We start from the raw sequence: 144,179 nt of genomic DNA, 5'->3' as shown, positions 1-144,179 counted from the left end.
CCCCCAAAAAAGTTTTAGCCTGGCCTACTATACCTAAACAGTCTCTGTTTGCACAGCCACAATGAGGGATCCCTCGTTGCAATATGTTTCACTATTTGTATAGCATTAAAATGTCTGAAAGGATAAGCCCCATGCACTTGTCTTTCTCCTTTATTGCTTACAACCGAATAAGACATAAAGCTTTTGTTCCGCCTTGAATATTAACCTATATTGTCTTTATCTTCTCTTCTTACCCCTTCCCCATCGACTCCCCTCCGACAAAGATAAATTAAAAGTGTCACAGCTCACAACCACAGAGGCAGTGGACTCCGGTGATCGAGACAGTTCATAGCGGCAAAGTAGCCTAATATCACATACTCACCCCACAACACCAGAGCTAAACATGCACAAGCAGATAGCTAGGCATACAGTGAACATTATCACTATAAACGTAAAAGGTTTTAACATCCCCCAAAAGAGGTCAATGATCTTAAATGATCTGTATAAACAAAAGGGCGCAATCATTCTCTTGCAAGAGACACACTACAAAAAAGGAAAGGAACCGAAATGGAAACACCATAGATACACTACTGCACACTTTTCATCTAGCCCGACAGGACGTGGAGGAACAGGTATATTAATTAGGCATGACATACCTTTACAGATACTAAACATTGAAAAGGTCGCAGATGGGAGGTTTTTGATATTAACAGGCTTATTACATGGTAGGCCAATTACTCTAGCTAACGCATATTTCCCAAACAAACAACAATTAGCATTTATGCGCAAATTATCAGCGTCAATTCTGGACAACACCAAAGGCACACTGATAGTGGGAGGTGACTTCAATGTCCCGCTCAATCCAGCAGTAGATACATCAGAGGGAGTCACAAGTATAGCCAAGAAAGACATAAGGGGCATAAACCATCAAATACAATCTTTAAATTTACATGATGCGTGGCGCACCATGCACCCGACTGTCAGGGACTACTCTTTCTTTTCTCACCCACACAAAGTATACTCCCGCATCGGCTATATTCTAATAGACTCAATAGGACTGGCCATGATAGATAACATATCCATCCTACCTATCACATGGTCGGACCATGCGCCTATTATATGTCAAATTGCTTGGCCGGACAGCCCAATTACCCCATATATATGGAGATTGGACGACAACTTATTAGAAAACCCACTGATAAAGCAAAACTTAGAGAAGTCTCTAGTCGAGTATTTCCATTTAAACACCCAATCTGACATTGCATGGACGCACATATGGGAGGCTCATAAGTGTGTTCTGAGGGGGGACATGCTGAAACATAAAGCAAATTTAATAAAACAAAACAGATACAAATATGAATCCCTTATAAAAAACTTACAGCAGTTAGAGAAAACCCACAAAAAAGACCCGAAATGCTAGGATATACTAAGAGATCTCACACAAACAAAGAAAGAACTCAATGCGTTCCTTCACCAGGAGCAGCAAAAGAGAGCACTGCTTCTGCAGCAGAAGTATTACGATCAGGGAAACAAGCCGGGTAGGTTACTAGCTAGAGCCCTAAAACGCAAGCAGCTCAGGACACACATACACAGCCTCAAAAATAGATCAGGCCTGACAAAGCACGATGGTGTATCAATAGCGGAAGAATTTCGCACATACTATTCGACACTGTACAACCTCTCATCAGCTAGCAGTGGCCCAGAAAGCATAGAAAACAAACAAATTGCCATAGAGAGATACCTAGAAAAAATTACACTGCCCAAACTAAATGACGAACAGTCACGAAAATTAGACGCTCCAATTACGTTTGTAGAGATACTGGCCGCAATAAAGTCACTGCCTTCGGGGAAAAGTCCTGGCCCCGACGGCTTTAGCACCAAATATTACAAAAAGTTTGCCCCAATACTAGCACCAAAAATGGCACGGATGTTTGCTTCCCTGGAAGCATCAGGTGGTTTCCCCAGAGAGATGCTGGAGGCATATATCACTGTCCTCCAGAAGCTGGGCAGATCCCCAGATAGGCCTGAAAACTTCAGGCCGATATCCCTCCTGAATGTGGACATCAAGATATTCGCCAGAATTATGGCGGATAGACTGAATGTTGTTCTCCCATCTTTAATAGCTTCGGATCAGGTCGGCTTCATCCCGGGCAGGGAGGCTAGGGATAATACCCTGAAGGTCATGCAGCTAATGACCCTGGCACGAAACACCCACCAAGAGATGGCATTGGTCTCGACCGACGCCGAAAAGGCCTTCGACAGGGTGGATTGGGATTTCCTCAAGGCCACTTTGCGAGGCATGAACATTGGGGAGGGTTTCATTAGAAATGTCTTTTCGCTATATACAGACCCAACAGCCAAAGTTAAAACTAACACAGTTCTCTCAGACTCCTTTCACATTAGAAATGGCACGAGGCAGGACTGTCCCCTATCGCCCATCCTGTTCGTGTTGTCCATAGAAGTCCTAGCAGGTAAAATTAGAACAGACCCAAAAATTAAAGGCATTCAAACTAATATAAGCGAGTACAAACTGTTGATGTACGCGGACGACATACTGCTTACACTTTCTGACCTTGAAAGGTCCATCCCAACACTCCTAAAAACACTAACAGAATACGGGGAGGTATCGAACTTTCACCTTAATCTTTCTAAATCAGAGCTATTAAACATCAGTGCCACAACACAAACTATAGACAAAATTAAATGTAATAGCTCCCTCCGGATTCAGCAAACGCAGATCAAATATTTGGGTATTTTTATGACCAAAGACCCCTCAAAAATGCTCACAGCAAAGTACAACATGTTATGGAAAAACATAGTGAGTGACTTGTCAGGGTGGAAAAATAAAACACTGTCATGGATAGGACGCATACACGTAATAAAAATGAATATCCTCCCCCGCATACTATACACACTACAGACACTCCCTATAGCTTTGCCCAAAGACTACTTAAACCGGCTACAAAATAATATCGACAAGTTCATTTGGAATGGGGTGCAACCCAGAGTGTCAAGAAAAATTCTATACTTGCCCAGGGAGAGAGGAGGCTTAGGGCTACCCGAAATGCAAACATACAGATTGGCAGCTCTGCTGCAGAGAATTATAGATTGGAGCCACAATTCTAGTAATAAACAGTGGGTGCTAGACAGGGAGGTACTAAAGCTAAAAAACGTAGGATGTATAGCCTGGCTGCACCCGGCGCAAAGGCCAGAGGCTATTCAGGATTTCCGGCTATTAAAAGAACTTTCTCCTGTTAAGTGTAGTCAGTCCACGGGTCATTCATTACTTATGGGATTATGATGAATTATACATTTTTATCACGATGGTACCTCACTCCACTGCGACTTAAAAAAATATATAAGCATACTAATGGTCTTTGCTGGAGGGGGTGCGATGAGTTAGCCGACATGCTCCCATACTGGGAGAAAGTAATTGCACACATAAATAAAGTACTGGCGACTAATAAACCACTGGCCCCAGGACTGCTGCTATTCCACAAACTCCCAAACACCAGGGATGACATAAAACAATCACTCTTATACATAATGATAAATTGCGCCAAAATCCTAATTCCCAAGAAATGGAAATCGCCCGAAATTCCTGACATTGAGGCTTGGAAGGCACAGGTTGAGAGCATGCTTACCCTTGAGAGATACCATTTTCTCAGGACAAATAATCTAGAAAAACATGAGTACATGACGATGAGGTGGAATGCAAACAGAGATGGCTGAAAGACATCCTTGAACACCTTTAATTACCCCTGCATCTCACACGGATACACACTGATGTCAAGGGACAGATTAGATGAAACATAACCCAAAACATTCTCTGATTGGATCACCGGAGTCCATAACAAAAGGCATATTAGGGGTCAAACACCCATCCTACTGTACAACCATAACACAGGGCATCCAAACCATAGCTAGCTGGATACAACTTGTGACACCATAACCGAACCACATTACACTCTCCCTTTCCCTTTAACCTCCCCCCACTTCCTCCCTTATTCTTAATTTTAATTTTATTAAGGTACTTATGTCTTTAGAAATCTACTATTAACAACTTCTTGATAGCATGTTTCTGGGCTCCCAGTTACAATATTTCAACTACCATAAACATAACATTGAAAACGGAAAATGTAGAACTAGTCATTGACAGACATCAATAAGGGTTGATTATAAAAGCTCCAAGGTTTTTATTTATTACAGGGACAATCAAGATTGAGACATACCTGCCTGTGAACCCCACATTTTTGCACTTCTCCCTATTTTTTCTCTATGCATCTTCTAAAATATACTTTGTAAGGGTACCTAATGTAAACCCATATTTGCAATCAATATGTCTGTGAACTCTATTTCTCTTGTAAGGTGTATCCAGTCCACGGATTCATCCTTTACTTGTGGGATATTCTCCTTCCTAACAGGAAGTGGCAAAGAGAGCACACAGCAGAGCTGTCCATATAGCTCCCCCTCTAGCTCCACCCCCCAGTCATTCTCTTTGCCGGCTCTAAGCAATAGGGTCCCTCTCGGACCTGTGGCTCCGCCATGGAGTCTGAATTTAGTTCTTTCAGTTTTGCAAGGGGTTCCGTTTGAACCTTTACATTCCATAGATATTAAGCTTTTATCTTGGAAAGTTTTGTTTTTGGTAGCTATCTCTTCTGCTCGAAGGGTTTCAGAGTTATCTGCTTTACAGTGTGATTTACCTTACCTGGTGTTCCATGCAGATAAGGTAGTTTTATGTACCAAACCCGGTTTTCTTCCTAAGGTTGTGTCTAATAGGAATATTAACCAGGAAATTGTTGTTCCTTCTCTGTGTCCTAATCCTTCGTCAAAGAAGGAACGTCTGTTACACAATCCTGATGTGGTTTGTGCTTTAAAGTTCTATTTACAAGCAACTAAGGATTTCAGACAAACAACTTCTTTGTTTGTTATCTATTCCGGTAAGAGGAGAGGTCAGAAGGCGACCGCTACCTGTCTTTTCTTTTGGCTGAAAAGCATCATCCGTTTGGTCTATGAGACTGCTGGCCAGCAGCCTCCTGAAACAATTACTGCTCATTCTACCAGAGCAGTGGCTTCCACATGGGCTTTTAAAAATGAGGCTTTTGTTGAACAGATCTGTAAGGCAGCGATTTGATCTTCGCTGCATACTTTTTCCAAATTTTACAAATTCGATACTTTTGCTTCTTCGGAGGCTATTTTTGGGAGAAAGGTTTTACAAGCAGTGGTGCCTTCCGTTTAAGGTTCCTGTCTTGTTCCCTCCCTTCATCCGTGTCCTAAAGCTTTGGTATTGGTATCCCACAAGTAAGGATGAATCCGTGAACTGGATACACCTTACAAGAGAAAACAGAATTTATGCTTACCTGATAAATTACTTTCTCTTGTGGTGTATCCAGTCCACGGCCCGCCCTGGCATTTTAAGACAGGTGGTTTTTATTTTTAAACTACAGTCACCACTGCACCCTATGGTTTCTCCTTTTTCTTCCTAACCTTCGGTCGAATGACTGGGGGGTGGAGCTAGAGGGGGAGCTATATGGACAGCTCTGCTGTGTGCTCTCTTTTCCACTTCCTGTAGGGAAGGAGAATATCCCACAAGTAAAGGATGAATCCGTGGACTGGATACACCACAAGAGAAAGTAATTTATCAGGTAAGCATAAATTCTGTTATTTCAATACAGTTCTTTGGAAGAAAAAAAAAATAACGCTATAAAAGTATAAACTGCTAAGTGGTGATGCGTGGCTACTAACTGCAGGAGAGGCAGTAACATAAAGACATTCCATGGCTAATGGTGATAGGATTGACGGCAGAGTTGCTGAATATTGGGGAGGTAGAACTACAAAAAAATACTGGCTAAAGAATACTGACTTTGTATATGGTTGACTTATTTATGTTGTGAGTTATTGGGAAAATTTAACAACTGGCTTGCAGTTATTAAGTCTGCTTACCCAAGTCATATAAAGGGTTTAAAAAGGACACCAAACTGATTGCTGTTTACCGACAAATTAAAGTTACCTCCCTAAACCCTTAAGCAAATCAAGCTGCTGAATATTGGGGAGGAAGTACTGGCTAAACAATACTGACTTTGTATATGGTTAACTACTTTATATTGTGAGTTGCCTTAGGTTTTGCAGCCTATAGTGAAGACTCATTGGCAAGTTGTATTAAGAAAACTAGAAAAGTTTAACTGGCTTGCAGTTATTAAGTCTGCTTACTCAAGATATATTAAGGGTTTAAAAATGACACTGTACTGATTGCTGTTTACTTACAAATTAAAGTTACCTCTCTAAACCCTTAAGCAAATCAAGCTGCTGAATATTGGGGAGGAAGTACTGGCTAAACAATACTGACTTTGTAAACAATACTGACTTTGTAAACAATACTGACTTTGTATATGGTTAACTACTTTATATTGTGAGTTGCTTTATTAAGAAAAGTGGAAAACTTTAACAACTGATAGTGTAGCCATTAAGTCTGCTTACCCAAGTCACTGAGAGGATTTATATGGCATTGTATTGATTGTGGTTTACCTATGAATTAAAGTTACCTCCCTAACCTTCAAGCAAATCAAGCAATCAAAGAATAGACTTTTTGTCCAAAATTCCCTTCAAGGAAGGAATTGACTTTTATAAAGAAAATTGAAACAGTTTAAAAGAAGAGGAGAGATGGAAGGAAAAAAAGGGAAGGAAAAAAAAGAGAGAATGGAGTTGAAGAGTTGCCAGTCAAACATCAGGAAATACTATAGAAAGACTGCTATGGAAATCAGAGACTTAAATCTAATCTAGACTACATATTGCTCTTATTAATATAAGCATCGGTCGCTGAGGCTTGTTCAGTTAAGATACATTATTGAGACAAGGTTAAGATTCAGAATTTTTTAAGAGGTTTCCAAGAGAAGGTAAAAATAAAGGATAAGTGGTACAGAGATATAAGATCCAGGGGGGAAACTCCCTATATCATAACAGCTAGTTGAGACCATCAGAACATATAGAGTAAAGGAGAAGGGGGGAGAAAAAAGAAAGGATAAGAAGGGAAAAGAAAGAAAAAAGGGAAGGGGAAGAGAAGAAAGGGAAAGAAGAAGAGAAAGGGGAAGGAAAGGAAAAAGAAAAAAAAGGTTATAATTTTTAAGATCTAAAGTCCCAGTAAGGGGTAATTTTCTACTGAGCTACTTCCCTGTATTAAGACGTGCTGAAAAGCCTAGGTGACCTGAGTACTTGCTAAATGAATGAAAAAATACTTTGCTACCAGCCAGGGCCGCCATCAGGGGGTGACAGGGGTGACTCTTGTCAGGGGCCCAATTGTCCAGGGGGGCCCCATGAGGCAGGAACTAAAAATTTTTTATTTTTTTTTAATTTTGGCAGCCACCACTGGGTACTACAGAAGAGTTCTAATTGAGCATGGGAAATGTATTTCCAAAGAGTAAAGTATTAGCATTTGAGAGGATTTCTGAGTGTGCACTAAACCACTATGCACAGTGTGAGACAGACTTGGCACTTTGTTTGTACAGTGTGTGCAGATGGCAGATCACTTTCATTTGCAGAGGAGGTAGGACTTAATTAGCAAATGTTTTTTATTTCTTTGTGCAATTTCGGATTGTAACTTTAGTGTGGTAGTAGTTGTATGGTAGGGCCAGGGGTCCATAAAAACAAATTTTTTTAGCAGCAGTGTATTTATGATTATTTGGCAATGCTGTAGAAATTCTATATTTAAAACCATGCAGAAATGTTTCCTCCTCAATACACAAATGGTAGGTGCCCTTTTGGCAGATATGCATTTTTTAAATTTATATGTGTATATATATTACATTCCAGTTTACTGCCCCTTTATGTAAGGACTTTCCAGATGCAAGGAGGCATTGTATCTAAGATTTTTACATCTGCATAAAATGTTATACTCTCAGACTAAGATTGCTCAGTGTTTGAAAATGAGACAGGTTAACTTAAAACTGTTCAGTTTACACTACAGCTTACTTAATTTTGAAATACATATAGAGTACAGCATTTTCAAAATCCATAAGTACAGCTGACAGATGGGAACATTTGTACACTATATTTGAAGTTGGTTGGGTAAAATGGGGAAAAAACAAACATATGTCAACCTTTTAAAAGTTCTTTTCTTCATCTAGCCATCTACCCAGATCATTAATGTACAATTTTGAACTCACAGAATTATTTTTGTTTACACATTTACAAATATGATTCTTTAAAAAGTGATCTCTTAATTTCTGCAATTTTTTTTATCATGCATGTCACACACTGTTGATTTAGGCGATGCATAAATGTTTCCTCCTGTGAGTGTTTCTGTGGGTGTCTGTGTTTATGTCTTTGTGCTGTGGTTTGTGTCTCTATTAGTGTGTATGTATTTATTTTTCTGTGGGTCTCTCTGTGAGGGTGTGTGCACATGTCTTTGAGCTTTTTCTATGGGTGTCTCTGTGAGGGTGTGTGTATGTTTGTCTTTGTGTATTTTCTCTGGATGCCTCTGTGAGGGTAGGTGTGTATGTCTGTGTTTTCTGTGGATGTCTCTGTGAGGGGGTGTGTTTTCTGTTGGTGTCTCTGTGAGGGTGTGTGTATGTCTTTATGTGTTTTCTGTGGATGTCTCAGTGAGGGTGTGTGTATGTATGTCTTTCTGTGTTTATGTGGTTGTCTCTCTGTGTGTGTATGTCTTTGTGTGTTTTCTGTGGGTGTCTCTGTGTGTGTGTGTATGTCTTTGTGTGTTTTCTAAGGCTGTCTCTGTCGGTGTTTCCTTAGGTGTATGTGCAAGTTTGTGTATGTGTCCATTGTCTGTTCCTTTTTAGGACATTTTGACCTTACTACTGATTATTCACATCTTTCTGCAGACTTTGAGACTAATGAGACCTTTCCGGAAGTCACCAATCCACCATTTAACCTTTAAATTATTGTTTAGGCAGTTCAGGGCCCTTCCTTTCAGCCACTGCATGCTGTTGTCATCATTTAATTGGCATATTCCTTTACAAAAAGATAATCAGAACTCCATATTTTGTTTTCTAAACCTCCTTTTTTTTACAAAACTGTAGTTTACCTCATTACTTGTCAGGTCAGTGTAAACAAGTGCTGAGTGTCTGTGTCCGAGTATGTTTCTTTGTGTGTCTGCTAGAGTGTCTATATGTGAATCCTTATGTGTGAGTGTGTGTGTTTGTTTCAGTGTATGAGTGTGTTTGTATGTTACTACCTTTACAACATTTCCACGTTTAAATAGACACTTAAGAATAAAGTGCATATATGTTTTAGTCACTTGGCAAAAAATTGCATATGTCAAAGGAGGGGGGGGGGCCTGATCAATGGTTAAGTCAGGGGCCCCAAAATTTCTAGTGGCGGCCCTGCTACCAGCAACATGCCACCAAAAAGTAAACTAGGAGATAAAGGCACAAGGAGATCAGTAGAACAACCACAGATAGGTTTAGAAGGCTGTTCAGAAAAAGAAAACTCTAATATTATCACACAGATTACACAGATACTTATTCCTAAAATAGAGGGGGTTCAAAGAGAAGTTCAGAAAGATATTCAAACGCTATCAACAGATATTTGGAAGATTCTCAAATAAATATTCTTTATAGAATACACGAATTAGAACAACAAAACAAAAGCCTATTATTTAAAGTAGAAGATATGGAGAATAGATCAAGGAGGAAACATTTAAGGATATTGGGTATCCCAGAATCAGTGAAGGCACCAGAATTGGAGAGTTTTTTTGACACTCAACTGCCAGAGCTACTTGATCTAAAGGCAGAAAAGGGTAGTTTTGTAATTGAGAGAGTACACAGAATAAATATGAATGAGATGTGAGTGTGACATCCAGAAAATTAATTTTAGTTGTGTTGTGCTCATGTGTAAAAGAAAGATTAAAATTATTTGTGTTAATGTATTCATGAAACTGAAGATCAGACTGTTCATGTCCATCCCATACCAGCAATAGGTCATCTATATTTCTTTCCTATGGCATGGAGAGTCCACAACATCATTCCAATTACTATGGGATATTCAACTCCTGGCCAGTAGGAGGAGGCAAAGAGCACCCCATCAAAGCTGTTAAGTGTAAATTCCCTTACCCATAATCCCTTTCATTCTCTTTGCCTCTGTCAATGGAGGATGTGCAAAGTTGGTGTCTGAAGATATTTAATCCTTTTATGGGTACTTTTCCCTGCAAACAAGGATTGGGGTCTAGTTGTGTCCATGTCATACTCTTTAGTAAGAGTAGTGGTGGCTTTTAGCAGTTAAAAGGCAGCGAGGTAGTCTTTGCTTTACTTTTAACATTTTGCTACCCCTTTGCAGAAAGCCAGAGTTGGTTACTCTGTTCTTTCTTTTACTACAGGTCCATGACAGGGAGCGAAGTGCCTGTCACACCTATGTAGCAGCATCTGTCAGGCAGCTGGATCTAAGGTAAGTGCCTTTACCTTCTAGGTATTGAAGGACAGCAGCACTTAGGAGGTTAATTAAGGATACTTATTCTGGATAGATTATAACAAATGGGACATAGATATCCTTATTAGTTAAGGATACTTTCTTTGGAGGATAGGACATTGTATGGGTTAAATTTCAAACGTTATTTAGCTGGGAGACTCATAACTTTATTGTGATCGATTGAAGAGTGATGCATTAGCGGACTGCAGGACACTTTAATAATGTATTCATGTGTCTGACATATTTAGAGGATACAGTTAGAGAGGCCTAATTAATATAAACGGTCAAGCTGTGAGAAGTTTACTTTTTTGCGCTCTTTCAAGTGGCACAGTTAGTTTTTCAACCTCCTCACATGATGCCCATACTTCCGGTATATTGGACAGGAGCTTAGTGAGCTTGCATTGCTTTGGGGTGTATCGAATTGCAGGGCTCTGTCGGATGTTAGTTTTTGTCATATTTCTCATTAGCAGATTGTTTTCTGTTCTAGAGGAGAAGATCCTTACAGGAAAGGCTTCATTTCCTCTGACTAGTGGGGTGTCAATCCTGTCCGGTAGGAGCTTCAGGCAATCTGAAAGGTTGCTTTGAAGGATCTTTTTATTGCTCTCTAAATTTCTAATAAAATTTGAAAGTCTTTTTTCTTTTACAATATTATTAACAGCTGCATTCTGTAAAATGGATTCAGAGTTAGATCAGTTTATGTCTGTTGATAAATGCTTACTATGTTTAGAGGCTCAAATTGTTTGCCAATGCAATTGTGTTCCTCATGCTTATCTAAAACTTTAAAATTTAAAGACAAATTACTCCCTTCTGAGCCAAATGTCTCTCAGGATATTGCTGTGCGCGACATAGCTCAGCTTTCTCCCCAAGCGTCCCAAGCCTTAATGGTTTCCCATACTGTGCCTTCTGTGTCCTCTCAACCTTCTGGAGGTGTTTATTTACCTGGGGATTTTGCAGCTCAGATTACTTCTGCAGTATCGGCGGCTTTGTTAACTTTACCTTCTTTGGGTAAGTGTAAGAGAAAATCTAAACATTTGTCCACTAGTAAGGCTTCTGACCCCGCTAAATCTGCACTGGTCAACCTTTCTCAATTGTCTGATGAGGAGCATACTTCAGTAGCTTCTGAAGGTGAGATTTCAGACTCTGACACTTTGTCCCAGATCCATGGGCTGTGGACATAGTATCCCAGGGTTACAAAATAGGATTCAAGTCTTGCCCTCCAAGAGGCAGATTTCTCCTGTCAAGACTATCCTCAAACCAGGTAAAGAGGGAGTCCTTCTTAAATTGCGTAAAGGAGCTATCCTCCCCGGGAATTATTGTACCAGTCCCTCTAGAGCAGTGTTTTTCAACCAGTGTGCCGTGAGAGATCCTCAGGTGTGCCGTGGCAGACTGACAACAGTGTGACATATTTTTTAAACTTTTCTTGTTTTTTACTCCCAGTGCAGGGGTAGTTTGTAGGAGGCATGGCATAACAGCACAATACATACAGCATGTGTGTGTGTGTTTGTGTGTGTGTATGTGTATGTATATATATATATATATATATAAGGCTACAATGTGTGATTTTTTTTAAATTTTGGGATGGTGGTGTGCCACAGGATTTTTTAATGTAAAAAAGTGTGCCACGGCAAAAAAAAAAGGTTAAAAATCACTGCTCTAGAGGAACCGGGTCTAGGATTCTATTCAAATCTTTTTGTAGTTCCCAAAAAGCAGGAAACGTTTCGTCCTTTCCTAGATCTAAAGTGTCTAAACAAATTCCTCAAGGTTCCGTCCTTCAAGATGGAAACTATTCATTCCATTCTTCCATTGGTTCAGGAAGGTCAGTTCATGATGACCATAGACCTGAAGGACGCGTACTTAAACGTTCCCATTCACCAGGCTCATTACCATTTTCTAAGATTTGCCTTTCTGGACAAGCATTTCCAGTTTATTGCACTTCCGTTTGGTCTTGCCACAGCTCCCAGAATATTCACAAAGGTTCTTGGAGCTTTATTGGCAGTGATCAGATCCCAGCGCATTGCAGTGGCGCCTTATCTAGATGACATCTTGGTTCAGACGTCATTTTTTCAACTAGCAAAATCTCATACAGAGATGTTGTTGTCTTTTCTAAGGTGGAAGGTGAATCTGGAAAAGAGAGAAAAGAAAAAGTATCTAAATCCTCACCAAAAAATGAGGGGGGAAAAAAGAAAACAACATTTATTATATCAAGAAAATAAAAAAAGAGAAATATAAAATCCCTTTAAAAACACTTAAAACGAGAAATAACATACAGGAACATGAAAGGTCCAAATCACAGTATTGTATAAATCACACAGCAAACACCTATACAGTCAAATATAAGGCCTAATACCAGAAAGGTTCAAAGGAGGTAATTATCCCCATTATATAGTGGAACACAAAATAAAAGGATCCCTAATATAGAGTCTACCAGTGACTATAATATCTTCCTAAGAAGAACCACAAAAAAGTGATTGGCGAACTGCTAGTCTCACGTGTTGCTCCTACACAATTAAAAACACTGGGTATTCCTGTCCTAATCTGGTACTACAAAAGCATCTAGTATAGGGTTAAATCAATAAAGCACATAGAAGATATCAAATATAGCTGCAATACAATACCAAAGGCCCCCTGGTCAGGACCTAATGACGTGACAGAGCACCTGACGCACGTTTCGCATCCTGCTGTTTCAAAGGCCTTAGTTATTTCTCGTTTTAAGTGTTTTTAAAGAGATTTTATATTTCTCTTTTTTATTTTCTTGATATAATAAATGTTAAGTTTTATTTTCCCCCCTCATATTGTGGTGAGGATTGAGAACCCCTCCGTTTCATTGTGTATCCTCTCTTTTGGACCAATCTAATTTAGTGTTTCCCAGAGTGCTTAAAAGATGCTACTTTTTCTTTCTGTACCTAATTATCATTGTCTGCATCTTGCACCACCTGTTGGGAGGGCTTTTCCTTGCTGTCCCATACAGGTTACTTATTGTATGATATATACTCCTTAATTATTTCATCAGAATCTGGAAAAGAGTTCTCTAGTTCCAACTACAAGAGTGAATTTCCTAGGGACAATCATAGATTCTCTGTCCATGAAGATTTTCCTGATGGATGATCTTGCTTCTTGCCTTTCCCTCCAGTCTGTTTTTTAGTCCATCTGTGGCTCTATGCATGGAGTTGATTGGTCTGATGATGGCTTCCATGGACATCATTCCTTTTGCTCGTTTCCATCTGCGACCACTGCAGCTTTGCATGCTCCATCAATGGAACAGAGACCATTCAGATTTACCACAGAGGATAAATCTGGACCCTCTAACAAGAGACTCTCGTGGTGGATGTCTCGGGGCACTTGCTTCCTGAGACCTTCCTGGGTGATCCTGGGACGCCAGCCTGTCAGGCTGGGGAACTATTTGGGGTTCTCTGAAAGCTCAGGGCCTGTGGTCTCGCGACTGTATTTATTAAAGCTGTATTATTTGTGGCAAGTCAGAGGTTTAGGATTAAACATTATTTGAACTGCACTATGAAATGTGTAATATATATGCTCAGCTGCATTTGTGGTCTGTTTTACATCGGGAAAACGACAGACGATATAAAGAAACGTATGGCCAATCATAGGCGTGCCATTCGGGCTGCCATAGACAAGGGTAACAGCGATCAGCCTGTAGCCAGGCACTTTGCGGAGAAGGGCCACACTGTTAAGGACCTACACTTCCAACTGATTGATTATGTTCACCTCTGAAGAGGGGTGGGAATAGGTACGAGCGCCTTTTACAACTCGAAGCACGATTGAGCTACAGGCTGGATACGGTACACCCCAGGGGCCTTAACACAAATGTTGACTGGCACTGCTTCTTCTAGATAGACTGATTTATTGATCTTATTAATCGGATCCGTATATATAAGTGCTTAGTTTAATTTTCCCCATGCTATAACTGAAATGAGACATGTAAGATATATATATATATGGATGTACCATACACATAGTGAAAATTTGCGTATGCTCCCTGATTCTAGCTTTATCTATGTGTTTAATTATATATATAATTTTTTTTTAAATAAAGTTTTTATTGAGGTTATAGAATGTTAGACAGGTAAATAATGTCACAATTACAATGGCAACATGAATCACAAAAAATTTTGCATAACAAATGTCAAAGTAAAAATATAAATCACCCAATTGTATAAATGCATATAAGCCTCAGTTTTTCAGTTTAAGAGTATCCCCTTAGAATATGGTGTAACATCAGACAAAATGAATTCCCTCCATGTAAAGCAGAGGTCACTCTTGCATCCCCATACGGGGAGTAAGAGTCAGAATAGGGATTTAAAGGGGGGGGGAATAATAATAATAATAAGGTTGGTCACCTTTGGTCCCTAGGTGGGAACTACTAGCTCATAACACATAAACTTATATGTATTTAACAGTTGAGGATGCATAGACATATAAAAAGTAAAATCCCCTCATTAAGATGACTTACGTGAGAAAGTGGGTAATAACTATGTAGAGGAAAAGCATATGGTGGGAACAATGAGTATAACTATAACATGAGCTCAACCATATTTTGGAACATTTGGACTGCATCTGGGACGTCTCATTCAGCAAACTCTTGAACAATTATTGGTGCACATCTAAGCGGTAGGATACAACTGGATACTAATATAGTTACATTCATGAGTATATTGGTAGATAGCAGATCTGAAGATACAAACAGTATAAAATTTACTATGAGAGGCTACATGGCAGGGGCCCTTGGAGTTGAGGGTGGGTGAGACTGTGAAGGGGGTTAACAATATTCCATAGGAGTGGTCAGATGTAGGGAAGATATCTTTATCCCATAGGTAGCAAATCAGCTGTATGCCTCCACATAGGTGATGTCTAATTGCAATTAATGTTATGGGATTTAAGAGCGTATCTCCACTACTAGGAGTAAATCCACCAATAGGAATGAATATTCAGGAGTGGTGTTAACACTGGGGCTCCATATTTAAAGACTCAGTCCTGACTAATCTTACTCAAGAGACATCTATTTAGTGTGGGTAGGATAGGTACATAGAGAGGTGGTAAAATAAGAAAGGTACAGCATTTGTGGGGAATATTCTGTATAATATTCTGCATAAGCCATTACCCCCATACAAAGTAATAAGCTAATACTATACTATGTCCCTCTACTAGGAAAGGTGTGATCAACAGAACACCACAGATTTTGGAATTATAGATAGACAGTGGCAAATACAAATAGCGACCCATGTTTTATAAACTTCTCCAATCACCAAGGGACCAAGTTATCAACAATTAAGTACATGGCATTAAGTGCACAGTGTTGTCCCTTTACCCAATCTATGGACATCCTGTTTATGAGTTATGATTCTTATGGGTCGGTGGCTCCGACTGGTCATCTAATAATTATAAGGCAGTTTATCAGGATAAGGGAGCAGTAATGGCGCTAGCCAGCAACTATGAACAGAAAGCTAGTGTATCTTGCTGGTCAGCGTATGTTAGGTCTCTTAAGGTAAGTACTCGCCAGTTCACATCCTGCTTGCCAGTAAAAAGTGTGCATAGGGGTCAAAGAGATTTGTCTGCCGATGTGTGCAATACCCGGTGCAGTGGCGGCATGTACTTAAACTCACACCGGGTTTAGTTTACCCCACTCCGTTCCGCACAAAGACAAGGGTACAGTCCGCCTGACAAGAGTTGCCAGGGTAAGAAAGATGTACCGCTGATCTGTCCCAGCTAGTGTCTTGTCTGCCGTCCATAGCAAGGTGCGAGAAAGAGACTGTCTCAGTTTACAGGTGCACCCAGGCAGACAATGAGGGTTTCTGAGCTCCGGTAAGAGACCTGACTTCTAGGCACTGTGGGTTGGAGTGAAAGCGGAAAACTGGCCCTGAAGTTGTTTCCAGTGCGAGCCAGGGCTGTATAGTGGTGGATCTCTGTGGAGACACTGGTTGTAGCGATACATTTCTGTCACCTCTAGCAGTCACCCCAGCTGGGATCTCTGCAGGTCCGGTGTTCATGGCTATTTGCGCCTTCTTATATGCTGAATGGCTGGCACTTAGGCTATCAACCCTTTCCGGTGAGGAGGTAGAGGCGCCAGTGACCAACTCTAAACTCCCGGCTTCAGCTCTCTCACTCTCCGTGTCAGGAAATACTAGGCCAGGTTCCGGATCATTTGTGCTTCCAATGTGGGTAAATGGCAAGCACCGGGGTTCCAAAGCGTCACCTCCCCTCTGCTGGTTTGAACTAGGTTCGGATAAATTGGCATTTTTTGAATTACTGCAACTTGTATGTGTGTGATGCTTGCATATTCCCTCGAAAGCCTTAAGATGCCCGTCTAGCAGATAGCGTAGCTCTTCTAGTATATAGGAAGCACTCATGTTTAAGCTCCTGTCTGCGATACTAAGTGGGTAAAAGAAGTATCCAGTTGTGTCCAGAGTAAATCTCCCTGGTTTGTTAACCCAGTGACCTGGGGGGTATAAGCGCGGTAGCTTTACCACACAAACTGCCTGACTTGTAGAGGAGGCCTCACGACCTCGTGTTTAGACACTGTATGATTAGCTGAGGAACATAGTCAGGGCCGTTGTAAGTAAGATAGGAGTCCCTTCAAGTTGTATTAGGTATATATGCTTAGACCAGTCAAATTGTGGGTCAAACATGAGTAATAGTCCTTGAGATGTTGATAGAATCCAGGAGCTCTCTCCAAACACGTCCTGCCGCAACAGCTGTCGGCTCCGCCCCCTGTTTAATTATATTTTGATAATCTGATCCGTATATAATTGCTTAGTTTACTTCCCTCATGATGTAACTAAAATGAGACATTTAAGAGATGTATATGGATATACCTTACACATAGTGAAAATGTATGTATTCTCCCTGATGCTAGCTTTATCTATGTGTTTAATTCTATATGTTTAACTAAACTTTTGGATTGCATTTTTATGTTTCATTATTTTTTTGAAAATACTTTGATCAGTTTGTCTACATGTAAGTAACTCTGAGGATACATTTGGAGCGCTATCTTAGACAATAGCTGGTATATAGACTTGTTATCTCCATTCCTAGGTCCAATACAGTACTATAGGTACACCTGTAGAAGTAACATTTGTATCTTTATACACATCTATACATTGATTTGGATACTGTTATGTCAAATAGTTTTTGATGATACACATTGCTACATTTCCTTGCTGTTGTTACACATAGGTTGAGGGCTAGGCTTAAGAAGCCATTTTCTCAGTGCAGGAACAACTACTGAGGTTTGTGATAATATTAAATAGAGAATTTGTTTCTATCACTAACAAGGATTGATATTCTGCAAATGGTCCCACTATTACTACACTACATGTTTATTATTGCACTGCATAATATTAATACAGGATTAGTAACTATTACTACACTACATGTTTATTATTGCACTGCATAATATTAATACAGGATTAGTAACTATTACTACACTACATGTTTATTATTGCACTGCATAATATTAATACAGGATTAGTAACTATTACTACACTACATGTTTATTATTGCACTGCATAATATTAATACAGGATTAGTAACTTACTACACTACATGTTTATTATTGCACTGCATAATATTAATACAGGATTAGTAACTATTACTACACTACATGTTTATTATTGTACTGCATAATATTAATACAGGATTAGTAACTATTACTACACTACATGTTTATTATTGCACTGCATAATATTAATACAGGATTAGTAACTATTACTACACTACATGTTTATTATTGCACTGCATAATATTAATACAGGATTAGTAACTATTACTACACTACATGTTTATTATTGCACTGCATAATATTAATACAGGATTAGTAACTATTACTACACTACATGTTTATTATTGCACTGCATAATATTAATACAGGATTAGTAACTATTACTACACTACATGTTTATTATTGCACTGCATAATATTAATACAGGATTAGTAACTATTACTACACTACATGTTTATTATTGCACTGCATAATATTAATACAGGATTAGTAACTATTACTACACTACATGTTTATTATTGCACTGCATAATATTAATACAGGATTAGTAACTATTACTACACTACATGTTTATTATTGTACTGCATAATATTAATACAGGATTAGTAACTATTACTACACTACATGTTTATTTTTGCACTGCATAATATTAATACAGGATTAGTAACTATTACTACACTACATGTTTATTATTGCACTGCATAATATTAATACAGGATTAGTAACTATTACTACACTACATGTTTATTATTGTACTGCATAATATTAATACAGGATTAGTAACTATTACTACACTACATGTTTATTATTGCACTGCATAATATTAATACAGGATTAGTAACTATTACTACACTACATGTTTATTATTGCACTGCATAATATTAATACAGGATTAGTAACTATTACTACACTACATGTTTATTATTGTACTGCATAATATTAATACAGGATTAGTAACTATTACTACACTACATGTTTATTTTTGCACTGCATAATATTAATACAGGATTAGTAACTATTACTACACTACATGTTTATTATTGCACTGCATAATATTAATACAGGATTAGTAACTATTACTACACTACATGTTTATTATTGCACTGCATAATATTAATACAGGATTAGTAACTATTACTACACTACATGTTTATTATTGCACTGCATAATATTAATACAGGATTAGTAACTATTACTACACTACATGTTTATTATTGCACTGCATAATATTAATACAGGATTAGCAACTATTACTACACTACATGTTTATTATTGCACTGCATAATATTAATACAGGATTAGTAACTATTACTACACTACATGTTTATTATTGCATTGCATACTATTAATACAGGATTAGTAACTATTACTACACTACATGTTTATTATTGCACTGCATAATATTAATACAGGATTAGTAACTATTACTACACTACATGTTTATTATTGCACTGCATAATATTAATACAGGATTAGTAACTATTACTACACTACATGTTTATTATTGCACTGCATACTATTAATACAGGATTAGTAACTATTACTACACTACATGTTTATTATTGCACTGCATAATATTAATACAGGATTAGTAGCTATTACTACACTCCATGTTTATTATTGCACTGCATACTATTAATACAGGATTAGTAACTATTACTACACTACATGTTTATTATTGCACTGCATAATATTAATACAGGATTAGTAACTATTACTACACTACATGTTTATTATTGCACTGCATAATATTAATACAGGATTAGTAACTATTACTACACTACATGTTTATTATTGCACTGCATACTATTAATACAGGATTAGCAACTATTACTACACTACATGTTTATTATTGCACTGCATAATATTAATACAGGATTAGTAACTATTACTACACTACATGTTTATTATTGCACTGCATACTATTAATACAGGATTAGCAACTATTACTACACTACATGTTTATTATTGCACTGCATAATATTAATACAGGATTAGCAACTATTACTACACTACATGTTTATTATTGCATTGCATAATATTAATACAGGATTAGTAACTATTACTACACTACATGTTTATTATTGCATTGCATAATATTAATACAGGATTAGTAACTATTACTACACTACATGTTTATTATTGCACTACATAATATTAATACAGGATTAGTAACTATTACTACACTACATGTTTATTATTGCACTACATAATATTAATACAGGATTAGTAACTATTACTACACTACATGTTTATTATTGTACTGCATACTATTAATACAGGATTAGTAACTATTACTACACTACATGTTTATTATTGCACTGCATTATATTAATACAGGATTAGTAACTATTACTACACTACATGTTTATTATTGCACTACATAATATTAATACAGGATTAGTAACTATTACTACACTACATGTTTATTATTGCACTGCATAATATTAATACAGGATTAGCAACTATTACTACACTACATGTTTATTATTGCACTGCATACTATTAATACAGGATTAGTAACTATTACTACACTACATGTTTATTATTGCACTGCATAATATTAATACAGGATTAGTAACTATTACTACACTACATGTTTATTATTGCACTGCATACTATTAATACGGGATTAGTAACTATTACTACACTACATGTTTATTATTGCACTGCATAATATTAATACGGGATTAGTAACTATTACTACACTACATGTTTATTATTGCACTGCATACTATTAATACAGGATTAGTAACTATTACTACACTACATGTTTATTATTGCACTGCATAATATTAATACAGGATTAGTAACTATTACTACACCACATGTTTATTATTGCACTGCATAATATTAATACAGGATTAGTAACTATTACTACACTACATGTTTATTATTGTACTGCATAATATTAATACAGGATTAGCAACTATTACTACACTACATGTTTATTATTGCACTACATAATATTAATACAGGATTAGTAACTATTACTACACTACATGTTTATTATTGCACTACATACTATTAATACAGGATTAGTAACTATTACTACACTACATGTTTATTATTGCACTACATAATATTAATACAGGATTAGTAACTATTACTACACTACATGTTTATTATTGCACTATATAATATTAATACAGGATTAGTAACTATTACTACACTACATGTTTATTATTGCACTGCATAATATTAATACAGGATTAGTAACTATTACTACACTACATGTTTATTATTGCACTGCATAATATTAATACAGGATTAGTAACTATTACTACACTACATGTTTATTATTGCACTGCATACTATTAATACAGGATTAGTAACTATTACTACACTACATGTTTATTATTGCACTGCATAATATTAATACAGGATTAGCAACTATTACTACACTACATGTTTATTATTGCACTGCATAATATTAATACAGGATTAGTAACTATTACTACACTACATGTTTATTATTGCACTGCATAATATTAATACAGGATTAGCAACTATTACTACACTACATGTTTATTATTGCACTGCATAATATTAATACAGGATTAGTAACTATTACTACACTACATGTTTATTATTGCACTGCATAATATTAATACAGGATTAGTAACTATTACTACACTACATGTTTATTATTGCACTGCATAATATTAATACAGGATTAGTAACTATTACTACACTACATGTTTATTATTGCACTGCATAATATTAATACAGGATTAGTAACTATTACTACACTACATGTTTATTATTGCACTGCATACTATTAATACAGGATTAGTAACTATTACTACACTACATGTTTATTATTTCACTGCATAATATTAATACAGGATTAGTAACTATTACTACACTACATGTTTATTATTGCACTGCATAATATTAATACAGGATTAGCAACTGTTACTACACTACATGTTTATTATTGCACTGCATAATATTAATACAGGAATAGTAACTATTACTACACTACATGTTTATTATTGCACTGCATAATATTAATACAGGATTAGTAACTATTACTACACTACATGTTTATTATTGCACTGCATAATATTAATACAGGATTAGTAACTATTACTACACTACATGTTTATTATTGAACTGCATAATATTAATACAGGTATTAGTAACTATTACTACACTACATGTTTATTATTGCACTGCATAATATTAATACAGGATTAGTAACAATTTACTACACTACATGTTTATTATTGCACTGCATAATATTAATACAGGATTAGTAACTATTACTACACTACATGTTTATTATTGTACTGCATACTATTAATACAGGATTAGTAACTATTACTACACTACATGTTTATTATTGCACTGCATACTATTAATACAGGATTAGTAACTATTACTACACTACATGTTTATTATTGCACTGCATAATATTAATACAGGATTAGTAACTATTACTACACTACATGTTTATTATTGCACTGCATAATATTAATACAGGATTAGTAACTATTACTACACTACATGTTTATTATTGCACTGCATACTATTAATACAGGATTAGTAACTATTACTACACTACATGTTTATTATTGCACTGCATAATATTAATACAGGATTAGTAACTATTACTACACTACATGTTTATTATTGCACTGCATAATATTAATACAGGATTAGTAACTATTACTACACTACATGTTTATTATTGCACTGCATAATATTAATACAGGATTAGTAACTATTACTACACTACATGTTTATTATTGCACTGCATAATATTAATACAGGATTAGTAACTATTACTACACTACATGTTTATTATTGTACTGCATACTATTAATACAGGATTAGTAACTATTACTACACTACATGTTTATTATTGTACTGCATACTATTAATACAGGATTAGTAACTATTACTACACTACATGTTTATTATTGCACTGCATAATATTAATACAGGATTAGTAACTATTACTACACTACATGTTTATTATTGCACTGCATAATATTAATACAGGATTAGTAACTATTACTACACTACATGTTTATTATTGCACTGCATAATATTAATACAGGATTAGTAACTATTACTACACTACAGGTTTATTATTGCAACTGCATAATATTAATACAGGATTAGTAACTATTACTACACTACATGTTTATTATTGCACTGCATAATATTAATACAGGATTAGTAACTATTACTACACTACATGTTTATTATTGCACTGCATAATATTAATACAGGATTAGTAACTATTACTACACTACATGTTTATTATTGCACTGCATAATATTAATACAGGATTAGTAACTATTACTACACTACATGTTTATTATTGCACTGCATAATATTAATACAGGATTAGTAACTATTACTACACTACATGTTTATTATTGCACTGCATAATATTAATACAGGATTAGTAACTATTACTACACTACATGTTTATTATTGCACTGCATAATATTAATACAGGATTAGTAACTATTACTACACTACATGTTTATTATTGCACTGCATAATATTAATACAGGATTAGTAACTATTACTACACTACATGTTTATTATTGCACTGCATAATATTAATACAGGATTAGTAACTATTACTACACTACATGTTTATTATTGCACTGCATAATATTAATACAGGATTAGTAACTATTACTACACTACATGTTTATTATTGCACTGCATAATATTAATACAGGATTAGTAACTATTACTACACTACATGTTTATTATTGCATTGCATAATATTAATACAGGATTAGTAACTATTACTACACTACATGTTTTTATTGCATTGCATACTATTAATACAGGATTAGTAACTATTACTACACTACATGTTTATTATTGCACTGCATACTATTAATACAGGATTAGCAACTATTACTACACTACATGTTTATTATTGCACTGCATAATATTAATACAGGATTAGTAACTATTACTACACTACATGTTTATTATTGCACTGCATACTATTAATACAGGATTAGTAACTATTACTACACTACATGTTTATTATTGCACTGCATACTATTAATACAGGATTAGTAACTATTACTACACTACATGTTTATTATTGCACTGCATAATATTAATACAGGATTAGTCAACTATTACTACACTACATGTTTATTATTGCACTGCATAATATTAATACAGGATTAGTAACTATTACTACACTACATGTTTATTATTGCACTGCATATATTAATACAGGATTAGTAACTATTACTACACTACATGTTTATTATTGCACTGCATAATATTAATACAGGATTAGTAACTATTACTACACTACCATGTTTATTATTGCACTGCATACTATTAATACAGGATTAGTAACTATTACTACACTCATGTTTATTATTGCACTGCATAATATTAATTCAGGATTAGTAACTATTACTACACTACATGTTTATTATTGCACTGCATAATATTAATACAGGATTAGTAACTATTACTACACTACATGTTTATTTATTGCACTGCATAATATTAATACAGGATTAGTAACTATTACTACACTACATGTTTATTATTGCACTGCATAATATTAATACAGGATTAGGTAACTATTACTCACTACATGTTTAGTATTGCACTGCATAATATTAATACAGGATTAGTAAACTATTACTACACTACATGTTTATTATTGCACTGCATAATATTAATACAGGATTGGTAACTATTACTACACTACATGTTTATTATTGCGCTGCATAATATTAATACAGGATTAGTAACTATTACTACACTCCATGTTTATTATTGCGCTGCATACTATTAATACAGGATTAGTAACTATTACTACACTACATGTTTATTATTGCACTGCATACTATTAATACAGGATTAGTAACTATTACTACACTACATGTTTATTATTGCACTGCATAATATTAATACAGGATTAGTAACTATTACTACACTACATGTTTATTATTGCACTGCATACTATTAATACAGGATTAGTAACTATTACTACACTACATGTTTATTATTGCACTGCATAATATTAATACAGGATTAGTAACTATTACTACACTACATGTTTATTATTGCACTGCATAATATTAATACAGGATTAGTAACTATTACTACACTACATGTTTATTATTGCACTGCATAATATTAATACAGGATTAGTAACTATTACTACACTACATGTTTATTATTGCACTGCATAATATTAATACAGGATTAGTAACTATTACTACACTACATGTTTATTATTGCACTGCATAATATTAATACAGGATTAGTAACTATTACTACACTACATGTTTATTATTGCACTGCATAATATTAATACAGGATTAGTAACTATTACTACACTACATGTTTATTATTGCACTGCATAATATTAATACAGGATTAGTAACTATTACTACACTACATGTTTATTATTGCACTGCATAATATTAATACAGGATTAGTAACTATTACTACACTACATGTTTATTATTGCACTGCATAATATTAATACAGGATTAGTAACTATTACTACACTACATGTTTATTATTGCACTGCATAATATTAATACAGGATTAGTAACTATTACTACACTACATGTTTATTATTGCACTGCATAATATTAATACAGGATTAGTAACTATTACTACACTACATGTTTATTATTGCACTGCATAATATTAATACAGGATTAGTAACTATTACTACACTACATGTTTATTATTGCACTGCATAATATTAATACAGGATTAGTAACTATTACTACACTACATGTTTATTATTGCACTGCATACTATTAATACAGGATTAGTAACTATTACTACACTACATGTTTATTATTGACTGCATAATATTAATACAGGATTAGTAACTATTACTACACTACATGTTTATTATTGCCACTGCATAATATTAATACAGGATTAGTAACTATTATCTACACTACATGTTTATTATTGCACTGCATATATTATACAGGATTTAGTAACTATTACTACACTACATGTTATTATTGCACTGCATACTAATAATAAGGATTAGCAACTATTACTCACACTACATGTTTATTATTGCACTGCATAATATTAATACAGGATTAGCAACTATTACTACACTACATGTTTATTATTGCACTGCATAATATTAATACAGGATTAGTAACTATTACTACACCTACATGTTTATTATTGCACTGCATAATATTAATACAGGATTAGTAACTATACTACACTACATGTTTATTATTGCACTGCATACTATTAATACAGGATCTAGTACTATTACTACACTACAGTTTATTATTGCACTGCATAATATTAATACAGGATTAGTAACTATTACTACACTACATGTCTTATTATTGCACTGCCATAATTTAATACAGGATTAGTCTACTATTACTACACTACATGTTTATTATTGCACTGCATACTATTAATACAGGATTAGTAACTATTACTACACTACATGTTTATTATTGCACTGCATAATATTAATACAGGATTAGTAACTATTACTACACTACATGTTTATTATTGCACTGCCATAATATTAATACAGGATTAGTAACTATACCTACACTACACTGTTTATTATTGCACTGCATAATATTAATACAGGATTAGTAACTATTACTACACTACATGTTTATTATTGCACTGCATACTATTAATACAGGATTAGTAACTATTACTACACTACGATGTTTATTATTGCACTGCATACTATTAATACAAGGATTAGCTACTATTACTACATCTACATGTTATTATTGCACTGCATAATATTAATACAGGATTAGTAACTTATTACTACACTACATGTTTATTATTCACTGCAATACTATTAATACAGATAGTAACTATTACTACACTACATGTTTATTATTGCACTGCATAATATTAAATACCAGGATTAGTCAACTATTACTACACTACAATGTTTATTATTGCACTGCATAATATTAATACAGGATTAGCAACTATTACTACACTACATGTTTATTATTGCACTGCATAATATTAATACAGGATTAGTACTATTACTACACTACATGTTTATTATTGCACCTGCATAATATTAATACAGGATTAGTAACTATTACAATCACTACATGTTTATTATTGCACTGCATAATATAATACAGGATTAGTAAACTATTACTACACTACATGTTTTATTATTGCACTGCATAATATTAATACAGGATTAGTAACTATTACTACACTACATGTTTATTATTGCACATGCATAATATTAATACAGGATTAGTAAACTATTACTACACTACATGTTTATTATTGCACGCATACTATTAATACATGAATTAGTAACTATTACTACACTACATGTTTATTATTGCACTGCATAATATTAATACAGGATTAGTAACTATTACTAACTACATGTTTATTATTGCACTGCATAATATTAATACAGGATTAGTAACTATTACTACACTACATGTTTATTATTGCACTGCATAATATTAATACAGGATTAGTAACTATTACTACACTACATGTTTATTATTGCACTGCATAATATTAATACAGGATTAGTAACTTATTACTACACTACATGTTTTATTATTGCACTGCATAATATTAATACAGGATTAGCTAACTATTACTACACTACATGTTTATTATTGCACTGCATAATATTAATACAGGATTAGTAACTATTACTACACTACATTTTTATTATTGCACTGCATAATATTAATACAGGATTAGTAACTATTACTACACTACATGTTTATTATTGCACTGCATACTATTAATACAGGATTAGTAACTATTACTACACTACATGTTTATTATTGCACTGCATAATATTAATACTGGATTAGTAACTATTACTACACTACAAGTCTTATTATTGCACTGCATAATATTAATACAGGATGTAGTAACTATTACTACACTACATGTTTATTATTGCAACTGCATAATATAATACAGGATTAGTAACTATTACTACACTACATGTTTATTATTGCACTGCATAATATTAATACAGGATTAGTACACTATTACTACACTACATGTTAGTTATTGCACTGCATACTATTTAATACAGGATTAGTATAACTATTACTACACTACATGTTTATTATTGCACTGCATAATATTAATACAGGATTAGTAACTATTACTACACTACATGTTTATTATTGCACTGCATAATATTAAATACAGGATATTAGTAACTATTACTACACACATGTTTATTATTGCACGCATAATATTAATACAGGATTAGTAACTATTACTACACCTACATGTTTTATTATTGCACTGGCATAAGTATTAGAATACAGGATTAGTAACTATTACTACACTACATGTTTATTATTGCACTGCATTAATATTAATACAGGATTAGTAACTATTACTACACTACATGTTTATTCTATTGCTACTGCATACTATTAATACAGATTAGTAACTATTAACTACACCTACATGTTCTATTATTGCACTGCATATATAATACAGGATTAGCTAACTATTACCTACACAACATGTTTATTATTGCTCACTGGCATAATATTCAAATACAGATTCGTAACTATTACTACACTAACTGTTTATTATTGTACATGCATAAATATTAATACAGGGATTAGTAACTACTTACTACACTAATGTTTATTATTGCACTGCATAATATTAATACAGGATTAGTAACTATTACTACACTACATGTTTATTATTGCCAATGCATAATATTAATACAGGATTAGTACTATTACTACACATACCATGTTTTATTATTGCACTGCATAATATTAATACAGGATTAGTAACTATTACTACACTACATGTTTATTATTGCACTGATAATATTAATACAAGGATTAGTAACTATTACTACACTACATGTTTATCTATTGCACTGCATACTATAATACAGGATTAGAAACTATTACTACACTACATGTTTATTATTGTACTGCATAATATTATACAGGATTAGTAACTATTACTACACTACATGTTTATTATTGCACTGCATAATATTAATACAGGATTAGTAACTATTACTACACTACATGTTTATTATTGCACGCATAATATTAATACAGGATTAGAAACTATTACTACCACTACATGTTTATTATTGTACTGCATAATATTAATAAGGATTAGTAACTATTACTACACTACATGTTTATTATTGCACTGCATAATATTTAATACAGGATTAGTAACTATTACTACACTACATGTTTATTATCTGCACTGCATACAATATTAATACAGATTAAGTAACCCTATTACTACACTACATGTTTATTAATGCACTGCATAATATTAATACAGGATTAGTAACTATTACTACACTACATGTTTATTATTGCACTGCATACTATCTAATAAAGGGATTAGTAACTATTCCTCACTACATGTTTTTTATTGCACTGCATAATATTAATACAGAGATTAGTAACTATTTCTACACTACATGTTTATGATTGCACTGCATAATATTTAATACAGGATTAGTAACTATTACTACACTAAGGTTTATTATTGCACTGACATAATATTAATACAGGATTAGTAACTATTACTACACTACATGTTTATTATTGCACTGCATAATATTAATACAGGATTAGTAACTATTACTACACTACATGTTTATTATTGCACTGCATAGATATTAATACAGGATTAGTAACTATTACTACACTACATGTTTAATATTGGCACCTGCATAATATTAATACAGGATTAGTAACTATACTACACTACATGTTTATTATTGCACTGCATAATATTAATACAGGATTTAGTAACTATTACTACACTACATGTTATTATTGCACTGCATAATATAATACAGGATTAGTAACTATTACAGACCTACTATGTTTATTATTGCACTGCATAATATTAATACAGGATTAGTAACTATTACTACACTACATGTTTATTATTGCACTGCATAATATTAATTCAGGATTAGTAACTATTACTACACTACAAGTTTATTATTGCACTGCATAATATTAATACAGTGATTAGTAACTATTACTACACTACATGTTTATTATGCACTGCATAATATTAATACAGGATTAGTAACTATTACTACACTACATGTTTATTATTGCACTGCATACTATTAATACAGGATTAGAAACTATTACTACACTACATGTTTATTATTGCACTGCATAATATTAATACAGGATTAGTAACTATTACTACACTACATGTTTATTATTGCACTGCATAATATTAATACAGGATTAGTAACTATTACTACACTACATGTTTATTATTGCACTGCATAATATTAATAACAGGATTAGTAACTAATTACTACACTACATGTTTATTATTGCACTGCATAATATTAATACAGGATTAGTAACTATTACTACACTACATGTTTATTATTGCACTGCATAATATTAATACAGGATTAGTAACTATTACTACACTACAATGTTTATTATTGCACTGCATAATATTTAATACAGGATTAGTAACTATTACTACACTACATTTTTATTATTGCACTGCATACATATTAATACAGGTTTAGTAACTATTACTACACTACATGTTTATTATTGCACTGCATAATATTAATACAGGATTAGTAACTATTACTACACTACATGTTTATTATTGCACTGCATAATATTAATACAGGATTAGTAACTATTACTACACTACATGTTTATTATTGCACTGCATACTATTAATACAGGATTAGTAACTATTACTACACTACATGTTTATTATTGCACTGCATAATATTAATACAGGATTAGTAACTATTACTACACTACATGTTTATTATTGCACTGCATACTATTAATACAGGATTAGTAACTATTACTACACTACATGTTTATTATTGCACTGCATAATATTAATACAGGATTAGCAACTATTACTACACTACATGTTTATTATTGCACTGCATAATATTAATACAGGATTAGTAACTATTACTACACTACATGTTTATTATTGCACTGCATAATATTAATACAGGATTAGTAACTATTACTAACACTACATGTTTATTATTGCACTGCATAATATTAATACAGGATTAGTAACTATTACTACACTACATGTTTATTATTGCACTGCATAATATTAATACAGGATTAGTAACTATTACTACACTACATGTTTATTATTGCACTGCATACTATTAATACAGGATTAGTAACTATTACTACACTACATGTTTATTATTGCACTGCATAATATTAATACAGGATTAGTAACTATTACTACACTACATGTTTATTATTGCACTGCATAATATTAATACAGGATAGTAACTATTACTACACTACATGTTTATTATTGCACTGCATAATATTAATACAGGATTAGTAACTATTACTACACTACATGTTTATTATTGCACTGCATAATATTAATACAGGATTAGTAACTATTACTACACTACATGTTTATTATTGCACTGCATAATATTAATACAGGATTAGTAACTATTACTACACTTCATGGTTTATTATTGCACTGCATAATATTAATACAGGATTAGTAACTATTACTACACTACATGTTTATTATTGCACTGCATAATATTAATACAGGATTAGTAACTATTACTAACACTACATGTTTATTATTGCACTGCATACTATTAATACAGGATTAGTAACTATTACTACACTACATGTTTATTATTGCACTGCATAATATTAATTACAGGATTAGTAACTATTACTACACTACATGTTTATTATTGCACTGCATTATATTAATACAGGATTAGTAACTATTACTTACACTACATGTTTATTATTGCACTGCATAATATTAATACAGGATTAGCAACTATTACTACACTACATGTTTATTATTGCACTGCATAATATTAATACAGGATTAGTAACTATTACTACACTCCATGTTTATTATTGCACTGCATACTATTAATACAGGATTAGTAACTATTACTACACTACATGTTTATTATTGCACTGCATACTATTAATACAGGATTAGTAACTATTACTACACTACATGTTTATTATTGCACTGCATACTATTAATACAGGATTAGTACTATTACTACACTAACATGTTTATTTATTGCACTGCATACTATTAATACAGGATTAGTAACTATTACTACACTACATGTTTATTATTGCACTGCATAACTATTAATACAGGATTAGCTAACTATTACTACACTACATGTTTATTATTGCACCTGCATAATATTAATACAGGATTAGTAACTATTACTACACTACATGTTTATTATTGCACTGCATAATATTAATACAGGATTAGTAACTATTACTACACTCCATGTTTATTATTGCACTGCATAATATTAATACAGGATTAGTAACTATTACTACACTACATGTTTATTATTGCACTGCATAATATTAATACAGGATTAGTAACTATTACTACACTACATGTTTATTATTGCACTGCATAATATTAATACAGGATTAGTAACTATTACTACACTACATGTTTATTATTGCACTGCATACTATTAATACAGGATTAGTAACTATTACTACACTACATGTTTATTATTGCACTGCATACTATTAATACAGGATTAGTAACTATTACTACACTACATGTTTATTATTGCACTGCATAATATTAATACAGGATTAGTAACTATTACTACACTACATGTTTATTATTGCACTGCATAATATTAATACAGGATTAGTAACTATTACTACACTACATGTTTATTATTGTACTGCATAATATTAATACAGGATTAGTAACTATTACTACACTACATGTTTATTATTGCACTGCATAATATTAATACAGGATTAGTAACTATTACTACACTACATGTTTATTATTGCACTGCATACTATTAATACAGGATTAGTAACTATTACTACACTACATGTTTATTATTGTACTGCAATACTATTAATACAGGATTAGTACTATTACTACACTACATGTTTATTATTGCACTGCATAATATTTAATACAGGATTAGTAACTATTACTACACTACATGTTTATTATTGCACTGCATAATATTAATACAGGATTAGTAACTATTACTACACTACATGTTTATTATTGCACTGCATAATATTAATACAGGATTAGCTAACTATTACTACACTACATGTTTATTATTGCACTGCATAATATTAATACAGATTAGTAACTATTACTACACTACATGTTTATTATTGCACTGCATAATATTAATACAGGATTAGTCAACTATTACTACACTACATGTTTATTATTGCACTGCATAATATTAATACAGGATTAGTAACTATTACTACACTACATGTTTATTATTGCACTGCATAATATTAATACAGGACTTAGTAACTATTTACTACACTACATGTTTATTATTGCACTGCATAATATTAATACAGGATTAGTAACTATTACTACACTACATGTTTATTATTGCACTGCATAATATTAATACAGGATTAGTAACTATTACTACACTCCATGTTTATTTATTGCACTGCATAATATTAATACAGGATTAGTAACTATTACTACACTACATGTTTATTATTGCACTGCATAATATTAATACAGGATTAGTAACTATTACTACACTACATGTTTATTATTGCACTGCATACTATTAATACAGGATTAGTAACTATTACTACACTACATGTTTATTATTGCACTGCATAATATTAATACAGGATTAGTAACTATTTACTACACTACATGTTTATTATTGCACTGCATACTATTAATACAGGATTAGTAAACTATTACTACACTACATGTTTATTATTGCACTGCATACTATTAATACAGGATTAGTAACTATTACTACACTACATGTTTATTATTGCACTGCATAATATTAATACAGGATTAGTAACTATTACTACACTACATGTTTATTATTGCTACTGCATAATATTAATACAGGATTAGTAACTATTACTACACTACATGTTTATTATTGCACTGCATAATATTAATACAGGATTAGTAACTATTACTACACTACATGTTTATTATTGCACTGCATAATATTAATACAGGATTAGTAACTATTACTACACTACATGTTTATTATTGCACTGCATAATATTAATACAGGATTAGTAACTATTACTACACTACATGTTTATTATTGCACTGCATACTATTAATACAGGATTAGTAACTATTACTACACTACATGTTTATTATTGCACTGCATAATATTAATACATGATTAGTAACTATTACTACACTACATGTTTATTATTGCACTGCATACTATTAATACAGGATTAGTAACTATTACTACACTACATGTTTATTATTGCACTGCATAATATTAATACAGGATTAGTAACTATTACTACACTACATGTTTATTAATTGCACTGCATACTATTATTACAGGATTAGTAACTATTACTACACTACATGTTAATTATTGCACTGCATAATATTAATACAGGATTAGTAACTATTACTACACTACATGTTTATTATTGCACTGCATACTATTAATACAGGATTAGTAACTATTACTACACTACATGTTTATTATTGCACTGCATACTATTAATACAGGATTAGTAAACTATTACTACACTACATGTTTATTATTGCACTGCATAATATTAATACAGGATTAGTAACTATTACTACACTACATGTTTATTATTGCACTGCATAATATTAATACAGGATTAGTAACTATTACTACACTACATTTTATTATTGCACTGCATACTATTAATACAGGATTAGTAACTATTACTAACACTACAGTGTTTATTATTGCACTGCATATATTAATACAGGATTAGTAACTATTACTACACTACATGTTTATTATTGGCACTGCATACTATTAATACAGGATTAAGTAACTATTACTACACTACATGTTTATTATTGCACTGCATAATATTAATACAGGATTAGTAACTATTACTACACTACATGTTTATTATTGTACTGCATAATATTAATACAGGATTAGTAACTATTACTACACTACATGTTTATTATTGCACTGCATAATATTAATACAGGATTAGTAACTATTACTACACTACATGTTTATTATTGCACTGCATAATATTAATACAGGATTAGCAACTATTACTACACTACATGTTTATTATTGCACTGCATAATATTAATACAGGATTAGTAACTATTACTACACTACATGTTTATTATTGCACTGCATAATATTAATACAGGATTAGTAACTATTACTACACTACATGTTTATTATTGCACTGCATAATATTAATACAGGATTAGTAACTATTACTACACTACATGTTTATTATTGCACTGCATAATATTAATACAGGATTAGCAACTATTACTACACTACATGTTTATTATTGCACTGCATACTATTAATACAGGATTAGTACTATTACTACACTACATGTTTATTATTGCTACTGCATAATATTAATACAGGATTAGCAACTATTACTACACTACATGTTTATTATTGCACTGCATAATATTAATACAGGATTAGTAACTATTACTACACTACATGTTTATTATTGCACTGCATACTATTAATACAGGATTAGTAACTATTACTACACTACATGTTTATTATTGCACTGCATAATATTAATACAGGATTAGTAACTATTACTACACTCCATGTTTATTATTGCACTGCATAATATTAATACAGGATTAGTAACTATTACTACACTACATGTTTATTATTGCACTGCATAATATTAATACAGGATTAGCAACTATTACTACACTACATGTTTATTATTGCACTGCATAATATTAATACAGGATTAGTAACTATTACTACACTACATGTTTATTATTGCACTGCATAATATTAATACAGGATTAGTAACTATTACTACACCACATGTTTATTATTGCACTGCATAATATTAATACAGGATTAGTAACTATTACTACACTACATGTTTATTATTGCACTGCATAATATTAATACAGGATTAGTAACTATTACTACACTACATGTTTATTATTGCACTGCATAATATTAATACAGGATTAGTAACTATTACTACACTACATGTTTATTATTGCACTGCATAATATTAATACAGGATTAGTAACTATTACTACACTACATGTTTATTATTGCACTGCATACTATTAATACAGGATTAGTAACTATTACTACACTACATGTTTATTATTGCACTGCATAATATTAATACAGGATTAGTAACTATTACTACACTACATGTTTATTATTGCACTGCATAATATTAATACAGGATTAGTAACTATTACTACACTACATGTTTATTATTGCACTGCATACTATTAATACAGGATTAGTAACTATTACTACACTACATGTTTGTTATTGTACTGCATAATATTAATACAGGATTAGTAACTATTACTACACTACATGTTTATTATTGCACTGCATAATATTAATACAGGATTAGTAACTATTACTACACTACATGTTTATTATTGCACTGCATAATATTAATACAGGATTAGTAACTATTACTACACTACATGTTTATTATTGCACTGCATAATATTAATACAGGATTAGCAACTATTACTACACTACATGTTTATTATTGCACTGCATAATATTAATACAGGATTAGTAACTATTACTACACTACATGTTTATTATTGCACTGCATAATATTAATACAGGATTAGCAACTATTACTACACTACATGTTTATTATTGCACTGCATAATATTAATACAGGATTAGTAACTATTACTACACTACATGTTTATTATTGCACTGCATAATATTAATACAGGATTAGTAACTATTACTACACTACATGTTTATTATTGCACTGCATAATATTAATACAGGATTAGCAACTATTACTACACTACATGTTTATTATTGTACTGCATAATATTAATACAGGATTAGTAACTATTACTACACTACATGTTTATTATTGCACTGCATAATATTAATACAGGATTAGTAACTATTACTACACTACATGTTTATTATTGCACTGCATAATATTAATACAGGATTAGTAACTATTACTACACTACATGTTTATTATTGCACTGCATACTATTAATACAGGATTAGTAACTATTACTACACTACATGTTTGTTATTGTACTGCATAATATTAATACAGGATTAGTAACTATTACTGCACTACATGTTTATTATTGCACTGCATAATATTAATACAGGATTAGTAACTATTACTACACAACATGTTTATTATTGCACTGCATACTATTAATACAGGATTAGTAACTATTACTACACTACATGTTTATTATTGCACTGCATAATATTAATACATGATTAGTAACTATTACTACACTACATGTTTATTATTGCACTGCATAATATTAATACAGGATTAGTAACTATTACTACACTACATGTTTATTATTGCACTGCATACTATTAATACAGGATTAGTAACTATTACTACACTACATGTTTATTATTGCACTGCATAATATTAATACAGGATTAGCAACTATTACTACACTACATGTTTATTATTGCACTGCATAATATTAATACAGGATTAGCAACTATTACTACACTACATGTTTATTATTGCACTGCATACTATTAATACAGGATTAGTAACTATTACTACACTACATGTTTATTATTGCACTGCATAATATTAATACAGGATTAGTAACTATTACTACACTACATGTTTATTATTGCACTGCATAATATTAATACAGGATTAGTAACTATTACTACACTACATGTTTATTATTGCACTGCATAATATTAATACAGGATTAGTAACTATTACTACACTACATGTTTATTATTGCACTGCATAATATTAATACAGGATTAGTAACTATTACTACACTACATGTTTATTATTGCACTGCATAATATTAATACAGGATTAGTAACTATTACTACACTACATGTTTATTATTGCACTGCATACTATTAATACAGGATTAGTAACTATTACTACACTACATGTTTATTATTGCACTGCATAATATTAATACAGGATTAGTAACTATTACTACACTACATGTTTATTATTGCACTGCATAATATTAATACAGGATTAGTAACTATTACTACACTACATGTTTATTATTGCACTGCATAATATTAATACAGGATTAGTAACTATTACTACACTACATGTTTATTATTGCACTGCATAATATTAATACAGGATTAGTAACTATTACTACACTACATGTTTATTATTGCACTGCATACTATTAATACAGGATTAGTAACTATTACTACACTACATGTTTATTATTGCACTGCATACTATTAATACAGGATTAGTAACTATTACTACACTACATGTTTATTATTGCACTGCATAATATTAATACAGGATTAGTAACTATTACTACACTACATGTTTATTATTGCACTGCATAATATTAATACAGGATTAGTAACTATTACTACACTACATGTTTATTATTGCACTGCATACTATTAATACAGGATTAGTAACTATTACTACACTACATGTTTATTATTGCACTGCATAATATTAATACAGGATTAGTAACTATTACTACACTACATGTTTATTATTGCACTGCATACTATTAATACAGGATTAGTAACTATTACTACACTACATGTTTATTATTGCACTGCATAATATTAATACAGGATTAGTAACTATTACTACACTACATGTTTATTATTGTACTGCATAATATTAATACAGGATTAGTAACTATTACTACACTACATGTTTATTATTGCACTGCATAATATTAATACAGGATTAGTAACTATTACTACACTACATGTTTATTATTGCACTGCATAATATTAATACAGGATTAGTCAACTATTACTACACTACATGTTTATTATTGCACTGCATACTATTAATACAGGATTAGTAACTATTACTACACTACATGTTTATTATTGCACTGCATAATATTAATACAGGATTAGTAACTATTACTACACTACATGTTTATTATTGCACTGCATAATATTAATACAGGATTAGTAACTATTACTACACTACATGTTTATTATTGCACTGCATAATATTAATACAGGATTAGCAACTATTACTACACTACATGTTTATTATTGCACTGCATACTATTAATACAGGATTAGTAACTATTACTACACTACATGTTTATTATTGTACTGCATAATATTAATACAGGATTAGCAACTATTACTACACTACATGTTTATTATTGCACTGCATAATATTAATACAGGATTAGTAACTATTACTACACTACATGTTTATTATTGCACTGCATACTATTAATACAGGATTAGTAACTATTACTACACTACATGTTTATTATTGCACTGCATAATATTAATACAGGATTAGTAACTATTACTACACTACATGTTTATTATTGCACTGCATACTATTAATACAGGATTAGTAACTATTACTACACTACATGTTTATTATTGCACTGCATAATATTAATACAGGATTAGCAACTATTACTACACTACATGTTTATTATTGTACTGCATAATATTAATACAGGATTAGTAACTATTACTACACTACATGTTTATTATTGCACTGCATAATATTAATACAGGATTAGTAACTATTACTACACTACATGTTTATTATTGCACTGCATAATATTAATGCAGGATTAGTAACTATTACTACACTACATGTTTATTATTGCACTGCATAATATTAATACAGGATTAGTAACTATTACTACACTACATGTTTATTATTGCACTGCATAATATTAATACAGGATTAGTAACTATTACTACACTACATGTTTATTATTGCACTGCATAATATTAATACAGGATTAGTAACTATTACTACACTACATGTTTATTATTGCACTGCATACTATTAATACAGGATTAGTAACTATTACTACACTACATGTTTATTATTGCACTGCATACTATTAATACAGGATTAGTAACTATTACTACACTACATGTTTATTATTGTACTGCATACTATTAATACAGGATTAGTAACTATTACTACACTACATGTTTATTATTGCACTGCATAATATTAATACAGGATTAGTAACTATTACTAAACTACATGTTTATTATTGCACTGCATAATATTAATACAGGATTAGTAACTATTACTACACTACATGTTTATTATTGCACTGCATACTATTAATACAGGATTAGTAACTATTACTACACTACATGTTTATTATTGCACTGCATAATATTAATACAGGATTAGTAACTATTACTACACTACATGTTTATTATTGCACTGCATAATATTAATACAGGATTAGTAACTATTACTACACTACATGTTTATTATTGCACTGCATACTATTAATACAGGATTAGCAACTATTACTACACTACATGTTTATTATTGCACTGCATAATATTAATACAGGATTAGCAACTATTACTACACTACATGTTTATTATTGCACTGCATAATATTAATACAGGATTAGTAACTATTACTACACTCCATGTTTATTATTGCACTGCATAATATTAATACAGGATTAGTAACTATTACTACACTACATGTTTATTATTGCACTGCATAATATTAATACAGGATTAGCAACTATTACTACACTACATGTTTATTATTGCACTGCATAATATTAATACAGGATTAGTAACTATTACTACACTACATGTTTATTATTGCACTGCATAATATTAATACAGGATTAGCAACTATTACTACACTACATGTTTATTATTGCACTGCATAATATTAATACAGCATTAGTAACTGTTACTACACTACATGTTTATTATTGCACTGCATACTATTAATACAGGATTAGTAACTATTACTACACTACATGTTTATTATTGCACTGCATACTATTAATACATCATTAGTAACTATTACTACACTACATGTTTATTATTGCACTGCATACTAGTAATACAGGATTAGTAACTATTACTACACTACATGTTTATTATTGCACTACATACTATTAATACAGGATTAGTAACTATTACTACACTACATGTTTATTATTGCACTGCATACTATTAATACAGGATTAGTAACTATTACTACACGACATGTTTATTATTGCACTGCATAATATTAATACAGGATTAGTAACTATTACTACACTACATGTTTATTATTGCACTGCATAATATTAATACAGGATTAGTAACTATTACTACACTACATGTTTATTATTGCACTGCATAATATTAATACAGGATTACTAACTATTACTACACTACATGTTTATTATTGCACTACATAATATTAATACGGGATTAGTAACTATTACTACACTACATGTTTATTATTGTACTGCATAATATTAATACGGGATTAGTAACTATTACTACACTACATGTTTATTATTGCACTGCATAATATTAATACAGGATTAGTAACTATTACTACACTACATGTTTATTATTGCACTGCATAATATTAATACAGGATTACTAACTATTACTACACTACATGTTTATTATTGCACTACATAATATTAATACGGGATTAGTAACTATTACTACACTACATGTTTATTATTGCACTGCATACTATTAATACAGGATTAGCAACTATTACTACACTACATGTTTATTATTGCACTGCATACTATTAATACAGGATTAGTAACTATGAGCATTCACAATGTATTTGTCTTTTCTTTGGTTGCTATGGCAACAGTTGGGCGTTTTTTTTGCACAGTGGGTGGGGTTTCAATGGGTATAAAATGTCTGATTCACTCTGTACAATTGTTTGTCTGATGAAGGGGTGAACACCCCGAAACGTCACTTGTTTATATGGAATAAAACACTTTATTTCATCTGTATGAAGTCCGGTGAGTGCTTGTGGTATAACTTTCTATAGCACCCTGGCAGAATTGAAACTTACTGTTCGTGGGAGTGCATTTATTTCAGTGGATTATATACAGTATATGAAAAACTCATACTTCTTTATCTACATGTGCACGTACACACACACAACTATATATATATATATATATATCATACTTCTTTATCTACATGCGCATGTACACACACAACTATATATATATATATATATCATACTTCTTTATCTACATGCGCATGTACACACACAACTATATATATATATATATCATACTTCTTTATCTACATGCGCATGTACACACACACAACTATATATATATATATATATATATATATCATACTTCTTTATCAACATGCGCACGTACACACACACAACTATATATATATATATATCATACTTCTTTATCTACATGCGCATGTACACACACAACTATATATATATATATATATATCATACTTCTTTATCTACATGTGCACGTACACACACACAACTATATATATATATATATATATATATATATATCATACTTCTTTATCTACATGCGCATGTACACACACAACTATATATATATATATATATATCATACTTCTTTATCTACATGCGCATGTACACACACACAACTATATATATATATATCATACTTCTTTATCTACATGCGCATGTACACACACACAACTATATATATATATATATATATATATATATATATATATATACAGTATATAAAACTCATACTTCTTTATCTACATGCGCATGTACACACACACAACTATATATATATATATAAAACTCATACTTCTTTATCTACATGCGCATGTACACACACAACTATATATATATATATATATATATATAAAACTCATACTTCTTTATCTACATGCGCATGTACACACACACAACTATATATATATATACAGTATATAAAACTCATACTTCTTTATCTACATGCGCACGTACACACACACAACTATATATATATATATAAAACTCATACTTCTTTACCTACATGCACATGTACACACACACAACTATATATATATATACAGTATATAAAACTCATACTTCTTTATCTACATGCGCACGTACACACACACAACTATATATATATACAGTATATAAAACACAAACCCATTTTGCACTGTATTACTAAATAGTTATGAACTGTAATTTTCTTCTCCTTCTTGTTTTGCAGCACAATTTTAAACAGAAGTTTGTGTCATTACTAAAGAAGTTCAAAGTGACCGATGAGGTGAAAATCACACACAACACAGACTCGCAAACTGTCACCCAGCTGCACGTGCAAATAAATATCACATTAACATAGCGCTTGTGACTGTACACAACACAGACTCACAAACTGTCACCCAAATAAATATCACATTAACATAGCGCTTGTGACTGTACACAACACAGACTCACAAACTGTCACCCAAATAAATATCACATTAACATAGCGCTTGTGACTGTACACAACACAGACTCACAAACTGTCACCCAAATAAATATCACATTAACATAGCGCTTGTGACTGTACACAACACAGACTCACAAACTGTCACCCAGCTGCACCGTGCAAATAAATATCACATTAACATAGCGCTTGTGACTGTACACAACACAGACTCGCAAACTGTCACCCAGCTGCACCATACAAATAAATATCACATTAACATAGCGCTTGTGACCGTACACAACACATACTCGCAAACTGTCACCCAACTGCGCCGTGCAAACTGTTACCCAAATAAATATCACATTAACATAGCGCTTGTGACCGTACACAACACAGACTCGCAAACTGTCACCCAGCTGCACCATGCAAATAAATATCACATTAACATAGCGCTTGTGACCGTACACAACACAGACTCTCAAACTGTCACCCAAATAAATATCACATTAACATAGCGCTTGTGACCGTACACAACACAGACTCTCAAACTGTCACCCAAATAAATATCACATTAACATAGCGCTTGTGACTGTACACAACACAGACTCACAAACTGTTACCCAAATAAATATCACATTAACATAGCGCTTGTGACCGTACACAACACAGACTCACAAACTGTCACCCAGCTGCGCCGTGCAAATAAATATCACATTAACATAGCGCTTGTGACCGTACACAACACAAACTCGCAAACTGTCACCCAGCTGCACCATGCAAATAAATATCACATTAACATAGCGCTTGTGACCGTACACAACACAGACTCGCAAACTGTCACCCAAATAAATATCACATTAACATAGCGCTTGTGACCGTACACAACACAGACTCGCAAACTGTCACCCAAATAAATATCACATTAACATAGCGCGTGTGACCGTACACAACACAGACTCGCAAACTGTCACCCAAGTAAATATCACATTAACATAGCGCTTGTGACCGTACACAACACAGACTCGCAAACTGTCACCCAAATAAATATCACATTAACATAGCGCTTGTGACCGTACACAACACAGACTCGCAAACTGTCACCCAGCTGCACCGTGCAAATAAATATCAAATTAACATAGCGCTTGTGACTGTACACAACACAGACTCGCAAACTGTCACCCAAATAAATATCACATTAACATAGCGCTTGTGACCGTACACAACACAGACTCGTGAGTGCCCCTGTATGACCGTACACTAAATATAAACACATTGAGTAATAAACACAATAACGTGAGTGCCCCTGTATGACCGTACACTAAATATAATCACATTGTGTAATAAACACAATAACGTGAGTGCCTCTGTATGACCGTACACTAAATATAAACACATTGTGTAATAAACACAATAACGTGAGTGCCCCTGTATGACCGTACACTAAATATAATCACATTGTGTAATAAACACAATAACGTGAGTGCCCCTGTATGACCGTACACTAAATATAAACACATTGTGTAATAAACACAATAACGTGAGTGCCTCTGTATGACCGTACACTAAATATAAACACATTGTGTAATAAACACAATAAAGAGATTCTTCTTATCTCACTTTTGTTTCCTTTTCTCCCACGGTTTCTTTACTGTACTGCACTCCCCTTTCCTTCTTGTGTTCCCTCTAGCACTGTATGACAAACGGTTTCTTTACTGTACTGCACTCCCCTTTCCTTCTTGTGTTCTCTCTAGCACTGTATGACACACTGTTTCTTTACTGTACTGCACTCCCCTTTCCTTCTTGTGTTCTCTCTAGCACTGTATGACACACGGTTTCTTTACTGTACTGCACTCCCCTTTCCTTCTTGTGTTCTCTCTAGCACTGTATGACACACTGTTTCTTTACTGTACTGCACTCCCCTTTCCTTCTTGTGTTCTCTCTAGCACTGTATGACACACTGTTTCTTTACTGTACTGCACTCCCCTTTCCTTCTTGTGTTCTCTCTAGCACTGTATGACACACGGTTTCTTTACTGTACTGCACTCCCCTTTCCTTCTTGTGTTCTCTCTAGCACTGTATGACACACTGTTTCTTTACTGTACTGCACTCCCCTTTCCTTCTTGTGTTCTCTCTAGCACTGTATGACACACTGTTTCTTTACTGTACTGCACTCCCCTTTCCTTCTTGTGTTCTCTCTAGCACTGTATGACAAACGGTTTCTTTACTGTACTGCACTCCCCTTTCCTTCTTGTGTTCTCTCTAGCACTGTATGACACACTGTTTCTTTACTGTACTGCACTCCCCTTTCCTTCTTGTGTTCTCTCTAGCACTGTATGACACACGGTTTCTTTACTGTACTGCACTCCCCTTTCCTTCTTGTGTTCTCTCTAGCACTGTATGACACACTGTTTCTTTACTGTACTGCACTCCCCTTTCCTTCTTGTGTTCTCTCTAGCACTGTATGACACATGGTTTCTTTACTGTTCTGCACTCCCCTTTCCTTCTTGTGTTCTCTCTAGCACTGTATGACACACTGTTTCTTTACTGTACTGCACTCCCCTTTCCTTCTTGTGTTCTCTCTAGCACTGTATGACACACGGTTTCTTTACTGTACTGCACTCCCCTTTCCTTCTTGTGTGCTCTCTAGCACTGTATGACACACGGTTTCTTTACTGTACTGCACTCCCTTTTCCTTCTTGTGTTCTCTCTAGCACTGTATGACACACTGTTTCTTTACTGTACTGCACTCCCCTTTCCTTCTTGTGTGCTCTCTAGCACTGTATGACACACTGTTTCTTTACTGTTCTGCACTCCCCTTTCCTTCTTGTGTTCTCTCTAGCACTGTATGACACACTGTTTCTTTACTGTACTGCACTCCCCTTTCCTTCTTGTGTTCTCTCTAGCACTGTATGACACACTGTTTCTTTACTGTACTGCACTCCCCTTTCCTTCTTGTGTTCTCTCTAGCACTGTATGACACATTGTTTCTTTACTGTACTGCACTCCCCTTTCCTTCTTGTGTTCTCTCTAGCACTGTATGACACACTGTTTCTTTACTGTACTGCACTCCCCTTTCCTTCTTGTGTTCTCTCTAGCACTGTATGACACACTGTTTTTTTATTTTCCTTTGCCGGCTCTGTAAACTGTGTGCAAGCAGTCGCTGGATGCGGAGCGTGTGTGCCGGGAGCAGGAGGAGGAGGAACTGGGGCTGTTGTATGACAGTTTAGATGAGTGTAACAACAGCGAGAGCGGCTTTGATTTGGAGGACAATGACAGTGTCATGAGCACCCCTAAACCTACGCTTAGGTGAGGAGCCTAAATGGCGCAATAAGCCAATGAATATGATGTAAAACTGCAGATACGCTCTGTCCCCAGACACTGTGTAATTAAATCTTCACTTAATTAACCTAAGCTAATGCTTAAAAACGTCTCCACTTCATAAACCTACACTAATGCATAAATACATATCCACTTAATAAACCTACACTAATGCATAAATACATGTCCACTTAATAAACCTACACTAATGCATAAATACATGTCCACTTAATAAACCTACACTAATGCATAAATACATGTCCACTTAATAAACCTACACTAATGCATAAATACATCTCCACTTAATAAACCTACACTAATGCATAAATACATGTCCACTTAATAAACCTACACTAATGCATAAATACATGTCCACTTAATAAACCTACACTAATGTGCAAACACATCTCCACTTAATAAACCTACACTAATGCATAAATACATCTCCACTTAATAAACCTACACTAATGCATAAATACATGTCCACTTAATAAACCTACACTAATGCATAAATACATCTCCACTTAATAAACCTACACTAATGCATAAATACATCTCCACTTAATAAACCTACACTAATGCATAAATACATCTCCACTTAATAAACCTACACTAATGCATAAATACATGTCCACTTAATAAACCTACACTAATGCATAAATACATGTCCACTTAATAAACCTACACTAATGCATAAATACATGTCCACTTAATAAACCTACACTAATGCGCAAACACATCTTCACTTAATAAACCTACGCTAATGTTTAAATACACGTCCACTTAGAAAACCTTCGCTAATGCTTAAATACATCTGTCTACGTATCTCTCTTTGTCTCTCTTTGCTTCTCTCTGTCTGTCTCTTTCTCTCTGTGTGTCTCGTCTCTCATACTGTTTTCCTACTTATTTCACTTTCCTTCTTCAGAAGATACTTTGAAGGCATCTCAAACTCTGGCTCTCAGACAGAAATTGTCAGTGTGAACAGCCAAAAGGGCCAGGAGAAGCATATGAGCACAGTAAGTCTACCAGAGAATTTGTGTCACCTGACTGGGCATACACACTACCTAACCATAGAGCACATCTACTTGCCTGACTGGGTGTACACACTACCTAACCATAGAGCGTATTTACCTGCCTGACTGGTCATACACACTGCCTAACCATAGAGCACATCTGCTGCCTGACTGGTCATACACACTACCTAACCATAGAGCACATCTACCTGCCTGACTGGGTGTACACACTACATAACCATAGAGCATATCTGCCTGCCTGGCTGGTCATACACACTACCTAACCATAGAGCGTATCTGCCTGCCTGACTAGTCATACACACTACCTAACCATAGAGCACATCTGCCTGCCTGCCTGACTGATCATACACACTACCTAACCATAGAGCACATCTGCTGCCTGACTGGTCATACACACTACCTAACCATAGAGCGTATCTGCCTGCCTGACTGGTCATACACACTACCTAACCATAGAGCACATCTGCCTTCCTGACTGGTCTTACACACTACCTAAGCATAGAGCACATCTGCTGCCTGACTGGTCTTACACATTACCTAACCAAAGAGTATTTCTGCTTGCCTGACTGGTCATACACACTACCTAACCATAGAGCACATCTGTTGCCTGACTGGTCGTACACACTACCTAACCATACAGCACAACTGCCTGCCTGACTGGTCATACCCACTACCTAACCATAAAGCGTATCTGCCTGACTGACTGGTCATACACAATACCTAACCATAGAGAACACCTGCCTGCCTGACTGGTCATACACACTACCTAACCATAGAGCACATCTGTCTGCCTGACTGGTCATACAAACTACTGGTCATACATCTGCTGATTGACTGCACATACACACTACCTAACGATAGAGCACATCTGCTGATTAACTGGTCATACACACTACCTAACCATAGAGCACATCTGCCTGCCTGACTGGTTATACACACTACCTAACCTAGAGCACAACTGCCTGCCTGACTGCTCATACACACTACCTAACCATAGAACACATCTGCTGTCTGACTGGTCATACACACTACCTAACCATAGAGCACATCTGCCTGCCTGACTGGTCATACACACTACCTAACCATAGAGCAAATCTGCTGCCTGACTGGTTTCACACATTACCTAACCATAGAGTATATCTGCTTGCTTGTCTGGTCATACACACTACCTAACCATAGAGCAAAACTGCCTGCCTGACTGGTCATACACACTACCTAACCATAGAGCACATTAGCTGCCTGCTGCCTGACTGGTCGTACACATTACCTAACCATAGAGTACATCTGCTTGCCTGACTGGTCATACACACTACCTAACCATAGAGCACATCTGCTGATTGACTGGTCATACATACTACCTAACCATAGAGCACAGCTGCTGATTGACTGGTCATACACACTACCTTACCATAGAGTATATCTGAGGACTGACTGGTCATACACACTACCTAACCATAGAGCACACCTGCTGATTGACTGTTCATACACACTACCTAACCATAGAGCACAACTGCCTGCCTGACTGGTTATACACACTACCTAACCATAGAGCACATCTACTGACTGACTGGTAGTACACACTACCTAACCATAGAATACATCTGCTGGCTGACTGGTCATACACACTACCTAACCAAAGAGCACATCTGCCTGCCTGACTGGTCATACACACTACCTAACCATAGAGCACATCTGCTGATTGACTAGTCGTACACACTACCTTACCATAGAGTATATTTGCTTGCCTGACTGGTCATACACACTACCTAACAATAGAGAACCTCTGCTGATTGACTGGTCATACACGCTACCTAACCATAGAGCACATATGCTGCCTGATTGGTCATACACACTACCTAACCATAGAGTACATCTGCTACCTGACTGGTCTTACACATTACCTAACCAAAGAGTATATCTGCTTGCTTGACTGGTCATACACACTACCTAACCATAGAACACATCTGCTGATTGACTGGTCATACACACTACCTAACCATAGAGCACACATGCTGCCTGATTGGTCATACACACTACCTGACCATAGAGCACAACTGACTGCCTGACTGGTCTTACACATTACCTAACCAAAGAGTATTTCTGCTTGCCTGACTGGTCATACACACTACCTAACCATAGAGCACATCTGTTGCCTGACTGGTCGTACACACTACCTAACCATAGAGCACATCTGCCTGCCTGACTGGTCATACACACTACCTAACCATAGAGCACATCTGCCTTCCTGACTGGTCATACACACTACCTAAGCATAGAGCACATCTGCTGCCTGACTGGTCTTACACATTACCTAACCAAAGAGTATTTCTGCTTGCCTGACTGGTCATACACGCTACCTAACCATAGAGCACATCTGTTGCCTGACTGGTCGTACACACTACCTAACCATACAGCACAACTGCCTGCCTGACTAGTCATACCCACTACCTAACCATAAAGCGTATCTGCCTGACTGACTGGTCATACACACTACCTAACCATAGAGCACATCTGCCTGCCTGACTAGTCATACACACTACCTAACCATAGAGCACATCTGCTGATTGACTAGTCGTACACACTACCTTACCATAGAGTATATCTGCTTGCCTGACTGGTCATACATACTACATAAACATAGAGCACATCTGCTGATTGACTGGTCATACACACTACCTAACCATAGAGCACAACTGACTGCCTGACTGGTCATACACACTACCTAACCATAGAGCATATCTGCCAGCCTGACTGGTCGTACACACTACCTAACAATAGAGCACATCTGCTGATTGACTGGCCATACACACTACCTAACGATATAGCACATCTGCTGATTGACTGCTCATACACACTACCTAACCATAGAGCACACCTGCCTGACTGGTCATATACACTACCTAACCATAGAACACATCTGCCTGTCTGACTGGTCATACACACTACCTAACCATAGAGCACATCTGCTGATTGACTGGTCATACACAATACCTAACCATAGAGCACATCTGCCTGCCTGACTGGTCATACACACTAACTAACCATAGAGCACATCTGCTGGCTGACTGGTCATACACACTACCTAACGATAGAGCACATCTGCTGCCTAACTGGTCATACACACTACCTAACCATAGAGCACATCTGCTGATTGACTGGTCATACACACTGCCTAACCATAGAGCACTTCTGCCTGCCTGACTGGTCATACACATTACCTAACAATAGAGCACATCTGCTGATTGACTGGTCATACACACTACCTAACCATAGAGCACATCTGCTGATTGACTGGTCATACACACTACCTAACCATAGAGCACTTCTGCCTGCCTGACTGGTCATACACTACCTAACCATAGAGTACATCTGCTGGCTGGCTGACTGGTCATACACACTACCTAACCATAGAGCACATACGCTGCCTGACTGGTCATACACACTACCTAACCATAGAGCACATCTGCTGACTGACTGGTCATGCACACTACCTAACCATAGAGCACATCTGCCTGCCTGACTGGTCATACACACTATCTAACCATTGAGCACATCTGCTGCCTTACTCGTCATTCACACTACCTAACCATAGAGCACAACTGCCTGCCTGGTCATACACACTACCTAACCATAGAGCACATCTGCTGACTGACTGTTCATACACACTACCTAACCATAGAGTATATCTGCTTGCCTGACTGGTCATACACACTACCTAACCATAGAGCACATCTGCCTGCTTGACTGGGTTTACACACTACCTAACCATAGAGCATATCTGCCTGCCTGACTGGGTGTACACACTACCTAACCATAGAGTATATCTGCTGACTGACTGGTCATACACACTACCTAACCATAGAGCACATCTGCCTGCTTGACTGGTCATACACACTACCTAACCATAGAGTACATCTGCTGACTGACTGGTCATACACATTACCTAACCATAGAGTGCATTTGCATGCTTGACTGGTCATACACACTACCTAACCATAAAGAACATCATCTGACTGACTGGTCATACACATTACCTAACCATGGAGCACATCTGCTGACTGACTGGTCATACACACTAACTAACCATAGAGCACATCTGCCTGCCTGACTGTTCATACACACTACCTAATCATAGAGTACATCTGCTTGCGTGCCTGGTCATACACACTACCTAAACATAGAACATATCAGTGGTGATAAGATAAGGAAGCAAACACTGCAGAGTTTACAAGCCTAACTATTCTATACAATACATTTCACTTATTGTCCTCAACAGATATATTTATATATAATATGAAATCAAAAAATAAACAAGATTGTACATACTGAAAAGTTAACTGTTAAAACCCAGACAGTGAAAAAACAGAAAGACTGCATTAGTAAGTAAACCTTATGTCCTATAATGAGTCTTTACTCAAACTTATTGGTTTGCAAAAATTTAATAACCATACAGATTCACATTGTACAATAAAATGTTTAAAACAATGATACTTGCACTTAATTGGACAGTCTAGTCAGAAATAAACTTTTTCTTCATAAATGGAAAAACGTCCACAGCTGCATTCATTACTTTTGGGAATTCAGAACCTGGCCACCAGAAGGAGGCAAAGACACCCCAGCCAAAGGCTTTAATACCCCTCCCACTCCCCTCCCCAGTCATTCTTTGTCTTTCGTCCCAGGAGGTTGGCAGGGAAGTGTTAGAAGATTTTGATAGTCTCTTATGGAGGGTAGTACTCTTCGGCACGGACTGGAGTTTTAAGTAATCCTGTCAGTCTCTCAGTGAGAGCATGGGTGAATGTTAGAGTCCGGAGATGCAGGGAGAGTCTTTCTGCTAAACATCCCGACTCATATTAACAGCTCCACAATCTGCGTTGACGAATTTTGCTGCCTGCTTTCTTCTCTCAAGTCCATGGCAGAAGCGATGCTACTATCGGTCACACTTGAAGGGCCGTGTTCCTGTTCCACGGCGTAGATTCTGGTAAGATTGTTTCATTTTACTTTCGTCATGATTGTATTGTAATGCAAATGTTTTCCCAAGAGGCTTCCACCTTTCGGGACTAACTATAACTCAGGGTCTCAGTGAGGCTCCTTTTGTGTCTTAGAATCAAGGGTTAAAATCTCCTGAGGGGGGTTATTGAACAGTCTGGTTCATAGGAGGTGGTGAGTGCCATAGCCATTATGGGTGTCAGGTGCCGTTTAAATTTTCTTATTTGGTCTGTTTTTTTGTATTCAATATCCCAGTTATGGAGGATTCTGATATTGTGGAGACGGACGTCTCTAATTCAAATTCTGCTTCTTGTGAAGAATACGAATGGACCCGAATGATACATGCCTATCAGTTATGTTCCGAATGCTGTTTTAGAGTGCTCAATTCCTCGGGATCGGGGAATCAAGGGGCCGCTGAGCCGTCCGCCTCTGGGGATTCTGTCCCCCGAGTGGCGAGTTCCCTACCACCATCTCTTACTACGCATGCAGGTAACCCAGATTTTGCTTATCTGTTATATATATATATATATATATATATAGGTTATGGCACTGTTCCGCACGTCCATAATTATGACACTAGCGCATCTGGAACTCCCAGAAGTGTGCTTAAGATATTGTACGTGTTCCGTTATCCAGGGCTGTTCAGGCGTGGGATGGCCTGTTCCTGTTCAGCTCTCCGGGGGAACAACTGTCCCTGGCTTCAGGGGGTCAACCTCTGGGGCTGGGGTCATCTTTTGCTCTGGTGAAGGTATGCTGTGCCCTTCGTTATAGACTGGCGCGCCTTCGTGTCCTTCTGAGGCATGTTTTGCCGTTGTTGGAGGATCCCATCCTTAATGGATCCGGGAATTCTCAGTCTTCTCCTTCGAATGTCTGGCAGAATTAGATATAAGAGAATGGGTTGCCTTATCTTCTATTTTAATCCTGTTAGGATGATTTTTTTTTTTGGTTTGAGCTCATGTTTATTAATATTTCCTTCAGGGAAAAAAAATCTGGAATCGATGCACTGTTTACTTCTATGGAAGTTTGTTTAGTCCTATGTTTGCCTGTTGTTTAATTCTCCATTTCTGGGGATGACTATATTCGGCCTTGACAGTGATGTCCCTTGGTTTCAGGCTGGTCCTGATTGGGTTTAGATCCTAACTGTTTAGATCCTAACATAACCAACTGTGTTGGTTATGTAAAATGAGAGAATGGGTAATAAAGGGATTATCTATCTTTTTATCCAATACAAATTCTGATGTAGATTGTCCCTTTAATCAAAATGGTAGCAAAGTGTACATCCTAAACGAGTGGTTGCAGGACAAACGCAGACAGCTGGTCAGCTTATACACGCGCTCTACTATGTGTTTCAAGGTACACGCCTGTTCATCAGGTGATGTGTATTGCGTTGTTCTGAGTGGCTTTTTATAGGAGAGAGTCATGTTGTTCTCGCTCCTCCTACATCAGGAATAAATTCAATATATACAGCATTTGTGCAAGTGCCGAGATGTGTTCTTTTAACATGATTAGACCTTTTTTACATATACAGAATTAAGTACTTTTAGTTACATCTGTACTGACTTCTTACATACAAAGATAATATGCCAAACTTAAAATCCTTTAGTTGACAATACCGGATATTAACATGGAAATAGAGTTTCCTATTTACATATAAACATAACAAATTTTGCAATACAAACTCTATTCATATTTCAATGAACAATTTGGTAGAAAGATATCCAATTAATACAGCTGTCAAAAAATACACTTTTGGCTTAAGTAAAAAAAAACAGATACCATCCATGCTAACTTGTTACAAACTTACATAGCATGCAAAACTTAAATTTCCTAACAGGTAGATTACGAGTTGTGCATTTGTGTTTTAATGCTGATGTCAGTATATGGCAGGGTTATAACACAATATATTTAATAATTATTCTTTTAACTAAACCCAAAAATATGCATATACCAAAAACCATAAAATTAATATAAATTCCTGAATTCTTTATTATTAGTTAATATCTATGAACACATTGAAATATATTTGTAGGAACAAGAATATGAATCAATACTATACACGTTTAAAACTATTAACATATGCTATGCAAAGTTCATAAAAAATGCCTTATTCCCAATAGCCTCCCAAGACAGAGTTGCATTTGAAATGTCACACTGAAACCAAGATATGAGCCCCTAATATTCAGACTGGTACAATTAACTATACAGCTACAATTGATTCTAACACAATTCTAATTACTTTAAATGTCCATTTATTTAAACTGGAACAAATTCTTAGTTATTTATAATTAAAACCAATTCTAAGATATATATATATATATATATATATATAAATATATTTTGCAAAGATAAACAACTTAGCATACAAGAGACAAACTTAACACTATACAGGACTATGAACACAGTTAAAATACTGAGTGCCCCTTTAATTCTCTTAACTATAATTTGAATATGGTCTTACCAATAACCTTTGTATACTTTACCCAGATAAAACAAATCGATATCCAATATTTCTCAACAGGTTCAATCTCACCTCAGAATACCAAAATTTGGGTATTGTCGCATATGGAGAATAAAAAGTAGCTGTTTGCTTATAATAACTGCAGCAGTTATTCCTTCAGGGTTTCAGCAAAGCAGCTTACCATCCAAAAGTTAGCAAGAGTTAGCCAGCAGCAGCCTCTTTTACTCTCTATGGTTGGGGTTAAATCATCTGATCTCACCCCTCCCCTTTTTTGATCAGTACCATCATTGGTGAGATTGGAAACGCCCAACGGAAGCTTGTCTCCTATTGGCCCTTTGAAACTGAACATGGATTACTTCATCTGGGAAGTATCTTTTAACAGTCAAGTTTATTTTATTTTTTTTGGGGGTAATATCGGATTTTGTCCATCGGGGGCAACATGACAAACAAAACAGATTCATTCTTAACATTCATTTTTGCTATAATTTAAATATCTTCCATATAATGATTATTTAAAATCATCATCATTTCTTGCATTAATTACTTACACTCCGAATTCCAGGCAGGATAGCATCATGTGAATTTTCTGATTATTTTAATATGAAACATCAAATTCTTTTTAATATCATATTACATCAAAATAATTTATATTTCTAACTGTTCCAAAATTAATAGCATTTAAAAATAGCATTCAGTATCCTGGCATTGCATTGCATTTCAACAGGAATATAATATATTTCATATTTCTAATAAATCCTGAATGCATGAATCTGAAAAATACAGAGACACAGAGGTTATTATTCCACACAAACCAATACTTCATATCTGTATATCTCTCTTTGAGAGGATAAAATACACAGGATATCATTTAAAATATCAATTAGATATGTACTTCATAGATGCCTGGAATGAAAGAGACAATTGCCAGAATGCTCATTTTAAAATCCTAATACATTATATGCTTCCAATATATATATATATTTATATACACACATTCATTTCTATGCAGTGTTCAAAATTATACAAAATCCAGCAAATTATAGATTGTTATATAGTTATTTAAATTTTCAGGCTGTATAAAAAATTTTTTTGAATTAAAGTAGTTACACTATAACATGTGTCTTTGCTGGTCAGATTTTTACTGCCTCAATACACAGGCAGGAACTAATTAACAAGTCTATGCTAATCACTATGTAGTCATAATTTAACTTGTTTAACTGATTTTAAGCCCAGAATGTTGTCTCCATCACAGTAGGATGTGTTTGACCATCGGTCCTTGTTTGCTAATTTGGTTTTTACCCCTACAGGGCTGTGGGCTTCAAAAACTATGTTATCTTTTAATTAGGATAAACATGTCTTCACCCAGCCAAAACCATTTGGCAGGTGGGGTTTGTGATTTATAGTGAAATAGAACTGTTGTATCCAAGACTTATGAGACACAAAATATAGATGGTTTCAGAGTAGAAATAGGGGTCAGCGATCATCTGATAGGGATTTTAAATTGACACCTCAGTGGGACATCTTTTGGAAACAGTCCTTTGTTTTCAGATGTGGAATACATAGAATATACAGATGATTATCTTTGAGACAATTTGTCCTTCTTTGAAATGACTCAATGGTCCTATCCTATCCCAACAGTTTAAACTTTTATCATTTTCTTTGAAATGTTTAAATAGACCAAATGTCTCCTCTAAGGATTACTTTGAAAACATTTCTTTGTTCTGCAAGTAATTTATTTGATGAGTGATAGAGGGGGCTAAATTTCACACAGTGCCATTTGAAGCTTTTAGAAACTAAATTAATTATTTGATGTACACAGCCACATCACCACTAAATAATAATAAGTATACCTGTGTATATCATCTAATAATAAGTATACCTGTGTATATCATCTAATAATAAGTATATCTGTGTATATCATCTAATAATAAGTATACCTGTGTATATCATCTAATAATAAGTATACCTGTGTATATCATCTAATAATAAGTATACCTGTATATATCATCTAATAATAAGTATACCTGTGTATATCATCTAATAATAAGTATACCTGTGTATATCATCTAATAATAAGTATACCTGTGTGTATCATCTAATAATAAGTATACCTGTGTGTATCATCTAATAATAAGTATACCTGTGTATATCATCTAATAATAAGTATACCTGTGTATATCATCTAATAATAAGTATACCTGTGTATATCATCTAATAATAAGTATACCTGTGTATATCATCTAATAATAAGTATACCTGTGTATATCATCTAATAATAAGTATACATGTGTATATCATCTAATAATAAGTATACCTGTGTATATCATCTAATAATAAGTATATCTGTGTATATCATCTAATAATAAGTATACCTGTGTATATCATCTAATAATAAGTATACCTGTGTATATCATCTAATAATAAGTATACCTGTGTATATCATCTAATAATAAGTATACCTGTGTGTATCATCTAATAATAAGTATACCTGTGTATATCATCTAATAATAAGTATACCTGTGTATATTATCTAATAATAAGTATATCTGTGTGTATCATCTAATAATAAGTATACCTGTGTATATCATCTAATAATAAGTATACCTGTGTGTATCATCTAACAATAAGTATACCTGTGTATATCATCTAATAATAAGTATACCTGTGTATATCATCTAATAATAAGTATATCTGTGTGTATCATCTAATAATAAGTATATCTGTGTATATCATCTAATAATAAGTATACCTGTGTATATCATCTAATAATAAGTATACCTGTGTATATCATCTAATAATAAGTATATCTGTGTGTATCATCTAATAATAAGTATACCTGTGTGTATCATCTAATAATAAGTATACCTGTGTGTATCATCTAATAATAAGTATACCTGTGTATATGATCTAATAATAAGTATACCTGTGTATATCATCTAATAATAAGTATACCTGTGTATATCATCTAATAATAAGTATACCTGTGTATATCATCTAATAATAAGTATACCTGTGTATATCATCTAATAATAAGTATATCTGTGTATATCATCTAATAATAAGTATACCTGTGTATATCATCTAATAATAAGTATACCTGTGTATATCATCTAATAATAAGTATACCTGTGTATATCATCTAATAATAAGTATACCTGTGTATATCATCTAATAATAAGTATACCTGTGTATACCATTACGAGTCTTGCTGGTATAGCTGTAACACAAGCCTTTTAGCCTGTAACGCAACGTCAGTCCCGCACTCGTAAAAATGACATTTTTTCATGGGACTTCCATAGCGCATCCAATAAGAGTTTTGCATTGAGGCTAAAAATGACAAGATCCGTACCGCCATCTGAGAGCAGTAGTTATAAGTTTTACACAACAAAACTGTTACATAAAACTCATAACTAAAGTGTTACAAAGTAAACTAAACACCCATAAACTACCTATTAACCCCTATACCGAGGCCCTCCCGTATCGCAAACACTATTGGCTAGATTACGAGTTGTGTGTTATGCGTGAAAAAGCCTCCTAACGCTGCTTTTTCACTACCACTGGTATTACAAGTTTACGTAACGCCACAAAAATATCCATCTCCGCTCAAATCCATAATGTTAACCCAGACCCAGTAGTTAATTATATACCGCTAACAAAAATATCCACAAATCACTTCAAAAACATTACACAAAGTACACTTACACTCATACAAACAGTACACAATATGTATTTTTTTTATTTTACATTTTCATGTTAAAATAGAACGGATCAAAGTTACGAGATCTCAGGTGTTTGAAAAAAAAAAGCCACACAAATCCATTTTCCATTGACTTACATAGACAGACGGGAACATACACTCATATAGCTACATCTAACTACAAATATTATCACATACATACACAATGAGATACATACAAACAATATACAGCACATTACATACACAAATAAGATTTTTATTAGGAAATAAACACAATTTAGCTACTTTTTCACACAAGAACATGACGTCACACACTTTACGCTCAAAACAAGTGTTGGATTTTATTTCTCAACAAATTTTTCTCCTCCATTGACTTCTATGTGGAAGACGTGCTCGTGCACACGACAGGCATATTTACCTAACGCACGTAAAATGCGTAGACTTGAAAACTCGTAATACCAGTGTTACAATTGGGGTAATAACTCATTCTTTCTTGCGTTAGTCCCGCTATGACAAATAGATCAAGAAATTACTATTTCCCTATAGAGTTATGGCTTTTACTTGTGTGAACATCACTACAACATCACTACAACATCACATTCTTAAAGTAAATTACATTACATCAACTACAAATCACCATCACCAATACGAAATTGGTTTGAAAACTTACATCATATTTAAACGGACAGAAAAATTATTTTTACATTTCATTATTCACAAACAGTAGACAATTGTAAACACGTCTCATTTACCTCTATTATAGCATTTAATTTATTCAACTCATATGCTTGCATGAACAGCATATCTACATAGGCTCAACACATGATCATTAATGGATGCACATACATTACTTTTGTCATTCACTCATACATGTGCATTGATATTCAGGCAAAAACAACAAACAATGAACTCATTTACATCATACAACTACATTGGAAGGTTGCTTAACATTGGATTCTCGATCGGAATCACGAAACATCAATTATGGATTTAGTGTCCCTTTAACATCACAATTCATTTATAATATACCATTAGGAATTACGTACAATAATAACATATCATTAGAACATATTACAGCTGTCACTTTTTCGGAAGGAACAACAATGCTATACTGCTTCATATAAGTCAGCATATGTGGGAGAGAATCACAATACATACATAGATGTACATAACATGCATCACACAACAACAAAGCACACATTTATCTTTTTAATCAGCACACAAGAAGAATGGTGTTAAATACAACAAAATGAAGATTTGCTAACTAGACAGGCAGGTTGCTAATATGATAACGTCATTCTAAGCTTCAACCATACAGATTACAGCATTAGGACTGTACCACCCCTTTCAGAAGTTTCTCAATACTACAATATTACATATACGTAAATGAGAGTTTGGAAGATCTTCATTATTATAGCGATTTCAATGGGGCGTGTACAATATTGACATCTCGCAAATCACTTATATATACAATATTATAGATGTCAGCCGGAAGATCTTCATTATTATTGCGATTTCAATGGGACACGTAAAATATTGACATCTTGCCAATCAATTATATATACAATATTATAGATGTCAGCTGGAAGATCTTCATTATTATTGAGATTTCAATGGGACACGTAAAATATTGACATCTCACCAATCAATTATATATACAATACTACAGATGTCAGCCGGAAGATCGTCATTATTATTGCGATTTCAATGGGACACGTAAAATATTGACATCTCGCCAATCAATTATATATACAATATTATTGATGTCAGCCGGAAGATCTTCATTATTATTGTGATTTCAATGGGACACATAAAATATTGACATCTCGCCAATCAATTATATATACAATATTATAGATGTCAGCCGGAAGATCTTCATTATTATTGCGATTTCAATGGGACACGTAAAATATTGACATCTCGCCAATCAATTATATATACAATATTATAGATGTCAGCTGGAAGATCTTCATTATTATTGAGATTTCAATGGGACACGTAAAATATTGACATCTCGCCAATCAATTATATATACAATACTACAGATGTCAGCCGGAAGATCGTCATTATTATTGCGATTTCAATGGGACACGTAAAATATTGACATCTCGCCAATCAATTATATATACAATATTATTGATGTCAGCCGGAAGATCTTCATTATTATTGTGATTTCAATGGGACACATAAAATATTGACATCTCGCCAATCAATTATATATACAATATTATAGATGTCAGCCGGAAGATCTTCATTATTATTGCGATTTCAATGGGACACATAAAATATTGACATCTTTATTACGCATATGAACAAACATTATGAAGGTGCACTGTATATGTTATATTTTACACTTTCACATTACGATTCATTGGGGGGAAACAAAATTTCAGCAAACACCTAAAAAAAACACCCACTTTGAAAGCATTCGTGCCGCTCACATACAATCAAGTGTATACAATCAGCAATCATTATGAACTCACTACCATTGGACATATTGCACTATTAATCCCCCAAACAACATGGCCAAAGCGTCCCTTGTGATCAACATTGTATCAAATCGCTTTTGTGTTTTTGCATACCTTGTTTCTCCTTGTGTGTTTGCTCTGCTGTTTGGCTTTGTGCTTCTTAGCTTTTCAAATATGGATGATCCTCAGTTAGTTACTGCTGGTGCTGTTGCACGAGTGGTGTACAATAGAATCAGGCGGGCTCGGCGTCTCCAAGAGAGACAAAGGGCTCGTTTGGTTAGAGGTCCTCCTGTTCACAGGGTGAGGCCCACCTTGGATAACATGAGTGACTTTGAGGTTTATGACAAGTATAGGCTCAGTCGCGAACAGCTCATTAGCCTTTACAATGTTCTTAAACCTCATATGGAGCCACGTAGACGTATGTGGACTGCAATCCCTGGCATGACCAAGATTCTAAATTGCATACACGTCCTGGCCTCCAGAAGTTTTCAATCCGGAGAGGGGTACATGCATGGGCTGTCTCAGGGTACTTTCTCTGTGGTTTTTGACAACTTTCTGGACGCCATGGTACAAGTCAGTAAGCGTTACATAGGATTCCCTCAAAATTATGGAGATTTGAGGTGCCTGAAGAGGGAATTCTTTGCAATAGCTCGAATGCCCAATGTCTTGGAAGCAATAGATTGCACCCACATTGCGCTGCTTGCTCTAGAAGATGATTTGCCCTTCCGAAATCGCAAAAAAACACTTCCATAGTCTGAACGTGCAGTTTGTTTGCGACGCACGGATGCGGATTGTGCATGTGTGTGCGAATTTCGGCGGGGCTTGTCATGATGCCCTCATCCTCAGACAGTTGTCCCTGTGGCGGTAGTTTGAGGCCAGACAGTTTCCCCATGGATGGCTCGTTGGTGAGTACATTTAACATGGTTAATTAGACAATTGCCACTGTAGTCTTCAAAAACAGTTGTGTGTGTGTAATGTACAAAATGTGCAGCTATAGGATGCAATTTAACCATTTCTTTCTCTTTCAGCAAATGTCTAGTTTTAGCTCCAAACAGATATGTAGCATGTCCTAGCTTAAATGGGCAGCTCTAGGATGAAATTTAACCATTTCTTTCTCTTTTAGCAAATGCCTCGTTTATGCGAAATACGCATATGTAGCATGTCTTACCTTAAATGGGCAGATATAGGCCTCTATTTATCAAAAGTCTTGCGGACCTGATCCGACAGTGCGGATCAGGTCCGCAAGACCTTGCTAAATACGGAGAGCAATACGCTCTCCGCATTTAACATTGCACCAGCAGCTCACAAGAGCTTCTGGTGCAATGCCGCCCCCTGCTGACTCGCAGGCAATCGGCCGCCAGCAGGGAGGTGTCAATCAACCCGATCGTACTCGATCAGGTTGATTTCCGGCGATTCCTGTCCGCCTGCTCAGAGCAGGCGGAAAGGGTTATGGAGCAGCAGTCTTTAGACCGCTGCTTCATTACTTGTGTTTCTGGCGAGTCTGAAGACTCGCCAGAAACACGACCCTTCAAGCTCCGTACGGAGCTTGATAAATATGGGCCATTGAATGCACTTTAACCATTTAATTGTCTCTTTCCGCAAATGTCTAGTTTTAGCTCGAAACAGATATGTAGCATGTCTTAGCTTAAATGGGCAGCTCTAGGATGCAATTTAACCGTTTCTTTCTCTTTTAGCAAATGTCTCGTTTATGCGAAATACGCATATGTAGCATGTCCTAGCTTAAATGGGCAGCTCTAGGATGCGCTTCAACCATCTAATTGTCTTTCAGCAAATGTCTATTTTAGTGGATTTTCGTGTACACAAATGAATTGTATTTTAATATAAGGACAACTGTAAAAAACAGAAACAGAGGCGCCACATGTGTAGATCAATAGATACCAAGACGTGAATCTGGACAAGACACAGGATACTCACAAACGTGAAGGCACTCTCTTGTGCCTGTTAGAGGCAGGCTGGTATTCTAAACAGCAAACCAGCTGGCTGTGTATACGAATCCCCGTTGTGATGTCCTGGAGAGGTGGATGTCCTGCAAGGCAGTCCTTGCCTGGATAGTATCCTGAAGGTTGGAACAAGGGAGAAAGGCTGGACAGCCTTTGGGTTACTTAGAAGAGATTGATGCACACACCAGACTTCGTGAATCATAAAACTAGCATTTATTATACAAAATAAAATAGCCAGTAATGTAGCACATTACAGCTGGTGTGTTAAAATCAAATCTCTTATGGTATATAGAGAAGTAAAGCGACGCGTTTCTCGGGGGTAACCCCATTTCCTCAGGCTTGTATGCTCTATCTATGTCTTAATCACCCTTAAATAGGCCTAAGTAACCACATGTTTACAATAAACACTCCCCTTCCTTCCTTTGCTTAAACCAATCAGAACCTTCCTTTCCCCCCACTCCCACTTGTTGCAGTAATTAGTTATTGTTTACTAGATAAATTTGTCATTGAGGGTGTGCTACTTCTTCCTTAAGATTCGTGTTATATATACAAATGATCTTGAGGTTTGTTAACAAAATTACTTTTGCGATCGTGTAGAAAGTTACAACCGGGATTATATACACAAATCATGTGATGTATGTCTAACCCACCAATGATGGCGAAGAACTATGGGGCTTGTCTTAAAATCTGAATCCAATTGGTGGGAGTCTATTTGTTAATGAACTACATTTCCCATGATTCCTGTGAACTCATTTTGTGCGATCGTGTAGAAAGTTACAACCGGGATTATGAAAACAAATCATGTGATGTATGTCTAACCCACCAATGATTGCGAAGAACTATGGGGCTTGTCTTAAAATCTGAATCCGATTGGTGGGAGTCTATTTATTAATGAACTACATTTCCCATGATTCCTGTGAACTCACTTTGTGGGTGTGGACCGCACCGATTCTGTATCCACCGCCGTCAGCATAACAGATAATGATTTTCATTGCTCAATACAGGTACACACCCATGAATCTGACAGGCCGGCATGGCGTAAACAGACTGACGTCAAGTTAACCAACACTGTTCAATATACGATCAATAATGGACTCAGTATTATGCCCAAAAAAAGTTTGAATGTCCAATGACAATGGCTATATGCGTGATAACAAATATGTATATATAAAAAACGGTATGTAATAACAATTAATGTATACGGAACACCAGTGTTATAAAACTATATTCTAAATTCTAAAGACCAGGGACCCACTCCTAAATGTCCCTCTTAGCTTATGTGGTGAAGTGACAATATCTCTATGTTTGGAAATGTGCACTGGTGTACCAAACGCATTGCATAGATTAACGTGACTATGTCTGTGTGTATTTTTATATACCCTATATATATAAAAATACACACAGACATAGTCACGTTAATCTATGCAATGCGTTTGGTACACCAGTCACTTCACCACATAAGCTAAGAGGGACAGTTAGGAGTGGGTCCCTGGTGATTTTAACACACCAGCTGTAATGTGCTACATTACTGGCTATTTTATTTTGTATAATAAATGCTAGTTTTATGATTCACGAAGTCTGGTGTGTGCATCAATCTCTTCTAAGTAACCCAAAGGCTGTCCAGCCTTTCTCCCTTGTTCCAACCTTCAGGATACTATCCAGGCAAGGACTGCCTTGCAGGACATCCACCTCTCCAGGACATCACGACGGGGATTCGTATACACAGCCAGCTGGTTTGCTGTTTAGAATACCAGCCTGCCTCTAACAGGCACAAGAGAGTGCCTTCACGTTTGTGAGTATCCTGTGTCTTGTCCAGATTCACGTCTTGGTATCTATTGATCTACACATGTGGCGCCTCTGTTTCTGTTTTTTACAGTTGTCCATATAAGAAAATTACATCACTTGTGAAGTGAAGACCGAGAGCTGCCTTTTCCACTTTTCCCTTTCTCAGACGGACTTATTTTGGGACTTTTTATTTGCACCGTTTATATTGGACATCTTCCAGTGTAACGTGTGTATTTTCACATATATACATTTGTATTTTCATTTTTTTATTTACATATCATAATAATTTTTTAATTAAGTTTATATTTGATTTCAACAATTTATATATTAATTCTTTAGCAATTTTGTATTTTAGTTATGCTTTTATTTTTATATGGGTTTATTATTATTATATATTTACACTAGGGCCACCCACACCACCTGTTAAGTAAGCGCCTCCTATAGGTTATCTGTGACACATAGTCACAGAGTTTCCAGTTTGTAGTATTTTAATATAATCATTTTAACTATATTTGTAATATTTGACATTTTGTTATGTTCATTATTTATAGGTGATTCGGGTTACATGAGCCGGCCTTGGCTCATTACGCCATTGCGTAACCCCACGGGCGAGTCCCAGGAGCGCTACAATCGGACGCACAAGCGGAGAGGATGTTTGGGCTCCTCAAAATGCGGTTACGATGCCTAGACAGGTCTGGAGGAGCCCTGCAATACAGCCCTAGTAAGGTGGCCACTTCAGACGGTAAATACTAGAAGTTATATAGGAGCATTGCGAATATGTGTGAATTTTAGGGTAATGAGAAGTAGATAATTGTGCAAACATGTTAGGATTGTTCATCAAATGATTATAAAAAATATAATTTAATATTATTATTATCATAGGTAATTTATGCATCAGATGATTCCGGCATTGGGTCCTGTAATGACTTTGCCACCTGGTTTTCAAAGACAACATCAGATGGTAAGTATAAACAATGTATGGACTGTGGGTGGGGGGAATTTTGCACAATCAGCCATCATATGGCATACATTTTAAAATGTAGTATTTAGTTTACACATTACTAGATTTTTTGTTAGTCAGAAAGGGATCCTCTAGCAATACTATATGCTTCCAAGTCATATTCCAAGTCATACATCAGAGGTTAGGTCTGCACAATGTATGACTCAGCTTCACACTTGATTGATAGAACATAACACAAGATGCTACACACGCTTAGTAAGCTAGTGATCTAAATAGTTTCAGAAATGCAGAACTAAGTCACACACTTTTATTAATTATTTACACTTTTTCTTCCATTAGGGAGATGACTTCATCTAAAGACTGAAAGTGAAGAATCCCAGACTGAAAGTGAAGAATCCCAGACTGAAAGTGAAGAATCCCAGACTAAAAGTGAAGAATACCAGACTGAAAGTGAAGAATACCAATGTGATCATGTCTGTGGCATTGTCTTTCAAATGTGCTGACCTTGAAAACCATACAAAGACATGTTCACATTGTAAGTGGCAACAATTCTATGGAACAAGACTGTGGATGCATTCTATTGGAGACATTTAGGTTTAAAGGGCCATTAAACCCAAAAATTTCTCTCACGATTCAGATAGAGAATAAAATTTTAAACAACATTCCAATTTACTTCTATTATCTATTTTGCTACAATCTTTAGATATCCTTTGTTAAAGAAACAGCAATGCACATTGGTGAGCCAATCACATGAGGCATATATGTGCAGCCACCAATCAGAAGCTACTGAGCCTATCTAGATATGCTTTTCAGGAAAGAATATCAAGAGAATGAAGCAAATTAGATAATAGATGTAAATTAGAAAGTTGTTTAAAATGGTATTCTCTATCTGAATCATGAAAGAAAAAATGTGGGTTTAATGTCCCTTTAATTTTATATTTGTTTTTTAGATGATATTTCACAATCCTCTAGTTTGAAAATGATGAATAGGACACCTAATAAAGATAAACTGATATTTTGAAGATAATTGCCTTTCAAAGACCATACATCCAGGTTAGTTTGCACAATGCATGCTATTTAAGAATCATAGGAGGAAGAATGTTCAAAGAATTAGGAATATATACATGTCTTATATTAGAATATGTTTATTTTAGCTACATTACCCCTACTTTGTGCTCGAAGGACTCAGATTCTGACCAATCAGACAAAGGGATACATTGTATAGTTGATATTAATGATATATTATTTGAAGGGACGTGAAATATTACGTTCAATTATGTTCCTCATACAATCAAATTTAAAAATATTTTCAAAATTTGATATGCATTATTTTGTCTAATTTTAAATGCTAATGTGTAATTCAACTATTGATTTGACAATATAATGTGATTAATTTCCTATTATGGATAGATATAGATTTCAAGTCTGAACCTGTTTTAATATCAAGACAAAAAATGCATGTTAGGAGAAACCTAACTGCGGAGTTTCCGGTGGAGGCAGAGTTCTCGTGGCACGCTGCTAGAGTTTGGCAGCGAAACTGAGGACTGGGTATCTACTTTGCAGGCTATCATCTGTAGAGATCGTTGGAAGCTCCAACCCGCAGTATTGCGGTTACCAAGTGCTACCCAGGGATAATCACAGTATTCAGAAAGCGTACCGGCTTTGGTGCAAGAACCAACCCCCAGGCGGACCCGGAAGAGAGAGGAAGCAGTTCCGTGCTCTGTGTTCTGCTGAAAGTGATCGCTGATTGCCGATTGGAGCAGCTGGTAGGTCGGAGTGACTCGGGCGCGAAGGGATCCGAGCGTGTCACTCCCTCCTTGCTGTGCTTCACCAAGAGGGTTCGCCAAAGCCATCAGCCACGTTGTGTGAGGTCAGCAGTGTACCATATTGGAGCGTATTGAATGGGGGTCCTGGACTAAAGAAGAGATCGCCTCACCATTAGTACGGTAACGCAATGCTATGTATATATGTACTGTGATTAGGAGAGCGATTTTGCGGGCAGCACGGTCACCATAGTTTTTAAAGGTGGGAACTTATGGTACAAAATGACTTGCTGCAGACAAGACGTTTTATATGGCCCTATTCATGCCTTGGAGGAAGTTTGAGTGTTATGGTCTTTTCCTATAAGGACTTAAAAGTTGACGGCTTCCCTAAGGGCAAATAAGTGACTAGGAGCTCAGGATATACAAGCCACTTCCTGAATAAGTTTTTATGTAAAGGAATCCTTGTATAAAACTGTATCCCAGGAATTGGAATAAAAGAGGAAAAAAGAAAAGGGGAGAAGAAAAGAGAAGGGAAGAGAAAAGAGATGAAGAAGGAGTGGGGGAACAGTGATTTCTTGTTCTGGGGATCATTGTTTCTTTTAAAATCAAGCCTCTATGACAGGGTATTTAAATAATCTTATAGTTATAAGGGGCTGTTGTTTTAAGTGACTTTATATCTGTGTGTCAAAAGGTGTTGTTCATCCAACTGGTCCCCTTAAGAGGCTAAGTACTGAGCTACTAGTACCACCATACAGCAGTAGTTTTCTTTTATCTACTCATGCAACATATGTAGAGTTGTCATAGATTGATCTTGATACAGGTTTTCTTGTTGTTTCTTTTTTTTTTTTCCCCTTGCTTGCTAAGAACCACTCTCATTTCCTATATCAGTGTTCTTGTTCTCTTTTAGAGGTATTCCTAAAAAGGATAATATGTTTATATAAGGGGAAGGGGGTAAGGGAGCAAAAGAGGTAATAAGTATTCGAGGAGCAACCAACTGTAAGATAAGTAAAATCTGACTATCTGAGGTTTTCCCGGGCAGGGAACTAACAATTGGGACAGGCATTATATACTTGGTTTTCTGCACAAGGGGGTTTTCTCCCAAAACTCAAATTCACATATAATCCCTTAGGGGATTTAACTGGAGCACAAAAAAAAAAAAGAAAAATATAATATAACAAAAAATAGGTTGTTCTCACCACTTTTATTTCTTTGCACGTTTTTATTTTTTTACTATTTTGGTTGAATGGAAAAATTTGTCACGCAAGTAAAACAGCACTCTCCAAAAATGCCTGTTAAACCAAAAGATAAAAAAACAGGGGACAGATGTTAGTGATGACGCCACTGAATTGCTGCCCGCATCCTTGGACACGCAATCATTAATAGCTCAACTAAGTAACCTTTTTTCACCCCAATTTGAAATGATTAAAAAGTAGCTTAGTGGAAAATCTATAGAACTCACCACCCTTAATGTTGAAGTTAAACAGTTTGCAACCAGACTAACGGAGGCGGAGGTTAGGATATCTGACTTAGAAGACCTTGTCAACACACATGAAACTACACTATCAAAACAGGAATCGATAATCCAAAACATGCAGGCCCGTCTGGAGGATCTTGAAGATCACTCCAGACGTAATAATATTAGGGTTTTGGGTATACCCGAAACCCCAGAGTATGATAATTTAATGGAGCTTACTTCAACCATCTTACCACAGGCATTAGGATTTCCTCCCCATCAGTTACCCTTACCCGTTGAAAGGGCCCACAGAATAGGGCCCAAGAGATTTAATGAGAATGGCTCCACGAGGGGTAGGTCTTGTATGTTTAAACTACTAAGATTTCAAAATAAAATAGAATTGCTAAGTCAATATAGGAAACTTGACACTTTTACTATGGGTGGAAGAAAAATTATTTTATTTCAGGATTTCTCCATTGAAACTATGCAAAAAAGGAAGTCTATGGCTCCGATTTGCACTTTAATGAGAAATAAAGGTTTCAATGCATGGATGGTGTACCCCGCTAAAATTGTGGTAGAAGAGAATCGCAATAGAGTACATTTTTTTTTTTTTAATTAAAGTTTTTTATTGAGGTTATAATAAAAGTTTCACAACATATTCATCCAATAACAATGATAGCATAATTCCAAGAGATACATCCTTATAGCATAGACATAGTCATAAACCAAAGAAAAATGGGCAAGAGACAAATGAGACTACAAGAGTTAGTCATGTAAAACAGGGATGTCAGTAACGGAATCTATGTTTGTGCATAAAATAATGAGACCTCAGTTTTATATTTTATATATAGTAAATGTGGCCCACGCCTTACCGTGAGGAGAATTTTTAGGTTTGTTTATTCTAATAGGATTGCGGCAGGTGCGGGGCAGTATTAGTTTAGAAACTCTGAGACCAGGGTGGCCTAAAGAAGGGAAAAAAGAATTCAGCGGACAAGAGCCGCTCGTATTAGAAGAGGAAGGGGATAAGAGGGAATGAGGGGCGGAGCTATCTAGGATGCCAGGTTAATTATGTGAATGGGGCTCTTGGAGAACTTATTATACAGTGACAAATCTACAAGCAACGTCATGTATAGAGGAAAATATTAGTATACCTAGAGGGTGACGTTGAACTATTATAGGCACAATCTATAGTAGCAAACAGAAAGTAGAGACAGATACTCGCTCACATTACCACAAGACAAAACCATTTCTTAGTATTAACTTACTAGTTAATGTAACATATATAGGAACCTCAGTTTATAAAACACATATCATACGTTGCAAACAAACATTATAGCTGTAATTGTCAAAAAGGGTAACCAGTCAGGTTTATCTGCTTCCTTATATATTAGAGGGAGGCTAGGCTGGTAAAAGAGACATAGGAAATAAAACGTTTGTGAATAAACTGTTCTCTTGTATCTAAAGTTATAACTGCTCTGTCTCCCATAGGACCCTTGACATATCTTAAATGAGGTGTTCTAAGCCTATATACTGTACTTTCATATTAACCCCAGCTTGAATAATATGTGTCTATATGTGTAGTTGCAAGTTATAACAGAATATGAGGGTATATGTGTGTATCGATCTTAAACTTACGGAGATCAGAGGCATGAAACCAAGAACCAGCAGCATATCCATAGAGAGCAATGTTAGTCTAATTCTTATGGTATAGGGAGCCTGGTAAAAAGTTTAAATGTTTTAGGTTATGGGTATGGTGGTACTATCTCTGGTGTGGCTCAGTGAGTAGAGGATCATCTTAAGTAGCCTTGTTACTTTTAACTAAGTTAATAATGTAAATTTTTATACTAAGTGGAGTGGCAATTGTCATGAGGTAGTAAACAACTCTGCGACCTTAACAACAAAAATACAATATAATATAACACTGCACCCACAACAAATTGTAATCATGTAGAGGACATTGTATAGAAAAAGGGACAGCCCTAGAAGATATGAGGATGAATGAGTAACTAAACATGGGGCGTGCTGCATTAAACCAAGTACTATACATGAACAAATGACATTTAGTTAGAAGAGTGTCAGCAGTAGTTAGTTTGGTTAGGGCAAGATAGCTATTTCTTAATATATACAAAACCATCCCTAACCTAACCTTTGTATTCCAAGACAGAGAGCATGCTAAAATAACATACAATATTAGATTAATTGTAAATGTACCACAAATAACATGAAGATATTAACCATGTCCATAAAACAAAGTATAGTCTCCTAGTTCTCAGGCTAGTGGCTCATCATTTGGAGAACTATCTATGGAAAGATGGAGCTCTGGTAAAGTCCAACAGTGAGGGCAATATGGTTGAATGATTTAAATAAACCTGACTGATATTTGGACAAGTCCTGTCTGGGGATCAAGGGTAATTTACCCCACTCCTAATTTCACAAAATCTCGATTGGGCTTACAGTCAATGTTTCCCAGGAATTGGTGCATCTGTTTGTAATACCTAAGGTGATGCGGTATCAGTTCTGAAGTTATCAGGATCTCAAAGGCCCAAAGTGTAAAACTGTTGACAAGGGTTATAATGTCTTCTGTTATAAGCACAGGCAGGGACATGTGAAGTATCACTAGGCTATGACTCCCCTGAACGCTACTGTGCCATAAAGAGCAAGTTTTGTAGTTAGCCGATTCCCATTCTGCTAATGTATCTGTGGTAAAGCTCCATCTGCAAGCTGATCCCGGGCCCCATGTGACAGTTTAAAGGCCGTTTAGATTCAAGTATATTAATGACCATAGAGAGCCACTCCACAGGGACAGAGCATGCTTTCTGCATAAAGTGTAAGGCCGGGGCTAGCGTGGTTAGTGATCCCCTCGCAGGCTCAACACATACTGTGGTGTTTAGATCTTTTCTCCCAAGAGGCACGGAGCCTGTCTTTTTCTTAATATAGCGAGGAGCTGTGGTTATGCGATCCGTGCGGTCAGCTGACTCCCTGATAGTAAGGCGCTTCATACCCTGAACTCGGGCTATTATTGAGTGAGTCAGAGATAACCCCTTATCTAAGCGAGTGGTTTTCTCAGGGGTAGCAGCGGTCTCAGAGGTTTCCGGTATGATACGCTGTGCATCCGATGCTGTGACATACTGGATATTAGTGCTCTCAGAGTTGTTGGATTGTTCAAGGGAATCTCTCTCCGGCTCTTTCAGCTCCGCCTGCAGGGTGGTCATAAGTAACTGGAAATGTTGCTTGATATCGTAATAATGACGATCTAGTGTGTGCAGCATCTTACATTCCCAGAGTGCTATGGGATCCATTGTAGTAGGGCAAGATCCTCTAGAACAACAGTGTAGTCCGTGAGCTATAAGAAATGTGAGCTCCACGTGTCTCGCAATATGGCCGCTCCGTATACAGAATCTGTGTGAGCTGCGAGTATTAGAAAAAAGTGCCGACTGATCTCTTCCAAACTGCTCTGCCTCTTTGGGCCCCTCTAGGGGGGTCTATGGGTTATTAGCCATAATTTTATCTAATTTTGGGCAAAGCTGAGCGGTCTGATAATTAGTTAAAGATGATGTTTGAGCAGAGTTCTCTTCTTATGCGACCGCTCAGATGCCAGGCTTGCTCCGCCAATAGAGTAAATTTTACTGAGGCTTCTGAGGCAATTGAATTTATTAATTCTAGATAAGGTAATAGGGCCTGAGTAAGACTGTTTAACCTAGAGTTTATATAGTATCTGTTACTTAAGGCAAAATGTATTGATTAGAATTTCTGGAGGTTAAATATAGTTCTCTTATTTTGTACCTGTCCTTACCCTTTCCCCAATTTTTTTAAATTTTTTTTTTATTTTGCACCACCTCCTCGCACTCTCCATCTCCCACCACCGTGCCTGGTTTGGTTCGGGCTCTATTTATCCCTCCTTATGGAAATCTCAGGGTTAGGGGGTCTCATAGCCGGGGTAGATTTTGTGTCGTTTTGATGAGACGCTTTGTCTAGGGTAGCCTCTCAGTCTGCTCTTTTGATAAAAGCATACATGGCTCTTGTCTGTTCTGTCTTTTAGGTCTGGTTAGAATGTATATATTTCTGGCTTGACGTTATTGGTGGTATGTTGGAGTGGAAGAGGGTATTCTGTCAGAGAGCAGATGTTTTATATGTGGCTGGGTTTTGTGTGGGGTCGGCCGTGTGGGTTAACTCTTTTATAGGAGTTGAGCAGTCCTTCAGTATTGATTAGGTTTTCCAAAAAATAAGCTTTATCGTAGAGCTGTAATCTTACTTTTTTTAATGTATAAATGCTAGATAATAAGGGAAACCTAAATATTCTCTCCTGGAATATTGGTGTAGTGACTTCACCAATGAAACGAAAACTCATAATCAAAGAATTGGGTTTACAGGAGCCGAGTGTCGTTTTTCTTCAGGAAACACACTTAAAGGCTTCAGAAATCCCTAAATTGAGATCTAGTTGGGTAGGTGAAGTAATAGCGACCCCGTGTTGTGGTAGGAAATTAGGTGTGGCTGGACAAAAATCTCTCTTATAAGTTAATACAGATTGAGTTAGATCCAGAAGTAGGGATGGGCGAATGTGTATATTTTCAAATGTAGAACGAATGTTATTACCGAAATTCGAATTCTAAATCCGAATATCGATAAGAACGAATATTCTTAAAAATTCGAAAATCGAATGTTATTTACAGTTTTCGAATTCGAATGTTTATAATTATATTGAATGTCCACATTCGAAATTTCGATTTTAACATTCTATTTAACACATACTATTCACAAGTTCAATAGTTCATGTGGTAGGGAATCTAGTAAATTGATACATAATAGATACAAATATATCATTTTGAATGTTTCCATATAGAATATTGCATAATTCGAATATTACATTTAAAGAAAGCATTAGAAATACTATTACAATCTAAATTCAAATTTTTCGAAAATACTTTTTTCGAATGTAATCGTAAAATTCGAAACCGAAAATTTGAAAATCGAATGTTAGAATGTTATGTAAACATTCGAAATTCGATTCGAACGAACGAATGTGTTAAAATTCGTGCCATTTTTCGAATATTGCGAAACATTTGCCCATCCCTAATTATTGTGTGTTTTTATTATCTGTATATTGTGATGTACGTGCATTATTATTGTGTGTTTATATTATCTGTATATTGTGATGTACGTGCATTATTATTGTGTGTTTATATTATCTGTATATTGTGATGTACGTGCATTATTATTGTGTGTTTATACTGTCTGTATATTGTGATGTACGTGCATTATTATTGTGTGTTTATATTATCTGTATATTGTGATGTACGTGCATTATTATTGTGTGTTTATATTGTCTGTATATTGTGATGTACGTGCATTATTATTGTGTGTTTATATTATCTGTATATTGTGATGTACGTGCATTATTATTGTGTGTTTATATTATCTGTATATTGTGATGTACGTGCATTATTATTGTGTATTTATATTATCTGTATATTGTGATGCACGTGCATTATTATTGTGTGTTTATATTATCTGTATATTGTGATGTACGTGCATTATTATTGTGTGTTTATATTATCTGTATATTGTGATGTACGTGCATTATTATTGTGTGTTTATATTGTCTGTATATTGTGATGTACGTGCATTATTATTGTGTATTTATATTATCTGTATATTGTGATGTACGTGCATTATTATTGTGTGTTTATATTATCTGTATATTGTGATGTACGTGCATTATTATTGTGTGTTTATATTGTCTGTATATTGTGATGTACGTGCATTATTATTGTGTGTTTATATTATCTGTATATTGTGATGTACGTGCATTATTATTGTGTGTTTATATTATCTGTATATTGTGATGTACGTGCATTATTATTGTGTGTTTATACTGTCTGTATATTGTGATGTACGTGCATTATTATTGTGTGTTTATATTATCTGTATATTGTGATGTACGTGCATTATTATTGTGTGTTTATATTATCTGTATATTGTGATGTACGTGCATTATTATTGTGTGTTTATACTGTCTGTATATTGTGATGTACGTGCATTATTATTGTGTGTTTATATTATCTGTATATTGTGATGTACGTGCATTATTATTGTGTGTTTATATTGTCTGTATATTGTGATGTACGTGCATTATTATTGTGTGTTTATATTATCTGTATATTGTGATGTACGTGCATTATTATTGTGTGTTTATATTATCTGTATATTGTGATGTACGTGCATTATTATTGTGTATTTATATTATCTGTATATTGTGATGCACGTGCATTATTATTGTGTGTTTATATTATCTGTATATTGTGATGTACGTGCATTATTATTGTGTGTTTATATTATCTGTATATTGTGATGTACGTGCATTATTATTGTGTGTTTATATTGTCTGTATATTGTGATGTACGTGCATTATTATTGTGTATTTATATTATCTGTATATTGTGATGTACGTGCATTATTATTGTGTGTTTATATTATCTGTATATTGTGATGTACGTGCATTATTATTGTGTGTTTATATTGTCTGTATATTGTGATGTACGTGCATTATTATTGTGTGTTTATATTATCTGTATATTGTGATGTACGTGCATTATTATTGTGTGTTTATATTATCTGTATATTGTGATGTACGTGCATTATTATTGTGTGTTTATACTGTCTGTATATTGTGATGTACGTGCATTATTATTGTGTGTTTATATTATCTGTATATTGTGATGTACGTGCATTATTATTGTGTGTTTATATTATCTGTATATTGTGATGTACGTGCATTATTATTGTGTATTTATATTATCTGTATATTGTGATGCACGTGCATTATTATTGTGTGTTTATATTATCTGTATATTGTGATGTACGTGCATTATTATTGTGTGTTTATATTATCTGTATATTGTGATGTACGTGCATTATTATTGTGTGTTTATATTGTCTGTATATTGTGATGTACGTGCATTATTATTGTGTGTTTATATTGTCTGTATATTGTGATGTACGTGCATTATTATTGTGTGTTTATATTTTCTGTATATTGTGATGTACGTGCATTATTATTGTGTGTTTATATTATCTGTATATTGTGATGCACGTGCATTATTATTGTGTGTTTATATTGTCTGTATATTGTGATGTACGTGCATTATTATTGTGTGTTTATATTGTCTGTATATTGTGATGTACGTGCATTATTATTGTGTGTTTATATTATCTGTATATTGTGATGTACGTGCATTATTATTGTGTGTTTATATTATCTGTATATTGTGATGTACGTGCATTTTTTTTGTGTGTTTATATTATCTGTATATTGTGATGTACGTGCATTATTATTGTGTGTTTATATTATCTGTATATTGTGATGTACGTGCATTATTATTGTGTGTTTATATTGTCTGTATATTGTGATGTACGTGCATTATTATTGTGTGTTTATATTGTCTGTATATTGTGATGTACGTGCATTATTATTGTGTATTTATATTATCTGTATATTGTGATGCACGTGCATTATTATTGTGTGTTTATATTATCTGTATATTGTGATGTACGTGCATTATTATTGTGTGTTTATATTGTCTGTATATTGTGATGCACGTGCATTATTATTGTGTGTTTATATTATCTGTATATTGTGATGTACGTGCATTATTATTGTGTGTTTATATTATCTGTATATTGTGATGTACGTGCATTTTTTTTGTGTGTTTATATTATCTGTATATTGTGATGTACGTGCATTATTATTGTGTGTTTATATTATCTGTATATTGTGATGTACGTGCATTATTATTGTGTGTTTATATTGTCTGTATATTGTGATGTACGTGCATTATTATTGTGTGTTTATATTGTCTGTATATTGTGATGTACGTGCATTATTATTGTGTGTTTATATTGTCTGTATATTGTGATGTACGTGCATTATTATTGTGTGTTTATACTGTCTGTATATTGTGATGTACGTGCATTATTATTGTGTGTTTATACTGTCTGTATATTGTGATGTACGTGCATTATTATTGTGTGTTTATACTGTCTGTATATTGTGATGTACGTGCATTATTATTGTGTGTTTATATTATCTGTATATTGTGATGTACGTGCATTATTATTGTGTGTTTATATTATCTGTATATTGTGATGTACGTGCATTATTATTGTGTGTTTATATTGTCTGTATATTGTGATGTACGTGCATTATTATTGTGTGTTTATAATGTCTGTATATTGTGATGTACGTGCATTATTATTGTGTGTTTATATTGTCTGTATATTGTGATGTACGTGCATTATTATTGTGTGTTTATATTATCTGTATATTGTGATGTACGTGCATTATTATTGTGTGTTTATATTGTCTGTATATTGTGATGTACGTGCATTATTATTGTGTGTTTATATTATCTGTATATTGTGATGTACGTGCATTATTATTGTGTGTTTATATTGTCTGTATATTGTGATGTACGTGCATTATTATTGTGTGTTTATATTATCTGTATATTGTGATGTACGTGCATTATTATTGTGTGTTTATACTGTCTGTATATTGTGATGTACGTGCATTATTATTGTGTGTTTATATTATCTGTATATTGTGATGTACGTGCATTATTATTGTGTGTTTATACTGTCTGTATATTGTGATGTACGTGCATTATTATTGTGTGTTTATATTGTCTGTATATTGTGATGTACGTGCATTATTATTGTGTGTTTATATTGTCTGTATATTGTGATGTACGTGCATTATTATTGTGTGTTTATATTATCTGTATATTGTGATGTACGTGCATTATTATTGTGTGTTTATATTATCTGTATATTGTGATGTACGTGCATTATTATTGTGTGTTTATATTATCTGTATATTGTGATGTACGTGCATTATTATTGTGTGTTTATACTATCTGTATATTGTGATGTACGTGCATTATTATTGTGTGTTTATACTGTCTGTATATTGTGATGTACGTGCATTATTATTGTGTGTTTATATTGTCTGTATATTGTGATGTACGTGCATTATTATTGTGTGTTTATATTGTCTGTATATTGTGATGTACGTGCATTATTATTGTGTGTTTATATTGTCTGTATATTGTGATGTACGTGCATTATTATTGTGTGTTTATACTGTCTGTATATTGTGATGTACGTGCATTATTATTGTGTGTTTATATTATCTGTATATTGTGATGTACGTGCATTATTATTGTGTGTTTTATACTGTCTGTATATTGTGATGTACGTGCATTATTATTGTGTGTTTATATTGTCTGTATATTGTGATGTACGTGCATTATTATTGTGTGTTTATATGTCTGTATATTGTGATGTACGTGCATTATTATTGTGTGTTTATATTATCTGTATATTGTGATGTACGTGCATTATTATTGTGTGTTTATATTGTCTGTATATTGTGATGTACGTGCATTATTATTGTGTGTTTATATTGTCTGTATATTGTGATGTACGTGCATTATTATTGTGTGTTTATATTGTCTGTATATTGTGATGTACGTGCATTATTATTGTGTGTTTATATTATCTGTATATTGTGATGTACGTGCATTATTATTGTGTGTTTATATTATCTGTATATTGTGATGTACGTGCATTATTATTGTGTGTTTATATTGTCTGTATATTGTGATGTACGTGCATTATTATTGTGTGTTTATATTGTCTGTATATTGTGATGTACGTGCATTATTATTGTGTGTTTATATTATCTGTATATTGTGATGTACGTGCATTATTATTGTGTGTTTATATTGTCTGTATATTGTGATGTACGTGCATTATTATTGTGTGTTTATACTGTCTGTATATTGTGATGTACGTGCATTATTATTGTGCTTCTATATTATCTGTATATTGTGATGTAAGTGCATTATTATTGTGTGTTTATATTATCTGTATATTGTGATGTACGTGCATTAATTATTGTGTGTTTATATTATCTGTATATTGTGATGTACGTGTATTATTATTGTGTGTTTATATTATCTGTATATTGTGAGTGTACGTGCATTATTATTGTGTGTTTATATTGTCTGTATATTGTGATGTAACGTGCATTATTATTGTGTGATTATATTGTCTGTATATTGTGATGTACGTGCATTATTATTGTGTGTTTATATTTTCTGTATATTGTGATGTACGTGCATTATTATTGTGTGTTTATATTGTCCCTGTATATTGTGATGTACGTGCATTATTATTGTGTGTTATATGTCTGTATCTTGTGATGTACGTGCATTATTATTGTGTTTATATTATCTGTATATTGTGATGTACGTGCATTATTATTGTGTGTTTATATCTGTATATTGTGATGTACGTGCATTTTTTTGTGTGTTTTTATTATCTGTATATTGTGATGTACGTGCATTATTATTGTGTGTTTATATTATCTGTATATTGTGATGTACGTGCATTATTATTGTGTGTTTATATTGTCTGTATATTGTGATGTACGTGCATTATTATTGGTGTTTATAGTCTGTATATTGTGATGTACGTGCATTATTATTGTGTGTTTATATTGTCTGTATATTGTGATGTACGTGCATTATTATTGTGTGTTTATACTGTCTGTATATTGTGATGTACGTGCATTATTATTGTGTGTTATTATGTCTGTATATTGTGATGTACGTGCATTATTGTGTGTTTATACTGTCTGTATATTGTGATGTACGTGCATTATTATTGTGTTTTATATTATCTGTATATTGTGATGTACGTGCATATTATTGTGTGTTTATATTATCTGTATATTGTGATGTACGTGATTATTATTGTGTGTTTATATTATCTGTATATTTGTGATGTACGTGCAATTATTATTGTCGTGTTTATATTATCTGTATATTGTGATGTTCGTGCATATTATTGTGTGTTCTATACTGTCTGTATATTGTGATGTACGTGCATTTATTATTGTGTGTTAATATTGTCTGTATATTGTGATGTACGTGCATTATTATTGTGTATTTATATCTATCTGTATATTGTGATGTACGTGCATTATTATTGTGTGTTTATACTATCCTGTATATTGTGATGTACGTGCATTATTATTGTGTGTTTATATTGTCTGTATATTGTGATGTACGCTGCATTATTATTGTGTGTTTATATTATCTGTATATTGTGATGTACGTGCATTATTATTGTGTGTTTATTAATCTGTATATTGTGATGTACGTGCATCTATTATTGTGTGTATATATTACTCTGTATATTGTGATGTACGTGCATTATTATTGTGTGTTTATATTATCTGTATAATTGTGATGTACGTGCATTATTATTGTGTGTTTATATTATCTGTATATTGTGATGTACGTGCATTATTATTGTGTTTTTATATTATCTGTATATTGTGATGCTCGTGCATTTATTATTGTGTGTTTATATTATCTGTATATTGTGATGTACGTGCATTATTATTGTGTGTTTATATTATCTGTATATTGTGATGTACGTGCATTATTATTGTGTGTTTATATTGTCTGTATATTGTGATGTACGTGCATTATTATTGTGTGTTTATATTGTCTGTATATTGTGATGTACGTGCATTATTATTGTGTGTTTATATTTAATGTATATTGTGATGTACGTGCATTATTATTGTGTGTATTTATATTATCTGTATATTGTGATGTACGTGCATTATTATTGTGTGTTTATATTGTCTGTATATTGTGATGTACGTGCATTATTATTGTGTGTTTATATTATCTGTATATTGTGATGTACGTGCATTATTATTGTGTGTTTATATTGTCTGTATATTGTGATGTACGTGCATTATTATTGTGTGTTTATATTATCTGTATATTGTGATGTACGTGCATTATTATTGTGTGTTTATATTATCTGTATATTGTGATGTACGTGCATTATATTGTGTGTTTATATTATCTGTATATTGTGACTGTCACGTGCATTATTAATTGTGTGTTTATATTGTCTGTATATTGTGATGTACGTGCATTATTATTGTGTTTTTATATTATCTGTATATTGTGATGTACGTGCATTATTATTGTGTGTTTATATTATCTGTATATTGTGATGTACGTGCATTATTATTGTGTGTTTATATTGATCTGTATATTGTGAAGTACGTGCATTATTATTGTGTGTTATATGATCTGTATATTGTGAGTACGTGCATTATTATTGTGTGTTTATATTATCTGTATATTGTGATGTACGTGCATTATTGTGTGTTTATATTATCTGTATATTGTGATGTACGTGCATTATTATTGTGTGTTTATATTATCTGTATATTGTGATGTACGTGCATTATTATTGTGTGTTTATATTGTCTGTATATTGTGATGTACGTGCATTATTATTGTGTGTTTATATTGTCTGTATATTGTGATGTACGTACATTATTATTGTGTGTTTATCTTGTCTGTATATTGTGATGTACGTGCATTATTATTGTGTGTTTATATTATCTGTATATTGTGATGTACGTGCATTATTATTGTGTGTTTATACTGGCTGTTTATTGTGATGTACGTGCATTATTATTGTGTTTTTATATTATCTGTATATTGTGATGTACGTGCATTATTATTGTGTATTTATATTATCTGTATATTGTGATGCACGTGCATTATTATTGTGTGTTTATATTATCTGTATATTGTGATGTACGTGTATTATTATTGTGTGTTTATATTATCTGTATATTGTGATGTACGTGCATTATTATTGTGTGTTTATATTATCTGTATATTGTGATGTACGTGTATTATTATTGTGTGTTTATATTATCTGTATATTGTGATGTACGTGCATTATTATTGTGTGTTTATATTGTCTGTATATTGTGATGTACGTGCATTATTATTGTGTGTTTATACTGTCTGTATATTGTGATGTACGTGCATTATTATTGTGTGTTTATATTATCTGTATATTGTGATGTACGTGCATTATTATTGTGTGTTTATATTATCTGTATATTGTGATGTACGTGCATTATTATTGTGTGTTTATATTATCTGTATATTGTGATGTACGTGTATTATTATTGTGTGTTTATATTATCTGTATATTGTGATGTACGTGCATTATTATTGTGTGTTTATATTGTCTGTATATTGTGATGTACGTGCATTATTATTGCGTGTTTATACTGTCTGTATATTGTGATGTACGTGCATTATTATTGTGTGTTTATATTGTCTGTATATTGTGATGTACGTGCATTATTATTGTGTGTTTATACTGTCTGTATATTGTGATGTACGTGCATTATTATTGTGTGTTTATACTGTCTGTATATTGTGATGTACGTGCATTATTATAGTGTGTTTATATTATCTGTATATTGTGATGTACGTGCATTATTATTGTGTTTTTATACTGTCTGTTTATTGTGATGTACGTGCATTATTATTGTGTGTTTATACTGTCTGTATATTGTGATGTACGTGCATTATTATTGTGTGTTTATATTATCTGTATATTGTGATGTACGTGCATTATTATTGTGTGTTTATATTATCTGTATATTGTGATGTACGTGCATTATTATTGTGTGTTTATATTATCTGTATATTGTGATGTACGTGCATTATTATTGTGTGTTTATACTGTCTGTATATTGTGATGTACGTGCATTATTATTGTGTGTTTATATTATCTGTATATTGTGATGCACGTGCATTATTATTGTGTGTTTATATTATCTGTATATTGTGATGTACGTGCATTATTATTGTGTGTTTATATTATCTGTATATTGTGATGTACGTGCATTATTATTGTGTTTTTATATTATCTGTATATTGTGATGTACGTGCATTATTATTGTGGTTTTATATTATCTGTATATTGTGATGTACGTGCATTATTATTATGTGTTTATATTATCTGTATATTGTGATGTACGTGCATTATTATTGTGTGTTTATACTGTCTGTATATTGTGATGTACGTGCATTATTATTGTGTGTTTATATTATCTGTATATTGTGATGTACGTGCATTATTATTGTGTGTTTATATTATCTGAATATTGTGATGTACGTGCATTATTATTGTGTGTTTATATTGTCTGTATATTGTGATGTACGTGCATTATTATTGTGTGTTTATACTGTCTGTATATTGTGATGTACGTGCATTATTATTGTGTGTTTATACTGTCTGTATATTGTGATGTACGTGCATTATTATTGTGTGTTTATATTATCTGTATATTGTGATGTACGTGCATTATTATTGTGTGTTTATATTATCTGTATATTGTGATGTACGTGCATTATTATTGTGTGTTTATACTGTCTGTATATTGTGATGTACGTGCATTATTATTGTGTGTTTATACTGTCTGTATATTGTGATGTACGTGCATTATTATTGTGTGTTCATACTGTCTATATTGTGATGTACGTGCATTATTATTGTGTGTTTATATTATCTGTATATTGTGATGTACGTGCATTATTATTGTGTGTTTATATTATCTGAATATTGTGATGTACGTGCATTATTATTGTGTGTTTATATTATCTGTATATTGTGATGTACATGCATTATTATTGTGTGTTTATATTATCTGTATATTGTGATGTACGTGCATTATTATTGTGTGTTTATATTATCTGTATATTGTGATGTACGTGCATTATTATTGGGTGTTTATATTATCTGTATATTGTGATGTACGTGCATTATTATTGTGTGTTTATATTATCTGTATATTGTGATGTACGTGCATTATTATTGTGTGTTTATACTGTCTGTTTATTGTGATGTACGTGCATTATTATTGTGTGTTTATACTGTCTGTATATTGTGATGTACGTGCATTATTATTGTGTATTTATATTATCTGTATATTGTGATGTACGTGCATTATTATTGTGTATTTATATTATCTGTATATTGTGATGTACGTGCATTATTATTATGTGTTTATATTGTCTGTATATTGTGATGTACGTGCATTATTATTGTGTGTTTATATTATCTGTATATTGTGATGTACGTGCATTATTATTGTGTGTTTATATTGTCTGTATATTGTGATGTACGTGCATTATTATTGTGTGTTTATATTATCTGTATATTGTGATGTACGTGCATTATTATTGTGTGTTTATACTGTCTGTATATTGTGATGTACGTGCATTATTATTGTGTGTTTATCTTGTCTGTATATTGTGATGTACGTGCATTATTATTGTGTGTTTATCTTGTCTGTATATTGTGATGTACGTGCATTATTATTGTGTGTTTATATTATCTGTATATTGTGATGTACGTGCATTATTATTGTGTGTTTATACTGTCTGTTTATTGTGATGTACGTGCATTATTATTGTGTGTTTATACTGTCTGTTTATTGTGATGTACGTGCATTATTATTGTGTGTTTATCTTGTCTGTATATTGTGATGTACGTGCATTATTATTGTGTGTTTATACTGTCTGTATATTGTGATGTACGTGCATTATTATTGTGTGTTTATATTATCTGTATATTGTGATGTACGTGCATTATTATTGTGTGTTTATATTATCTGTATATTGTGATGTACGTGCATTATTATTGTGTGTTTATATTGTCTGTATATTGTGATGTACGTGCATTATTATTGTGTGTTTAAATTGTCTGTATATTGTGATGTACGTGCATTATTATTGTGTGTTTAAATTGTCTGTATATTGTGATGTACGTGCATTATTATTGTGTGTTTATATTGTCTGTATATTGTGATGTACGTGCATTATTATTGTGTGTTTATATTGACTGTATATTGTGATGTACGTGCATTATTATTGTGTGTTTATACTGTCTGTATATTGTGATGTACGTGCATTATTATTGTGTGTTTATATTATCTGTATATTGTGATGTACGTGCATTATTATTGTGTGTTTATACTGTCTGTATATTGTGATGTACGTGCATTATTATTGTGTGTTTATATTATCTGTATATTGTGATGTTCGTGCATTATTATTGTGTGTTTATACTGTCTGTATATTGTGATGTACGTGCATTATTATTATGTGTTTATATTGTCTGTATATTGTGATGTACGTGCACTATTATTGTGTGTTTATATTGTCTGTATATTGTGATGTACGTGCATTATTATTGTGTGTTTATATTATCTGTATATTGTGATGTACGTGCATTATTATTGTGTGTTTATATTGTCTGTATATTGTGATGTACGTGCATTATTATTGTGTGTTTAAATTGTCTGTATATTGTGATGTACGTGCATTATTATTGTGTGTTTATATTGTCTGTATATTGTGATGTACGTGCATTATTATTGTGTGTTTATATTGACTGTATATTGTGATGTACGTGCATTATTATTGTGTGTTTATACTGTCTGTATATTGTGATGTACGTGCATTATTATTGTGTGTTTATATTATCTGTATATTGTGATGTACGTGCATTATTATTGTGTGTTTATATTATCTGTATATTGTGATGTTCGTGCATTATTATTGTGTGTTTATACTGTCTGTATATTGTGATGTACGTGCATTATTATTATGTGTTTATATTGTCTGTATATTGTGATGTACGTGCACTATTATTGTGTGTTTATATTGTCTGAATATTGTGATGTACGTGCATTATTATTGTTAGGGAGTGGCGAATGTGTAAATTTTCGAATTTCGAATGTAGAACGAATGTTATTACCGAAATTCGAATTCTAAATCCGAATGTCGATAAGAACAAATATTCTTAAAAATTTGAAAATCAAATGTTATTTACAGTTTTCGAATGTTTATAATTATATTGAATGTCCACATTCGAAATTTCGATTTTAACATTCTATTTAACACATACTATTCACAAGTTCAATAGTTCATGTGGTAGGGAATCTAGTAAATTGATACATAATAGATACAAATATATCATTTTGAATGTTTCCATATAGAATATTGCATAATTTGAATATTACATTTAAAGAAAAAGCATTAGAAATACTATTACAATCTAAATTCGAATTTTTCGAAAAGAATATTTTCGAATGTAATCGTAAAATTCGAAACCGAACATTCGAAAATCGAATGTTAGAATGTTATGTAAACCTTCCAAATTCGATTCGAACGAACGAATGTGTTAAAATTCGTGCCGTTTTTCGAATGTTGCGAAACATTCGCTCATCCCTATCCAGAAGCCAGATATATTATTTTACAAACATAAATTAACAAAACAAAATGTGTGTTTTGCAATGTCTATGCACCAAATGTGTTCTACAAAATATTCTGGGAGAGATTAAAGGTTAAATTATTTCCTTTCCTTACCGATAATCTTATTATAGGTGGTGATTTTAATTTATCATTAAGTCCAGAATTAGAAAAGATTTTCAAAGAAAAATTTAAGAGCATATAATACACAGGCTAAATATATGAAAGGTTTCTGTCATAAACTCAAGATTATTGACATATGGAGGGTTCACAACCCAGATAGCCGTATTTTTACCTGTGAATCAAAAACGTATAGAACATTTTCTAGAATTGATTTCTTACTTGTGGCAGAATCACTTTCTTTTCGAATTCGATTGAGCCCAAAATAAATGATATAACCATATCGGACCACGCAATTATCTCACTATCATTTCATACATTCTCTAGATATAAAGGGAAGAATCAAGCCATCTACTTCCCTCGTAATATGTATAAGAATGCTAGATTCTCCTTTTGGTTAAAGACTATTGTACACACAATATATCCTAGTTTCACAAAATAGAAACGTTTTGGGAAGCGTCTAAAGCTGTTTTAAGAGGAGATATAAAAGCTTACATGTGCAATAAGAAAAATAAAGATCATTTCAGAGAAGTCCAATTAGCAAACCAAGTTAGAAATTCTTACAGGAGATTTTTCCATGACTTGGTACATTGGGAGAACTATTCTAGAGCAAGGCAGGAAAGGGATTTATTTTTAAAACAGAGATCCTATGAAGAAGAGACGGAAATAAGTTTACAGTTTAGAGGTCATCACGGTTGTTCTGCTAAATATTTGGCTAAGCTGGTTAAGAATAGGAAAAAGAAAAATGATATATTAGCTATTAAAGACAGAGAGCAAAGATATACAGATCCGGCAGATATCAGTAAAACCTTTTTTAAATTCTACCAGAAATGATATACAAACACTCGCCTAGATTTAGAGTTTGGCGTTAGCCGTCAAAACCAGCGTTAGGGGCTCCTAACGCTGGTTTTGGGCTACCGCTGGTATTTAGAGTCAGTCAGGAAAGGGTCTAACGCTCACTTTCCAGCCGCGACTTTTCCATACCGCAGATCCCCCTACGCCATTTGCGTATCCTATATTTTCAATGGGATCTTTCTAACGCCGGTATTTAGAGTCTTGGCTGAAGTGAGCGTTAGAAATCTAACGACAAAACTCCAGCCGCAGCAAAAAGCCAGGAGTTAAGAGCTTTCTGGGCTAACGCCGGTTCATAAAGCTCTTAACTAATGTGCTCTAAAGTACACTAACACCCATAAACTAACTATGTACCCCTAAACCGAGGCCCCCCCACACCGCCGCCACTCTAATAAATATTTTTAACCCCTAATCTGCCGACCGCACACCGCTGCAACCTACGTTATCCCTATGTACCCCTAATCTGCTGCCCCTAACACAGCTGACCCCTATATTATATTTATTAACCCCTAATCTGCCCCCCCCAACGTCGCCGCTACCTACCTACAATTATTAACCCCTAATCTGCTGACCGGACCTCACCGCTACTATAATAAAGTTATTAACCCCTAATCCGCCTCACTCCCGCCTCAATAACCCTATAATAAATAGTATTAACCCCTAATCTGCCCTCCCTAACATCACCGACACCTAACTTCAAGTATTAACCCCTAATCTGCCGACCGGACCTTACCGCTACTCTATTAAATTTATTAACCCCTAAAGCTAAGTCTAACCCTAACACCCCCCTAAGTTAAATATAATTTAAATCTAACAAAATAAAATAAATCTTTTTTTTTTTTTTTTTTTAAATATTTATTTATTTGTCGCTGCCAAAAAAAGATTCATACAATTTAGCCATGTAACAAAGTAAAAACACCACGCCGGGTGAAAACATAATATGTCTTTGACAGCACAGGACAAAATTACAAAATATAATATGCAACGTGCAAGAATGACATAATATATGAACATCACACATCTATTTTATCCATTTTGCCATGGAAATATTATGCCAGAAATTATATCATCTTTTTGGCCTTGGCAGCTTTTTTTATGCACAAAGAATAAAAAAAGGAAAAAAGAGAAGGAGAAAAAAAAAAAAAAGGGGAAAGGGGAAGAGGAAAAAGATATAAATTGGCTCTCTGAGCGCTCCCACTCCTGCTCTCCACCCCGCCCCGCTGACAGTCCCCTACGAAACCGACTTGTCTACCGTAGCCCAATCCTTACCATGCTTCTCATGACCATTCTAATATGTCTACCTATAACTCGAGATCCACTCAGACGGGAAATCACCTAATAATACCAGCTCATAGAAACATTCAGAACTTAAGAATGGGTATAATATTGTCTTTTGTATATCTTCCGAATATGTCTTGATTATAGGTAACCAACCCAATAGGAACCTTTTAATTTCTCGTTCATTTGCCTCTCTAAGATGGAAAGACTCAAAAATGATCTGCATCTGGATTGATTTGATAAACACTGAGAAGCCAGGCATTTTTTTGGTCTTCCAGTTTTTTAATATTAATTGTCTAACCGATAATATAATTGTATTTAAAATCTTCTTTTGCAATACTGCTCCTAGACTGGAGCAATCAGAAAGAAACAATATGTCTTCCACATCGAGATGAATATTGGTTTGATACAATCTATTAATCCAAAAAACGACCCTCTTCCAGAATTGTCCAACCCTGGGACACTGCCAGAACATGTGCAGTATATCTGCGTTCCTAAAAGCACATCTTGGACAAGAGAAATCCTGACCAGTATACATTTTAGCCATTTTAACTGGAGTACAGTAAAAATTATTGATAAGTTTCATATGACTTTCTTTCCAGCTTATTGGAATGCAACATTTATTTAATGTGTTATAGCTGTCCCTTAATATGTCATGATCTATGTCTGGGATCAGAGATCTCCATTTTACACTCAGTTTTTCCATTAAGGAATCACTTTGTTTAGCAAGCATAATACTATATAGTAGTGAAATTGAGGGAGCTTTGACCCGGGCAATAACCATAATGGACCTTACCTTCGACCATGCGGCCGCCTCACTGCCATTCCATCCCCTAGATGTTATAAAATGATGCACTTGCAGATAAGCGTATAAGCTATTGCTTGATAAGTCAAATCTTATTAAATAATGTATTCCTAATCGGAACAGCCAATAGAATGCGATCTCAATCTGATTGGCTGATTGGATCAGCCAATCGGATTGAACTTGAATCTGATTGGCTGATTCCATCAGCCAATCAGAATTTTCCAACCTTAATTCCGATTGGCTGATAGAATCCTATCAGCCAATCGGAATTCGAGGGACGCCATCTTGGATGACGTCCCTTAAAGGAGCCTTCATTCTGTGTTAGGACGTCGGAAGAAGAGGATGGATCCGCGTCGGCTGGAAGAAGATGGCTCCGCTCCGCTCCGGATGGATGAAGATTGAAGATGCCGCTTGATAGAAGACTTCAGCCCGATGATGGACCTCTTCAGCGCCCGCTTGGATCAAGACTTCAGCCGGATGATGGACCTCTTCAGCCCAATGATGGACTTCTTCAGCCCCCGCTTGGGCTTGGATGAAGACTTCGGAGGCTCCTTTGGACGGATCGGTGATACCCGGCGTGGTGAAGATAAGGTAGGGAGATCTTCAGGGGCTTAGTGTTAGGTTTATTTAAGGGGGGTTTGGGTTAGATTAGGGGTATGTGGGTGGTGGGTTGTAATGTTGGGGGGGTATTGTATGGTTTTTTTTTACAGGCAAAATAGCTGAATTCTTTGGGGCATGCCCCGCAAAAGGCCCTTTTAAGGGCTGGTAAGGTAAAAGAGCTTTTCTATTTGTATTTTAGAATAGGGTAGGGCATTTTTTTATTTTGGGGGGCTTGTTATTTTATTAGGGGGCTTAGAGTAGGTGTAATTAGTTTAAAATTGTTGTAATATTTTTCTAATGTTTGTAAATTATTTTTTTATTTTTTGTAACTTAGTTCTTTTTTTATTTTTTGTACTTTAGTTAGTTTATTTAATTGTATTTATTTGTAGGTATTTTATTTAATTAATTTATTGATAGTGTAGTGTTAGTATTAATTGTAGATAATTGTAGGTATTTTATTTAATTAATTTATTGATAGAGTAGTGTTAGGTTTAATTGTAACTTAGGTTAGGATTTATTTTACAGGTAATTTTGTAATTATTTTAACTAGGTAGCTATTATATAGTTATTAACTATTTAATAGCTATTGTACCTGGTTAAAATAAATACAAAGTTGCCTGTAAAATAAATATTAATCCTAAAATAGCTGCAATATAATTTATATTTATATTGTAGCTATATTAGGGTTTATTTTACAGGTAAGTATTTAGCTTTAATTAGGATTAATTTCTTTAATAAGATTTAATTTATTTCGTTAGATAAAAATTATATTTAACTTAGGGGGGTGTTAGTGTTAGGGTTAGACTTAGCTTTAGGGGTTAATTAATTTAATAGAGTAGCGGTGAGGTCCGGTCGGCAGATTAGGGGTTAATACTTGAAGTTAGGTGTCGGCGATGTTAGGGAGGGCAGATTAGGGGTTAATATTATTTATTATAGGGTTATTGAGGCGGGAGTGAGGCGGATTAGGGGTTAATAACTTTATTATAGTAGCGGTGAGGTCCGGTCGGCAGATTAGGGGTTAATAAGTGTAGGTAGGTGGTGACGACGTTGGGGGTGGCAGATTAGGGGTTAATAAATATAATATAGGGGTCGGCGGTGTTAGGGGCAGCAGATTAGGGGTACATAGGGATAACGTAGGTTGCGGTGGTGTGCGGTCGGCAGATTAGGGGTTATAATTTTTTAATTATAGTGGCGGCGATGTGGGGGGACCTCGGTTTAGGGGTACATAGGTAGTTTATGGGTGTTAGTGTACTTTAGAGCACAGTAGTTAAGAGCTTTATGAACCGGTGTTAGCCCAGAAAGCTCTTAACTCCTGGCTTTTTGCTGCGGCTGGAGTCTTGTCGTTAGATTTCTAACGCTCACTTCAGCCAAGACTCTAAATACCGGAGTTAGAGAAATCCCATTGAAAAGATAGGATACGCAATTGACGTAAGGGGATCTGCGGTATGGAAAAGTCATGGCTGCAAAGTGAGCGTTAGACCCTTTCATGACTGACTCTAAATACCAGCGGGCGGCCAAAACCAGCGTTAGGAGCCCCTAACGCTGGTTTTGACGGCTAACGCCAAACTCTAAATCTAGGCAAATATTTCTTTAATAAACAATAAATACATACAATGTTTACTATTTTCCAATAAAATGTATTTATATTAAATAACCTGATCGATATTAAACATTGAAATGTGTAAAACATTTACTAATGTGACTGGATTATATTTAATAAAAATCAAATACAGATCAAATGTAAAATTAATATTTAACGGATCACGTATATTAAATCTGCGTCACACATATCCGCATAACAGTCCCATGAATTACAAATAAGTCTACATAAAAAAATGTAGCAACAGCACCCCCAGGAGGTATGTGTATGGAAGTTACTAAGATATGAAACATTAAGGAACGGCCAATCAGAGTTCATCACACAAACATAACTTGAGTCAGTATGGTCTCACAGACATGATAACAAAATTACAATATTTTATCCAATCAGATGTACAGATACCATGTCCCATGGTGCATATCATGTTTACTTCACCATATAAAAGTCCATTACACGTTGCCATTTTTGTCAGTTCTCTAATGCCTGCTGGCGTATATATATATCTATATATATATATTATATATATTTTCTCTTCAAGGGACTAGCAGGCATGACGTCTCCCAGGTTCTCACAGTTGGAGAGTGCAGCACTGGTCAACGCCGTTGAGGACTTCTATCCGCAGCTGTTTGGGAACAAGAAGAAGTCGACGAAGCAGAGTATTAGGAAGGCCCTCTGGTTGTCTATCACCAATGATGTAAATTTGGTGTGTGGCATCCAGAGGACCACGGATCAAATTATGCGGAGGTTCGGGGATATGATGTTGCGGCTAAGCCATAAAGTTGACCAAATATTGGAGTGGGTAAAAGCCCGTCGGAGGGATGGAAAGCAGGATCCTCCCCCATGGAAACTGTACCTGCAACCTTATGAGGTGACTTTATTGGCCCTCCTCAATCTCCGGGTCCCCAAAAGATTTAGATCCGCTCGCTCCTCAACTTCTTCTTACCTCCCAGCTGCTGGATTGAAAAGTCCAGACCCGGAGGCCATTGCAGCTGTTTCTCCAACCGGTGACCTGGAAGAAGAAAGTGGAGAGGCTGAACCAGGTAAATATCAAACTTCATATAATATATTAATATTTGAGTATATATTTAAGCAATGTGCATATAGTCATATATTCAACCTATATAGATTTCACAACACATGCTACATATGATGTTTAGATATCTGAATTTAGATTCGTCACACATGAAACCTGAATGATGTTTCTTGCGCTCTCCAGAATATGCGTCACAGAGCTAAAATGAAATTGCGCATCCGTGAAATCCCTATCATCCGCCATTTCATACATTGACTATCGAATCATAGCACAGTTCTAGATATTAATTGTTATCATTCAATATTAACAAATATACGATTGGAATCTCGTAATACACCCAATTGGAAATATATTTGAAGTCTTTAGAAATGATACTCATCACACTACTATATCCAAATCAATTCAGAATCACGGATGCTCAATTCCACTTTGAATCATTGTGCAATGATCACGAAAGATAGAATTGCGTACACACGTGAACATGTGTTTGCTGTAACAGTGGCATAACTTTAGACATGTTGGTCAAATCACGGATGCGCAATTCTGCTTTGAATCATTGCGCAATGATCATGAAAGATAGAATTGCGCAGAGACGTGAACATGTGTTTGCTGTAACAGTGGCATTACTTTACACATGTTGGTCAAATGTATACGTTAATTAGTATATATGTGAAGAATACAGTATCCTTATTTACAATATTCTACATTATAAAAGCTATACTAGCAAGATCTAAATAAAAATGAACAATCTCTATCAATTGATGACAATGCCAGAAGACACAAAATGACTTAAAGCGAGAGTCAACAACATAAAAGATTGAAAATAAGAATACAGGATCTCTTTATTTATACATTAATTTAGGAAACAATGAACTCACATAAATACAAATATCATTTTACTTTGTCAATTCGAATATAAAGATCTGATTGTTGGTGTCCATGGCCTGATTTGTAGTAATGATATCCAATCCTGATTGAATATTTTACAGATATGGATGTTAGTGCTGGAACCTCGAGCCCGTGTTCATCAGAGTGTAGTATGTCTCATTCTAATGTACCTTTGTCTTACAAACTTAGACATAACATTACATAATCCAATCACATTGATCTATATTTATAGGGATACTCTAATTCTCTTTTCTTATTATTTTAAAATAAGAATCACGAATCAGAGTTGGGATTCCATTGTAATACAAATATCAATTTATGAGTATTTGAAGATATTCCTTCTATTCTTGATATATTCATTTTAATGTAATCTTAGGGTCATGGCCATTTTGTATTCTGCCCCTGGGTAGTGCTTGACATTTTTTTGCTACATTTAGACAACATCACCACATTTTTACATATGTGCAGATTATATAAATATACATCTCATATGCTTTGATATTTTCTTCTTATCATTAAATGGACATGAAACACAACATTTAACTTTTATGATTTAGACACATGTGTTTTTCAAAAACTTTAAAATTTGCTTCTATTACCTACCTTGCTTCAGTCTATTGTTATCCTTAGTTGAAAATCATATCTAGGTAGTCTCAGGATCAGCAATGCATTACTGGGAGAAACCTGCTGATTGTTTGATGCACAAAATTGCCTATTTTCATTTGTTCAACACACGTCTTCAGATAACAGTAGTGCATAGTTGCTCCTTTAAAAAAAAAATCTTTCAAAGACAATTGCCTCTATGTATCAAACCGTCTACTTACCTGCATTCGCCGGCCCAATACGCTCGCCTAAGCTCGCCTACCATCGCCGCCGCAGACTTGAATACATTCGCCAAAGTTATCAAGAAAGCTGCGCACCAAGTACTGTGCGATGAGCAGCGGACTGTTGTTAACATCGATCTCGCTGCTCATGGCTTCTTCGCAGCTTTCTTGCTAGCCTGTCACTAAGCACCCACACTAAACTATACTGTTTTACCCCCTAAACCGCCGCTCCCGGAGCCCCCCGCACCTAAATAAAGTTATTACCCCCTAAACCGCTGCTCCCGGAGCCCCCCGCACCTAAATAAAGTTATTACCCCCTAAACCGCCGCTCCCGGAGCCCCCCGCACCTAAATAAAGTTATTACCCCTAAACCGCCGCTCCTGGACCCCGCCGCTACTATAATAAATATATTAACCCCTAAACTGTCGCTCCTGGACCCCACCGCACCTAAATAAAGTTATTACCCCTAAAGCGCCGCTCCTGGACCCCGCCACTACTATAATAAATATATTAACCCCTAAACCGTCGCTCCTGGATCCCGCCGCTACTATAATAAATATATTAACCCCTAAACCACCGCTCCCGGAGCCCCCCCGCAGCTAAATAAAGTTATTACCCCTAAACCGCCGCTCCTGGACCCCGCCACTACTATAATAAATATATTAACCCCTAAACCGCTGCTCCTGGACCCCGCCGCTACTATAATAAATATATTAACCCCTAAACCGCTGCTCCCGGACCCCTCCGCACCTATAATAAATATATTAACCCCTAAACCGCCGCTCCCGGAGGGCCCCCCCGCACCTAAATAAAGTTATTACCCCCTAAACCGCCGCTCTTGGACCCCGCCGCAACTATAATAAATATATTAACCCCTAAACCGCCGCTCCCAGACCCCTCCGCAACTATAATAAATATATTAACCCCTAAACCGCCGCTCCCGGACCCCTCCGCAACTATAATAAATATATTAACCCCTAAACCGCCGCTCCCGGACCCCTCCGCAACTATAATAAATATATTAACCCCTAAAACGCCGCTCCCGGACCCCTCCGCAACTATAATAAATATATTAACCCCTAAACCGCCACTTCCGGACCCCTCCACAACTATAATAAATATATTAACCCCTAAAATGCCGCTCCCGGACCCCTCCGCAACTATAATAAATATATTAACCCCTAAACCGCCACTCCTGGACCCCTCCGCAACTATAATAAATATATTAACCCCTAAACCGCCGCTCCTGGACCCCGCCGCTACTATAATAAATATATTAACCCCTAAACCGCCGCTCCCGGACCTCCGCAACTATAATAAATATATTAACCCCTAAACCGCCACTCCCGGACCCCTCCGCAACTATAATAAATATATTAACCCCTAAACCGCCACTCCCGGACCCCTCCGCAACTATAATAAATATATTAACCCCTAAACCGCCACTCCCGGACCCCTCCGAAACTATAATAAGTATATTAACCCATAAACCGCCGCTCCCGGACCCCTCCGCAACTATAATAAATATATTAACCCCTAAACCGCCACTCATGGACCCCTCCGCAACTATAATAAATATATTAACCCCTAAGCCGTCGCTCCTGGACCCCGTCACAACTATAATAAATATATTAACCCCTAAACCGCTGCTCCCGGACCCCTCCGCAACTATAATAAATATATTAACCCTTAAACCGCCGCTCCCGGACCCCTCCGCAACTATAATAAATATATTAACCCCTAAACCGCCGGTCCTGGACCCCTCCGCAACTATAATAAATATACTAACCCCTAAACCGCCGCTCCCGGACCCCTCTGCAACTATAATAAATATATTAACCCCTAAACCGCCGCTCCCGGACCCCGCCGCACCTATAATAAATATATTAACCCCTAAACCGCCGCTCCCGGACCCCTCCGCACCTATAATAAATATATTAACTCCTAAACCGCCGCTCCCGGAGCACCCCCGCACCTAAATAAAGTTATTACCCCCTAAACCGCCGCTCTTGGACCCCGCCGCAACTATGATAAATATATTAACCCCTAAACCGCCGCTCCCGGACCTCCGCAACTATAATAAATATATTAACCCCTAAACCGCCGCTCCCGGACCTCCGCAACTATAATAAATATATTAACCCCTAAACCGCCACTCCCGGACCCCTCCGCAACTATAATAAATATATTAACCCCTAAACCGCCACTCCCGGACCCCTCCGCAACTATAATAAGTATATTAACCCCTAAACCGCCGCTCCCGGACCCCTCCGCAACTATAATAAATATATTAACCCCTAAACCGCCACTCATGGACCCCTCCGCAACTATAATAAATATATTAACCCCTAAACCGTCGCTCCTGGACCCCGTCACAACTATAATAAATATATTAACCCCTAAACCGCCGCTCCCGGACCCCTCCGCAACTATAATAAATATATTAACCCTTAAACCGCCGCTCCCGGACCCCTCCGCAACTATAATAAATATATTAACCCCTAAACCGCCGGTCCTGGACCCCTCCGCAACTATAATAAATATAGTAACCCCTAAACCGCCGCTCCCGGACCCCTCTGCAACTATAATAAATATATTAACTCCTAAACCGCCGCTCCCGGACCCCGCCGCCATCTACATTATACCTATTAACCCCTAATCTGCCCCTCTACACTGCCGCCACCTATATTAAAGTTATTAACTCCTATCCTGCGGTTCCCGGACCCCGCCGCAACTAAATATATTGTTTAACCCCTAAATCACCGCTCCCGGACTCCACCGCAACTAAATTAAATGTTTAACCCCTAAACCGCTGCTCCCGGACCCCGCAGCCACCTATATTAAACTTATTAACCCCCTAAACCTAAGTCTAACACTAACACCCCCCTAACTTAAATATTATTTAAATAAATCTACATACATATTACAATTATTAACTAAATTATTCCTATTTAAAACTAAATACTTACCTGTAAAATAAACCCATACGGCTAGATTTAGGCCTAGATTTGGAGTTTGGCGGTAGAAGGGCTGTTAACTCTCCGCGGGCTTTTTTCTGGCCGCACCATAAATTTAACTCTGGTATCGAGAGTTCAAACAAATGCTGCGTTAGGCTCCAAAAAAGGAGCGTAGAGCATTTTTACCGCAAATGCAACTCTCGATACCAGAGTTGCTTACGGACGCGGCCAGCCTCAAAAACGTGCTCGTGCACGATTCTCCCATAGGAAACAATGGGACTGTTTGAGCTGAAAAAAAACCTAACACCTGCAAAAAAGCAGCGTTCAGCTCCTAACGCAGCCCCATTGCTTCCTATGGGGAAACACTTCCTACGTCTGCACCTAACACTCTAACATGTACCCCGAGTCTAAACACCCCTAACCTTACACTTATTAACCCCTATTCTGCCGCCCCCGCTATCGCTGACCCCTGCATATTTTTTTTAACCCCTAATCTGCCGCTCCGTAAACCGCCGCAACCTACGTTATCCCTATGTACCCCTAATCTGCTGCCCTAACATCGCCGACCCCTATATTATATTTATTAACCCCTAATCTGCCCCCCTCAACGTCGCCGACACCTGCCTACACTTATTAACCCCTAATCTGCCGAGCGGACCTGAGCGCTACTATAATAAAGTTATTAACCCCTAATCCGCCTCACTAACCCTATCATAAATAGTATTAACCCCTAATCTGCCCTCCCTAACATCACCGACACCTACCTTCAATTATTAACCCCTAATCTGCCGAGCGGACCTCACCGCTATTCTAATAAATGTATTAACCCCTAAAGCTAAGTCTAACCCTAACACTAACACCCCCCTAACTTAAATATAATTTACATCTAACGAAATAAATTAACTCTTATTAAATAACTTATTCCTATTTAAAGCTAAATACTTACCTGTAAAATAAATCCTAATATAGCTACAATATAAATTATAATTATATTATAGCTATTTTAGGATTAATATTTATTTTACAGGCAACTTTGTAATTATTTTAACCAGGTACAATAGCTATTAAATAGTTAAGAACTATTTAATAGTTACCTAGTTAAAATAATAAATTTACCTGTAAAATAAATCCTAACCTAAGATATAATTAAACCTTACACTACCCTATCAATAAATTAATTAAATAAACTACCTACAATTACCTACAATTAACCTAACACTACACTATCAATAAATTAATTAAACACAATTCCTACAAATAAATACAATTAAATAAACTAGCTAAAGTACAAAAAATAAAAAAGAACTAAGTTACAAAAAATAAAAAAATATTTACAAACATAAGAAAAATATTACAACAATTTTAAACTAATTACACCTACTCTAAGCCCCCTAATAAAATAACAAAGCCCCCCAAAATAAAAAATTCCCTACCCTATTCTAAATTAAAAAAGTTACAAGCTCTTTTACCTTACCAGCCCTGAACAGGGCCCTTTGCGGGGCATGCCCCAAGAATTTCAGCTCTTTTGCCTGTTAAAAAAAACATACAATACCCCCCCCCCAACATTACAACCCACCACCCACATACTCCTAATCTAACCCAAACCCCCCTTAAAGAAACCTAACACTAAGCCCCTGAAGATCTTCCTACCTTGTCTTCACCATCCAGGTATCACCGATCCGTCCTGGCTCCAACATCTTCATCCAACCCAAGCGGGGGTTGGCGATCCATCATCCGGTGGCTGAAGAGGTCCAGAAGAGGCTCCAAAGTCTTCCTCCTATCCGGCAAGAAGAGGACATCCGGACCGGCAAACATCTTCTCCAAGCGGCATCTTCGATCTTCTTCCATCCGGTGCGGAGCGGGTCCATCTTGAAGCAGGCGACGCGGATCCATCCTCTTCTTCCGTTGTCTCCCGACTAATGACGGTTCCTTTAAGGGACGTCATCCAAGATGGCGTCCCTCGAATTCCGATTGGCTGATAGGATTCTATCAGCCAATCGGAATTAAGGTAGGAATTTTCTGATTGGCTGATGGAATCAGCCAATCAGAATCAAGTTCAATCCGATTGGCTGATCCAATCAGCCAATCAGATTGAGCTCGCATTCTATTGGCTGTTCCGATCAGCCAATAGAATGCGAGCTCAATCTGATTGGCTGATTGGATCAGCCAATCGGATTGAACTTGATTCTGATTGGCTGATTCCATCAGCCAATCAGAAAATTCCTACCTTAATTCCGATTGGCTGATAGAATCCTATCAGCCAATCGGAATTCGAGGGACGCCATCTTGGATGACGTCCCTTAAAGGAACCGTCATTAGTCGGGAGACAATGGAAGAAGAGGATGGATCCGCGTCGCCTGCTTCAAGATGGACCCGCTCCGCACCGGATGGAAGAAGATCGAAGATGCCGCTTGGAGAAGATGTTTGCCGGTCCAGATGTCCTCTTCTTGCCGGATAGGAGGAAGACTTTGGAGCCTCTTCTGGACCTCTTCAGCCACCGGATGATGGATCGCCAACCCCCGCTTGGGTTGGATGAAGATGTTGGAGCCAGGACGGATCGGTGATACCTGGATGGTGAAGACAAGGTAGGAAGATCTTCAGGGGCTTAGTGTTAGGTTTCTTTAAGGGGGGTTTGGGTTAGATTAGGGGTATGTGGGTGGTGGGTTGTAATGTTGGGGGGGGTATTGTATGTTTTTTTTTACAGGCAAAAGAGCTGAAATTCTTGGGGCATGCCCCGCAAAGGGCCCTGTTCAGGGCTGGTAAGGTAAAAGAGCTTGTAACTTTTTTAATTTAGAATAGGGTAGGGAATTTTTTATTTTGGGGGGCTTTGTTATTTTATTAGGGGGCTTAGAGTAGGTGTAATTAGTTTAAAATTGTTGTAATATTTTTCTTATGTTTGTAAATATTTTTTTATTTTTTGTAACTTAGTTCTTTTTTATTTTTTGTACTTTAGCTAGTTTATTTAATTGTATTTATTTGTAGGAATTGTGTTTAATTAATTTATTGATAGTGTAGTGTTAGGTTAATTGTAGGTAATTGTAGGTAGTTTTTTTAATTAATTTATTGATAGGGTAGTGTAAGGTTTAATTATATCTTAGGTTAGGATTTATTTTACAGGTAATTTTGTTATTATTTTAACTAGGTAACTATTAAATAGTTCTTAACTATTTAATAGCTATTGTACCTGGTTAAAATAATTACAAAGTTGCCTGTAAAATAAATATTAATCCTAAAATAGCTATAATATAATTATAATTTATATTGTAGCTATATTAGGATTTATTTTACAGGTAAGTATTTAGCTTTAAATAGGAATCATTTATTTAATAAGAGTTAATTTATTTCGTTAGATGTAAATTATATTTAAGTTAGGGGGGTGTTAGTGTTAGGGTTAGACTTAGCTTTAGGGGTTAATCCATTTATTATAGTAGCGATGAGCTCCGGTCGTCAGATTAGGGGTTAATAATTGAAGGTAGGTGTCGGCGATGTTAGGGAGGGCAGATTAGGGGTTAATACTATTTATGATAGGGTTAGTGAGGCGGGTTAGGGGTTAATAACTTTATTATAGTAGCGGTGCGGTCCGCTCGGCAGATTAGGGGTTAATAAGTATAGGCAGGTGTCGGCGACGTTGAGGGGGGCAGATTAGGGGTTAATAAATATAATATAGGGGTCGGCGGTGTTAGGGGCAGCAGATTAGGGGTACATAGGGATAATGTAGGTGGCGGCGCTTTGCGGTCGGCAGATTAGGGGTTAATTATTTTAAGTAGCTGGCGGCGACGTTGTGGGGGGCAGGTTAGGGGTTAATAAATGTAATACAGGGGTCGGCGGGGTTAGGGGCAGCAGATTAGGGGTACATAAGTATAACGTAGGTGGCGGTCGGCAGATTAGGGGTTAAAATATTTTAATCGAGTGGCGGCGATGTGGGGGGAGCTCGGTTTAGGGGTACATAGGTAGTTTATGGGTGTTAGTGTACTTTAGGGTACAGTAGTTAAGAGCTTTATGAACCGGCGTTAGCCAGAAAGCTCTTAACTCCTGCTATTTTCACGCGGCTGGAGTTTTGTCGTTAGAGCTCTAACGCTCACTTCAGAAACGACTCTAAATACCGGCGTTAGGAAGATCCCATTGAAAAGATAGGATACGCAATTGGCGTAGGGGGATCTGCGGTATGGAAAAGTCGCGGCTGAAAAGTGAGCGTTAGACCTTTTAATCACTGACTCCAAATACCAGCGGGCGGCCAAAACCAGCGTTAGGAGCCTCTAACGCTGGTTTTGACGGCTACCGCCGAACTCCAAATCTAGGCCTTAGATTTTTGCGGCCAAAGGGGTGCGTTAGCTATGCGTGTTTTTTTCCCCTGCACCTTTTAAATAACGCTGGTATTTAGAGTTCTCTGAAGGGCTGCGTTAGGCTCCAAAAAGGGAGCGTACAGGCATATTTACCGCCACTTCAACTCTCAATACCAGCGTTGCTTATTACACCTACTCTAAGCCCCCTAATAAAATAACAAAGCCCCCCCAAATAAAAAAATTCCCTACCCTATTCTAAATTAAAATAGTTAACAGCTCTATTACCTTACCAGCCCTTAAAAGAGTTTTTTTCCGGGGCATTGCCCCAAAGTAATCAGCTCTTTTACTTGTAAAAAAAATACAACCGCCCCCCCCAACATTACAACCCACCACCCACACACCCATACTCTAAAACCCACCCAAGCCCCCCTTAAAAAAAACTAACACTAACCCCCTGAAGATCACCCTACCTTGGGCCGAATTCTTCATCCAAGTGGGGCAGAAGAGGTCCTCCATCCGGACGAAGTCTTCATCCAAGCGGCGTCTTCTATCTTCAATGATCCGGAGCAGAACCATCTTCCATCCAGCTGACGCGGAGGCATCTTCTTCCAACGTTGTCCTAACACCGAATGCCTGGTCCTTTAAATTATGTCATCCAAGATGGAGTTCCTCGAATTCCGATTGGCTGATAGGATTCTATCAGCCAATAGAATTGACCTTGCATTCTATTGGCTGATCCAGTCAGCCAATCGGATTAAACTTCAATCCGATTGGCTGATTACATCAGCCAATCAGATTTTTCCTACCTTAATTCCGATTGGCTGATAGAATCCTATCAGCCAATCAGAATTCGAGGGACGCCATCTTGGATGACTTCATTTAAAGGACCAGACATTCGGTGTTAGGACGTCGTTGGAAGAAGATGGCTCCGCGTCGGCTGGATGAAAGATGGCTCCGCTCCGCTTCGGATGATTGAAGATAGAAGACGCCGCTTGGATGAAGACTTCAGCCAGATGGAGGACCTCTTCTGCCCCGCTTGGATGAAGAATTCGGCCCGGCTGGGTGAACACGGCTCAAGGTAGGGTGATCTTCAGCGGGTTAGTGTTATGTTTTTTTAAGGGGGGTTTGGGTGGGTTTTAGAGTAGAGGTGTGTGGGTTGTAATGTTGGGGGGGTTGTATTTTTTTTACAGGTAAAAGAGCTGATTACTTTGGGGCAATGCCCTGCAAAAAGCCCTTTTAAGGGCTGATAAAAGAGCTGATTACTTTGTAATTTAGTATAGGGTAGGGCATTTTATTATTTTGGGGGGCTTTTTTATTTTATTAGGGGGCTTAGATTAGGTGTAATTAGTTTAAACTTCTTGTAATTTTTTTTATTTTCTGTAATTTAGTGTTTTTTTTTTGTACTATAGCTTAGTTTATTTAATTGTATTTAATTTTAGGTAATTGTAGTTAATTTTTAAAATTAATTCAATGATAGTGTAGTGTTAGGTGTATTTGTAACTTAGGTTAGGTTTTATTTTACAGGTAATTTTGTAATTATTTTAACTAGGTAGCTATTAAATAGTCATTAACTGTTTAATAGCTATTGTACCTAGTTAAAATAAATACAAAGTTGCCTGTAAAATAAAAATAAATCCTAAAATACCTACAATATAATTATTAGTTTTATTGTAGCTATCTTAGGGTTTATTTTACAGGTAAGTATTTAGTTTTAAATAGGAATAATTTAGTTAATAATTGTAATATGTATTTAGATTTATTTAAATAATATTTAAGTTAGGGGGGTGTTAGTGTTAGACTTAGGTTTAGGGGTTAATAAGTTTAATATAGGTGGTGGCGGGGTCCGGGAGCGGCGGTTTAGGGGTTAAACATTTAATTTAGTTGTGGCAGGGTCCGGGAGCGGCGGTTTAGGGGTTAAACAATTTATTTAGTTGCGGCGGGGTCCGGGATTGGCAGGATAGGGGTTAATAACTTTAATATAGGTGGCGACGGTATAGGGGGCGGCAGATTAGAGGTTAATAGGTATAATGTAGGTGGCGGTGGGGTCCGGGAGCGGCGGTTTAGGGGGTAATAACTTTATTTAGGTGGCTGCGGTGTAGGTGGGGCAGATTAGGGGTGTTTAGACTTGGGGTACATGTTAGGGTGTTAAGTGCAGACATCTCCCATAGAAATCAATGGGATATCGGGCAGCAGCGAACATGAGCTTTCGCTGCTGTCAGACACCCATTGAGTCCTATGGGATCCATCGCCTCAGGGCGGCGGATTGAAAACCAGGTACGCTGGCCTGGAATAGTGCCGAGCGTACCTGCTAGTTATTTGATAACTAGCAAAAGTAGTCAGATTGTGCCGAACTTGCGTTCGGCAGATCTGTAGTGACGTAAGAATCGATCTGTGTCGGACTGAGACCGGCGGATCGTAGCTTACGTCACTAGATTCTACTTTTGCCAGTCTCTAGCCTTTGATAACTGGCAAATCAGCCGCGCCACAAATACGCTGCGTAATTCCAGCATATTTGCGGTTGACGGCTTGATAACTTGAGGCCAATGAAGCAAAATAGAAAAAAAAGTATAATTGAATGGTTTTTAAAATCACAGGCTGGATTTGAATCATGCAAATTAATACAATTACACATTTGGAGTTTCATGTCCCTTTAAGAGTAAAGGACAATTAAAGAATATTGATGATATCCTTAAATTAAATATTTGATTGTAATTGCATGCTCCATCCCATTCATTACATCAAAATATGGACTAGACAATTCATTAACAGCGACATTGTCAAATAAAGATATTTTAATATTTAATATTAAAGGGACACTGAACACTAAATTTCCCTTTTGTGATTCAGATAGAGCATGCAATATTAATAAACTTTCTCATTTACTCTTATAATCAAATTTTCTTCATTCTCTTTGTTTCTTTATTGACAAGGGCCAACAGCCCCATTGAAGCAATCTGACAAGGTGAAAGAGTGCATCACAGTCCTTGGAGGGAGTTGATAAGGGCCAACAAAGGCCAACACCGTCCCATTGGAGCCATCTGACAAGTTAAAATATTGCATCACAGTCCTTGGAGGGGGTTGACAAGGGCCAACACAGTCCCATTGGAGCCATCTGACAAGGTGAATTAGTGCCACAGGCACAACAACAAAACAAAAAAGGCCAAATGGGTCTGTGTTGGCCCTTGTCAACTCCCTCCAAGGACTGTGATGCACTCTTTCACCTTGTCAGATGGCTCCAATGGGGCTTTATTGGCCCTTGTCAACTCCCTCCAAGGACTGTGATGCACTCTTTCACCTTGTCAGATGGCTCCAATGGGGCTTTATTGGCCCTTGTCAACTCCCTCCAAGGACTGTGATGCACTCTTTCACCTTGTCAGATGGCTCCAATGGGGCTGTATTGGCCCTTGTCAACTCCCTCCAAGGACTGTGATGCACTGTTTCACCTTGTCAGATGGCTCCAATGGGGGTGTCTTCGCCATTGTTGGCCCTTGTCAACTCCCTCCAAGGACTGAGATGCACTCTTTCACCTTGTCAGATGGCTCCAATGGGGTTGTGTTGGCCCTTGTCATCTCCCTCCAAGGACTGTGATGCACTCTTTCACCTTGTCAGATGGCTCCAATGGGGCTGTGTTGGCCCTTGTCAAATCCCTCCAAGGACTGTGATGCACTCTTTCACCTTGTCAGATGGCTCCAATGGGGCTGTGTTGGCCCTTGTCAACTCCCTCGAAAGACTGTGATGCAGTCTTTCACCTTGTCAGGTGGCTCCAATGGGGCTGTGTTGGCCCTTGTCAACTCCCTCCAAGGACTGTGATGCACTCTTTCACCTTGTCAGATGGCTCCAATGGGGCTGTGTTGGCCCTTGTCAACTCCCTCCAAGGACTGTGATACACTCTTTCACCTTGTCAGATGGCTCCAATGGGGGTGTCTTCGCCATTGTTGGCCCTTGTCAACTCCCTCCAAGGACTGTGATGCACTCTTTCACCTTGTCAGATGGATCCAATGGGGTTGTGTTGGCCCTTGTCATCTCCCTCCAAGGACTGTGATGCACTCTGTCACCTTGTCAGATGGCTCCAATGGGGCTGTGTTGGCCCTTGTCAAATCCCTCCAAGGACTGTGATGCACTCTTTCACCTTGTCAGATGGCTCCAATGGGGCTGCGTTGGCCCTTGTCAACTCCCTCCAAGGACTGTGATGCACTCTTTCCCCTTGTCAGATGGCTCTGGGGCTGTGTTGGCCCTTGTCAACTCCCTCCAAGGACTGTGATGCACTCTTTCACCTTGTCAGATGGCTCCAATGGAGCTGTGTGGCCTTTGTCAACTCCCTCGAAAGACTGTGATGCAGTCTTTCACCTTGTCAGGTGGCTAAAATGGGGCTGTGTTGGCCCTTGTCAACTCCCTCCAAGGACTGTGATGCACTCTTTCACCTTGTCAGATGGCTCTAATGGGGCTGTGTTGGCCCTTGTCAAATCCCTCCAAGGACTGTGATGCACTCTTTCACCTTGTCAGATGGCTCCAATGGGGCTGTGTTGGCCCTTGTCAACTCCCTCTAAGGACTGTGATGCACTCTTTTACCTTGTCAGATGGCTCCAATGTGGCTGATTTATCAATATGACTTTTTGTAACGTTATCTTATTTCTTAATGTTTTATGACATAATAATAAAAAAAATGTCATTAATATATTATTTGTCCTCTTTATTCATGTCATTTATTAAAATCTATATTTTATGTGGTTAATCCTTAAAGGGACATTAAACCAAAAAATGGTCTTTCATGATTCAGATATATAATACAATTGTCAAGAAATTTAATATTTGCATCTCCAATGGGGCTGTGTTGGCCTTTGTCAACTCCCTCGAAAGACTGTGATGCACTCTTTCACTTGTCAGATGGCTCCAATGGGGCTGTGTTGGCCCTTGTCAAATCCCTCCAAGGACTGTGATGCACTCTTTCACCTTGTCAGATGGCTCCAATGGGGCTGTGTTGGCCCTTGTCAACTCCCTCCAAGGTCTGTGATGCACTCTTTCACCTTGTCAGATGGCTCTAATGGGGCTGTGTTGGCCCTTGTCAAATCCCTCCAAGGACTGTGATGCACTCTTTCACCTTGTCAGATGGCTCCAATGGGGCTGTGTTGGCCCTTGTCAACTCCCTCTAAGGACTGTGATGCACTCTTTTACCTTGTCAGATGGCTCCAATGTGGCTGATTTATCAATATGACTTTTTGTAACGTTATCTTATTTCTTAATGTTTTATGACATAATAATAAAAAAAATGTCATTAATATATTATTTGTCCTCTTTATTCATGTCATTTATTAAAATCTATATTTTATGTGGTTAATCCTTAAAGGGACATTAAACCAAAAAATGGTCTTTCATGATTCAGATATATAATACAATTGTCAAGAAATTTAATATTTGCATCTCCAATGGGGCTGTGTTGGCCTTTGTCAACTCCCTCAAAAGACTGTGATGCACTCTTTCACCTTGTCAGATGGCTCCAATGGGGCTGTGTTGGCCCTTGTCAAATCCCTCCAAGGACTGTGATGCACTCTTTCACCTTGTCAGATGGCTCCAATGGGGCTGTGTTGGCCCTTGTCAACTCCCTCCAAGGTCTGTGATGCACTCTTTCACCTTGTCAGATGGCTCCAATGGGGCTGTGTTGGCCCTTGTCAACTCCCTCCAAGGACTGTGATGCACTCTTTCCCCTTGTCAGATGGCTCCAATGGGGCTGTGTTGGCCCTTGTCAACTCCCTCCAAGACTGTGATGCACTCTTTCACCTTGTCAGATGGCTCCAATGGGGCTGTGTTGGCCTTTGTCAACTCCCTCAAAAGACTGTGATGCAGTCTTTCACCTTGTCAGATAGCTCCAATGGGGCTGTGTTGGCCCTTGTCAACTCCCTCCAAGGACTGTGATGCACTCTTTCACCTTGTCAGATGGCTCTAATGGGGCTGTGTTGGCCCTTGTCAAATCCCTCCAAGGACTGTGATGCACTCTTTCACCTTGTCAGATGGCTCCAATGGGGCTGTGTTGGCCCTTGTCAACTCCCTCTAAGGACTGTGATGCACTCTTTTACCTTGTCAGATGGCTCCAATGTGGCTGATTTATCAATATGACTTTTTGTAACGTTATCTTATTTCTTAATGTTTTATGACATAATAATAAAAAAAATGTCATTAATATATTATTTGTCCTCTTTATTCATGTCATTTATTAAAATCTATATTTTATGTGGTTAATCCTTAAAGGGACATTAAACCAAAAAATGGTCTTTCATGATTCAGATATATAATACAATTGTCAAGAAATTTAATATTTGCATCTCTTATTTAATTTACTTAATTTTCTTGATATACTTTGCAGAAAGGTTTATCTTTGCAAGATCATGAGTAGCAGAGAGCTGAGGTTCTAGATGTTGATTGTTGGTTGTATATATATATATATATATATATATTTATTTATATATATATATATTGGTTGTTGTTGGCTCATCCATGTGTTCATTTCTGAACTATTCGTAAATTGATGCACCTTTAACAAATGATCCCAAGATTATTAAACTGAGATAATCGATGTAAATGATGAATTTGATGGCAATAGTATCCTCTCTGGGAATCCTCAACTTAATTATTTGTATTTCATGTCCCTTTAAGTGATGCTGACCACAATTCGTAATGAATGGATATGCATTTCTAATGTATTTTTGTCCTTTTTACATCAACACAGACATATAATATGTTTAAAACAGACTATTATTTGAATGTTGACAGCACATGTATTCCAATTTCACTTACATCTTATTGTAGTAGTATAACAAAAGCAATCACTGTGTGTAAGGTGCATATTTTAGCTGATTAATATCTTTGTCTTATTATTGTTTCTCTTTAATGATCCAACAAGATATTGCTATAAGGTAGGCTGACCATATTTCAATATTCTATAAGAGTAGGGGGCGCCCTAAATTACAATTGTAACAATGGTGAGGAGTAATACTATAAGGTATAATAATCTAGTATACAATTTTCTAGCAATCAGAACAGAATAATCAAATGTCAGATACAATTCAGGTTACTTAGTAGAAAGTTACTATGTGGAGAACAGATATTATAGAGGCAGCAATCTGTAAAGAATCCGGCCGGGATCCCAAGAAGATGATCTACAAAACATAAAAAAGACAGATGCGCCACATGGCCCAATATTGTATGTTCAGCGGGGTAGATATATTCTAGTGGTGTCAATATTAACTCACAATCTAGGGAGCACTTCAGTTAGTGCAGCAGGAGCAGTCTGGGATCAATCACAGTCACCCAGCAGACCGACCTCTAGGGCAAAATGGTATTGTTCTGTGGTGGAGATACAAGCAAAAACAAAAGTGCCTATATGGCCTAGTACTGTTTGAACCAAGGATGGAGTTCTGTGTATTTGAAAATATACTCACAATTTGTATAGCATCTTTATTGATGCTAATCAGGCAGGAAGGGATCAATGCAGTCACCCAACAGACTATGGCAGATTTTTACAGCAGGCAGAGCCGCAGAGCTCTCAAGAATCAGGTTAGGTCCAAATGATACACAATAGCAAGTGTTTAAATAAAAAGTTGATACTTTACTAGATAAAACCAATAAAAACAAGCGACGCGTTTCTCAGTCACAGACTGTTTCCTCAGGCTTAAGCCTGAGGAAACAGTCTGTGACTGAGAAACGCGTCGCTTGTTTTTATTGGTTTTATCTAGTAAAGTATCAACTTTTTATTTAAACACTTGCTATTGTGTATCATTTGGACCTAACCTGATTCTTGAGAGCTCTGCGGCTCTGCCTGCTGTAAAAATCTGCCATAGTCTGTTGGGTGACTGCATTGATCCCTTCCTGCCTGATTAGCATCAATAAAGATGCTATACAAATTGTGAGTATATTTTCAAATACACAGAACTCCATCCTTGGTTCAAACAGTACTAGGCCATATAGGCACTTTTGTTTTTGCTTGTATCTCCACCACAGAACAATACCATTTTGCCCTAGAGGTCGGTCTGCTGGGTGACTGTGATTGATCCCAGACTGCTCCTGCTGCACTAACTGAAGTGCTCCCTAGATTGTGAGTTAATATTGACACCACTAGAATATATCTACCCCGCTGAACATACAATATTGGGCCATGTGGCGCATCTGTCTTTTTTATGTTTTGTTGACCATATTTCAACTTGAACAAGTGACACATCTGATAAATACATGTCATTATTCTTATTCCAAATAAATCTTTAAACATATCTGAAAACATCCCTGACATATGTATTTCTCATGTGTCCCTTTTTAAAGCGTAAAGATGGACACCATAGCTGTAGGTAACATAAAATGTATAAGCAATCCAGATTTTAATAATGTATCTCGTAGCATTATTTCTCATTTAAAGGGACATGAAATACAATAATCTATTTTCTCATTTTTGTATAACATACAATTTTTAAATAATTTTCTTTCCATAAATTCTCAATTTTACTTCAGTCTCTTTGTATCATTTGTTTAAGGAGCAGCAGGGCACTACTGGTTTCTAAATGAACACATAGGTGAACCAATTACAATCGGTATATATATGTAGCCCCCAATCAGCAGTTAGAACATCATATTTTTCTGTTCTTGAGATTACCTCTAAACACAATTTATCAAAAGATTAAAATTAAATTTGAAAATAAAGTTCAAATTGCAATGTCGTACATAATTGTGTAACATAAAATGCTTGCTAATAGTTAATAATCCTCCGATTCTAATGAAATATATTGTATTACCAACAATGGATTATATTTCATATATCACAGTATTACGTTATCTAGCGTGACATTCATAGATAACAATATAGCACATACTAGTTATTAAAATATAAATATGTTTCTTATTGACATGCAAAGCTGTAAAATGAGTTCTTGGATTGGATGCCGTTTGGATGCGATCTCGGATGCGCCTTTGATTGGCTGACGTTTTTACGCTATCTCGGATGTTCCATGTTGCTTAAGACGTCACATGCCAAGCTGTAAAATGAGTTATTGGATTGGATGCTGTTTTTACGTGATCTCGGATGCGCCTTTGATTGGCTGACATTTTTACGCAATTTCGGATGCACCATATTGCTTAAGACGTCACATGCCAAGCTGTAAAATGAGTTCTTGGATTGGATCCCGTTTTTACGCGATCTCGGATGCGCCTTTGATTGGCTGACGTTTTTACGTGATCTCGGATGCGCCATGTTGCTTGAGACGTCACATGCCAAGCTGTAAAATGAGTTCTTGGACTGGATGCAGTTTTAACGCGATCTCAGATGCGCCTTTGATTGGCTGATGTTTTTACACGATCTCGGATACGCCTTTGATTGGATGACATTTTTACGCGATCTCGGATGCGCCATGTTGCTTAAGACGTCACATGCCAAGCTGTAAAATGAGTTCTTGGATTGGATGCCGTTTTTACGCGATCTTGGATGCGCCTTTGATTGGATGACGTTTTAACGCGATCTCGGATGCGCCATTTTGCTTAAGACGTCACATATCAAGGTGTTAAATCCGTCTGATTGGATTACGTTGTCCCGCAATATTTGATTTTGCATGTAGCTCACATTTGTGAATGAAAAGACAAGTTTCAAACCATGACGAGTATGGATTGTGTCAATCATGTACATTGTTGAACCATAGCTGATAAAGAACACAAAAATCTCTTTTGATGGCTGTCTCATTGAATAAACGAATGAAAGCAATATGTTTTCCTGCATAATATATTTTGAGGCAAGTGCAAATCCATGAATATACTCCATCTTGTTTAATATGTTTGTCAACAATATTTTCATTTTTCTAAATAATTACTGTGTTGTGTTGAATTTTCTACATATCTAATTCCTAAAGATGCGCTTTTGTATTTGAATAAAGTAATCAATATGCATCGACCTTTATCATAGGATAAATATATGAGATGCCTACTTATTCTAGATGTTATGTACTGATCTTTTTTCTTAAAGGGACATTATACACTCATTTTTTCTTTGCATATATGTTTTGTAGATGATCTATTTATATAGCCCATATTTTTTTTTTAAATGTATAGTTTTGCTTATTTTTAAATACCATTGCTGTGATTTTCTGACTCCTAACCAAGCCCCAAAGTTTGATGTGAATACCGTCAGCTACCTTCTCCAGCTTGCTCCTGTTTGTGTAAAGGGTCTTTTCATATGAGAGTTTCAAAGTAAGTCTTTAAACCATTTTATCATGGATTTTTATATCAGTATCTGGGCATCTTGTTCTTTATAGTAGTGTCTATTACATGCAGTTCTATAAAAATGAGTGTATACTGTCCCTTTAATGTAAATGCTCAGTATTGTGTCATGTATGACTTCCACATTGTTAATCTCCAAATATATTACTGTGAGCATATATTTCTAATGTAACTCTTAAAAGGACATGAAACCAGATTCCTTCTAAATGAAATGTCTTTCTTAAATAATTCAAACACTATAATGTATCTTTAAGAAAATAGACTTTAACACGTCGAGAGAAATATGGCATACAGGCTTAGTATCCTATTCAAATATTTTCTTGTTTGAACAAGTACATGTAGATATACCAACAATCCCTAAGGATTAGTATATGTTAGCATATGTTCTTGTTTAAAGGGACAGTCAAGTCAAGCAAAACAGTAATGATTTAAATCTCAAAAAATGCATTTTTTTAAAATATATCTCAAACGTTTTCAACCAATTTATCTTAGTTCTCTTTGTGTTCTTAGGTGATAGCTAAACCTAGGCGGTTCATCTGCTCATTTCTTAGACATTGAAGAGTACATCTAATCTGAATGCATTTTGACCACTAGAGGGCATTATTTTTGTGTTTCATATAGAAAACATTGAGCTCATGCAGTATAGTTACCCTGGATTGATCAGTGATTGGCTGAAATGCCGGTCTGTCAAAAGAACAGAAATATGTGGTCATTTTTCAGAGGCATAGATACAAGGTTAATCACAGAAGTAAAACGTGTATTTCTCTAAGTCTTGTTTTTCAAAACTTGATAATGCGTAATAAAGTGTTTTATTTGTAACTAAAAATAATTAATATTCAATTACCAACAGTGACCGCACCACCTCTAAGCAAATATTACAATATGCTCAGGCATGAGATAGAGTCTGGTCCTTGACTCAATAATAATATAATATAAATAAATCCCAGCGAGTCTTAGAAATCTTTCAACAAAGGATTTTAATTGTATATGTTACTTCACACTGTACAATAATGAATCAGGAAAGTCTTAATGTGAACTCACTCAAATCCACACATACCCCATCCACCATACATATCCGTACCATACATAAATAGAATACTAAAACAGTAAAACTAAAAACTGAAAAATCAACAATTGTTACAACATAAATTAATAACCATAAATTAATAACCATAACACCCCCAGGGCGTCCCCAGGGGGTGAAGACCAGCACCACCTGTATTCAAAAATAATAATAGAAAAACTGTTCAGTCTTTGCACAAATCAGAAAAGTTCTTTATATGTAAAGATGTAGCAGGCAATAGATCCGAGATATTGAAAAAAATTAATGGATATAGGCCATCTCACTCTGTTCGGGTTATTTCATGAATGACCATATACTCTTATGATGCTTCTAGGATCTTGTTATATCTTTGGCATATTGTTGTAGTGCAGTCCCAAGCTAATGGAAAATTGCTACAAATATTTGTAATCCTTGATTTACAAGTCACAGAGAGACAAAAGCACACTTTAAATAGGATTAATTTATTTAATAAGATTTATTTTATTTTGCTAGATTTAAATTATATTTAACTTAGGGGGGTGTTAGGGTTAGACTTTAGGGGTTAATACATTTATTATAGTAGCGGCGATGTCCGGTTGGCAGATTAGGGGTTAATACTTGAAGTTAGGTGGCGGCGATGTTAGGGAGGGCAGATTAAGGGTTAATACTATTTATTATAGGGTTTTTGAGGCGGGAGTGAGGCGGTTTAGGGGTTAATACATTTATTATAGTGGCGGCGAGGTCCGGTCGGCAGATTAGGGGTTAATAAGTGTAGGTAGGTGTCGGCGATGTTAGGGGCAGCAGATTAGGGGTACATAGGGATAATGTAGGTTGCGGCGGTGTGCGGTTGGCAGATTAGGGGTTAAAAAATTTAATTATAGTGGCGGCGATGTGGGGGGACCTCGGTTTAGGGGTACATAGGTAGTTTATGGGTGTTAGTGTACTTTAGAGCACAGTAGTTAAGAGCTTTATGAACCGGTGTTAGCCCATAAAGCTCTTAACTCCTGACTTTTTTCTGCGGCTGGAGTTTTGTCGTTAGAGTTCTAACGCTCACTTCAGCCAGGACTCTAAATACTGGCGTTAGGAAGATCCCATTGAAAAGATAGGATACGCAATTGGCGTAAGGGGATCTGCGGTATGGAAAAGTCACGGCTGGAAAGTGAGCGTTAGACCCTTACCTACAAGACTCTAAATACCAGCGGCCAGCCAAAACCAGCGTTAGGACCTCTTTAACGCTGGTTTGGATGGCTAACGCAGAACTCTAAATCTAGCCGTTGGTTCTCCTTTTTCCCCTTCTTCTTTTAAAAAGTTATTCCCGGTTCCGGACTCTCAATTGGAGTTGTGGGATTCCATCCCCAAGGTGGATGGTGCTAAGCGTACTACTTTGCCGCTTGAGGATAGTTCGTCGTTTAAAGAGCCCATGGACAAGAAGATAGAAACTCTGTTAAGAAAGATGTTTCAGCTTACGGGATATTTATTTCAACCGGCAGCCGCTGTTGCTGCGGTTGCTGGAGCGGCTACCTACTGGTGCGACTCCTTATCTGAGTTGATCGAGGACGTGATCCAAGAAAGAATTAAGGCCTTAATAGTAGCTAATTCTTTTATTTGTGATGCAAATATGCAGATTATTCGCCTGAATGCTAAGGCTTCAGGTTTTTCTGTTCAAGCCCGTAGGGCACTATGGCTGAAGTCCTGGTCTGCGGACATGACTTCGAAGTCAAGACTTCTTTCCCTCTGATTTCAGGAAAATATTCTATTTGGTCCAGGCCTGGACTCAATTATCTCCACAGTTACGGGAGGCAAAGGTTCCTTTTTACTTCAGAATAAGAAGAACAAATCTAAAGGACAAGGTCCTAATTTCCGTTCCTTTAGTTCGGATAAATCCCAACATCAGCAACTCTCCGCAAAGCCCAAGCAATCCAATGGGACTTGGAAGCCGGCTCAGTCCTGGAATAAGTCTAAGAAAAACAAGAATCCCGCCGAGACAAAGTCGTCATGAAGGGGTGGCCCCCGATCCGGCTATGAATCTGGTAGGGGGAAGACTATCGCTCTTTTCGGACGCCTCTTGCGGAAAGAGGTCTGGGATGCTATTCAAACCTGTTTGTAGTCCTGATGAAGGAGGGAACCTTCCGCACGATTCTGGATCTAAAGTGTTTAAACAAATTTCTATTTGTCCCCTCGTTCAAGATGGAGACAATAAGGTCCGCCCTTCACTTAGTTCAGGAAGGGCAGTTTATGACCACAATAGATCTAAAGGATTCTTACCTTCACATTCCTATACACAAAGAACCCTTTAAATTCCTAAGGTTTGCGTTCCTGGACCAGCACTTCCAGTTAATTGCACTGCCGTTTGGTCTAGCTACTGCTTCAAGAGTTTTACAGAGGTTCTGGGGGCTCTGCTGGCAGTTGCCAGAACCAGAGGTACAGCAGTAGCGCCATACTTGAACGACATTATGGTTCAAGCACCCGTCCTGACGTCTGGCAGAGGAACATTCAAAGGATCTTCTATTTCTGCTTCAATCTCATGGATGGAAGATAATCTTAGAAAAGAGTTATCTTACTCCCAGTACCAGGGTAGAATTCCTGGGTACTATAATAGATTACATATCCATGAGGATATTCCATACAGACCAGAGACGTTGCAAACTAACTTCCGCTTGTCTTGTCCTCCAGACCTCCTTAAGGCCCTCTGTAGCTCGGTGTATGGAGGTGATTGTTCTCATGGTGTCCTGCATGGACATCATTCCTTTTGCCAGGTTCCATCTTAGACCACTTCAGCTGTGCATGCTGAGACAGTGGAACGGCGATCATTCGGATCTGTCTCAACAGATTCCTCTGGACAACCGGTCGAGAGAATTGCTCTCTTGGTGGCTCTGTCCAGATCACCTGTTCCAAGGGACATCCTTTTTGAGACCATCCTGGGAGATTAAGACTACGGTTGCAAGTCTGTTAGGATGGGGAGCTGTTTGGGTGCCAGAAAGGCACAGGGCCTGTGGACTCGAGAGGAATCACTCCTCCCGATCAACATTTTTGAACTTCGAGCAATCTTCAGTGCTCTGAAGGCTTGGCCTCTTCGGGGTTTGTCCCAGTTTATCGGATTCCAATCAGACAACATAACATTGGTGGCTTACATCAACCATCAGGAGGGAACGAGGAGCTCCCTAGCAATGAAGGAAGTATCTCGGATTCTGGAATGGGCGGAGGCCCACCACTACTCGCTGTCAGCGATCCACATTCCGGGTGTGGACAACTGGGAAGCAGATTTCCTCAGCAGACAATCCTTTCATCCAGGGGAATGGTCTCTCCCGAGGTGTTTGCGGAGATTTGCAACAGATGGGGTACGCTGGAGATAGATCTCATGGCGTTTCAGCTCAACTCCAACATACCCAGATATGGGTCGCAGTCTAGGGATCCTCAGACGGAGCTAATAGATGCATTAGCAGTGCCTTGGAGGTTCAATCTCATTTACATTTTTCCATCGTTACCACTTCTCCCTCGTGTAGTGGCCCGCATCAAGCAGGAGAAAGCATCAGTGATACTGATTGCACCATTGTGGCTGCGAAGGATGTGGTTCACGGACCTGGTGGGAATGTCCTCATCTCCTCCATGGAGGTTACCTTGTCGCAGGGATCTGCTGGAACAGGGTCCTTTTGTTCATTAAAATCTAGATTCTCTGAGGCTGACTGTGTGGAGATTGAACGCTTAATCTTATCCAAGAGAGGTTTCTCTGAGAGGGTTATTGACACTCTCATTCAGGCTTGTAAGCCGGTTACTTGTCGCATCTACAATAAGGTATGGAGAACTTACTTATTCTGGTGTGAAGAGCATGGTTTCGCCTGGCATGAGGTCAAGACTTCCAGGATTCTTTCCTTTCTCCTGGAGGGCCTGGAGAAGGGCCTTTCTGCCAGTTCCCTGAGGGGACAGATTTCGTCCCTTTCTGTTTTGCTGCACAAGAGACTTGCTGAGCTCCCTGATGTGCAATCCTTCATTAAGGCTTTGATCAGGATCAGACCTGTGTATAGAGATAACGCTCCACTTTGGAGTTTGAATCTTGTTCTTAAGTTTTTGCAATGGGCTCTGTGTGAGCCTATGCATTCACTTGACAATAAATTGTTGTCCTGGAAGTTTCTTTTTCTTTTGGCTATTGTGTCAGCACGCAGAGTTTCTGAGATGGCGGCCTTGCAATGTGAGCCTCCTTATCTGGTGTTTCAAAGGGATAAGGCTGTTCTATGTACCCGCTTGGGTTTTGTTAGGTGGTGTCTGATCGTAACATCAATCAGGAGATTGTGGTTCTTTCCTTGTGCCCTAATCCTTCTTCTTCGAAGGAACACTTACTTCATAACCTGGATGTCGTTCGAGCTTTGAAGTTTTATCTTCAAGCTACTAAGGATTTTATATAAACTTCGTCCTTTTTTGTTATCTACTCTGGGAAGCATAAGGGAAGCGTACGCGTAAGGGCCTCTTCAACTTCCTTATCTTTTTGGTTGAGGAGTGTTATATGCTTAACTTATGAGTCAACGGGTCTTAGACCTCCTCTGAGGATTATGGCTGATTCCACTAAAGTGGTGGCTTCCTCTTGGGCCTTTAAGAAGGAGGCGTCTATGGATCAGATTTGTGGCTACCTGGTCATTCTTACATACTTTTTCAAAATTCTACAAATTTGATGTTTTTGTTTTGGCTGAAGCAGCTTTTGGGAGAAAGGTTTTGCAGACTGTGGTGCCCTCAGATTAGGGTCTGTCTTTTCTTTTACCCCTCCCGTTATCATTCAGTGTCCTCTAGAGCTTGGGTATAGTTTTTCCAACAGTAAGGAATGATGCCGTGGACTCTCCTCATATTAAGAAGGAAAACATAAATTATGCTTACCTGATAATTTTATTTCCTTCTGTATGAGGAAAGTCCACGGCCCCTGCCCGTATACACCGATGGGCGGACAAAAATTTGGTTTTCTCTTCTGGCCCCATTTATACCCATTTTGTGTGTGTGTGTGTCATCCAGTCTGTGTATGTGAGCCAGTGTGTGTGTGTGTGTGTGTGTGTGAGCCAGTGTGTGTGTGAGCCAGTGTTTGCGTGTGTGTGTCATCCAATCTGTGTGTGTGAGCCAGTGTGTGTGTGTGTGTGTGTGTGAGCCAGTGTGTGTGTGTGTGTGTGTGTGTGTGTGTGAGCCAGTGTGTGTGTGAGCCAGTGTTTGCGTGTGTGTGTCATCCAGTCTGTGTGTGTGATCCAGTGTGTGTGTGTGTGTGTGAGCCAGTGTGTGTGTGTGTGTGTGTATGTGTGTGAGCCAGTGTTTGCATGTGTGTGTGTGTAAGCCATTGTGTGTGTGTGTGAGCCAGTGTTTGAGTGTGTGTGTGTGTGAGAGCCAGTGGGTGTGTGTATAAGAGCCAGTATGTGTGTGTGAGCCAGGGTTTGTGTGTGTGTCAGCCAGTGTGTGAGCCAGTGTTTGCGTGTGTGTGTGTCAGCCAGTGTGTGTGTATGAGCCAGTGTGTGTGAGCTAGTGTTTGTGTGTGTCAGCCAGTGTGTGTGTGAGAGCCAGTGTGTCTGTATGAGCCAGTGTGTGTGTGTGTGTGTGTGTGAGCCAGTGTGACTGTGTGTGTGTGAGCCAGTGTGTGTGTGTGTGTGAGCCAGTGTGTGTTTGTGCCAGTGTATGCGTGTGTGTGTCAGCCCGTGTTTTTGTGTGTGTATCATCCAGTCTGTGTGTGTGTGAGACAGTGTGTGTGAGACAGTGTTTGCATGTGTGTGTGTTAGCCAGTGTGTGTGTGAGCCAGTGTTTGGATGTGTGTGTGTGTCAGCCAGTGTGTGTGTGTGTGAGCCAGTGTTTGCATGTGTGGGTGTGTGTGTGTGTGTGTGTGTGTAAGCCAGTGTGTGTGTGAGCCAGTGTTTGCGTGTGTCAGTGTTTTTGTGTATGTGTGAGCCAGTGTTTGTGTGTGTGTGTGTGTGTGAGCGAGTGTTTGCGTGTGGGCGTGTGAGCCAATGTGTGTCTGTGAGCCACTGTGTGTGTGTGTCAGCCAGTGTGTGTATGTGTGAGCCAGTATTTGCATGTGTGTGTGTCAGCCAGTGTGTGTGTGTGTGTGTGTGTCAGTCAGTGTTTGTGTGTGTGTGTGTCAGTCAGTGTGTGTGTGTGAGCCAGTGTTTGTGTGAGCCAGTGTTTGCGTGTGTGTCAGCCAGTGTGTGTGTGAGCCAGTGTTTGTGTGTGTGTGTGTGTTAGTCAGTGTGTGTGTGAGCCAGTATTTGTGTGTATGTGTGTCAGCCAGTGTGTGTGTTTGAGCCAGTGTTTGTGTGTGTGTGTGTGTCAGTCAGTGTGTGTGTGTGTGAGCCAGTGTTTGTGTGAGCCAGTGTTTGCGTGTGTGTCAGCCAGTGTGTGTGTGAGCCAGTGTTTGTGTGTGTGTTAGTCAGTGTGTGTGTGAGCCAGTGTTTGCGTGTGTGAGCCAGTGTTTGAATGTGTGTGTGTCAGCCAGTGTTTGTGTGTGTGTGAGCTAGGGTTGCCACCTGTCCCTTAAAATACAGAACTCTTATAAGTTACACATGCTGCAGGGTGTGCAGGGAGGAATAGGAATAGTGCTGTGCAGAAAAACAATACATGTTCCTCCCTGCACACCCTGCAGCATGTGTAACTCATAAGTGTCCAGGAAAACATGGCCGAGGTGGCAACCCTAGTGTGAGCCAGTGTTTGTGTGTGTGTGTGTCAGCCAGTGTGTGTGTGTGTGTGTGTCAGCCAGTGTGTTTGTGTCAGTGTATGCGTGTGTGTGTCAGCCAGTGTTTGTGTGTGTGTGTCAGCCAGTGTGTGTGTGTGTGTGTCAGCCAGTGTTTTTTTGTTTGTGTGTCAGCCAGTGTGTGTGTGTGAGCCAGTGTTTGTGTGTGTGTGTGTGTGTGTGTCAGCCAGTGTGTGTGTGTGTGGGAGAGCCAGTGTGTGTGTGTGTGTCAGCCAGTATGTCTGTGTGAGCCAGTGTGTGTTTGTGTCAGTGTATGCGTGTGTGTGTCAGCCCGTGTTTTTGTGTGTGTATCATCCAGTCTGTGTGTGTTAGACAGTGTGTGTGAGACAGTGTTTGCGTGTGTGTGTGTGAGCCAGTGTTTGAATGTGTGTGTGTGTAAGCCAGTGTGTGTGTGAGCCAGTGTTTGTGTGTGTGTGTGTAAGCCAGTGTGTGTGTGAGCCAGTGTTTGCGTGTGTCAGTTTTTGTGTATGTGTGAGCCAGTGTTTGTGTGTGTGTGTGTGTGTCAGCCAGTGTGTGTGTGAGCCAGTGTTTGTGTGTGTGTGTGTGTGTTAGTCAGTGTGTGTGTGAGCCAGTGTTTGTGTGTGTGTGTGTGTGTTAGTCAGTGTGTGTGTGAGCCAGTGTTTGTGTGTGTGTGTGTTAGTCAGTGTGTGTGTGAGCCAGTGTTTGCGTGTGTGAGCCAGTGTTTGAATGTGTGTGTGTCAGCCAGTGTTTGTGTGTGTGTGAGCTAGGGTTGCCACCTGTCCCTTAAAATACAGAACTCTTATAAGTTACACATGCTGCAGGGTGTGCAGGGAGGAATATGAATAGTGCTGTGCAGAAACACAATACATGTTCCTCCCTGCACACCCTGCAGCATGTGTAACTCATAAGTGTCCAGGAAAACATGGCAGAGGTGGCAACCCTAGTGTGAGCCAGTGTGTCTGAGCTAGTGTTGGTGTGTGTTTGTGTGTGTGTGTGTGTGTGTTTGTGTGTGTGTGTGTGTGTCAGCCAGTGTGTGTGTGTGAGCCAGTGTTTGTGTGTGTGTGTGTGGGAGAGCCAGTGTTTGTGTGTGTGTGTGTGTGGGAGAGCCAGTGTTTGTGTGTGTGTGTCAGCCAGTATGTCTGTGTGAGCCAGTGTGTGTTTGTGCCAGTGTATGCGTGTGTGTGTCAGCCCGTGTTTTTGTGTGTGTATCATCCAGTCTGTGTGTGTGTGAGACAGTGTGTGTGAGACAGTGTTTGCGTGTGTGTGTGTTAGCCAGTGTGTGTGTGAGCCAGTGTTTGCGTGTGTCAGTGTTTTTGTGTATGTGTGAGCCAGTGTTTGTGTGTGTGTGTGTGTGTGTTAGTCACTGTGTGTGTGAGCCAGTGTTTGTGTGTGTGTGTGTTAGTCAGTGTGTGTGTGAGCCAGTGTTTGTGTGTGTGAGCCAGTGTTTGAATGTGTGTGTGTCAGCCAGTGTTTGTGTGTGTGTGAGCTAGGGTTGCCACCTGTCCCTTAAAATACAGAACTCTTATAAGTTACACATGCTGCAGGGTGTGCAGGGAGGAATATAAATAGTGCTGTGCAGAAAAACAATACATGTTCCTCCCTGCACACCCTGCAGCATGTGTAACTCATAAGTGTCCAGGAAAACATGGCAGAGGTGGCAACCCTAGTGTGAGCCAGTGTTTGTGTGTGTGTGTGTGTGTCAGCCAGTGTGTGTGTGTGTGTGTGTCAGCCAGTGTGTCTGTGTGAGCCAGTGTGTGTTTGTGTCAGTGTATGCGTGTGTGTGTCAGCCAGTGTTTGTGTGTGTGTGTCAGCCAGTGTGTGTGTGTGTGTGTGTCAGCCAGTGTTTGTGTGTGTGTGTCAGCCAGTGTGTGTGTGTGAGCCAGTGTTTGTGTGTGTGTGTGTGTGTGTGTGTGTCAGCCAGTGTGTGTGTGTGTGTGGGAGAGCCAGTGTGTGTGTGTGTGTGTGTGTGTCAGCCAGTGTTTGTGTGTCTGTGTCAGCCAGTATGTCTGTGTGAGCCAGTGTGGGTTTGTGTCAGTGTATGCGTGTGTGTGTCAGCCCGTGTTTTTGTGTGTGTATCATCCAGTCTGTGTGTGTGTGAGACAGTGTTTGCGTGTGTGTGTGTGAGCCAGTGTTTGAATGTGTGTGTGTGAGCCAGTGTTTGTGTGTGTGTGTGTAAGCCAGTGTGTGTGTGAGCCAGTGTTTGCATGTGTCAGTGTTTTTTGTGTATGTGTGAGCCAGTGTTTGTGTGTGTGTGTGTGTGTCAGCCAGTGAGTGTGTGAGCCAGTGTTTGTGTGTGTGTGTGTGTGTTAGTGTGTGTGTGTGTTAGTCAGTGTGTGTGTGAGCCAGTGTGTGTGTGAGCCAGTGTTTGCGTGTGTGTGTGTAAGCGAGTGTTTCTGTGTGTGTGAGCCAGTGTGTGTGTGAGAACCAATGTATGTGTGTGTCAGCCATTGTGTGTGTGTGTCAGCCTTTGTGTGTGTGTGTGTGTGAGCCAGTGTGTGTGTGAGCCAGTGTTTGCGTGTGTCTGTGTGTGTGTGAGCCAGTGTGTCTGTGTGTGTAAGCCAGTGTGTGTGTGAGAACCAATGTCTGTGTGTGTCAGCCATTGTGTGTGTGTGTCAGCCATTGTGTGTGTGTGTGTGTGTGAGCCGTGGTCTCCCCTCATGTTAAGAAGGAAAACATAAATTATGCTTACCTGATAATTTAATTTCCTTCTGTATGAGGAAAGTCCACGGCCCCCGCCCGTATACACTGATGGGCGGACAAAAATGTGTTTTTCTCTTCTGGCCATTTATACCCATTTTGTGTGTGTTTGTGTCATCCAGTCTGTGTATGTGAGCCAGTGTGTGTGTGAGCCAGTGTTTGCGTGTGTGTGTCATCCAGTCTGTGTGTGTGAGCCAGTGTGTGTGTGTGAGCCAGTGTGTGTGTGTGTGTGTGTATGTGTGTGAGCCAGTGTTTGCGTGTGTGTGTCATCCAGTCTGTGTGTGTGAGCCAGTGTGTGTGTGTGAGCCAGTGTGTGTGTGTGTGTGTGTATGTGTGTGAGCCAGTGTTTGCATGTGTGTGTCATCCAGTCTGTGTGTGTGAGCCAGTGTGTGTGTGTGAGCCAGTGTGTGTGTGTATGTGTGTGAGCCAGTGTTTGCATGTGTGTGTGTGTGTAAGCCATTGTGTGTGTGTAAGCCATTGTGTGTGTGTGTGAGCCAGTGTTTGCATGTGTGTGTGTGTGTGTGAGAGCCAGTGTTTGCGCGTGTGTGTGTCAGCCAGTGTTTGAGTGTGTGTGTGTGAGAGCCAGTGGGTGTGTGTATAAGAGCCAGTATGTGTGTGTGAGCCAGGGTTTGTGTGTGTGTCAGCCAGTGTGTGAGCCAGTGTTTGCGTGTGTGTGTCAGCCAGTGTGTGTGTATGAGCCAGTGTGTGTGAGCTAGTGTTTGTGTGTGTCAGCCAGTGTGTGTGTGTGAGCCAGTGTGTGTGTGTGTATGAGGAGAGTCAACGGCCCCCGCCCGTATACACCGATGGGTGGACCAAAATTTGTTTTTCTCTTCTGGACCCATTTATACCCATTTTGTGTGTGTGTGTGTCATCCAGTCTGTGTGTGTGAGCCAGTGTGTGTGTGTGTGTGTGTGTGTGAGCCAGTGTTTGCGTGTGTGTGTCATCCAATCTGTGTGTGTGAGCCAGAGTGTGTGTGTGTGTGTGAGCCAGTGTGTCTGTGTGAGCCAGTGTGTGTGTGTGTGTGCCAGTGTTTGTGTGTGTGTGTCATCCAGTCTGTGTGTGTGAGCCAGTGTGTGTGTGTGTGTGTGCCAGTGTTTGCGTGGGTGTGTCATCTAGTCTGTGTGTGTGAGCCAGTGTGTGTGTGTGTGTGTGTAAGCCATTGTGTGTGTGTGAGCCAGTGTTTGCATGTTTGTGTGTGCCAGTGTGTGTGTGTGAGAGCCAGTGTGTGTGTGTCAGCCAGTGTTTGCGTGTGTGTGTGAGAGCCTGTGTGTGTGTGTGTATAAGAGCCAGTATGTGTGTGTGAGCCAGGGTTTGTGTGTGTGTGTCAACCAGTGTGTGTGAGCTAGTGTTTGCGTGTGTCAGCCAGTGTGTGTGTGAGCCAGTGTGTCTGTATGAGCCAGTGTGTGTGTGTGAGCCAGTGTCTGTGTGTGTGTGAGCCAGTGTGTGTGTGTGCCAGTGTATGGGCCAGTGTTTGCGTGTGTGTGTGTGTCAGCCAGTGTTTGTGTGTGTATGTGTGTATCATCCAGTCTGTGTGTGTTTGAGACAGTGTGTGTGAGCCCGTGTTTGCATGTGTGTGTGTGTGTGTCAGCCAGTGTTTGTGTGTGTGTGAGCCAGTGTGTGTGTGTGTATGAGTCAGTGTGCGTGTGTGTATGAGTCAGTGTGCATGTGTGTGAGCTAGTGTTTGCGTGTGTGTGTGTGTGTGAGCCAGTGTGTCTGTGTGTATGTGTGTCAGCCAGTGTTTGTGTGTGTGTGCATCATCCAGTCTCTGTGTGTGTGAGACAGTGTGTGTGAGCCAGTGTTTGCGTGTTTGTGTGTTTCAGCCAGTGTTTGTGTGTGTGTGTGAGCCAGTGTGTGTGTGAGCCAGTGTGTTTGTGAGTCAGTGTTTGCGTGTGTGTGTGTCAGCCAGTGTGTGTGTGAGCCAGTATTTGTGTGCATGTGTGTGTGTCAGCCAGTGTGTGTGAGCCAGTGTGTGTATGTGTCAGCCAGTGTGTGTGTGTGAGCCAGTGTTTGCGTGTGTGTGTCAGCCAGTGTGTGTGTGTGTGTGAGAACCAATGTGTGTGTGTGTCTGTGTCAGCCAGTGTGTGTGTCAACCAGTGTGTAGGTGTGTGTCAGACAGTGTGCGTGTGTCAGCCAGTGTTTGCATGTGTGTGTGGGAGCCAGTGTTTTCATGTCTGTGTGTCGGTCAGTGTGTGCGTGTGTGTGTCAGCCAGTGTGTGTGTGTGTGTGTGCCAGCCAGTGTGTGTGTGTGTGTCAGCCAGTGTTTGTGTGTGTGTGTGTGTGTGTGTGTGAGCCAGTGTTTGTGTGTGTGACAGCCAGTGTGTGTGTGTGTGAGCCAGTGGGTGTGTGTGAGCCAGTGTGTGCGTGTGTGAGCCTGTGTGTGTGTTTGTGTGTGTGTGTGTGTGTGTGTGTGAGCCAGTGTGTGTGTCAGCCAGTATATTTGTGTGAGCCAGTGTCTTTGTGAGCCAGTGTTTGTGTGTGTGTGTGAGCCAGTGTTTGTGTGTGTGTGTGTGTGAGCCAGTGTGTGTGTGAGCCAGTGTGTGCATGTGTGAGCCAGTGTGTGTGTGTGTGTGAGCCAGTGTGTGCGTGTGTGTGTGAGCCAGTGTGTGCGTGTGTGAGCCAGTGTGTGTGTGAGCCAGTGTTTGTGTGTGTGTGTGTCAGCCAGTGTGTCTGTGTGTGTGAGCCAGTGTGTCTGTGTGTGTGAGCCAGTGTGTCTGTGAGAACCAATGTCTGTGTGTGTCAGCCATTGTGTGTGTGTGTGTGTGTCAGCCATTGTGTGTGTGTGTGAGCCAGTGTGTGTGTGAAAGCCAGTGTGTGTGTGTGTGTGTGAGCCAGTGTGTGTGTGAGAACCAATGTCTGTGTGTGTCAGCCAGTGTGTGTGTGAGAACCAATGTCTGTGTGTGTCAGCCATTGTGTGTGTGTGTGAGCCAGTGTTTGTGTGTGAGCCAGTGTGTGCGTGTGTGAGCCAGTGTGTGTGTCTGTGTGAGCCAGTCTGTGCATGTGTGAGCCAGTGTGTGTGTGAGCCAGTGTTTGCGTGTGTGAGCCAGTGTGTGTATGAGCCAGTGTGTCTGTGTGTGAACCAGTGTGTCTGTCTGTGTCAGCCAGTGTGTCTGTGTGTGTGTGAGAACCAATGTCTGTGTGTGTCAGCCATTGTGTGTGTGTGTGTCAGCCACTGTGTGTTTGTCAGCCCGGGTGTGCGAGAACTAGTGTGTGCATGTATGACCCAGTGTGTGTTTGTGTGGGAGCCATTGTGTATGTGTAGGGGGGTGTAGGAGCTAGTGTGTTTGTGAGAGCCAGTGTTTGTTTGTGTGTGTGGGTGCCAATGTTTTAGTATGTGTTTGTTTATTTGTGTGTGTGAGACCCAGTGTTTTAGTGTGTGTGGGAGCATGTTTGTTTGTGTGTGTGGGACCCAGTGTTTTAGTGTGTGTGTGAGCATGTTTGTTTGTGTGTGTGGGACCCAGTGTTTTAGTGTGTGTGGGAGCATGTTTGTTTGTGTGTGTGGGACCCAGTGTTTTAGTGTGTGTGGGAGCATGTTTATTTGTGTGTGTGGGACCCAGTGTTTTAGTGTGTGTGTGAGCATGTTTGTGTGTGTGGGACCCAGTGTTTTAGTGTGTGTGGGAGCATGTTTATTTGTGTGTGTGGGACCCAGTGTTTTAGTGTGTGTGTGCCAGTATTTGTGTATAACTTGTACCTGTAGCAAGTTTAGTAACTGAGTGCTCTTTGCTTTCAGAACGATACTGAGAGTACTATTGCTGACTCTGCCCTCCAATATGATGCCAGCACCCAAGGACCAGCTAGTGTAAGTATCCTGCATATTTTGTTACTAAATACATACACTACCTATATATATTGTTACTTAACACGTACACTACCTGCATATATTGTTACTTAAAACGTACACTACCTGCATATATTGTTACTTCTTACTTACACTACCTGCACATATTGTTACTTAACACAAACACTACCTGCATATATTGTTACTTCTTACTTACACTACCTGCACATATTGTTACTTAACACATACACTACCTGCATATATTGTTACTTAACACGTACACTACCTGCATATATTGTTACTTAACACATACACTACCTGCATATATTGTTACTTAACACGTACACTACCTGCATATATTGTTACTTAACACGTACACTACCTGCATATATTGTTACTTAAAATGTACACTACCTGCATATATTGTTACTTCTTACTTACACTACCTGCACATATTGTTACTTAACACATACACTACCTGCATATATTGTTACTTCTTACTTACACTACCTGCACATATTGTTACTTAACACATACACTACCTGCATATATTGTTACTTAACACGTACACTACCTGCATATATTGTTACTTAACACATACACTACCTGCATATATTGTTACTTAACACATACACTACCTGCATATATTGTTACTTAACACATACACTACCTGCATATATTGTTACTTAACACGTACACTACCTGCATATATTGTTACTTAACACATACACTACCTGCATATATTGTTACTTAACACATACACTACCTGCATATATTGTTACTTAACACGTACACTACCTGCATATATTGTTACTTCTTACTTACACTACCTGCACATATTGTTACTTAACACATACACTACCTGCATATATTGTTACTTAACACGTACACTACCTGCATATATTGTTACTTAACACATACACTACCTGCATATATTGTTACTTAACACATACACTACCTGCATATATTGTTACTTAACACATACACTACCTGCATATATTGTTACTTAACACGTACACTACCTGCATATATTGTTACTTCTTACTTACACTACCTGCACATATTGTTACTTAACACATACACTACCTGCATATATTGTTATTTAACACGTACACTACCTGCACATATTGTTACTTAACACATACACTACCTGCATATATTGTTACTTAACACATACACTACCTGCATATATTGTTACTTAACACATACACTACCTGCATATATTGTTACTTAACACATACACTACCTGCATATATTGTTACTTAACACGTACACTACCTGCATATATTGTTACTTAACACGTACACTACCTGCATATATTGTTACTTAACACATACACTACCTGCATATATTGTTACTTAACACATACACTACCTGCATATATTGTTATTTAACACGTACACTACCTGCATATATTGTTACTTAACACGTACACTACCTGCATATATTGTTACTTAAAATGTACACTACCTGCATATATTGTTACTTCTTACTTACACTACCTGCACATATTGTTACTTAACACATACACTACCTGCATATATTGTTATTTAACACCTACACTACCTGCATATATTGTTACTTAACACGTACATTACCTGCATATATTGTTACTTCTTGCTTACACTACCTGCACATATTGTTACTTAACACATACACTACCTGCATATATTGTTACTTAACACATACACTAGCTGCATATATTGTTACTTCTTACATACACTACCTGCACATATTGTTACTTAACACATACACTACCTGCATATATTGTTACTTAACACGTACACTACCTGCCTATATTGTTACTTAACACATACACTACCTGCATATATTGTTACTTAACACGTACACTACCTGCATATATTGTTACTTAACACGTACACTACCTGCATATATTGTTACTTAACACATACACTACCTGCATATATTGTTATTTAACACGTACACTACCTGCATATATTGTTACTTAACACATACACTACCTGCATATATTGTTATTTAACACGTACACTACCTGCATATATTGTTACTTAACACGTACACTACCTGCATATATTGTTACTTAACACGTACACTACCTGCATATATTGTTACTTAACAGATACACTACCTGCATATATTGTTACTTCTTACTTACACTACCTACACATATTGTTACTTAACACATACACTACCTGCATATATTGTTACTTAACACGTACACTACCTGCATATATTGTTACTTAACACATACACTACCTGCATATATTGTTACTTAACACGTACACTACCTGCATATATTGGGGGGTAGTTATCAAGCCGTCAACCTCAAATACGCTGGAATTCCGCAGCGTATTTGTGGCGAGGCTGATTCGCCTTAGTTATCAAAGGCTCGAGACCGGCAAAAGTAGAATTTTGTGACGTAAGCTTCGATCCGCCGGACTCAGTCCGACACAGATCAATTCTTACGTCACTCGAGATGTTCCGCACACAAGTGCGGCACAATCTCACTACTTTTGCTAGTTATCAAATGACTAGGAGGTACGCTCGGCACTTTTACGGCCCAGCGTACCTGGTTTTCAAACCGCCACCCCTGGAGGCGGCGGATCCCATAGGAATCAATGGGAGTCTGACCATAGCAAAAGTACAAGTTCGCTGCTGACAGACATCCCATTGATTTCTATGGGAGCTGTCTGCACCTAACACCCTAACATATACCCCGAGTCTAAACACCACTAATCTGCCCCCCCTACACCGCCGCAACTAAATAAAGTTATTACCCCCTAAACCGCCGCTCCCGGAGCCCACCGCAAGCTACTCTATACATATTAACCCCTAAACCGCCGCTCCCGGAGCCCACTGCAACTATAATAAATGTATTAACCCCTAAACCGCCGCTCCCTGAACCCGCCGCAACCTATATTAAATGTATTAACCCCTATCCTGCCCCCCCTACACCGTCGCCACCTATAATAAATGTATTAACCCCTGTCCTGCCCCCCACTACGCCGCCGCCACTGTAATAAAATTATTAAGCCCTAAACCTAAGTCTAACCCTAACGCCCCCCTAACTTAAATATTAATTAAATAAATCTAAATAATATTTTTATTATTAACTAAATTAATCCTATTTAAAACTAAATACTTACCTTTAAAATAAACCCTAATATAGCTACAATATAAATAATAATTATATTCTAGCTATCTTAGGATTTATTTTTATTTTACAGGCAACTTTCAATTTATTTTAACTAGGTACAATAGCTATTAAATAGTTATTAACTATTTAATAGCTTACCTAGCTAAAATAAACTGAAATTTACCTGTAAAATAAATCCTAACCTAAGTTACAATTAAACCTAATACTACACTATCATTAAATTAATTAAATAAACTACCTACAAATAACTACAATTAAATACAATTACATAAACTAACTAAAGTACAAAAAATAAAAAAGCTAAGTTACAAAAAATAAAAAAATAAGTTACAAACATTTTAAAAATATTCCAACAATTTTAAGCTACTTACACCTAATCTAAGCCCCCTAATAAAATAACAAACCCCCCCAAAATAAAAAAAATGCCCTACCCTATTCTAAATTAAATAAAGTTCAAAGCTCTTTTACCTTACCAGCCCTTAAAAGGGCCATTTGTGGGGGCATGCCCCAAAAAGTTCAGCTCTTTTACCTGTAAAAGAAAAATACAACCCCCCCCAACATTAAAACCCACCACCCACATACCCCTAATCTAACCCAAACCCCCCTTACAAAAACCTAACACTAATCCCCTGAAGATCATCCTACCTTGTCTTCACTCAGCCGAGCAGCGATGGAACCGAAGTGGACATCCGGAGCGGAAGAAGTTAATCCTCCAAGCGGCGCTGAAGAAATCTTCCATCCGATGAAGTCATCATCCAGGCGGCGCTGAAGAAGTCTTCGATTCGGGCGATGTCATCTTCTAAGAGGCGCTGAAGAGGTCTTCTATCCGGGCGATGTCATCTTCCAAGCCGGGTCTTGAATCTTCCTCCTGCCGACGCGGAACCTCCTTCACCGACGGACTACGACGAATGAAGGCTTCTTTAAGGGACGTCATCCAAGATGGCGTCCCCTCAATTCCGATTGGCTGATAGGATTCTATTAGCCAATCGGAATTAAGGTAGGAAAAATCTGATTGGCTGATGGAATCAGCCAATCAGATTGAGCTCGCATTCTATTGGCTGATCGGAACAGCCAATAGAATGCGAGCTCAATCTGATTGGCTGATTCCATCAGCCAATCAGATTTTTCCTACCTTAATTCCGATTGGCTGATAGAATCCTATCAGCCAATCGGAATTGAGGGGACGCCATCTTGGATGACGTCCCTTAAAGGAGCCTTCATTCGTCGTAGTCCGTCGGTGAAGAAGGAGGTTCCGCGTCGGCGGGAGGAAGATTCAAGACCCGACTTGGAAGATGACATCGCCCGGATAGAAGACCTCTTCAGCGCCTCTTGGAAGATGACATCGCCCGGATAGAAGACCTCTTCAGCGCCTCTTGGAAGATGACATCGCCCGGATCGAAAACTTCTTCATCGCCACCTGGATGATGACTTCATCGGATGGAAGATTTCTTCAGCGCCGCTTGGAGGATTAACTTCTTCCGCTCCGGATGTCCACTTCGGTTCCATCACTGCTCGGCTGAGTGAAGACGACTCAAGGTAGGATGATCTTCAGGGGATTAGTGTTAGGTTTTTGTAAGGGGGGTTTGGGTTAGATTAGGGGTATGTGGGTAGTGGGTTTTAATGTGGGGGGGGGGGGTTGTATTTTTCTTTTACATGCAAAAGAGCAGTTTTCTTTGGGGCAAGCCCCACAAATGGCCCTTTTAAGGGCTGGTAAGGTAAAAGAGCTTTGAACTTTATTTAATTTAGAATAGGGTAGGGCATTTTTTTATTTTGGGGGGGTTTGTTATTTTATTAGGGTGCTTAGATTAGGTGTAAGTAGCTTAAAATTGTTGTAATATTTTTAAAATGTTTGTAACTTATTTTTTTATTTTTTGTAACTTAGCTTTTTTTATTTTTTGTACTTTAGTTAGTTTATGTAATTGTATTTAATTGTAGTTATTTGTAGGTAGTTTATTTAATTAATTTAATGATAGTGTAGTATTAGGTTTAATTGTAACTTAGGTTAGGATTTATTTTACAGGTAATTTTGTATTTCTTTTAGCTAGGTAGTTATTAAATAGTTAATAACTATTTAATAACTATTCTAACTAGCTAAAATAAATACAAAGTTACCTGTAAAATAAATATAAATCCTAAGATAGCTACAATATAATTATTATTTATATTGTAGCTATATTAGGGTTTATTTTACAGGTAAGTATTTAGTTTTAAATAGGAATAATTTATTAAAGTATAGTGTAGTGTTAGGTGTAATTGTAACTTAGGTTAGGATTTATTTTACAGGTAAATTTCAGTTTATTTTAGCTAGGTAGCTATTAAATAGTTAATAACTATTTAATAGCTATTGTACCTAGTTAAAATAAATTGAAAGTTGCCTGTAAAATAAAAATAAATCCTAAGATAGCTAGAATATAATTATTATTTATATTGTAGCTATATTAGGGTTTATTTTAAAGGTAAGTATTTAGTTTTAAATAGGATTAATTTAGTTAATAATAGAAATATTATTTAGATTTATTTAATTAATATTTAAGTTAGGGGGGCGTTAGGGTTAGACTTAGGTTTAGGGGTTAATAATTTTATTACAGTGGCGGCGTTGTAGTGGGGGCAGGATAGGGGTTAATACATTTATTATAGGTGACGACGGTGTAGGGGGGGCAGGATAGGGGTTAATAGGTTTAATATAGTGCGCATACAAAGAGAGAAGCGCTCTACCAGGAACGAACAACAGCTCAGTGGCTTGTTCTATGGCGATTTACCACCCGGAAGCAGCCTCTTTTAGACCAGTGTGCTTTTCACAGAAGAAAACTTTCCTGAAGTATATCAGTCTGATCCTGCCAAGTAAGGTCAGTCCAGCCCCGAAATACCAGGCAATTCTCCTCTGAACAAGGAACATGACAACCCCAGACAATCGTTTCGGCCTCATATGGGCCTCGTCAGTGAGGTGCAGCCACATTCCTCTAAGCACACTGGGCAAGGAATAGGTTTAATATAGGTTGCGGCAGGTTCAGGGAGCGGCGGTTTAGGGGTTAAAATATTTATTTAGTTGCGGCGAGGTGCGGGATCAGCAGGATAGGGGTTAATAACTTTATTATAGAGGGCGACGGTGTAGGGGGGGCAGGATAGGGGTTACTAGGTATACTGTAGGTGGCAGCGGTGTCCTTGAGCGGCGGTTTAGGGGTTAATACATTTATCAGAGTTGCGGCAGGGTCTAGGAGCGGCGGTTTAGGGGTTAATACATTTATAAGAGTTGCGGCAGGGTCTAGGAGCGGCGGTTTAGGGGTTAATACATTTATAAGAGTTGCGGCAGGGTCTAGGAGCGGCGGTTTAGGGGTTAGTAACTTTATTGAGTTGCGGGGGGCTCCGGGGGCGCCGGTATAGGGATAGAACAGTGTAGTTTAGTGTGGGTGCTTAGTGACAGGCTAGCAATAAAGCTGGGAAAAAGCCGAAGGGCAGCGAGATCGGATGAGTGATAACTCTCACAGTCCGCTGCTCATCGCCCCGCTGCTTTTTGACAGCTTTTTTTGATAACTTAGGCGAACGTATTCAAGGTCCGCGGCGGCGAAGGTAGGCGAGCTTAGGCGGGCGTATTGGGCCGGCGAAGGTAGAAAAGTAGATGGCTTGATAACTACCCCCAATTGTTACTTAACACATACACTACCTGCATATATTGTTATTTAACACATACACTACCTGCATATATTGTTACTTAACATGTACACTACCTGCATATATTGTTACTTAACACGTACACTACCTGCATATATTGTTATTTAACACATACACTACCTGCATATATTGTTACTTAACATGTACACTACCTGCATATATTGTTACTTAACACGTACACTACCTGCATATATTGTTACTTAACACATACACTACCTGCATATATTGTTATTTAACACGTACACTACCTGCATATATTGTTACTTAACACGTACACTACCTGCATATATTGTTACTTAAAACGTACACTACCTGCATATATTGTTACTTCTTACTTACACTACCTGCACATATTGTTACTTAACATATACACTGCCTGCATATATTGTTACTTAACACGTACATTACCTGCATATATTTTTACTTCTTGCTTACACTACCTGCATATATTGTTACTTAACACGTACACTACCTGCATATATTGTTACTTAACACATACACTGCCTGCATATATTGTTACTTAACACATACACTACCTTGCATATATTGTTACTTAACACGTACACTACCTGCATATATTGTTACTTAACACATACACTGCCTGCATATATTGTTACTTAACACCTACACTACCTGCATATATTGTTACTTAACACGTACATTACCTGCATATATTGTTACTTCTTGCTTACACTACCTGCATATATTGTTACTTAACACGTATAGTACCTGCACATATTGTTACTTTACACGTACACTACCTGCATATATTGTTACTTAACACGTACACTACCTGCATATATTGTTACTTAACACATACACTGCCTGCATATATTGTTACTTAACACGTACACTACCTGCATATATTGTTACTTAACACGTACACTACCTGCATATATTGTTACTTAACACGTACACTACCTGCATATATTGTTACTTAACACGTACACTACCTGCATATATTGTTATTTAACATGTACACTACCTGCATATATTGTTACTTCTTGCTTACACTACCTGCATATATTGTTACTTAACACATACACTACCTGCATATATTGTTATTTAACATGTACACTACCTGCATATATTGTTATTTAACACGTACACTACCTGCATATATTGTTACTTAACACATACACTACCCGCATGTATTGTTACTTCACACGTACACTACCTGCATATATTTGGCTAGATTTAGAGTTTTGTTTGTAAAGACCCGCGTAGCTAACGCAGCTTTTTTTCCCAACGCAGCTTTTTTTCCCAACGCACCCTTAAGACAACGCTGGTATTTAGAGTTGTCTGAGGGGCTGCGTTAGGCTCCAAAAAGGGAGCGTTGAGCAGAATTTACCGCGACTTCAACCCTCAATACCAGTGTTGCTTACGGTAGCGGTAAGCTGACAAAACATGCTCGTGCACGATTCCCCCATAGGAAACAATGGGGCAGTTTGGGATGAAAAAAAACCTAACACCTGCAAAAAAGCAACGTTAAGCTCCCAACGCAGCCCCATTGTTTCCTATGGGGAAACACTTCCTAAGTCTGCACCTAACACCCTAACATGAACCCCGAGTCTAAAGACCCCTAACCTTACACTTATTAACCCCTAATCTGCCGCCCCCGCTATCGCTGACACCTGCATTATAATATTAACCCCTAATCTGCCGCTCCGTACACCGCCGCAACCTACATTATACCTATGTACCCCTAATCTGCTGCCCCTAACACCGCCGACCCCTATATTATATTTATTAACCCATAATCTGCCCCCCCCAATGTCGCCGCTACCTTCCCTACACTTATTAACCCCTAATCTGCCGACCGGACCTCGCCGCTACTCTAATAAAGTTATTAACCCCTAAAGCTAAGTCTAACCCTAACACCGCCCTAAGTTAAATATAATTTTAATCTAACGAAATAAATTAAATCTTATTAACTAAAGTATTCCTATTTAAAGCTAAATACTTACCTGTAAAATAAACCCTAATATAGCTACAATATAACGAATAATTATATTGTAGCTATTTTAGGATTTATATTTATTTTACAGGCAACTTTGTATTTATTTTAACTAGGTACAATCGGCAGATTAGGGGTTAATACTATTTATTATAGTGTTTACAAGGCGGTAGTGCGGCGGTTTAGGGGTTAATACATTTATTATAGTGGCGGCGAGGTCCAGTCGGCAGATTAGGGGTTAATAAGTGTAGTTAGGTAGCGGCGACGTTGGGGGGGCAGATTAGGGGTTAATAAATATTATGTAGGTGTCTGCGATGTTAGGGGCAGCAGATTAGGGGTTCATAGGGATAATGTAGGTGGCGGCGGTGTGCGGTCGGCAGATTAGGGGTTAAAAATATTTATTATAGTGGCGGCGATGTGGGGGGACCTCGGTTTAGGGGTACATATACATTCAGTATAAAACACTTGGCTAGCAAGTACTGACACTGCTATTCAGTATAAAACACTTGGCTAGCAAGTACTGACACTGCTATTCAGTATAAAACACTTGGCTAACAAGTACTGACACTGCTATTCAGTATAACACTTGGCTAACAAGTACTGACACTGCTATTCAGTATAAAACACTTGGCTAACAAGTACTGACACTGCTATTCAGTATAAAACACTTGGCTAGTAAGTACTGACACTGCTATTCAGTATAAAACACTTGGCTAACAAGTACTGACACTGCTATTCAGTATAAAACACTTGGCTAACAAGTACTGACACTGCTATTCAGTATAAAACACTTGGCTAACAAGTACTGACACTGCTATTCAGTATAAAACACTTGGCTAACAAGTACTGACACTGCTATTCAGTATAAAACACTTGGCTAACAAGTACTGACACTGCTATTCAGTATAAAACACTTGGCTAACAAGTACTGACACTGCTATTCAGTATAAAACACTTGGCTAGCAAGTACTGACACTGCTATTCAGTATAAAACACTTGGCTAACAAGTACTGACACTGCTATTCAGTATAACACTTGGCTAACAAGTACTGACACTGCTATTCAGTATAAAACACTTGGCTAACAAGTACTGACACTGCTATTCAGTATAAAACACTTGGCTAGCAAGTACTGACACTGCTATTCAGTATAAAACACTTGGCTAGCAAGTACTGACACTGCTATTCAGTATAAAACACTTGGCTAACAAGTACTGACACTGCTATTCAGTATAAAACACTTGGCTAACAAGTACTGACACTTCTATTCAGTATAAAACACTTGGCTAGCAAGTACTGACACTGCTATTCAGTATAAAACACTTGGCTAGCAAGTACTGACACTGCTATTCAGTATAAAACACTTGGCTAGCAAGTACTGACACTGCTATTCAGTATAAAACACTCGGCTAGCAAGTACTGACACTGCTATTCAGTATAAAACACTTGGCTAACAAGTACTGACACTGCTATTCAGTATAAACACTTGGCTAACAAGTACTGACACTGCTATTCAGTATAAAACACTTGGCTAACAATTATTGACACTGCTATTCAGTATAAAACACTTGGCTAGCAAGTACTGACACTGCTATTCAGTATAACACACTTGGCTAGCGAGTACTGACACTGCTATTCAGTATAAAACACTTGGCTAACAAGTACTGACACTACTATTCAGTATAAAACACTTGGCTAGCGAGTACTGACACTGCTATTCAGTATAAAACACTTGGCTAACAAGTACTGACACTGCTATTCAGTATAAAACACTTGGCTAACAAGTACTGACACTGCTATTCAGTATAACACACTTGGCTAACAAGTACTGACACTTCTATTCAGTATAAAACACTAGGCTAGCAAGTAATGACACTGCTATTCAGTATAAAACACTTGGCTAGCAAGTACTGACACTGCTATTCAGTATAAAACACTTGGCTAACAAGTACTGACACTGCTATTCAGTATAAAACACTTGGCTAACAAGTACTGACACTGCTATTCAGTATAAAACACTTGGCTAACAAGTACTGACACTGCTATTCAGTATAAAACACTTGGCTAACAAGTACTGACACTGCTATTCAGTATAAAACACTTGGCTAACAAGTACTGACACCTCTATTCAGTATAAAACACTTGGCTAGCAAGTACTGACACTGCTATTCAGTATAAAACACTTGGCTAGCAAGTACTGACACTGCTATTCAGTATAAAACACTTGGCTAACAAGTACTGACACTGCTATTCAGTATAAAACACTTGGCTACTATGGCTAACAAGTACTGACACTGCTATTCAGTATAAAACACTTGGCTAGCAAGTACTGACACTGCTATTCAGTATAAAACACTTGGCTAGCAAGTACTGACACTGCTATTCAGTATAAAACACTTGGCTAACAAGTACTGACACTGCTATTCAGTATAAAACACTTGGCTAACAAGTACTGACACTGCTATTCAGTATAAAACACTTGGCTAGCAAGTACTGACACTGCTATTCAGTATAACACACTTGGCTAACAAGTACTGACACTGCTATTCAGTATAAAACACTTGGCTAACAAGTACTGACACTGCTATTCAGTATAAAACACTTGGCTAACAAGTACTGACACCGCTATTCAGTATAAAACCCTTGGCTAACAAGTACTGACACTGCTATTCAGTATAAAACCCTTGGCTAGCAAGTACTGACACTGCTATTCAGTATAAAACCCTTGGCTAGCAAGTACTGACTGCTATTCAGTATAAAACACTTGGCTACTATGGCTAACAAGTACTGACACTGCTATTCAGTATAAAACACTTGGCTAGCAAGTACTGACACTGCTATTCAGTATAAAACACTTGGCTAGCAAGTACTGACACTGCTATTCAGTATAAAACACTTGGCTAACAAGTACTGACACTGCTATTCAGTATAACACTTGGCTAACAAGTACTGACACTGCTATTCAGTATAAAACACTTGGCTAACAAGTACTGACACTGCTATTCAGTATAAAACACTTGGCTAACAAGTACTGACACTTCTATTCAGTATAAAACACTTGGCTAGCAAGTACTGACACTGCTATTCAGTATAAAACACTTGGCTAGCAAGTACTGACACTGCTATTCAGTATAAAACACTTGGCTAGCAAGTACTGACACTGCTATTCAGTATAAAACACTCGGCTAGCAAGTACTGACACTGCTATTCAGTATAAAACACTTGGCTAACAAGTACTGACACTGCTATTCAGTATAAACACTTGGCTAACAAGTACTGACACTGCTATTCAGTATAAAACCCTTGGCTAGCAAGTACTGACACTGCTATTCAGTATAAACACTTGGCTAACAAGTACTGACACTGCTATTCAGTATAAAACACTTGGCTAACAAGTACTGACACTGCTATTCAGTATAAAACACTTGGCTAACAATTATTGACACTGCTATTCAGTATAAAACACTTGGCTAGCAAGTACTGACACTGCTATTCAGTATAACACACTTGGCTAGCGAGTACTGACACTGCTATTCAGTATAAAACACTTGGCTAACAAGTACTGACACTACTATTCAGTATAAAACACTTGGCTAGCGAGTACTGACACTGCTATTCAGTATAAAACACTTGGCTAACAAGTACTGACACCGCTATTCAGTATAAAACACTTGGCTAACAAGTACTGACACTGCTATTCAGTATAAAACACTTGGCTAACAAGTACTGACACTGCTATTCAGTATAAAACACTTGGCTAGCAAGTACTGACACTGCTATTCAGTATAAAACACTTGGCTAACAAGTACTGACACTGCTATTCAGTATAAAACACTTGGCTAACAAGTACTGACACTGCTATTCAGTATAACACACTTGGCTACTATGGCTAACAAGTACTGACACCTCTATTCAGTATAAAACACTTGGCTAGCAAGTACTGACACTGCTATTCAGTATAAAACACTTGGCTAACAAGTACTGACACTGCTATTCAGTATAAAACACTTGGCTAACAAGTACTGACACTGCTATTCAGTATAAAACACTTGGCTAACAAGTACTGACACTGCTATTCAGTATAAAACACTTGGCTAACAAGTACTGACACTGCTATTCAGTATAACACACTTGGCTAACAAGTACTGACACTGCTATTCAGTATAAAACACTAGGCTAGCAAGTAATGACACTGCTATTCAGTATAAAACACTTGGCTAGCAAGTACTGACACTGCTATTCAGTATAAAACACTTGGCTAACAAGTACTGACACTGCTATTCAGTATAAAACACTTGGCTAACAAGTACTGACACTGCTATTCAGTATAAAACACTTGGCTAACAAGTACTGACACTGCTATTCAGTATAAAACACTTGGCTAACAAGTACTGACACTGCTATTCAGTATAAAACACTTGGCTAGCAAGTACTGACACTGCTATTCAGTATAAAACACTTGGCTAACAAGTACTGACACTGCTATTCAGTATAAAACACTTGGCTACTATGGCTAACAAGTACTGACACTGCTATTCAGTATAAAACACTTGGCTACTATGGCTAGCAAGTACTGACACTGCTATTCAGTATAAAACACTTGGCTAGCAAGTACTGACACTGCTATTCAGTATAAAACACTTGGCTAGCAAGTACTGACACTGCTATTCAGTATAAAACACTTGGCTAACAAGTACTGACACTGCTATTCAGTATAAAACACTTGGCTAGCAAGTACTGACACTGCTATTCAGTATAAAACACTTGGCTAGCAAGTACTGACACTGCTATTCAGTATAAAACACTTGGCTAACAAGTACTGACACTGCTATTCAGTATAAAACACTTGGCTAACAAGTACTGACACTGCTATTCAGTATAAAACACTTGGCTAGCAAGTACTGACACTGCTATTCAGTATAACACACTTGGCTAACAAGTACTGACACTGCTATTCAGTATAAAACACTTGGCTAACAAGTACTGACACTGCTATTCAGTATAAAACACTTGGCTAACAAGTACTGACACCGCTATTCAGTATAAAACCCTTGGCTAACAAGTACTGACACTGCTATTCAGTATAAAACCCTTGGCTAGCAAGTACTGACACTGCTATTCAGTATAAAACCCTTGGCTAGCAAGTACTGACTGCTATTCAGTATAAAACACTTGGCTACTATGGCTAACAAGTACTGACACTGCTATTCAGTATAAAACACTTGGCTAACAAGTACTGACACTGCTATTCAGTATAAAACACTCGGCTAACAAGTACTGACACTGCTATTCAGTATAAAACACTCGGCTAACAAGTACTGACACTGCTATTCAGTATAAAACACTTGGCTAACAAGTACTGACACTGCTATTCAGTATAAAACACTCGGCTAGCAAGTACTGACACTGCTATTCAGTATAAAACACTCGGCTAGCAAGTACTGACACTGCTATTCAGTATAACACACTTGGCTAACAAGTACTGATACTGCTATTCAGTATAAAACACTTGGCTAGCAAGTACTGACACTGCTATTCAGTATAAAACACTTGGCTAACAAGTACTGACACTGCTATTCAGTATAAAACACTTGGCTAACAAGTACTGACACTGCTATTCAGTATAAAACATTTGGCTAACAAGTACTGACACTGCTATTCAGTATAAAACACTTGGCTAACAAGTACTGACACTGCTATTCAGTATAAAACACTTGGCTACTATGGCTAACAAGTACTGACACTGCTATTCAGTATAACACACTTGGCTAACAAGTACTGACACTGCTATTCAGTATAAAACACTTGGCTAACAAGTACTGACACTGCTATTCCGTATAAAACACTTGGCTAACAAGTACTGACACTGCTATTCAGTATAAAACACTTGGCTAGCAAGTACTGACACTGCTATTCAGTATAAAACACTTGGCTAACAAGTACTGACACTGCTATTCAGTATAAAACCCTTGGCTAGCAAGTACTGACACTGCTATTCAGTATAAAACACTTGGCTAGCAAGTACTGACACTCCTATTCAGTATAAAACACTTGGCTAACAAGTACTGATACTGCTATTCAGTATAAAACACTTGGCTAGTGAGTACTGACACTGCTATTCAGTATAAAACACTTGGCTAACAAGTACTGACACCGCTATTCAGTATAAAACACTTGGCTAACAAGTACTGACACTGCTATTCAGTATAAAACACTTGGCTAACAAGTACTGACACTGCTATTCAGTATAAAACACTTGGCTAACAAGTACTGACACTGCTATTCAGTATAAAACACTTGGCTAACAAGTACTGACACTGCTATTCAGTATAAAACACTTGGCTAGCAAGTACTGACACTGCTATTCAGTATAAAACACTTGGCTAGCAAGTACTGACACTGCTATTCAGTATAAAACACTTGGCTAACAAGTACTGACACTGCTATTCAGTATAAAACACTTGGCTACTATGGCTAACAAGTACTGACACTGCTATTCAGTATAAAACACTTGGCTAACAAGTACTGACACTGCTATTCAGTATAAAACACTTGGCTAGCAAGTACTGACACTTCTATTCAGTATAAAACACTCGGCTAGCAAGTACTGACACTGCTATTCAGTATAACACACTTGGCTAACAAGTACTGACACTGCTATTCAGTATAAAACACTTGGCTAACAAGCACTGACACTGCTATTCAGTATAAAACACTTGGCTACTATGGCTAACAAGTACTGATACTGCTATTCAGTATAAAACACTTGGCTAACAAGTACTGACACTGCTATTCAGTATAAAACACTCGGCTAACAAGTACTGACACTGCTATTCAGTATAAAACCCTTGGCTACTATGGCTAACAAGTACTGACACTGCTATTCAGTATAAAACACTTGGCTACTATGGCTAACAAGTACTGACACTGCTATTCAGTATAAAACACTTGGCTAACAAGTACTGACACTGCTATTCAGTATAAAACACTTGGCTAACAAGTACTGACACTGCTATTCAGTATAAAACACTTGGCTAGCAAGTACTGACACTGCTATTCAGTATAAAACCCTTGGCTACTATGGCTAACAAGTACTGACACTGCTATTCAGTATAAAACACTTGGCTAACAAGTACTGACACTGCTATTCAGTATAAAACACTTGGCAAACAAGTACTGACACTGCTATTCAGTATAAAACACAAGGCTAACAAGTACTGACACTGCTATTCAGTATAAAACCCTTGGCTACTATGGCTAACAAGTACTGACACTGCTATTCAGTATAAAACACTTGGCTACTATGGCTAGCAAGTACTGACACTGCTATTCAGTATAAAACACTTGGCTAACAAGTACTGACACTGCTATTCAGTATAAAACACTTGGCTAACAAGTACTGACACTGCTATTCAGTATAACACACTTGGCTAACAAGTACTGACACTGCTATTCAGTATAAAACACTTGGCTAGCGAGTACTGACACTGCTATTCAGTATAAAACACTTGGCTAACAAGTACTGACACTGCTATTCAGTATAAAACACTTGGCTACTATGGCTAGCAAGTACTGACACTGCTATTCAGTATAAAACTCTTGGCTAGCAAGTACTGACACTGCTATTCAGTATAAAACACTTGGCTAGCAAGTACTGACACTGCTATTCAGTATAAAACCCTTGGCTAACAAGTACTGACACTGCTATTCAGTATAAAACCCTTGGCTAACAAGTACTGACACTGCTATTCAGTATAAAACCCTTGGCTAACAAGTACTGACACTGCTATTCAGTATAACACACTTGGCTACTATGGCTAGCAAGTACTGACACTGCTATTCAGTATAAAACACTTGGCTAACAAGTACTGACACTGCTATTCAGTATAAAACACTTGGCTAACAAGTACTGACACCGCTATTCAGTATAACACACTTGGCTAACAAGTACTGACACTGCTATTCAGTATAAAACACTTGGCTAACAAGTACTGACACTGCTATTCAGTATAAAACACTTGGCTAGCAAGTACTGACACTGCTATTCAGTATAAAACACTTGGCTAACAAGTACTGACACTGCTATTCAGTATAAAACACTTGGCTAGCAATTACTGACACTGCTATTCAGTATAAAACACTTGGCTAACAAGTACTGACACTGCTATTCAGTATAAAACACTTGGCTAACAAGTACTGACACCGCTATTCAGTATAAAACACTTGGCTAACAAGTACTGACACTGCTATTCAGTATAAAACACTAGGCTAACAAGTACTGACACTGCTATTCAGTATAAAACACTTGGCTAACAAGTACTGACACTGCTATTCAGTATAAAACACTTGGCTACTATGGCTAACAAGTACTGACACTGCTATTCAGTATAACACACTTGGCTAACAAGTACTGACACTGCTATTCAGTATAAAACACTTAGCTAGCGAGTACTGACACTGCTATTCAGTATAAAACACTTGGCTAACAAGTACTGACACTGCTATTCAGTATAAAACACTTGGCTAGCAAGTACTGACACTGCTATTCAGTATAACACACTTGGCTAACAAGTACTGACACTGCTATTCAGTATAAAACACTTGGCTAACAAGTACTGACACTGCTATTCAGTATAAAACACTTGGCTAACAAGTACTGACACTGCTATTCAGTATAACACACTTGGCTAGCAAGTACTGACACTACTATTCAGTATAAAACAATTGGCTAGCGAGTACTGACACTGCTATTCAGTATAAAACACTTGGCTACTATGGCTAGCAAGTACTGACACTGCTATTCAGTATAAAACACTTGGCTAACAAGTACTGACACTGCTATTCAGTATAAAACACTTGGCTAACAAGTACTGACACTGCTATTCAGTATAAAACACTTGGCTAGCAAGTACTGACACTGCTATTCAGTATAAAACACTTGGCTAGCAAGTACTGACACTGCTATTCAGTATAAAACACTTGGCTAACAAGTACTGACACTGCTATTCAGTATAAAACACTTGGCTAGCAATTACTGACACTGCTATTCAGTATAAAACACTCGGCTAACAAGTACTGACACTGCTATTCAGTATAAAACACTTGGCTAACAAGTACTGACACCGCTATTCAGTATAAAACACTTGGCTAACAAGTACTGACACTGCTATTCAGTATAAAACACTAGGCTAACAAGTACTGACACTGCTATTCAGTATAAAACACTTGGCTAACAAGTACTGACACTGCTATTCAGTATAAAACACTTGGCTACTATGGCTAACAAGTACTGACACTGCTATTCAGTATAACACACTTGGCTAACAAGTACTGACACTGCTATTCAGTATAAAACACTTAGCTAGCGAGTACTGACACTGCTATTCAGTATAAAACACTTGGCTAACAAGTACTGACACTGCTATTCAGTATAAAACACTTGGCTAGCAAGTACTGACACTGCTATTCAGTATAACACACTTGGCTAACAAGTACTGACACTGCTATTCAGTATAAAACACTTGGCTAACAA

This window comes from Bombina bombina, chromosome 4, assembly GCF_027579735.1.
Source record: "Bombina bombina isolate aBomBom1 chromosome 4, aBomBom1.pri, whole genome shotgun sequence".
Classification (NCBI taxonomy): Eukaryota; Metazoa; Chordata; class Amphibia; order Anura; family Bombinatoridae; genus Bombina; species Bombina bombina.
Note: the sequence above shows the minus strand (reverse complement) of the source record.